This window comes from Brienomyrus brachyistius, chromosome 8 (genome assembly GCF_023856365.1).
Source record: "Brienomyrus brachyistius isolate T26 chromosome 8, BBRACH_0.4, whole genome shotgun sequence".
NCBI classification, from domain to species: domain Eukaryota; kingdom Metazoa; phylum Chordata; class Actinopteri; order Osteoglossiformes; family Mormyridae; genus Brienomyrus; species Brienomyrus brachyistius.
This window is the reverse complement of record NC_064540.1, coordinates 4,796,428-4,918,323: the sequence shown is the minus strand read 5'-3', so window position 1 is coordinate 4,918,323 and position 121,896 is coordinate 4,796,428. Positions and strand designations below refer to the sequence as shown.

At 41.0% G+C, this 121,896-nt stretch overlaps 5 protein-coding genes and 1 long non-coding RNA gene across 6 annotated transcripts; 3 read left to right on the top strand and 3 right to left on the bottom strand.

Annotated features, from left to right (window-relative positions):
* Positions 1-4,307: 4,307 nt before the first annotated feature.
* On the top strand, positions 4,308-32,177 carry rims4 (regulating synaptic membrane exocytosis 4). Its single transcript, XM_049023877.1, has 6 exons — positions 4,308-4,901; positions 15,730-15,871; positions 24,800-24,912; positions 25,360-25,461; positions 25,950-26,089; positions 27,148-32,177. Exons 1-6 carry the CDS (start codon positions 4,805-4,807, stop codon positions 27,364-27,366), a joined length of 813 nt encoding a protein of 270 aa, XP_048879834.1. The 5' UTR covers positions 4,308-4,804; the 3' UTR covers positions 27,367-32,177.
* Positions 32,178-32,931: 754 nt separating this feature from the next.
* abraa (actin binding Rho activating protein a) lies at positions 32,932-35,348 on the bottom strand. The gene is made up of 2 exons (XM_049024026.1): positions 34,662-35,348; positions 32,932-33,865 (listed from the first exon to the last, which is right to left on the bottom strand). Exons 1-2 carry the CDS (start codon positions 35,262-35,264, stop codon positions 33,428-33,430), a joined length of 1,041 nt encoding a protein of 346 aa, XP_048879983.1. The 5' UTR covers positions 35,265-35,348; the 3' UTR covers positions 32,932-33,427.
* Positions 35,349-42,984: 7,636 nt separating this feature from the next.
* On the top strand, positions 42,985-46,959 carry LOC125748067 (uncharacterized). The gene is made up of 3 exons (XR_007399460.1): positions 42,985-43,085; positions 44,347-44,444; positions 46,826-46,959. It is a non-coding gene; the product is annotated as an uncharacterized LOC125748067 (long non-coding RNA).
* A 3,506-nt stretch (positions 46,960-50,465) lies between these two features.
* On the bottom strand, positions 50,466-84,240 carry angpt4 (angiopoietin 4). The gene is made up of 9 exons (XM_049023819.1): positions 83,600-84,240; positions 64,049-64,204; positions 63,196-63,317; positions 62,358-62,590; positions 59,922-60,037; positions 59,585-59,686; positions 55,282-55,448; positions 54,080-54,210; positions 50,466-51,860 (listed from the first exon to the last, which is right to left on the bottom strand). The coding sequence occupies exons 1-9, from the start codon at positions 83,897-83,899 to the stop codon at positions 51,700-51,702; spliced, it is 1,488 nt and encodes a 495-aa protein (XP_048879776.1). The 5' UTR covers positions 83,900-84,240; the 3' UTR covers positions 50,466-51,699.
* Positions 84,241-106,540: 22,300 nt separating this feature from the next.
* LOC125747973 (CCN family member 2-like) lies at positions 106,541-111,436 on the bottom strand. Its single transcript, XM_049023700.1, has 5 exons — positions 111,327-111,436; positions 110,566-110,782; positions 109,628-109,876; positions 108,248-108,468; positions 106,541-107,848 (listed from the first exon to the last, which is right to left on the bottom strand). Exons 1-5 carry the CDS (start codon positions 111,369-111,371, stop codon positions 107,564-107,566), a joined length of 1,017 nt encoding a protein of 338 aa, XP_048879657.1. The 5' UTR covers positions 111,372-111,436; the 3' UTR covers positions 106,541-107,563.
* Positions 111,437-116,205: 4,769 nt separating this feature from the next.
* On the top strand, positions 116,206-118,347 carry hesx1 (HESX homeobox 1). The gene is made up of 4 exons (XM_049023707.1): positions 116,206-117,046; positions 117,223-117,377; positions 117,476-117,577; positions 117,811-118,347. Exons 1-4 carry the CDS (start codon positions 116,926-116,928, stop codon positions 117,904-117,906), a joined length of 474 nt encoding a protein of 157 aa, XP_048879664.1. The 5' UTR covers positions 116,206-116,925; the 3' UTR covers positions 117,907-118,347.
* Positions 118,348-121,896: the final 3,549 nt, after the last annotated feature.

Genomic DNA, 121,896 nt, shown 5'->3' with positions numbered 1-121,896 from the left:
AATATTAAGTAGACAAATGTTAACATTTTTCCATATATATATTTATATACACATACACACACACACACACTGTGTATACTGTATAACGATGCATCTGAGTCATTGTACATCAATACATAAATCGTGACCAGATATGACATTTCATGTGGCATCTGGAATCTTATTTTTGACGCTAAGGATTGGATACTGTTACAAACGGTTCATGCGATTATGGACCTACTGTGGAATCGGAGAGCCTGAGGTTGACCAGCAACAAAATCAGTTCTCCAGTTGACATAAGTGCCTCTCCTGGATTCTGCTCAGGTCCTTCAGGCCTCGGAAGGAGAATTGCTGACGTTTATTAGAACACCAAGCCCTGGGCTCCCGCTTAGCTGTGACGGTGACGCACATCGCAATGGCGATGTCTCCTTCATCGTCGAAGCAAACGTGTGTACGACATGCAGGCGTGTACTTCTTTTCGAGACTTTTGGCATATTTACTTAAGTACAGAAAACCGCAAAATTTATCTGGGCTGTCTGCAAGAGAATTACAAGGAGGTTTCATGGTATCAGCTGAAATGGCTAAAATCCTTAATGGAAATTGGAAATGTACCTAACTATCCAGGAGGTTTTTTAACACTGACTGTCTGAGAAGTCTCGAAATGTGGGGCTCAGCTAATTCTTAAAAACAATCAGCTTAATGATGTCGCCCCCCCCCCCCTCCCCATGTAACGCATGATAGACCATTCATGGCTTAAAAAAATACGAATGTCCGTTTATAGCATAAAGGCCTGAAATCAGAAGTAATTCTAAGGTGTAAGCAGATTCCCAAATGATAATAAAGTGCAGTTATTATCAAAAGGCCTTCCATGTTCAGACGTGGCATTAGTGTCCCTCCTATAGCTGAGTTTTATAGCTGTTGTAGCCGAACATCTTCTGCAGGACACAGTCGTCGTTTGGATCTGGAGGCCTTGTCAAATCATATCAGAGTCAGATGCTGACTGCGCTGATAGGAGATGATCTCTCTGCAGGTATTTGGAGTCAGAACCAAGTTTCTCCCATTCACCACGACCCAGCCAGACGTTGGTGGGGCACGGGGGGGGGAGGGGTGTAAGGATTATTATATATGCAAATCTCTGCACCACGGATGAGCAAAGACACCCTCTTACTGAACCAAAGTACTTTTGAGTGTTTGCACCATCAAAACCAAAGGTTTCTAAAGAACATCTAAAACATTTTATTCCCGAAGAGATTTTGTGTTAACCTCACTGCCGTGGGAGCAATCAGTTTATGTCGGATCTTGGAGACTATCCATAAGTCCACGGTTCTGGTGAACAGCAGGCTAAATTTGTCTGCGTGAGTTTAACCTTCTGATAGCTTTCTGTGATTTTTCACTTCTGTGTTTCGTATCACGCAGAATCACAATGTAAGGACTCCAAGCCTCTCATGGGAATCTGATCTGAGAGAAGTGTTTCATTTCGGCTGTGTTTTAATATCACTTTTGCCTCGAAGTGCTAAATACTGGTTGATAGTATGTACTCTTTGGAGATCAATGGAACAGTCAACAACTCTGGGGTGGGGGGGATGTGGGGTGTTTGTGGGAGGTCTGGGTTTCGTTCCAAAGCTTGCTTTGACGTCTTAGTTACCCGTTCTCAGAGCACATGCTGTAACCATGACAACTGTTGGTCTAAGTCAAGATATTTTTATTCTTGATCTAGATTTTTTTAACACCAATATTGTGATATTGTGGTAAAAGGCTTGATTATTCATAATTTTGTGAATATTTAAAGAATTTTAAACACAGAGAAAAAAGAAGGCCAAATTATATCTAAGAAATATTAAATATAAAAATAAAAATAAAAAATAATAAAATAAGTGCCATGAAAATGGTGGTGTTCATGATAATGCAACACATTTAGCTGTAAAAAGATTTTTTAATTTTATACGTATTGCTTTGTTGCTGCATAACTATAATTTGATTGGAATATCTTGCTTTAACAGAGAATTAGTATTCTTAGCCCCGATTGACTGCAATGAAGTCCAATTACTGCCAAGGGATAAAGTCCAATAAGGTCAACAGTGACCCTAGTTAATCCCACCTTTTCCCAAAATCCATTTATACTGTGCTTTTAAGCTTTGGACAGAGATTACCCGTGCCAATCCAAATCTCATCTAATACTGAACATGCATGCAATATTGCTAAGCTTTTTATGCATTTATTTTACAATTGCACTAAATTATTTTTCAGTTTCAATGGGTATGTGGGTACCAAAGTGTTTGCTTTAAACTGGCATTTTCTGTCATGGAATTGTGCCTTAGAAACATCGCTTCTACGACTCTTTATCCAGTTTTTTTGAGGCTGTCATACCAAGACTATGTTTATAACTTGATTAGTTTAGTTAGTGTACAAGTTCAGGATGGTCAACTTCTGATCCTAAATCCTTAGTCTAACCAGTCGGAAAACTTCATTATTCCTCTTGATGCGAAAACATTGAAACATATATAAAATATTATGAGCCCACGACTGGAAAATGTTGCGATATTATTTTATTAGTATCTCAGATTGTGTATACTTATTACAGGCAAGAGAAATATGGAAATATGGTGCAAATTTTGGAAAGAAGGTGGGAGTACTGGCAAATGGGCCTGTTGATTTATTGCACTATTGTATTCAGAAAGGCTAATATGTAGCAATGGTCCAAAACTCAAAGGGCCCCTTCTTATGTACCACTAGTTACGCATCTGTTACTATTGTTGTCTTTGAACAATTGTGATCAAAACAGCCCTGTCTGCATGGACGTCCTATGGAGAAGTACTGACGGCACCATGGCAGGAGGTTTGGGACCCCGGCAGATCTGTGAAATGTGCGTCTCGTGTGTGACACATGTGCTCTCTCTCTCTCTCTCTCTCTCTCCCTCTCCCTCTCTCTCTCTCTCTCTCTCTCTCTCTCTCTGGCAGCCGGCCGGTCTCGGAAGGCAGAGCGCAGAGGGGAAGCTCGCAGAGCGGCGTGTGGCAAAAGAGGAAGCCAAGCGACAAGCAAATGGCTGTCACAGACCCGTGCTGCGTCAGCGGCGAATGGGTGCCGAAGCAGACAGGAAGTGCAAGTGCCACGGAGAGTCGCACTGGCATCGGCAGCACACTGCCGCGGCCGCACTGGCTCCATGTGGGACTTAGAGCCGGACTGACGGCATAAAAACAGCCAGAATCTGTCCCTGTGGGACAGATCTATGTAGGTCATGGATCATGCATGTGCTTTGTTAAGTATAGCATGACTGTTATCTCATGCATGATTATAACCCATTTCACATGTCACACCTACCTATATTTAGCTATTAGTCATCAAAACAGAGAAAATATGTAAAATGTAGGTATTCCATATATAATATGTACAGTTTGTATGCACATATATAGTTAAATATAGTTTATATATATATATATATATATATATATATATATATATATATATATATATATATATATATATATATATATATATATATATATATATATACATACACACACACAACAGCATATTCAGTAATTTTTATATATCTCTGTGCATTTTCCATAATTGCTTATACAGTACAGGAGCCTGTTATTTGAATACTTCTGTTTCATATATTTATTGTACATTAATAAATGAATATATTATCTGAAGATTTTTTTCTTCCTTATGGCCAGTGATTTTTTGTAATGCTACAATTGAACACATACTCATTTACTTTGTGAAAGAAAGGCATACCTTTGGAACAGTTTTGTGTCGAAATAACAGATATAACAAAAAATGTGCACATGACCAAACAGGCTTTATGAATTTTTTCTTAATAAGTATTTCTCCGATGGCTAAATGAAAGAGGACTATTACCATTAACGAGAAAAGTGTCATGTAGTCGAAGGAATGAAATACTGGGTGGAGGTGGGGAAGAAAAAAACCTTGATTTTACCTGCATGCCAAATGTAAAGGACGCATATTATTAGCATCGGTATAATTCGGCTTATTAGATCAATAAGAGGAAATGCGTCCTTCATTCTGTGACGGGGGGGGGGGGGGGTGTATCGGTCCACTTCTCTGGACAGTCTTAATCCAACTGTGTTAATCCAATGTCACTCTATGGACACTGTGGCGGCTCCTCTCTTTGTGTCTATGCAACGGGAAAGAAAGGGTGAGAGACGGACACTAGCCATGAAGGAGGGAGGAGAGGTTGTAAGGGCCTGAGAGCCCATAGTGCAAGTGGCTCCTGTCAGTTCCAGACCACGCCCACGTCTCCCGGGTCGCCCTGCCATTGGTGCTGCCGCCGAATCCCAGCAACAGCTCGCGCTGCCACCTCCCCTTTGTGTCTCCACAAAGGATCCATCCAGTGAATGAACTGAATCAAGCACAAGCTCTAGAGATAGTAGCTACGTCTCTTCACTCTGCCGCTTGCTTGAGAGGAATCCAGGGCTTCCTGACCTCCGCGTACACCATCCAGGAGCGTCTGCTGTCTAGACATCATCTCCGTTAAGCGATCATGCAGCTCTGGAATAACGACCACTAAAAACACGCTTTATTTATCTTCTGGTGTTCTTCATCCTTCTTAGGTTAAAGACGTCTTCTGCCCTGACTGATTTTTGGGAGTAAAATCAAGCCGGAGAAGTTGGAATTTTTTGGGGAAATTTGTAGCTGCGGAGCGCGACATCCATCCCGGGCGCGACACGAGGGAAAGGTTTCTCCACTGCGCGTGCTGTGAAAGTCCGCCAAGACGCCGCGTGCCGTGCTCCGCGTGAAAAATGCCCAGGCGCGGTTGGCCAAGGCGGCGCCCGAGCCGGCGCCCACCCCGGGGCTCTACATGGAGCGCTCGCAAAGCCGGATCAGCCTGTCCGCCTCCTTCGAAGCCCTTGCCATCTACTTCCCCTGCATGAACTCTTTCGACGAAGATGATGCCGGTAAGCACGCGTTTCCCGTCTCTTTTACTAAACCCACGCCTTTGGCTGCGTTCGCCGTGACAGGGACGCTGTGGCGACATCCAGGCGTGAATTGCTATCGTTTCGTTTGCGGAATATCGATCAGAAAAGGGTCGAATATTGAGAGAAAACGTGTTGATGTTGTGAGAAAGGTATGGCTTCAAGGGGTGTGGAAGGTGTCAGCTGAAGCCATAGGTAGACTGGTCTGATTTTGGTCCTGCTCAGGAGCCAGCAGTCCTGATGCAAAACAAACCCCATCAACCCTGCCTGTCTGGATCCACCTCTTGTCTGGAATGGAAAACAGGGGGTGTTAGGAGAAGAATCTGTTAGGAAATGATTTGGTCTTTCTCATTTTGCTCTGGGGCACGGGGTGGAGGGTTATTTGAGGTTGGGGGGATTTTAAATCCCCATTTCTTCTGTATGGTGGACCGCAGAATGTCCCCTCAGCCTTGCCTTCCTTATTCTCTTGTCATCATCTTTAACAGTAATAGCGGATGCTTGGCTTGTCAAGGAGAAGGGTGGCAAATCTCCAAGTCGATTCCCTAAAAAAAGCACGCCAGGAAGGCTGTGGCTGATCAGTCCACCATGACAGTGCTGCCCATCTAATTTAAAATACCAAGAACTGTTAACTGATTTGGCCTCATAGTGCCAAATGATTTATTCTCTTCAATCTCATTACCTGGGGCCACGGATGCAGCTGAGACTCTGACCTATTCTTGCTGTCCACGCGCACAGAATCATGCAGGCAAAACATGCATGCACATATGCATGAAAGACTCACACAGAAGCACATGAATCACAGCAAGAAATGTATGTGCAAACACACACAGGAACATCAATGTACACAAGATACCCAGAATGCAGGCCACTGACATAGAAACACAGGTGCACAGGCTCACACAAACAGGGATGCTTTTCATGTCTGTTCCACTTTAACCCTATATCTATGTCAGCAGGTGACAATGCTTTGCGCGTTCATCCGTACGGTCTGAAGTTTGAGTGTTCAAAGGGCTCTATCTCAAAGTGCCATCCAGCACCATTGAATCTGGAATGACCCCATTTCTCCGTCTTTTTCCATCTGCTGCAGAAGCCTTATGCATAAATCCATACAGTATGGCCTGGTCGACAGGAAACGAAATCTCATCAAAAATGCATTGAAATTCCCTTGACATAATGCTTTACTCTAAAAGAAAAAACTCACTAAATCAGATGTATGGGTTCTTATTTTAATAGTGAGAGCTAAATTATAAACTGATTAAAGATATGGCAGGGAATTTGTTCTGTGCAAAATGTAAAAAATAAAAACATTACAGATGCTAATTATGGCAATACAACAGTGTGTCTCATACACACATAGGGTTTGAGTGCTGGTGTTAGCATTGTTAGCGACCGTGCTCTTTCTGGCGAGCTCATTATTCTCTGGGAAGACTAGGAAACTGAATAAATATTTAATGCCCCTTGAATGATCTGATGTGATGTGTGATTACCTGCCAGGTTTTTGAGAAAGTAATTTAAAATCTACGGTCAGGCAGCATGTTGGCAAACAAACTGGAGAGAAAATGGACCCATAAATGCAGACACATTGAAGAATAAATTAGTTTTCTTTGTTCAGTTTTGCATAAAGAAACGATAATAGTAATTTTGTTTATGATGATGGCAGAGTGGCTCAATGAATTAGGGGGTTGTGATCGGAAGGTTGCCAGTTCAAATCCCGTGGTTGTGATTTTTCCATTTAGTCCTTGACCAAGGCCTTTAACACCGAGATGCAATGAGGACTGACTGACCCTACTTTCTCAATTGTATCTTGCTTTGAATAAAAGCATCTGCTACGAAACATGCTACAGGATAATGAAGGTTATGTACAGTGTAGCCTTTTCACCCTAAGGTGTTGGCCTGTTGACCTCAGCACAATACTTTGCCTGCCTTGATTCATTAGGTCAATAGAAACTTCAATAGAAATAGGAACTGGTGATGGCTATGGGGAAACCCTCTGCTGGGGTAATAATTACAAAATCAGTCATAATAAATGCACAGGACTGGGGCTTGACGCCTGATTGAAGCGTCCATTGATTTTTATATAGGAAATGACAGCAGAATAGCAGAAAAACAAGCCACATCCTGTTTCACTAACGAGGAACAGGTGTGGTGAAAAGAGGTGGTGGTGCAGCGGTCAGATGGTGAGGAGCTGTGACCTGCTCAGGGGTCTTTTCCCCCTAAAGATTGAGGATGGGGTGTTTAAAGCCTTCCACTAATCACCATCCTCTGCCTGTCTATGTGTGTACCAATAACTTATAAATGGCAACTGGAGGTTCTTGGCGTACGATAACGAATTAAAATAAAATGAGTTGTGAATGCATGGCCATCGAGGCAGTTTTAAGTCGTAGACTCTCAGGATAACGGAGTGGTTTGCAGTAGGTTTCTGATTTCTTACATGACCAGACACGGAACCTTCCATTTATTGTTTTGGCATTATGGGAAAATGAATCTCAAGATATAGCACCAAGGCAAAATGAAATGGTCAGTTACTAAATATGCTCTTAATAACGGAGAGAAATGGAATTAAGCAGACCGTTCTACTAAAAACTAGAAAAGGACGAGAAACATATGGTGAGAAGAGCTAGATTTTCAGTGAACCAAAATGCAAAATGAGAATATCGAACTACTATTGAGATTCATGTCTCTGACGTGTCATCAGTACCCTTGTTGCAAAGATATTTCCATTTTGACCCTAATTGCTTTGTGCTGATTTTAAGATCTATTCTATAATTAACGCAAGCCATGTGAACCACCACAGAAAATGTAGATTTTAATGTTAAATTTGGTTTAGTTTAACTGGAATCACTAGCTAAAATATATTTTGTTAGCTAAGTTAGTTTATTTCCTGAAAAGAAATATTTCAGGTCAGATTTTGTAAAAATATCATTATTTCTTAGTTGCTGTCAGTCACATAAGAAAGACACCCTTTTAAATTAACCTGTTTGTTAATTTAACATGGGAATTTATATTAAATTAAGGCCCCAGAATGTCTGAAATCTGTGGCTAATTTGTGTTTAATGGTACTTGTATAGAGATGTAGATTTTTAAATTAGAGCCCCAAAATGTCAGATATCTGTGGTCATTTATTGGCACGTACACGGGAACTCAGTTGTTGAATTGCAGGCCCCAATAGTGTCATGCCTGATCATTGCATCATCGTTTGGGCTGAGCACGAAATTCATCGGTTGACTTCACACACGGCACTGTGTCATCTTGGTTGCATAAGACTGATGATAAATCAAAAGGGATGGCAATGATGTGCCGGTGATTTTGGTGTGAAACTTCATTTTGGCTGAGACGTAATATACATAAACATGACTTTGACCAGCCAAAATCTTTAGTATCCCTCAGAGATATAAGCTCACTAATTACAGTTCCCACAGGTGATTATAGTGTATGGTCTTAAGCCATGTTTTGTTGTCTAATTTAATAATAGATGATTATGTGGGTGTAGTGAATTCAATTATTTTATCATCTTTATATGGAGAAGTTTTCAATCGGCGATTGAATTGTTTATGCATGAGAGGCGTGCAGTGTGAGAAAAGATGTTTTGGAAATGATTATTTTTGTGTTTTGTTTGCAGCATGTGATTGTTTTTGTAGTATATGCAGAGAAGGTCTGAATTTGAGTTTATGTCAAGAAACAGTTAATTTATGGGTTCAGGTGCTGGATAATATTTATAAAATGTATCCATCCATTTTCCAACTGCCTTTCCAGTTCAGCGTTCTGGAGTTGATCACAGGCAGCAGAGGGCACATGGCAGGGGAACATCCTGGACAGGATGCCAGTCCATGACAATCATAACACCCTTAACCCCTACCCAGCCATAGTCTTAACCATAGGACTTCTGATATTTTGGGGTTTTTCATTGCATTCATAGATTTTTATAAAATTGAGTTTCCCTTGTGGGTACTGAAATGTCCCCAAAGGTCAAAATGGAAAGTTATTATTATTTTTTTTTAATCACATAGTGTCTGAAATGTAATATAGGCATACCCCCCCCTCCCACACACACACACACACAAACACACACACACACACGCACATGTAGGGTATACCTATCCTTATGGGGCCCGCTCATTCATTTCTATGGGAAAAATGCTAACGCTGACTATGACAACCTTAACCCCCACCCTGCCCTAACCATAACCATAAGCATAACCAAGCAAAATACAAGAGTTTTTGTATTTTTAGTTTTTTCATAGCAGTCACTGATTTTTATATAATAGAGTTTTCCCTTATGGGGACCAGGAAACCGGTCCCCATAAGGGAAAAAATGGATATTTATCACATTATGGGGACATAGTGTACCATTTCATTTCACATTTTCATAACCCAGTCTTATGAAAGTTACCTCAGTAATTCAAACTTTGGTTTTGGGAAACACTTGTGTCACAACTACATGGTTCCAACTATGTAAGTTGCTAACATAGTTAGCAATTATGCTTTTGGGAAACGTACCCCTGTCTGATTACAGGTGTTATGCAGAACTTTTATTACTTGTGCCTGTGTGTGTTTATAGGTCTTGTTAGGAACCCCAGTCACAGCTAGGTGGCGCTATATGTCCCTGATAGCTCCCACTATTACGTTGCAGCAAAGGCAGTAGATTATGCCAAACAACTAGAGAAATTTATGTTATTTATTTTGTCAATTTTTTTCTGATCCCACTGATTTGGAGTGATATTAATATGGCAGCAACAAAAGCAAAAAAATGCCAAACTTCATATTTCAGTTCAGTGTGAACCAAAGCTGTAAGTATACCGAAATACCATGTAACAATCTCAACTGGTGCAAATCTAAAGCAATAATTTTGATAAAGATGACCGGAGTGAAGACTTAAAATGACATTCAAAGAAAACACATTTTCCCTGTTTTTTTCAGCAGAATCATTAACTCTAGTTCTTGCTAAGCAATTAAGCTGCCACTGTAGTTTGCTGTAAATGTAGACAATGCAGAAAGTGCTGGGATGAACAGATCAGGCAGTGCCAGAAAATGTAATGCGATGTAGCACGTGCAGACTGGCGAGGTACAAATCGGACAGGTGGTACAGATCGGGTAGTGATAGCCCCCACTGCATGCAAACATAGACTGCTGTTGTTAAGTGAAAAGGGATGAAGAGGGGGAGACAGAGTAGAGGGAAAGAATAGAGACAGTTCATAAGAGGGAGCAACCAAAAGGCGGACTAAAAACACTGATGCAGCTCAAAGAGAGAAGGAGAAAGATGCAACAAATTACAGCAATGTACATAGTTCAGAGAATCCCTTAAATTGGAGGAGAGCAGCGAAATCCCATCTGAAGTAAGAATAGGACAAGGAAGAAGCTAACAAGTGGTACCCCTTCCCCCAAGTGCATAAGTCCCCCTTATGTAAAGCATTTAAGGGCAGGTTTGCCCCCTTTTTTCAAAAATGAATTTCAGGCTCTACCTGCTCAATATGTTAGGCTCACTTTTGTTAGATGATTTATCACCTACTCCCTCAATGACTCACTACTAGTTAAGTGTTTAGCTAAAATCTGACCTTCAGATACATCCTGTAACTTGGAGACACTGTCCTATAAATGATCCACTGAACAGCCAGTTGTCTTCAGAAAGTTGGATGCTTCCAGGTTTCCTTTAGTTATGCTAAACCTAAGTTGATTTATGCTGGTCAGATGTCACGATATTTAAAATATGTCTTTGTATTTAAAAAGCACTCAAAAGCACTAAAAGCTTGCAATTAGCAAATGTTCCTTCCAGCCATATGTAGGATTGAATGATTAGAAACTAATTTGATAGTATAATGTACATTTGGATCTGGAAAAAAGTTACGGTTATCCTTAATCCTGTTTGGCATAAAAACATCTTTCAAACAGTATTTATATAAATATACATCTACACTTCAAATAATATGTTTGTATGCGAAGTTGTGTTTGTGTGTGTGTGTGTGTGTATGCATAATTCTGGGAATATGAGCTGTCAAATTCTGTCGTTCACCACTTAAACTGCACACACTTTGTCAAGTGCCAATTTTATCTAAATGAAATATTCATCAGCCCTTGGAGGTAGCGCTCTATATGGATATTGACTTAAAGAGGTCACTTTCTTTTTCTTTTTTTTTTTTTGCAAAACTCAGCATTTATAGGCACTTACTTTATTCATAAGTACTATAATGACATGAGGTGTAAAGTTGTGCTACTTCAGCTCACCAGAAACGAAGGTTAGTCCAGGGACACAGCGATGGGAACAGTCAGCTCTTTCCTGGGCTTGGTGGACTCACATATGCTCTATGAGTACAGTAGCAGTTCCATGCTTTGGCAGGATTTGACAGCGGCCCAGCAAGCCGTGTGGATGGGTAAATATTTGCACTGGTCTGAGGCTGTATAGTGGGTGGCTTCACAAACCAGATGATACTCTATAAACATATGGCTACTTGGCTGAAATTCCTCAGGTGACAGTGGCAGTGGGAGCTTATAGTTCCTAACACATGTCCCTTTCCACTTAGGAAACTTTTGCCTGCTGTGGAGCCTGCAGATCCACTAAGGACCAACTAGGACAGTGTATATGGTTCCTGACACATCATTTCAGCTTTTGGCTCAGGTGCTGTAGGAATTTGGTTGATCCGGGACTTTCCCTTTCACTTGCTTGTTTATTCAAGCAGAGGTTCTCGAATGACATTTATAAGTTGTTGTTGGAGGTGTCCATCTGTCAGTTGGTTAATATGTTATGAATGCAGGAGTGATGGATGATGGAGCTCCTGGTACATCATTCAATGCCAGGTGGTGCCTGAGAGAATGGCGGTATTTTGGCTCAGCAAGATCCTTGGAAATTGTTGAGGTGGAGCTTATTGGGCTAATGTGAGGCGGTCACATGATATTGTCACTCCTTGGAGACAAGTCAGGAGGCTTAGATTGTTAGCAGGTCTTTGGTTTAATGGGCTAATCCTTTTGCTGGATGCATTGTGCCATTTCTGGCAAGATGGCTTCACCGCGTATGGTAATATACTTATTCACTGACATGCTTTAAGTCCCATTAAAAATGATTTAGTGGCAATCAGCGAAAATAGAGATGTTAAAAAGTTGCATAGCTATCATCAAAAATATTGTAACCTATGACTTAAGTTGGATTTCAAATAATGCTTTTTGTGTTCATATATAATACCCTATAGGTTTCATACAATATACCATTGTGTATTATGCAATTATTATGCAACTATTATGCAATTTGGCATTTGTATTTGAAAAATCAAATGCATTACATTTATTCTTTTGTATTTTGACAGTCTTGGGTGGGAGAGCAGTGTGTCACTTGAATTAACAGGGAGAAACATGACCCTGAAAGTTTTTTTTTTTCCCCAGAAAAACTCCTCACTTCCACTGCACTGTGTGCGTGAGACTCATGACTGTCATTTTGATTAATGAATTCGGCCAGCATTAATGAATATACTCAGTATTTTTATCTGTACTGTTGGGGATTCTTAATGAGACCTACTTCTTGCCACTTCCAGACTCGATACACACTTAGCTTAGCAAACTGGTTCAAGATTTTTTTTCATTAAAACATGCAGTAAGGACAGACTTTTTTGTAAGACCATAATCTATGTAATAGCCAACAATATTTTGCAAGTTGTCTATTAGGTCTCCATGATGTGCGATGTCATTATCAACATTGCATGTCATGCACATATAGTCACATCACTAGGGCTGTGGTCAGTTGGATTGAGACAAAATTTTGCAATGTTAATGATCGTTCCTTATCAAGCTTATGTGGTATAATGTTAAAAAATCTTAAGTTGACCGTTGCTGCTTTTGCAAGAGCTTTGCGTGTGCTTTTCAAGCCACTCATAGTCATTTTTATTCTTGCTGTTAGACTCACTCATAGACAGTGTGGTGCATTTGTGAGAAATTAAACCAAAAAGACTGAGGAAGGAAAAAGCGAACAAGAATTGGTCACCAAAAGACATTCACCTTTTGCTGTATGAAAATGTTTTATATTCTGTGAGGATATTGATCTAAAGCAAGTGATTTATCTGCATTGTTTTACGTCTGTTGGTACAATTCCTGGCAACGCAACCAACTTATCTGGGAGACTCTGTTCATAAATAACAAGCTCTATTTAGCTGCAGTTTATTTTGGGGAAATTTTTTCAAGATTCAAAATTTCTATGTGTCACATGTATGAAAGTAGTGGTACATCAGCAGTGAAATGAAGTTGCTGCTACTCCAGACTCTGCAATAAACAAAGTAGAAGGATTGCAAAATAGAAATTGCGTAAACTAACAAAAGTATTCAAATATAGAAATATATAAAAAGTAAAGATAAAAAGAATATCAATGGTGTTGATGATTCTCATGGCCTGTGAGTGTAAGTTTCTCCTTAGCCTCTCAGTCCTGCCCTTAATTCTCCGGGGGCACCTACCTGCGTGCATCCACTGCAGCAGTTTTTGTCATGGGGGGTGAGTGTCTCTGATGATCTTCCATGTCCAGGTCTTACATTGCTGGATGTAGATGCCCTGCAGGGCTGGCCGTTCTGCCCTGGTGATTTGTTCACCGCACCATACCAATTTTTTTAAATAAATATTGTAATATTTAAAGTGGAGCTGTTTTATATACAGTATTTAGAATAATGCTGTTACATGTTATACTCAAGATCAAAAATATTGCATTCAAGATGAGGTAGGAGATGTAGATGTTGCAGGAAGGGTCACATTTCAGGTGACAAGCTGGCAGATCTCTGCCGACCAATAAAATGCAAGGGAATTCTGTTTTGTCTCACCTAGACCTCACTACTGAATCCCTAACTCTATCGTAGCCTTGCCCTAGACCCAATGTCTGTTCATTTTTTAGTGTTTGTCCTGTGTTTGCTGAAACAGCTCTTTCATGTTAGTTTCTCACCCCTATTTTATTAAACCTGTGCTCGTTTTTATACCAAAATAAATTGGTTTTGTTCACTATACCACCGAGACTAAATTTTGCACAGATTAAACTGTATAGGATTTTATAGTGGAAAAACTTGTTCAGGATATTCAACTTTTACAACGGTATATAAATCAGTAATTGGTATGAAGAAAATAATAATGATATAATACACTGTGAGTTGTATGCCGATGAGAAATACTGGAGAAATACATCATTTTTCACAAGCAACTGACATGCACCTGAATGGCCTGTAGGAGGTGCGGATGTCGCAGCAGTTTGAGATGTTTTAGTTTAAACTACATTTTCTGTGTTGATTTTTCAAATGTATCAAGCCAACTCCACCATGTGTCCTTGACATGAATGAATAAAGTATTTTTAGCAATCTTGACTTTCCTTTAAAAATGCAAATTGGATAATGCAAATTCTTTAAGACTAGGTATTAGATTGCACCTTTTTAGATTGTTAGCCTGCTGTCATGTTTGTGAAATGACACCAGTTAATTTTTGCATACCATTTGCAGCCAGCATGTTGTTGTGTTTAGCCTGAGCGTTTTCCATAGACTTGCCAGGTACATACCAGGAGATTCTCAAATGCCACTGCTACACACTGCATTTGACTCCTGTATTTCATTGGGTAGGTCTCCCATGGCAACAGCATGCCCTTTTCAGCACTTGTCAAGTTGTCTTTTCTCACCATTTTATTCCAGAAAAAAATTAATATAATCAGTTCTATTTGTCAGTTCTGATACTGCTTAATTTCAGGCTTTTGCTCAGTGACTGAAATTACAACATTGAAGGATTCTTAAAGAATCTAATTTAAACCACATCTCTTACTGTTAACTCACTATAGAAGGCTTAGGGCCTACATCGTTTGCTGCTTATAAACCGAAATCTGATGGTCAAAGAAGACAGGATTAAATAGTGATTAGCTACTTAATATATACTTAATATAGCTTATATACGTACATATTTGCAAACAAAGGTTAATAAGTGTTAATATGCAAGTGTTAATAAGGGTTAATAGTAGAAATAGATTCTGTGCTGGCAGTTAGCTAAAAAAAATGTTCAAAAGAACACTATCGCCACATGAATCTTACCAACAGGGACAAAACTTCTTGTTCCTTTCTGTTCATCGGGAATACGACCCACTCATTTCCCAGTGAAACATGAGCTACTCAACTGGACCTGATTGTCCTGGTTTACTCATAACATCCTAAGTCACCCCACGCCTGCTTAGGTCAGACCTCGTGACTCAAGTAGAGCACTGTAGCAAAACAATTAATGCTGTCACCTTCTGAAATCGCTTGAGCGTTTTTCTGGCCCACTGAGATTTTTGCCAGGTTTTGAGCAAAGAGCGGTTGCCCTGTTAGTGAGAAACGTGCTTGGTGTTCGATATGTTAAACCTCCCCCTTTTGCTAAACACACTAGATCATTTATGACAAACTGTCCTGGTGACTCATGTTGAGCTTTCATCAGATTTGAACCCAACCAGCAGAATCAATTATCATACAAGTTTATTTGAGTGCATTTTTGGAAAAATGGCCTCCTTTTGGGTAGTGTTTGATGGTCCCTTAATCAATGGCCTCTGTATGCAGGTAGTCTCTCCGGCAAAAAAAATAAAGTGGGGGAAAAAAATCATTAGTTTCGAATGGAGACATAAGGCTTTGGGAAATCTGAACGATTAATCATTTGGTTTAACCCAGCGATAACTAAGAAAGACTCCAAAATGTAATGGGATATACTAGTTGTGACCAGGAGTTTTAAGGTAATTTTACTCACCACAGTTTAGAGGTTTGCTATCACTGAGAACTATAGCCTATAATCTAGGTACGTAGAGTGAAAGGCGACTGTCGCGCTAATCCTGAGTTTATCCTTCTGTGCACAGATGCAGAGGGCCGGAAACTCAGGGGAAACATCCAGCGCAGCACGGAGACGGGCCTGGCAGTGGAGATGCCCAGCCGCACGGTGCGTCAGGCGAGCCACGAGTCCATCGAGGACAGCATGAACAGCTACGGCTCCGAGGGGAAGTGAGTGCATCCTCCAGCGTATTAAAAAGCCCCATTAACCTGTCACTGCAAGGTCACTACTGTTCCTCTTTACGTATTTGGCTAGTCAGCCTTGGCTGGCTTTTTGGAGAAAACTGATTTGCTCCCTAAAAAGCTTTGAGTAATATGAAAATGGTCACCGTGGTGACATGGATCATCCTAACAGCTGAAAGCTGTCCTTAACTACACTCACATGCACTCAGTGGCTAACTATGCTAGCCAGTACCAGGTCAAATCCACTTTTGTCTTCAGACTCGATTCAAGGGTAGGTGCCTTGAGTGGTCAGAGAAGCTATTCTGTTCACCACTGTTGTATCGAGCTATTATGTCTGCACTTGTGGTCTTCATGTTACCTTTGAGTCTGGCCATTCCCCTCTGGCCTTTTTTTTTTTTCAGCTACAGACCTGGCATGTATTGGTTATTCTTTGTTCATTACATCATTTTCTGTAAATGCAAGAAACTATAGTGTGTGAAAATCTCAGCAGGGTGGCTTTTTCCTGCGGTGCTGGAACCACCACATCTGGCACCAACAGTAAGGCCACATGTAAGACACAGACAATGTGTCTTAGCTGCTCTAACGCTTACACCCCCAAAAAAACATTAACAATGAAAGGAAAGGTTTTAGATTGGAAAAAAGGACCCCGGTGTTGTAGTAGTTTTAAGGGACAGCAAGCATTTTGTTAACTGCCATCAGAAGTATTCAACAATGCTAAAACAGCGGGGAATTAGTAAGAAACGACAGGAGGGGTCTAGCAGCGTGTCACTCGTGTGGCAACATGTGATTGGACATGTGCTTGTTTTGTATCCATGGCTGTTGGGTACCCTGTTGCTGCCCCTCCTCCTGCTGGCCAATGGTGGGATAGCAGCCAATCCTGAAAGACATTGAAGCATCAAAGGTTACAGGTGTTCCTCTGCTGGAGACCGGGGGCTTGTATCCAGAGCAGCAGCAGTTCACTTGCCTTTGTCTTGTGAGGGTCGCTATGAGTGTGTGAGTCATCTCTCATATAGGAAATTTTGCTTTAATCCTGGTTTGCATTTCCTGGGATAGGGTCCAGGCTCCCCACATCCCTGCACGGGATATGTGGTGTGGAAGATGGATGGATGCTTGTTTTAATTTCTGTTCCAAGAAGGAGGTTCTTCTGGTCCTCCATCAAATTTGCCTCCTGGCTTTTACCATCCAAACCAGTTTATTTGACAGACTGCATAATAGCATAATAACGATGTATCCAGCTTAATATTTTTCATATGTAATACGCAGGCAGACTGGGTACTGCCACAGATTTTCATTAGAGGACGGAGTTGCTCGGCTTTGTTATATTTCTGCTGTAGTTCCACCCTTTTCATATTTCATGATGATGTTTTTCAGAGCTGTGTGTGAATGTTGCATGTTAAACAAAGAGCAGAGAATAAAGAAAAACCAAACATCAGTTGTTCAGGAAGGTAAAAGAGCATGAAAACAAGATTTACAACTGAAAGCAGGCAATTCAAACTTACCTGTTTTTTTGTATATTTTATGACATTGGTATTGTGTAACATTTGATGTTTATTCTAAAACCATTTTCTTTAGAAACATGAATCCCCAGTAATTTAGTGCATAATTATGCCCTCATTTTCCCAAATGACTGTTAACATTAAACTAGTCTTTATGGTTAACTCATGTGTCCTTATTTAAGATTTAAGACATCCTTTATTGTCATTATATCATGCACTTTCGTACAATGAAGAATGAAATACCGTTCCTTCTAGACCAACATCATAAATAGTTTTTATTTTTAATTTGTCTAAGGGAACATGAAAAAGAACATGCGCAACACACATAGTACACAGCCCGTATCCATGGTGATCCACGGTGCATTTGGAGAGAGTAGTAGCATGAAAAATACTTTTAGCGGCATAACTTTTATAGTGTGTTGAAGGATGCAGCAGTATGTGCTGTTAAACACATAGTCTTTTAATTTATACCGAAGTGCAAATGAAAAGTGAAAGTGAAGTGGTCGGAAGTGGCTGGTACGGGGGGGGCAAAAGTCTTCATGGTCCTCACAGCCTGGTGTATGAAGCTGGTACAAAACCTGGTGGTCCTGATACAGATACTCGACATATGTGCCATATCCCTCCATCTGCTGAAGATGCTTAGACGTTTTTAAAATGGTGTTGCATGGAAACCTATTCAGATAAGGAAACATCGTACTTTTCTCTCCACCTTTCGTTTGTTCTGAAAATGAGTGAAATGAGTTCTAAATAAATGTGGTATACATTATAGTAGTATAGTATATTGTTTGTTCGGCTAAGTCATTGTGTAAGGTTTATTTTAAGTGCCATAAATGCAATAAGGTACTTGGGCAAAGTTTGTTTTGCTTAAATCTATGCTCATATTCCTTTATAGGATGTTATTTAACAGGCTGTTATATTAGACTATTCGTCAGTACAGCCGGAGAAGCTGGGGAAATGCTTTGCTAACGAAATTGTGGGGTCTGCTGAGCTCTGCAGTTTTCAGCTCTGATATTAAGATTTGGTTCTGCCACAGGTTTGCTTGCCGAATTTAATTATGGATTTTCTCTGCAAAGCACTTTCCGGCTGTAGCTGCTGAGAAATGTGGTTCTATCTTGAACGCTCCAAACAACTTGGTCGGTAGTTATGTGATGTTCAGAGGTTCCATGACGTTGTCCACAGAGAGCATGTTTTGGCGAACATGTCTGTCAGGGTCTTGGCTGTCCCCATCCCAATATTAACCACTGGGAGCTGAGTGGAAACACCAGACAATTAAATGATATACTGCCTTTCGCAAACTGATATTCTCCGTGTCATACATCTTAATTCAATTTATATTGAACGTATTTGTGGTCGTTTCTTGTGCTGCTGGACATTTAACAGTCTCGTTTTAAATAATATCTAAATGCCAGATTTATCTTTGATTTATGATTGTGGGTGATTCCTTTTGAAAGGTTTACATTAATTCAGTTTAATTTTCAACATCATTTCCCCAAAGTGCTTCACAAATATTTAAGAAAAGCCCACCACATATTGACATAACATGATGTAATGTTATACTTCAATAACAATCTAGACAGATAGGAAATAATGATAAGATGAGCCCAATGGTTTATAATATAACAATAACATCTACCTGTTATACCATACAGTTTGGTAACATGGATATTGATCTGGAAGGATTAAAAAAAAATAACGTCAGGTTCAAAATGACACTTGTAAAATACATGTGTTTTCTAATGGCCTCTGATTCACTTATTATTCTGACAGGTAGGCAGTTTTTCCCAAACACAGGGGCAGGAAAAGAGGTCAAGATAAGTCAGGAGTGCAAGTTTTCTGAACAATTTTCTGCAGATTTGAAGCAAAAGGGTGTTGTCCCTGATGAAAGCCAACAAGCATTAACGATAATTAGACCTTTTTTTTGGATGATTAAGGGTACATTTAGGGTTATTTCTAAATTAATCATCCTTATAAAAAAACGTGTTGAAGAACATATTATGAATACCTATCTGGTGAAAGTTCCAGGCTTATGAGAATTGGTCTGCTCATTAATCGCAGAGTAGGACAGATTGCAAATGGACAGGACATCTAGTTTTTAGGGCAATATCTACCAGAGAGCTCTTGAGACCAGCCTGGGAGAGAGAAGGGGCCAGATATCACTGGAGACCCTTCTCGCCTAATGTGAGGCAGCTGGTTTGGGCTGTCTCAATAGTGTTAGAAAATAGATCAGCAGAAAAGAGAGAAAAATCGAGGTCAGAACTTTGCAAAGGCTGGAAAGAAAATTATTAATTTGCCTTCGACAGCTTTGCAAAGCTCAGTGAGAACAGGCAGAGTATAAAAAAGGGGCACTCTAAAAATAGCCCAAGGGATGAGAGGGTGACATAGGGAGACATGTTTCATGTTCTCTGCCTCGAATCCAGAATGTTCCGTGTTTCACGCTCATAATCTGCATTCTATCCTCTAAAGTAAATTGCAAAATTCTGCTTTCTCTGCCTGCATGTCATTACTAAAAGCTCAAATTGAGTTGTCAAACGTACACCCTACAGTGACATATAAAAAAATCCCAAGGACACTACAGAAAACTCTGCCAATGATTCATTGACATTTTACCTTATTGCATGACGGCTTATATGCCTTGAATGTCCATTCACCCATTCATCATCTAACTGCTTATCCTGGTGAAGGTCACACGGAGGTTGAGGTAGGGGACTGGAGAATATCTCTGGCAGAACGGGACACAAGGCTGGAGCACATCCTGGATGGGATGCCAGTATGCAAGGAGTAATTATTTATACTTTTATTAATAGTAATAATTAATAATAGGTGCAGCTATGTGCTGCATCTGGAGCATGAATGCAAACAAATGTCAGACCACCCGTGGCAGAGAACACGGCAGCATTATGGGTGGAGGCTTGTTTTAGAAGCACATGCTTGAAACCCTGCACCTCTCCTTGGAGGCCCAGCAGTTAGCCTCCTGATCTCCTACAGTGAGATCACCCATGAAGTGCGCATTATAAGGAAGGCCATAAGGGTTGGCATGAATTTACATTACATTTACATATTATTCCCTTAGTATCCCTAATTTTTAACTATTAAATGACATATACGTTTATTTGTATTAAGAAATGGAGAGCTAAATAAAATACCCAATGGAATTTCAGTAATCCTAAAATGCATGATAAAAACCTTTAATATAATAAATGGTTTATTCATATTTATTATATTATATTTACTTGCTTATTCAGTTAAGTAGCCACTTGCTTTGAGCAAATTTGCAAAATTACGTTACAATTTGTATCATAAACCATCATGGTGAATTATTGCAAAACGTGACTGAAGACGATTAGGTAAAAACTTAAATTTAACAGCCCCTTAAAGGTGCTTGGTTGTTACACCACCTGGCGTATCTTGTGTCAGTCGTATCTTTGCCTTTCCTTAAGTTTACTTGGACCGAAAATACATATGGCCATCATGGAGGCATTTTAGCACAAATGGTTTTAGATATATGCAGAAGAAACTTACCATGACCACTCTAGAGGCTGTGCTAGAGGCTGCATTTGAGACCGTGGTAGCGGCTGTGCTGCAGGTAGCATTAGAGGCTATACCGAAAGCTGTAGTAGAAGCCGAGTTGGAGACTGTGCTCCAGGCTGTGTTGGAGGCTGCAGTAGAGGCTGTACTAGAAGACTGAGGCAGTGTGAGTGTTTGTGCTAGGGGCTTTGCGCGAGGCTGTTTAGGAAACTGTCAGAGGCTGTGTTAAAGGCTAACTTATTTATTCTGCACATGATCGTTTCCGGTGTGCTCTGAGTATTTCTCGCTGGCCAAACGCCGAAAGGTATTCAGTGTCTTAACATCTAACGTTTCATCAAGATCACTGAAAACTCGGTACTAATAATGGCCTTGGTTTTGTGTTCACATTATGCTTGGTCCTGCATAATGAAGTGGGCCTTTCCCGCATGGCTTGGGGTGGCTCTCATTACAAAAACTGGTTCAAATTCTGAACTTGCACAGAAAGTCCTGCCTTGGATTTTTCTCAGCATCTTGGTTGTAAATCTTCCCATCCGCACAAATCACGCAAATCGCTGAATTTCTGACTGGCCTGCAAGTACGATTGTGTTAGATGCATGTAATTATCACATACATATGTACTCATGGATGGCAATCAATTTAAGCTTTCAGGTTGTGCGGTAATGTAAATAATATTGATATACAGTCCTACTACTAATTATGCAATTATGAGGAGATAATTACTGTAGCAAAGGCTCAGAAATGGTAAAACTCCTATTATTTTGTACACTTGCGTAGGTGAGACATTTACAGATCTCATAAAATTGTTAGATTAAAGGCTTTGACAGTGGACATAATTTCCACTTTTTGTGACTGGCTGCTGCACACAAGCTGGTTATTTAGTCATTTATTCAGTAATTTGATTAATTTTTACTTTTCATTCTTATACATTCACATGTATAGACTGTTACTGAGGAATGAAATTATTACTGAGAACATACTTGGAACATCACTAAAACTGTTATAGCATAATAAGAATAGGATAAAAGAATGTAAAAAAAGCATACTCTTTGTAATGCCAGTTGCCAAACTGCCTCTTGGTGTTTTGCACCAGAAAGAATTAAGTCAAACAAATGAATAGAATGACCCCTTTAAATGATCTGAAAAACATAAAGAAATTTCAGTGAAAACAGTGGTGTTCCTCCTTTTTATTTTGTACAGTTTAAATATTCAAGAATACATTTCATGATTCATGTTGGATCTGTGTGATAGTAATATGTAATCTTAATAAGTACAATGGACAATTAGCTTTTTAACACATTAGATATGTTATGTAATCCGTTTTTTCCCACCCAAAGAAAGGGCACAATTAAACATGCTGCTGAAAATAATTATTTTTAAGTGCACTTAAGCGTCACCCCCTTATCTATCTGTATGCATAATTTCAATTTCCAGACAAAAAAAAAAGACTTTAATGTTGTTCTTTCCAAAAGCTTATACAGATCTGTTTTTGACGTATTGTTACTGGGTTCTATTTTTTGCTATTGCTTTAAGAGAATGCTTTTTACTCATGGGAATAGTGAATTGATAAGAAAAGCTTTCTTATTGTGAGCTAAACCTCCCAAAAATTCTCATTATTGATGCTGTGTCACATCAAAAAGACGCAGATGCAAACACAATTCCTGAGAGTAATTTAAAATTTAAAGTAGGTCTCAAGCCACGTCCATGATTCAGCGTGACTTTAGCTTCCGTCAGACTGCAAGTTCATGTTTTTTTCAATCATGCTCATTTTTTTTTTTTTTTTACTAAATCAGCCAGCTGGCGGCCTGGCCATTCATTGGCAGAAATGAATGAAGCGTCCGCACTCCAATAACAGAGTTATGCTTCTGGTTAGCCGCTTGTCTAGCCATTACAAATGGTCAAGCAGAAACACGTATTTTTATTATTAAAAATAGAAATATTAAATATTGAAAATAATAATGTGGAAAGTAGAGCAGAAACTCAGGGGCAGCATTTCACGGAAATGCATGGGCTGACTTTGCCCACAAACCAAATGGGCGTTATTGCGCGTGATGTTCGTGTATTTGGATATTTAAAGCACTCTGGGGAAGCTATGTGAGGAACGGCATTGGATAGTTTGATGAGTTTAACGTTGTTAATAATGTGTTGTTACGTGTGATAGTGTGTGTGTACCCTGCAGTGGACAGACATCGTCTAGAGTGTACTCCTAACTTGTGCCCTATGCTGTCTGGAATAGGGTCCAGTAAGTGGTAGGAAGATGGATGGATGGATGGATGGATGGATGAATGAATGAATAATAATATATTCAAAGCATTATACATACTCATAATTTGAGATTCACTGGTTTAATCTAGCCACTTTTAAATAAACTTCAGTGTGTGTTCAGGATGTCATGTAAAACAGGCACAGAGACAGTAGGAGATTCTAAAAATCATACGCTAACATGCCCTTTCTTCAGGACAAGTGATTTGTGAATGATTTGTCCGCTGTTGGCTGTTTAGCGAGGGCAAACGAACGTATTACCAGTTTGCCTGAACACTTCACTATGTCTTAATCAACAGAGTTTAATGGCATTGGTGTCTCATCAAGATGTTAGTCATTTATGCCTGTAATACAGAGTGGCCTTTTCAGCTGAGTTTGATCCGGTCTGATTGATTTAGTTAAAGTGGATGCGGCCGTCACAAGACGGAAGGGGGCCGTCACAGGATGCAGTCTGGAAAATCTTCAGTAGCAAACCTGTTTGTTCTGGCCTTGTAAAGAGCCGTGAAATTAAAAATGAATGTTTCCAGGGAAAACACAACAAAATAAGTCACCACAATCATATGCGATGACATAGATTAATCGTGAAAACACTATAAGGGCATCAAAAAATATTAAATGACATGGATAGACACCTCAACTATGGTCCATTCAGAAACGCCTTTCAATAACTGCGCAGTTGATTTTTATTTTACTGGCACTTACTTTCCATTATTTGTCTCTACAAGCTCTCTTCTTTTAGATCCATGAGTGAGATATAAAGACAGGGAGATATAAGGAGTGAGAGATGGAGAGAAAGCGGGAGACATTACACAGCCATTAATCGCCATGGTTCTGAACCCAAAGCCCAGCTCCTCCCGCCTGGCTCCTCGCCACAGGGACACTTAATTCCGTTTTATTTAAAATGGCTCTCAAAGATCTCTCACCAAACACCATCCTCCCATCTGTCACATAAACCCAAAAACTGGCACCGAACTGTGCCCTGCAATAGTACAGCTGATGTTTAAATAATACATCAAAAACAGATCTGTATAAGCCCTTGGAAAGAACAACATTAAAGTCTTTTTTTCTTTTTTGTCTGGAAATTGAAATTGTGCATGCAGATAGATAAGGGGGTGACGCTTAAGTGCACTTAAACATGCTGCTGAAAATAATTTAAAAATCAGAAGCAGGAAGCCAAGAGTCTCCGTTAATTATGGATTTATTGCTTATGTGTTTTTTTCACAATTTTTGTTTAAAAATGTACGTCTGTGTAGCCCTTCTAAATTAAATAAAATATCTTTTAAGAATTCTTTATGTATATTTTTCTTTTCATCTCCTTATTGTTTTTCATTTCAATTATGTTTTTTGAATTGATTTTAGTAATCGTATGTGTCCTTACTTTAGAATATTCTTTAACGTTTAATTGTACACGCCTTCTTGTGCTGGCATTGATGACAATGCTGTTACAGGGAGGGGAGTTTGTTCAGCAGAACCAAACTCTTTTCCTTTGTCCTCTATACTTTTCACTGTTTCTCTTTCAATGTTTAATAATAAAAAAATAGACCTTGGGGGTGGGTGGGAGGGGTTGTTGGGGGTGAATAGATCTTATGTAATATTCATCCTTCTCTCCCAATCCATCTTCCCCCCCCGCCTGCAGTCTGAACTACAGTGGCATGTGTCTGGCGTCGGATACCCAGTTTAGTGATTTTCTCGATGGGATGGGTCCAGCCCAGTTTGTGGGCCGTCAGACCCTCGCAACAACATCCATGGGTAAGCACCGCCCTCAGCTAAACTACTCTCTCCATTCATCAGGGCCAGCCCTAGGTGTTCTGGTGCTCTAGGTGAGATTGTGGTCAGCAAAAAGAAAACAACTATTCTCAGTTTAATCATATTTAAAAGGCTTTCGTGGAATATGGTATCTGACTACAATCTAGCTAGCTCATGTCATTTTCACTACAAAAGTAGTGAAATATGAAAAGTACTAAAAATAACTAAAATCATTATTTCAATTGCTCTTTTGCACCCCCCCTAATCAAATGATCCCCTAGGCAATCACATATTTTGCCTAGGCTGACCCTGCCATTTGAGTCTATCTGAATTATAACTGCGGCATGTAATTACTCAACATGCAATCACATTTCTTCTATTCTGCGGCATTAGTTGTTCCTGCAGGAAAGAGAAGACGGCTGAATGGATTTGTTGTTGTTTCTCCTGCAGGTGATGTGGAAATAGGCCTGATGGAGAGGAACGGACAGCTAGAGGTGGAAATTATCCAGGCCAGAGGTCTCACCCTGAAGCCGGGGTCCAAAGGTCCCCCAGGTGAACTGATTACTGGGGCAGAGAAGCCACTGATGTCGGCCGTTACCCAAACATCCTTACCAAATGCTACCGAAAGGGAACCTTTCTTCATATTAACAAGCCAATTTTTACCGGTGTGATTCTCCTCTTGGTAGCATTTAGGTCAGAATAAAGACAAGAAGTAGAATTTTCCTAGATTCACAAATAATATTTCAAATGAATGTTTTCAATCGCAATGAATGTGTTAATGTGTGAAGCTAAATGGTGCGTAGCATTGTAATTCAAGACAAATTTTACTTTGAGAGCGTTTCATTCCTAGTGATAGATTAGATGTGGAAGGAAAAAGGTGAAATTAGGAAAATTAGCATCCGCCCCCCCCCCCCCCCCCCCCGATTTTTAGAAATTCCTTCAGCACCTCCCCCATCTTATGATAATACCTTCTTTATGAAAATTATAATACACTATTAGCCATCAGACTTACTTCAGCTCACATCTCTTTGCGATTTCAGCCGCGTACATAAAAGTTTATCTACTTGAAAATGGTGCCTGTGTTGCCAAAAAGAAGACGAAGTCTGTGAGAAAGTCCCTGGATCCACTCTACAACCAGGTGCTGGTCTTCACAGAGGCTCCTCAGGGGAAGGTGGTGCAGGTATGGAGAAGAAAAGTCATGATTCTGACAGGATACTGTGAAAATGCATATATTCCAAGAACCTTATTCTGTACGTCTAAAAGTTACTGCGTTCGTTTTGAATAAAACATCAGCAGACCTTTTACTTTACTAATACTGATTTCTGACACATACACTAAAACTGCAGTAATTCTATATATCCAGTGCACTGTCTCGCAACATCACTGGAAACATAGCGTTAATCATGTGTAGCATGTATGTTACTTGTTTGTGTTTACTTAATGTTATTGTTTGTAACTCATCGGAAGGTAAACTGTCTTCACGTTTTCCGTCAAGCTCAGCTCCTTTTGGCAAGTGTCCCATGTTCCGATTTTAAAAGTTTCTCGTTAGATTTGGTTTCAGCGTGAAAAGCCCCATACTATTTTCAAAGTGCACACAGGAAGCCTTCCGTCCTGAGAGAAGACAGAATGCTTTTGTTAATAGACAAAACGGGCAGGTGAATAGCTTTCCAAAATATTAGCATTTTGTTCCAAAGCCTGTTAGCAATTTTGGAAACAAGTTCAAGTCTTGTCACTGAATAATGGGTTTGAACACATCCCTCTTCTCCATTCTGTTGGGAGGACAGAATGAGAACATTCAGCTTCTGGGAGCTTTAGCTTTCATATGAATTTATTTGCCTGTATTTTTCTGATGAAGGACATGTAGTTCGTGACCAAGACAAAGCTTAGGCTGCATAAATATATACACTAAATATGTGTGTGTGTGTGTATGTGTGTGTGTGTATGCACACTATTACACACTAAAAGTGAAACAATTGTATATAAAAAAAGCAAAAAGTATTAGCTGGGAGAATGTATGTAATCCAAGCAAAGCCAAGTAGGTATAGGCTTATCCCACAATGGGTCAAGGAGCCAAAATCCTAAATGAATTATACTTGTTTATACAGTTGCAAACAAAGCATTCTATACTTGGAGCCAATTTGATATTTTACCAGGATTGAAAGCATCCATTTTGTTCTGTTGTTATATTCACTATATGCAGTTGAGCTAGAAATATTTACATGCTGTCTTGTCCCACAGGTTATTGTCTGGGGTAACTACGGACGCATGGATCGCAAGTGTTTCATGGGTGTGGCTCGCATCCTGTTGGAGGAGCTGGATTTGTCAAGCATGGTGATTGGCTGGTACAAGCTTTTCCCCACTTCCTCCATGGTCGACCCCACGATGGCCCCTCTGATCCGACACTCATCCCAGCTGTCCCTGGAGAGCACAGTGGGGCCCTGTTGTGACCGCTCCTAATGGCGCTGTGAGCTGGCTTGTCTTTCGTACCCTTATTTTTCGCACAGCCCTACAGTCCCTGGATCTCAGAGGGCTGCAAGTCCAACTCCTATACTTCGACCATGCAGCCGGGGAAAGGGGTGTGGGCCCCAATCTTGATTCAAAGGGTTATTTTTTTTTCCCCGAAGTGGAACATTTTAAACAGTGGAACTGAGGAAATGACTTAATCCTGATTGATTTTCTTGATCTGAACTGTCCTTTTTTCTCTTGCCCCAAGCCCTCGAGTGCAATCTCCAGTGTCTCCCTGTCTCATACCTCACAGCGTCAGTGGAGGATCTATCTGCCTGACAGATTAGCGTCCGTTAGGCTGCCTGCGTGGTCTCAGACTGGAGACCGGGGCATGTGCAATATTGGAGCCGCCGTTGGTGATAAATAAAACGAGCAGACAAAAGAAAAAAAAACAAGAGAGAGACTAAATATTCATGTCTTGAAAGCAGATAATCACACTATTATTGAGAGTATGCTACTTCAGTCACAGGTCTGGATGTTGCAGTTGTACCACATTATCTGCTGAGATTCTGTGGATGTTTCTGTACAGCTGGGCTCACTTGGGATGTTTATTATTATTATCATTATTATTATCATTATTAATTATTATTATTAATTATTCTTTAACTGTGCCAATTTACCAGCAAGTGTCTTTATTTGGTGCTTTGTGCCACTGGTCAGTGAGTTAAGGTCAATTCTCGGACAGATGAATTGAGATGGTAGTTTGCAACTAATAAATATTACAGCTAGTTTCACGGCATGTGTTGAAACATTTTAGTTCCACTTCGAACCCAGTAGATCATTAAAAATACATTTAGTATGGAGAACAAACAGTGTTAAATGAAACCAAGATTAAATGAAGGACAGGCAATGGATAGCAGCGTGCAAGTTCCTGTGGGCACTTTAATTTTTGACTAAATATACATACATATATATTTATTATTCATAAACACTGAGTGAGCCAAAGTCAATTTCTGTTGTATGAAATTTTACATCCAGCTTGACAAATTCAGAAGTGTTAAAGTCTATTTGCAGAGCTTTGGTAGCGCAGTGAGATTGTAGCATTAGCATTGAGCATGAGAGACTATATAGCTTAATAAAAAAATACTAAGAAAGAACTTTTTTTTTTTTTTGCTTGAATTAATCATGAAAAACATGGGTTAATGGAGCAAAGATGTAGCAGCTAATTTAAATAATAAATTATAGATGCAGAACTGTGATAAATATTCACAAGATAATGAAAATGCCTATTATATTTTCTAAAAAAAAAAAACAAAAAAAAAACGCGTACATAGCAAAAAAATGTGTATAATTGATTATGCGATTTGGAGTAATAACCAGTTGACTGAAACGATGGAAACTTCCAGGGTTATGTTGGACTGACACAGACGTCTGTTTCTTGTGTGAAAACATACATTCACCAGTATTTCCTGTTTGAGTCTGATCCCAAAAACGAATTGTTGAAATATGTATTGTCATTGACATAGGAAATGTAATTTAAGATTTTTACATCCTCACTTTACAATCTGTACGAATGTCTAGCAACATATATTATAAGCATATTATGTTCCTGCATGTGAATTTATGAAATCTGACACGGTCATAGTTTTGTACTGAGATAATTGTACTATTTATTACATAAACTCTATCAGTCCAGTGTTACCAAATCAACCTTTTGTAGTAAGACGCAAGATAACATTTTCAAAGTACATTTTGAAAAATGTGTGTTTTGTTCTAATGGGAGATGAAAATTTTATAGAACAAAAGAAAAACTCAAACTCATAGTATATTTTATACTGAACACTTTATATTTACACTAATTTAAAAGCATCTTTTAGTTGTATAGTATAAATTAAAAACAAAAAAGATTTTATTTTGAAGCAATAATTAGCACTCCCCTCACAACTTTTCTGGGTTCTAGAACCAAGAAAGAAATGATTCATGGAGAAATCCGGACGGCAAAGTGTTTGTACAGAGCCTCTTAAATAAAACGTTAGTCTGGTGATAAATGCTAAAAGCATTTTGGTCAGCAAATGTGTCACATTAAAGTGTTTATTTATATACTGGCAAAATCATTCTGTAAAGGCCAGCCTACATCTGTGTTAGAAACAACTTTCAGTCCGTTTTACTGGGATGCATCTGCAACAATACCTGGAGCATTAGCATCTTGCAATCAATAAAATTGAAAAAAGTATATTATCAACTGATACAATGAAAATACGAATTTATTCATAGTTTAACTCAGACTTAGAGTAGTTATTTTAATAAATATTATTACACATGTTTGCTTTAAAACAGACAAAAGGATACTGGCATAGGAGTGTTATTACTAAATCACTGGTTATTTTTTTCATATTAAAAGTACCACATGAGTCATATGTACTGACCAGCACTAATGTTTGTATTTTTAAGACCCTTATCTGCTGGTTATTACTACTGTTAGACTAATTTGCTTTAAGGTTGCCAACTCAGACTCAGTCCAGGTAAAATTTGTCCCTTTGACTGGAAAATACTTTGGCAATTCCTAATGGGTGTTTTGAAAAAGATTGCTTTATACCAATTGATCAAAATGTTAGAGACACTCATCACGCTTAAAAGTTGGTTGTTCTTAATGACTGATAAATCGCATCCCTAATATGTATGGATATAAGTTTGTTTGGGTGTACATTTGTATGTGTGTGTGAGCGATTAGCATTCAGTGAAAAATTTTGATTGTAATTTTTTAAAGTACTTTTATGAAACTCTGGAATAAAAATGTTGCTACATAAAATATTCTAAAACAGACAAAAAACTGCCTTGCTAAATACAAAAACAAAATTATGGAATATGTAAATATGTTCTTCTACTGAAATTCCACCGTATGCGTCACTAACTAGAGTAATATTTATAAAATCTATACTGCTGCCACATTCCAGGGTTTTTGAATTTCCAAATGTTATATTTTCCTTGAAAATATCCCACAAAAACATTTACTTTTATAATTGAAATATTTGCAGGAAATCTCTTAGTGAATTAAACTTAGTGTGCTTTTTAACAAAATACACAGCTCTATCCTCAAAACTGTCAAAACATTTTTCTTCAAACTTATAAACTGAATTATTGAGTCAGTTTAGACAAAGTATGATTAAAATTGATTAATTCAGCACAATTGTACAACACAGACTCATTGTCCATAAAAACATAATGTATGAAATTCTAAATGTTTTCAGTGCCGATTAAAACTGAAATTCTGAATTCCATTCTCAAAATATTTTTAGTAAATTAATTTTATATTACCATACCATGTAATATGGGTCTACTAACAAGATTAATTCTGAAGTGGTATGACAGATAGTTCTGAGTGGTTATTTAGAAAGCCAAATTGTATCTTTTTAAAATTACCTCATTGTCAAGATAACATAGGAAGAACGACATGGGGAAGACTGTGTTGAATATAACTGTGCTCGAGAATCAAATCTCTGAAAACAATTAAAATTCTATTACGGCTCTTAAATTGGGCTTTAACTTTACCAATCTAATAAGCAAACAGAATATGTTTATTTTATTAACATATTTTGTTATGATTGATTTGAGTTTACCTAGATATGCATTTGGTTTTAGTTGGATGTAACTTTAACTTTTTATATTAGCTACTATTTGTAATTAAATTCAAAACAAGCCCAAAAATACAAAATCTAACACATTTCAGTTTGGACTACAAAGCTGTTAGTCCAGACCTTTTTTATTTTTATGAAATAGAAATCTTGACCTGACGGGTTCCTCATCTCATGTCTGGGTCCAATAGTATATTTACAATAATTGGAAGACTTTCAAATGTATTTCCTGCTATTTTAATGATTTTTATTTAATGTTTTATATAACAACAAGAGATACCACATTACCACCTATGAAATCTGTCCTGAAATTTCTGTCCTGAAGTCTCTGTGTGTTTATAGGTCATTTAAGTCTTAATTAGAGCCTCATAACAGCCTCATCGTGTGTTCTTGACTAGAAGGCAGGATTTAAAATGAGACCAAATGACGCAGAGTTAGAATGAAGTTAAAACTTAATAGCACTACGTGTTAATAGCCACGGGGGATCAAATAGCAGTCACCCAGCTGCTAAACAAAGGAGGTTGGACTGCCTTTAAATATTGTGTCGGTTGTTTTTATAATATATGTAATTTTCGTTTACATACAGACATTTCATATTTTTCAGTTTATGGCCAAATTTCTAAACATGATTGGCCGTCTTGGGGGGGGGTTCACAATAAGACTATCATTTAACAGGAGAGATATTTTTCTTAAAACAAATCCCACTGAAGGAATTGCTGTGGCAAATAGCAGAGATTACAGTGTAAATAAGATGCATCATGTTGTCACTAAAATACTGGCGAAACACATTATTTAAAATCCCTCTTTATCTTCATTCTTTTGTTTTCTTATGTGCAATGTTTGGTCATAGTGCTGTTTGTTCTGTCAGGGTTTTAAAGGTTTTGCGACATAAACAAATATGGAAATAAAAGGGCTTTGTTAGATAGGATAACATACATTAGTGTGAACATATCATTAACTCCTGCTTAGGCAGGGACTGGCAAAATGGCATTTCTGCAACGTTGTCTCTGGGATGATTTGAGTCATTTTAGGGAGATATGATCTGTTTTTGGGCCAGTTTTATTAAAAAAAAAAAAGATTTATTACATGTAGATCTGAATTAATTAAGAAACTATAGTAATGTTGAATAATGCACAGTTTGATGTTGTTAAACTGTTTCGAATGTTAATTAAAAAAAAGTTGAATCCGTGATTTGGATTTTGTTATTTTTTTTCATCCATTCAAGAACTTGCCTGGGGTCTATAGAGAGAAATAAGAAAAATAAGGCTGAAGAATTATAAGCTAATGCAGGCACAGCACAGTTTTACTGTCACTAGAATTCTCTGAGGTTTGACTGTAATGACACTTTGGTGTTTGATGGTCGCTGGCTCACATAGGAGCTTGACTGTAATAAAGACACATGGTTTGTAGTCAGACACGCTGGGGTGTAATTGTAATAACACACTGGGGTTTGCCTGTCACAAGGATATACTATAGCTTGACTTTGAACTCTGGAGTTTGTAATAAGGACACAATGAAGTGTGACTTATAAGGACACACGGGGGTTTTCACTATTAAGCACACACTAAGATTTGAGCGTAAAAAGCACACAGTAGGATTTGACTGTAATAACGACACATTGGAGTTTGTAATAGGACACACTGTTGTGTGATTGTAATAAGACTTTGGGGTTTGACATAAGCGCATAATAACAGTTGACTGTCAATAAGGCTCATTAGGGTTTGACTATAAAAAGGAGACATTGGAGTTTGATTGTCACTAGGACATCCTGGGACTTCAAAGCTCTGGTGTCACTCCCACTGACGGTATTAAGCTCATAAGAAAAAGTTTATGTTGTTCGGCTTCTCTAGTGGACATGATCATTCACGGGAATAAAACTACACTCAATGCAACACCAAGTCACTCTTAATTTCTCATAAACAAGTGAAATTATTCAAACAAAAGAGCAACTCTGAGTATTTTATTGCAAAATAATGACACAATATTAAAAGGATATGATTTTAATAAATAGTCAAATATCCTTCTGTAAGAAGTTTCACATGCTTTCATTTTGAAAGAAATTTTATCATCAAGAAACTAATACAAGTCACGACATGACAGTGATTACCCCTTTTCTTAATGCTCTACCTCCTGATCGAAAACTGTTTGCTGATGCTAGTTATTTTCCTGTCATTTAAAAGATTTGTGTAACACAGGCAGCTGTTTAATCTTGCCACCTTATGTAATTTGCTGTCTTAAGAGAGACATGGTTGATTTGATTGCAAATGTTGCAGCTGTCTACTTTAAGGTATCTAGACTCACAATGAGATGTCTCCTAATATCACGTGATATCAACAGACACAAAAGATATGCAGGCTGGAGAATTTGTATCTGTGGCCGATTGGCTCAGAGGACATTCAAGGATTGGCAAACTATGAGCCAATCAGGTCAAGGCAGCGCCATCAGTCTACAAGTGTGATGACGACATTGTCGTCCTGCCCTTTCCAGAGCATCTCGCCCTCGAAGCAGACCATGCCGTGCTTGCGGCAGCGGAGAAGGATGCCCACCACCTTGTCGGAGATCTTGACGTAGCGGTCGAAGAGCCTGCCAAAGGTGATCCGGACCTTGCCATCCTTACCCTTCACGCCCATGTCCCTGATGATGTAGCACATCTCCTCCATCTCCCTGTGGATGTGTTTCTCGGCCCTGCGGGCGCGCTCCTCCGTTTTGGAGCCCTCCTTTGGCCGTCCATAACCAGGGTCGCCCTTCTGCAGCCTCACCGCCATAGCATGCTCGTAGTTGAATTCCTCGCTGAATGGGTTCAGCTTCTGGCCTTCGATGTGCTGCTCTGACCACTGCTGCCACTTATTCTTCAGGTCCCCCATAGTGGTCACCTTTATCTGTAGAGTAGCATCACGGTTAAGATTCCATTTATATCACTGAATTGATGTCAATGTCTTCTGTAAGAGTATCCCATGTGTTTGCTTGGATGGACTCCAGGATCACCAAAACACCGCATTGGATAAGCAGTTACCGAAATTGGATGGATGGATGCACTTGATGTCAATGTCCGAAAAAAGATTCATGATTTTTCCAGTACTTAAAAGCCACACATTCATTTTCCTCATTGTTCAATGGCTGAGAAGAATCGAAACTGTGCTCTTTCCCTAATAGCAACAGCTATTTTTACATAATTACTGTCTTATTCTCTGACTTTGTCATGCTGATCCATATTGGCAGTTCACTCTACACTGCCAGACTCCCACCAAAGCATAAATAAAAATACAATCAGGCTAACATCAAACTGACAATATGGCACTGTTTTTCACAGAGTACAAAACTATGACTATTTCATAGATGCTAGGACCTAAAAATACATGTTCTAAATGGAAAACAGAAAAATAATTGTGATCCTTAATGCTACAAAGAAGCAAACTTTTTCTTCAGCTTGAATGAAATGACATTAAGACTATGTTTGAACAACAATGACTGATTCGATTCTTTTTATAATCTTTGAGTTTGTTGACTCAAGGAATACAGTCTTTCATTTAAGTCACATAGATATTATAGTGTTTAGTTGGGTTCACGACTGTGTTTATGTTATGAACCCAACTGTTTCTCCTTAACTTCTCACTTCGTGGGACCTACCGGATTCCTCATACTCCTGGATGTGTTTCCTGAGTGAAACATACATACCTTTTGTCGGATTTTGCGTTTCTCCCCTTGATCATCATTCTGGCTGTTCTTGTAGTCGCTGTTGTCACTGAGACCTGCCTCCTCCCCCAAGCCACTGTCCTCTGTGTCTAGGCTACTGCTGCGGGATCCCATCTTCGGTTCCTCTTTGCCCACTTGGTTCCAGGCCCTTACGCCATTGCTGGCCTTGGAACTACAATAGCGCCTCCTAGTGGGCGACTCACTGCCTAGGAATGGTTTCTCGGCCTCCGATACCAGCTGGTTGGAATCTATCTTTTCCTTGATTGAGCTCACCAGATCATTGCCGCAGTCACTCTTCTTGGGCGTGACACTCTTGGTCACAACACTCGTTTTGATCTTGCAGTCATCGCTACCATCAACTTTCACGACCCGGGAGACCACCGATGGTTTCGCTTCACTCTCTTTCTTTTCTTCATTCTCTTGTATAGAGTCCGGGACCCATCCTGAAGGTATGGTCTCTTGTTTGACCGAATGCTGATTGGCCCAGCTCTGCCAGCTCTTGGCGAGGCCATTCACCATGCTGACACATCTTATCTTCCGGACCACCCGTGTAAAGGGTCGACTGTCCTGAACCGTAGTAGCCATGTTGGGTGGACCCCTGGTCTTCCTGGTAGAATGAGAGCTGAGGGAGACAGCCGTCCTGCATGGTCCCAAGGCAGGACAGGCCTTTAAATAGGGGATGGCCACATAGGAGGTGTCAAACCCCATGCGTCACATTCCTTCCACACATGGCTTCCACTGTGACCCCAAACACCGATGGAATTTTCCCTCTGGGGTGGAGAGCAACAGGTGGCAACATTAAAAGCTGGATACATCCTCTAGTGCTCAGTCACCACTTGTACTTATGTTTTATCTATATATAAATCAATATTTTAACAGATATTCCTATGAATGGTTTGAATTTCACTTTGCAGGCAGGTTTATTTTCAACAGCAGCAGTGCTTCTGCTTTAAGCGTAACTTGTACCAATTTATGATATTATTTTTTAATATTATTGCATATGCATCCAATTTTATTTTTATTTTTTTTTGCTCAGGCATTTTGCTATTAGACTGGGAACAATGGGAAAATCTTGAAATATATGAATCGCAGCACACATAGCATGCAGTTGCAGTTTTAGGGACATTCTTTTTAAGGGTGGTCTGAAATCTTAAAAAAAAAAAAAAACTATAAAGGATAATGTTAATAAAGCACAAGCTTTTATTGTAGTGGTGAAAAATTTCCCAAAACACCTTTTCTTACAAATTAAACTAAAGCTTCAAAAACTATATATGCATAGATGTACAGGTTTGTGTGTGTGTCTATATACATGTAATTATATAATGATATAATTCTGTGTGGCTATAGCCTATGTATCCGTGTATGATACCCGAACGCTCTTTCAGGATATGCGTTAGCCGCTCGCGTAGCCGCGTTACCCTGAATCCGGTTCTATTTTGGGGCGAGAATGCGGCAGCGTGAACGGCTGGTACTGTTGGCTAACTCAGAAGCCTGGTCCAAAACGGTCAGCTGGGTCACCTCAGGGTTATTTCAGGCGGACAGGCATGCGCTTTGCTTTATTTACATGCCCCGCATACACGCAATAGACGACTTTATTATTGTAGCTTGTTTCCATTCAGTAATGCATTATTACTGCATGAGTATTCTGTTTTGTTTATGACAGGCACTGAGACGGACAGCTACTTGGCTATTATATAAAAAACAATGGAGTAAGAGCTTCTGCTACTCAAGAAGTAAGCTCTACTTGTTTCTGGAATCTTCCGTAACTCTGAAGCAGTTTCTGTATGAAATATGAAGTGTGAGATATTTAGCTCACACGGGTATCTATAGCATCACGGGTAAAGGGCTGAGAATTCAATCGGAACAGTATGACAGTGTAACACCGGGACAGCACGCTGGATGACTCTCCGGCTCACCATGCATGATTGAATAATGTATTCATCAGAATATGTTTTTTTTCCTCCCTCTTTAAGCTTATTAAACTTATACAATAAAATAAAGAAGTGTAATAATGACGATGTAACAATGTGTAAAACGGTTGTTTTTCAGATAATGAACATCCACTAGTGGCCAATATTGTGGAAACACCAAGCATTTTTTGGCATTTCGCTTTAAAAATACTGTACGAGTAATGGTGGTAATGTTTATGAACAATCAAATAATATTACAGATACCATACATTGGACGGTTAAATAAGTCACCGGTGCAGCAGCTGAATAAAGTTCTGCAATCTCTCAAAACGGGAAGTGTTTCCGCAATTTTGGCCACTGGTGCGCCTCTGCGCCTTTAACAGCTGATAAGTCACACGCACCCAAGAATAAATCAGCTTTGTTCAAACCAACTTTTTTGGACAGATGAAGACTGGTAAAATCTAAATATCCAATAATGATTAATAATGAGTCGTTAAGATTGAATATGAATCTAATGAAGCAAAATGATTTATGTTTTATATGAAACGTAAATGTAATGTTTTACAGTATTTATGGTTCTGTAAATGACTCCCTGGATGATGATGATGATGATGATGATAATAATAATATAAACCTTTAACCCTCAGAGCTCGCTGACGACACTAATCCCAGGCACATATGTGCATTTTTCTTCCGTTCTAAAACAGAAAGCTTACTCACCCTGCCACATAATCACTGAGCATAAACACTGAGATATAATTATGGAAACAACCCATGCTTACAGTGAAATCAGTTTTAAATTAGAAATCATGAATGTCTGTTATGAGTTGGGATGAACATGAATGGAATATGAATCAAAACAGTTTGTCACTGAACTCCTTTATAATATCTGATATAATGAAGCACTTGAAGATTACATATCCTCTAAATCGGTTATATTCTTTCATATTTCTGAATTTCATATTCACCTTTTCTTAAGTGGTTATTTTGTTACTCTTTGTTATAACTGTTATGTTGTGGTGACTTAAAACTGATTGTTTAGTATGAATAGCATGTTGGAACTTGAATAGGCGTATGACTCTAGCTGGAAACTCAGCAGAAGCATCTAGTAACAGTTACCTTTTCTTGCTGGTGCCTTTGTCATGAGGTAGAATTCTTAAAATAAATGTTGTGAAACATCCCACTGAGCTGTCATTCAAACACACTTGCTTGTGTCCTGGGGCACTGAGAGAGCTTTGAGGGTGTTCATATGAATATATATGGATGGTTAGGTACATGTTTATGTGACACTGTGATGTAATGATGCTGTTTCTCGGCCTGTGACAAATTCGGTGACAGTGAATAGATATGACTTAACGGTGGAACTATGTGCGGAATGTGCTGGGTGATTTTATTCTGGGGTCTTGCTGAAATTTTTATGGTTCCACTCCTATTTTTCTTGTCTCCATTGGCTCCTAATTCTCATTATAGGCTCCTCGTTTTGGTTCTGTGCTCTGTGGTTCACTGCTTGGTTCACTATTGCCCCTCCAATGAAATTCCTGCTGTGAAATTTGGCTACTAACCCTTTTAACACCAAAAACAATCACAGAGGACACTTTCCCCCACAACACCACTACATGAAAGTACAAATCTGTTGAAATGAGTGACACAAACAAGAAAACTGTCCAGCCCCAGCTGGAGAAGTGAGTGTCTTCTGTGCCTGTGTCTGGAAGGTTGTGGGGTTCAGATCCCGTGGCCAACAGAGAACCCATATCTCTGTTGGGCCCTCTCTTGCTCCATGGAAGCTGAACCAGCTCTCCGGTGATCATTTTTGCGTTGCTTTGAACGAAAAGCGTCTGCTAAATCAAAAACCGAAAATCCACTAAAGTTATTCACCTCTCCGTTTCTCAGAGGAACTACTATGCAGCATGCAAACACCTATTTTTACTCCCATTTAACAAGATCATGAGTGCGCCCAGCACCCCTGTGTAACATCCTTCAGGGTGGGACATCGCAAATAATTGACAAGACTCAGAGAATAAACCAGAGCCAATAAAACAAACCGTGCTGTGTAGAATGTGCCTATTTTCTGCACAATACCGAAAATAGCTACGGCAGAAGGAGGAACAAACAGAGAACACCCCCAGCTGGCCGTGGCAGGTCAAGCTACTCTATTCGCTGCTGCTGTTCCACTCGTGCACTCTGCCCCTTGTCTGAAATCTCCCCTGGAGGAGGCACTATGGAGTTTTTCAGATGACAGTTTCTCCGAATACCTCCATTACTTTTTCCAGGCACAGAAAGAGACACTTTCACTTTATAAAGTGCAGTTTAAAATTCAATCATTAAAACTTTATGCGCAAAGGCAGAACTGTACCTTAAATGTTAAAATACTTGACCAGAAACTACTTATCAGTAAATGTACCTGTACGGTTATACATATAATTACTGTTTTTTTTTTCCTCCTTTCAGCCTAGTAACAGATCTGTTTTATCCAATATAACTGACACAGCAACATGCCCACTCTTAAGACAAGTACAGGTTTATTTCATAACCTTGTTACGAAATATTTATAGAAAAATGATACCCTAATACTCTAAGGTAACTATATAGTCTTACAGTTCTGAAGCTTTTTTCGGCTCAAACTCGACAGACATTTCCAAGTGAAATGTGCAATTTCCATTTCTCAACACGCCAGATATTCTGCAAGCTTCTCAGTGTGTCCCACATACAGTATATATCCAATGAATGGGGATAGTTTTTTCTTATTTGATAACTCTGTGTCTACATGAGCATGTGTTCTTCCTGTTTGACCTCAAAAACGTCCATCCATCCATCCATACTCCGGCAAGTTATCTTGTATATTGCTACCGAGTACAAAAAAAACCTGAAAAAGGGGACGACGTATCACATGAAAACATAGGATAACCGATCTGACTTTAACACACATTGTAAATTAGCAGCTCCGTTTCCATTTCTGTGACTTCGTCCTTCATTTCACAAATAGAACTTTCTCCTTTTAAGTATATCCAGATTTTCACATACCATTTATAACTATGACAAGGCTCAATTAAAAACCCAATTAACTCAGTAAACTATTTTGTAATGTGTGTAAACACTGTCTATATCTTTTATTTTTTTTTACCTTGTTGTTTGCTACACATCAAGTTCCTTTCTGGTAGCATGATAGAGCTGTAATTTTTCTGACATGTTATCCAGCAACCTACTTTTTTTATTTTCTGGAGGCATGTGACATATTTCAGTGTGAGCCTTAAACAGGATGAAGCGACTCAATTTATGTAAAGATCATGCAGCATCAAGCACAGCTGACAGGCGTGGAGCAGGATGCCTGTATGTGCTGATGCGCTGAAAATCACATAGGCTGGCTGATTAAACAGACACACAGGCATTATATTAAAACATTGAAAAGTAGCACGTAAGAAAATGCAAGAGACAAAGAGAGATTCACGATGCAGTGTCAGATCCTGTGCAGGTTCTTATGAAAGGTTACTGAATTTATTACAAACGATCAGCCATGCAGCTGTCTCCGGGGGCCCGTTGAGGTAGATCGGCCAGTCGTAATGTGACCTCAAACCTCCAGGGTTGTTGGTTTGGATTATCACTGCCCTGGGTCAGTCCAGAGCTTGGAGGTCCTTCTGCATTTCCTACCATTGGCCAAATACATGAAGTAAAGCTAGACTAGATTTATAATGTCACGTGGCAAGTTCAGGAACCATCTACAGAGTGACTTGTGGACAACAGTGGATGTTATTGAGACTGGATGACAAAGATAGTAAGAACAAAACGAACAATGAAGGGTCAAAACAAAGGCTAGTACAAGGGTCTCCAACTCCGGTCCTGGAGAGCTACTACCCAGTAGGTTTTCTATCCTACTTGGCTTCTGATGAACCACAACAGTTCTCAGGTAAATACCAGCAGCAAGTGTGGCTCCTCAGAAGCCAGGTAGGATAGAAAACCTACTGGATAGCAGCTCTCCTGGACTGGAGTTGGAGACCCCTGGGCTAGTAGGTAAAACAATAACTAACTAGTGCTAGGACCAAATGTGAGGAAACACATCTATGGCACACACAACACCTATTGGTAATTGAAGTACAATGACCAACAAAGGGGGGGCGACATGGTGGTGCAGTGGTTAGCCTGTCGCCTCACACCTCTGGGACCCGGGTTTGAGTCTCCGCCTGGGTCACATGTGTGCGGAGTTTGCATGTTCTCCTCATGTCGTTGTGGGGTTTCCTCCGGGGACACAGAAGAGGATGGGTTGGCCAGTGACACCTGCTGACAGACGGGGCAGGACAAGACAGAGATTGATCCTGGCAAATTACTAATCACAGGATTCAGGTGAATTTGTTGGTTGTAGGGGTGGCATGGTGGCGCAGTGGTTAGCACTCCGAGGCCCGGGTTCTGTGTGTGTTGATCACATGATCTCTCTGTGTTGTCAGAGGGTTTTCTCTGGTTTCCCCCCACAGTCTAAAAACATGCTGAGGCTAATTGGAACCATCAAATTGCCCATAGTGGTGGGTGAACATGCCCTTTCCTGGGTTGTTTTCTGCCTTGCGCACATGGGCTCCATACCCCTGTGACCCTGAATAATAAGCAGTTACAGAAAAAGGATGGGATGGATGGAAGTTGATTGTAGATGTTGTATAATATTCATTATGTTTCAATTGTTCTTATTTCAAATAACAGGATACATAAACACTCAAAATTAATTTATTCTGTTTTGTTTGTATCATAAATAAAACAATACAACCTATCAGTACAAACCCACTAATTCCAATTAAACATAAGATATGAATCATTCATCCATCCAACTTCTTATCCCAGTCTAGTCAAAGGGTGGTTTATCTCAGATAGCAGTGGGCAGATTGGCTGAGGTACACCAGAGATAGGATGGAAATAAGTAATGTTTGACTGATTAATAATTAGTTGATTGGGTGTATTATATTTTGATTTTCTGTGCCTTTATTTTCATGGTATTTTTCCGTTTTTTCAGGCAGAAAATTCGTTAGAACAGAGTGAAGTGGAAAAAAGGCAAGACCTCAAACCTATTTCATTTAATAAGATTTGAACTCGACAATTTATTTAATCAACAGCTCAATTCGGGCTAATCAGCATCGTTAGCGCTGATTAATTTTTTAAAGATTCACGAGGGAACTGAAAAACTCGCATGAATGTCACCGAAACGACTGTAGAACTTCATTATTAATCGAAAACATTTTATTTAATGGTGGTTACATAATGTAGGGGGGAAAAAAACTGTATTTCTCCCATGAATGAAAGCAGATTCTCCTAGGAGGCTCATCAAGTGGATCATTGTGTGTGAGCGGGGGTATGGATGGGGGGGGGGATTAATCTCTGCCATCGCTTGGCTGTCAATACGACAGAGATGTCATGCCTGTGTGTCACCGAGGCCCCTGGAGGTAATGTTGCCGGAGGCTGCTGTGGCGTGTAATTCACAGCTCTCGAAATAACCACCTTTCGCTGTGACTCAGTTGCGGTGACTCACGTAATGACTCCTTCGGCGTCACTGAATCTTTTTTTTTTTTTTGTCACATGGCGAGGACACCTGCTCAAGACGGGCTCATGAGTCGCTAGCCCCGGAAATAGTATCGACGCCTTTCGTTGTCCGTCTGTAATGGTATGAAATCATGCGTTTTCTCCAACGCTGCCATCGTAGCGAAAAGAATCCCTAATTTTTTTTTCATGTTTTACATGAAACGAAATTGTGACTGACTGATGCGAGCAGGTAATAACACCCCAAAATATATCACCTTCTGAGATATCTTTGCAAAAGTTCCTTGCTGTGTCTTTGAATTGTGGGAAGGATATTAAGAGAGAAATATGAGCGGCTATTACAGTACGATCGTATGACATGAAGTCTACTATAGGCCTCATTATATTTTGGCAGAATGAATGAATGGTGGCATGGAGATCATGATCTCCACGCAGGTCTGTGAACTCCTCACACTGTCTGCTGAGACTTCCATCGTGTCACATCGGTGGATCCAGGTTCTGAGTGTTTCATTACACAGGCAATTCTATCTCCAGCAATACTGGTTGTTTCAGCGGGGCATGGGGCAGGCATAAAGAATATTATGATCCACTTGCTACTCTGTAGCAAAAGGGGGTTTGTTAAACAAAAACAAAACACATGAGGGAACCAGACCACGCCAGGAACAGAACTAGTAGAAACCAGCAGCGTTAACCACAGTACTTAGGCAATGACAGATTGAGAAGCAGGACAGAGGCAGGCACTTAAATATAACGAGTGCAACAATTAACAAGGGGCAAGTGTGGCTATACAGAACTAGGGGCAACGAGGAACAGGTGAAGACAATCCAATCAATTAATCATTTAAGGCACAGGACACCAGGTGGAATAAATGACAGAAACGGGAACTAGGGAACACTGACAAACACTGAGGGATAACCCTCAAAGCTGCACTACATGTGCAATCGATAAAGGATCTCAGCCAGACAGCATGTTTTATATTCATACAGTAAGTGCATGTTTTAAAGACGTGGATCCTTTAAGGCCCCAAATACTGGGTGAGCGCCATGTGTGTCACCACGAGGGAAAAGCCATCGGGTGGCTGCAGATTTATGTGAGTGTCCCCAGCCATATCTCCCATATATTAGCTTTATGGTGCTGGGACAGCGGTCTGGAACCAGGCCCCGAATCAGGAGAGAGAGAGAGAGAGAGAGAGAGAGAATGTGAACTATATTTAAATGCAGAAAGCAGATCCAGTTGCCATTAACATAAGATTGCCACATCAAATAAACAATATCATATGTAATGCAAAAATACAGTTTCATGTTCGCAAATTCATCATAAAGTAGGCATGTGGAACTGAAAACATCCCGTGTGGCTTCAAGGGCTGCTTTTACAACTCTTAGGGGCCGTATTAATCTACAGCTGTGAGTGTCGAAAAATTTACAACGTATATATATATATATAGGAAAAGAAACACTGCCAGTTGCAGTTAAATTGCAAAGTACGTTTTAAGTGTTTAAAACATTAAGCGTTTAGTTAATACGTTTCATTAAGAAGTGGGATTTCTACATTACGGGAAACAGAAAGGTTATAGCTTTTCAAGGCTGAGATGGTATTGGCTTCGAGGTCTCTTTCATTTATTATTAAACTTTAATGAAACAGACTGTCAGACTGGAAGGGCTAATTAGTGGAACAATATATATGGGACCTAATTGCTGGATTGCTGTATTACGGTTCCCCGATGTTTAAAGTGCTCCTTTTTACTTATCTTAACTGAGTAGCTAGACTAGTGTCGCGATAAGTTACACCAAAGGCAATTTCTCACTCTTTAAATGTGCTCATGTGTCTTGCGTTTTAGTAATAACATTTATGTAATTGAATATCGTTTAAGCAAAGATGTTTGAATAGCAGTAATGGCATTGAGGGAATCTATTAAAAATACAAAACATAAATATATATATATATATATACACAAAACGTAAGCCTTTAATAAAAAAAATGGCAGGTGTGTTTAATAATGTCTGGAGTATGCTTATATGTTTGTCTTGTACTTGGCTTTGGACAAAACCATCTGTTAAATATAACAGAAATACTTTAATAATAATACACTATATGTGGTATATAAAAAACAGGTGGACAAACATTAGTGGAGAGGAAGTTGAAGTAAATGACGTGTAAAGGGTGAAAGTTGATAGTTGACACAGTGGATGTCTGTTCCCTTTGCATTCACATAGCATGGGCTTGCATGACTGATGGTTCACTTGTAGTTCACTTGCAGAGAATAAACCGACTGGATAACTAAACATGCTGACAGCCGAGCCTTTCCTCGTTCCCGATGTGAAAGAAGTTGGTTACTTTTGATAAGGTGAGCTGTTTGTTTATGGATTAAGACAGTTATGTTTGTTATGAAATGAAAAACATAGTCACACAAAACCAAGTAAATGAATGTTGCGTCTGAAAATAACTATTAAGATTTCTTGTTTGTAGTGTACCAAATGTGAGTTTGGTAAATGAAACTCTCTTCAGTGGGTTTTAGTTTGCGAAAAAAAAAGAAAACTAAAAATATGTAAAAAGTACAGCTTGTGTCAGGGGGCCAATATAGAAAGCATATATATAATAATAGAGGAGTATATAACTGCTTTTGTGCACTGACTTTAAGTGACAAAGCAGCTGTCAGTTTTTCATAGTTTGGATTTCCAGACAAATTTCCAGGAGCTTTTATACAGCACAGAGATGCTAGAAAAAGCTCCAAATTTATGAGTCATTATGGCCGCAGCAATAACCCCATTGTTGTTTTTTTTTATATGTTCTTTGTTATAGAAAATTTGTTTGTTTTGCCATTGTTTCCCACGTAAAATGCATTGCTCAAATTAATGCTCATGAAAAAGATGTTATACTTTATTAACAGCCATATCCAGAATGAGAGAATCAGAAAGTTGCCTTCGGTCAGTGTTTAATCGTGGTGGCTAATTAAAATTTTCCCCCGAAAATCGATTCTGTGAAGTGAGCAGGAGATTAAAAATGGATTTCGTATGAGATTGGACCCAGTCCCTAAAAGAAGCCAGCACGCTTCTGCCTTAAATGAAACGCGTCACCAGAACAGGTGAGACGTGGCCTATTAGTTGGCATTCTAACTTTGTGACACAGTGGTTTGGAGTCAGAAGACCTGCCAGCGTACTGAAGAGAAGGTTCTGGACTTTTTAGCTCAGCCTCCTGATCTTCCTGTCGGTCAGTCTTTGGACATTAGATTGACAGCTGTAGCTTGACTGTCAGTGTTAATTTCAGAGACACCCTCTCACATCTAAGTCACGACTTCTCAGAACAGGGAAATATACGTGAATTTGCCCACGGTGGTTTTTTTTGTTTTTACCTCAGCTGCCCCTAGATAATTGTGATGATTATTTAGTAAAACCGAACAATGTTGATGGGGTTTTAAATTGATACCTTTCAAAAATGGTACTTTTACACTAATCAACTCCAGAATACAGGCAGAGGGGAGAGGCAGTATTCCTTAATTGATATTGGATTTTTAAATTTAACAGAGGTCAAATACTTTGTCAGATGTTTACAGTTCTGGAGAAGACATTGGCGTGACAAAATACACACTTTCTTAGATTCTAATTTGTAGATTTTCTAGTTTGTTCCATTCAGTCCCACCTGTTGACCTTCTGTGTGTCACTTCATGAGCTAGTAGTATGTGAAAATACTGCCCTCATATATTTATTGACTGCACTATATGGCACTTGGCCTATTCGTATATGGTACACTCTTCGGTAAAAGACGTGCATCTTAAGACAAGCATTTTGGAAATAGCCAGGGAGGTTTTAGATGAAGATGTAAGCAGCGAAAACATTAAGCGAGGCCTGCTTCGAATGCTAATGGAGACAGGCATGACAGCCTAGATTCCGTTTCCTCTAGAGGAAACCAAAATAGACCTGAGGGGGTGGGTGGGGGGGGGGGAGAAATCGAGGTCAGAGAAAGATTGCTGTATCCCACGTGACAGACAATATTTTTTGGACATTTTTCTCCAGATATATATATTTTTTTTAACAAGGCCAAGAATATATCCCCTTGCCTCTTCTGTCACATGACATAATGACACTTTTGGAAAAGATTATCTTATTAATTTAGCTGGCAATTGTGCAAGGATATATTTTACTGTTATGTACATTTTACTGTTATGTACATTTTACTTTTATGTACGTTTTTCTTTTGTGGTTTTTTATTTATGTGTTTTTCTTTGTAAGTGACACTACGTAAAAAAAACAATAATCGACATTCAATTAACGCTGACAGTTCTCTTTTTTTTTATCAATGGCAACTATAAATGCAGTGTCATTATCAGTGAAAACTGTATTAAACATGATTAGGATTCTTCAGATCTAAATGTATTTCAGGATTTATGTGAGGTGTTGAGTTGTATCTATCACCAGGGGGCGACATAAAACAAAATGATTGGGATTTTCGTTTCCTTAGCATTTAATACTTCTAAATGATCATTATTGTTGGGGGGGGGTGATGGTTTCCCTCTGATCTTGTAAATAATCAACGAAAGACCCTGGAATCTCTGAGAGAGATTTTGCAAACCTATTATGAATCTAAAAGCGTTGGATTTGATTTTTCATTCATTTTACTACCCTGTAGTATCTTTAAGACTGTATTATTAAGCATGGACTACTTCTTTTAGTATTTTATTGTTTGTTTCCAACTCCAGTGTTTTGAAATAATGCTTTGCTTCCCCTGCAGTACATTGATTCAGATAGCAAATACACAAGCCATGGCTGTGATTTGAATCCAGGATCTCCTGTTCACTTGGCAGGCCTGATAGCCAAAAACCCACAGTAACCCCCTCCCAGCGTAACAGCAGAGCAAACTTTACAGTAAGTAACATGTTAACCAGCTATGTTCATCTCTGGATTTGGATGGCCACTAGCCACTGGACTGGATCCAGCTGCATGCTACTGGACTGTCTGAATTCCATTCTCTTCCAGAAGGGCAGGACGAAACTCATGTCACAATCCCAGTTCTGGTAAATTCAGGGAGGTATACCTGGGGTTTGCAGCCCCACCTGTTGATAATTGCAACTGGAGGGGCAGTGGTGGCTTAATGGTTAGGGAAACACACTTGTAAATGAAAGATTACAGGTTCAAATCCCCAACCAGCAAGACACCACTGAGGTACCCTGAGCAAGGCACTGCTCCCTGAGTGCTGATTTAGCTGCCCCCTGCTATGTCACATATGGGTTAAATGCAGAGGACACATTTACTTGTGGTGTGTCAACAATGACAACTGATCACTAAATTCTAAAAAACAATTCTAACCCACCCCCCCCTGGATCTTGAAGAAGAAGTGCTGGTAGCCAACCACCAGCAAAAAAAATATATATTACAGATTAAATTGTGTGTGTATTGGGGGGAGGGTAATCTCTCACGTTCGTATTCAGTGTTCATTCACTGGCAATAGGTTATTTAATATGATTGTTTATTCAACTTGATAACTTATGAATAAGCATTTATCTCATTAAGGTTTGAACAAGCATTTATCTCGTTTAGACAGATATAAGACACAGTTCCAGTGCTGACCTCCAATGCCCAGGTCACCTGAAGTGCATGTCTTACATGTGTGGGAGGAATGTGTGTGTAAAATCCAGCAAGAGGACGTGCAAGTTCCTCATTCAGAAATGGACTCGAATTCTGATCTGCAACCCTGGAGCTGCCGGCCGTCTCGCTGAAAACTGTATTTAGGTACAAGCCAACTATGGCCATAACAAACATTGTATCTAACATTAATCGTTAAAAAAATAATAAATAATGCAAAAGATTCTGCGCGTGTCCGTTTATGACTTTTTGTCTGAGGTTCTTCTCAATTGGGATCGAGACTCAGCCCACATGATCTGCAATATGTCTAACCGAATTCTGTAAAAACACAAAACACTAAGACTACACTGCGTTTATACAGTGACTTTAAGGCCCAATCCAGTCACAGTGGTCCATTCGCACATGTAGGGCTACCTCAGTGAACCCAGTGTGCCGCTTGCAATCGTGCTACAATACATCACTTTCCCGTGAGTTACTGTTATGCGTGCGCACTAGGCCAGATGTCTGCATGGTCATGGCTTCGTCTTGTGTTACAAAACCTCCTTGGCTGCCCGCACCACCGCATGCTAATGCTGCATACACACATCAAGCTCAGCATTTTGTCCCCCCGCGTCCAACGTCTGTCCTCGCGTCTCTCCCTCTGTCAGCCGTCCACGCGTCTGTTCCATTTGTTTTTCCTACTCATTTATATGACACTTCTATGAAATCACAATGTATTTTTTGGCACTCCTGAAAGTATATAAATTCTTTTTTAACCTGCCCTTTTCCCCTCCAGTCATGTACTCGGAGTTTGCGCGCATTCCAGTTCCTTATCAACGTACACCGAATCTTCTAAAAGTTTTACGCGTGAATTATGTGCGCTCCCTGATTTTTACTTCACATTCCGACTAACTTCATGTATTTTTTTATAGTCAGAGTGTTTTGCTGTATTTCCTGCTCTTTATTTGATATTAAATCCTCTTTAGATATTCTGCCATACATTTTCTGCTAGATACCTGAAAGGTTCCCCGGCTGCGTTATAATCATGCTGTGATTTCTTCACCTAACCAACAGAGATGAGCTCCAGGGATTCTGCAGCACAGATGTGTGTGCAGTACCAGCCCAGACCCAGACAGTGGGCGTGTGAATTTAGGTCCCCTGCCTGACAGCCGTGAGATTCTGACCAGCTTGCTTATACTGTGGGTGTGTTGCTCCAACCTAGAGAGTGACACACAGGTTGGACAAGTGTGGCACATCACATGACTGTTCAGATTAGTTCATAATTATCCAAATCCATAAACGGTTGACAAATTGACCTGGCATGCGTACGTGTGCTCTCTGTGATTATTTCGGTGAAGTAAGCATGGGATTTACGTCACTCACAGCCGCATTAAACGATGTTGTCTTCCGGATGGTTGTTATAAGAATAATTATTATACACGATAATCAAAACAACCTTATTACGATGACATTTCCTTGACTAAACTTAATAACCTAGTATTTTTTTTAATTCCGGAGTTATTTTGCTTATAATCACGTTGATTTATAGCATAATGAAAATTAAGTCCTTCCTTAACGTGATAGCCTTATGAATCGGTAATGAATTTGAAGGCTGCAAAATTACGTCTTCTTCCTCAATGGTCCCTTTGTTACCTGTCTGCTATCTACTCGGTGTACTTATCTGCTCAGGGGCACAGAAATGGAAGCAAACTGGGACAATATTGGCTCAAGGGCGATAGGATCGACGTAAGTACTTCCATACGAGTGTTATCCTCTCTATCGCAGCATGCGGATCTGCTAGGCAGATCTTTGGCACCGCTCGGTATTGTATAACTTCACGGTTTATGGTTTTAAGACCAGAATGGTACATGATAAGACCACATTTAAAATTCAGTCAAAGTTACTAAAAGCTAATGATTGCAGCATGGACAACGGGGAAAGAATATACTTCAACAGATGCGGTGCTTTTTCTGGGAACCAGCTGGCAAATGCGATATTTATACGTTGCAGCCACAGAGCATAAAACATTGTTACTCAAGATTGTTTTAGTAGATACGTGTAAATACAACTATTACGACTCTACACAGGCTAGTCGGTTGGTGAAAATCACTGTCAACTCGACAAAGACCAGCCCTGGAGTCAAAGGATAATTAACTTTAAATCAAAGGCCATATCAATATTTGAAGAATTTGTTAAATGTACGCATTTTTTTCTGGAAGAGACCCTGCTGGATCTTCACTATGTTTTCAGCAGGGAATGACTCTTGTACTTGTATTTTACTTGGCTTACCCTACAGAATTCCATGTGAGTTTGAGAAAAATATTTGGGAGCAGTTGAGTTGCATTTAAAGATAATAAATAAAACGTTTAATGCCTTGTTCCTTTGCTATTATCTTCTTCTGCTACCCAAATCCTAATACGATTTTAGGTAGCTCCACTTTGGTTGTTACACACAGTGATTTGAGCGTGTGCTCTTGCCCATATTTTAAAGATCACTGATTAATTGACAATGAAGTGCGTTTTACTTTCCAAACACAACAAACAAGTGATTCGGATTCCCTTCATCTCATTTAACACATCATGCATATGTGCCGTATGCTGTCAACGGCAAACATCAGAAACTCCCTGAGCACATTCAACACGTCTCATCCGTCGCATCAGCCTCCGGGTTTATTTTGATCACTTTCCAAAATGCTTTGGCTCCTGTTCTTTAATTCCTCAGACCTTACAAGGCAACCGCAGGCATCCAAATAATATTCAACTGTTGTTCTGTCATGTTTCAGCTCAACCCTACATTTCTAATAAGAAGGATAGCATAAATACATAAGATTTATTCTTAGAAAACACTATAAAACACAACTCAAGGAACTTTTACATTATAAGATTGCATTTATCTGGTTATCTGATCAGTTACATACTTGGTCATTTGACATCCTTTATTGTATAACAAATATAATAGTAAGTTATTGTTTCAGTATTATAAAGTGCATAAAAGTTATCATGTAATAGTGTCTTCCCCAGAATAGGTAAGTAATACAGACCTAATCAGTCCTAAATTCACATGTTTGGAGGATTCATCATCACACAGTAACAATTACCATAATTAAGAACATACACGATTGTCTGAATTACCATTATAAAAAAATCATCTTCAAAGTGGAAAGGTTGAAATCTGACACACTCAAGAGCAGGCAGTCCAGTTATAAGCAATATTAGAAAAAATCTGAAAACTGCTGAAATTATGTAACTGAAATTATAACGCACATTGGAATTAAAGACTGTTTTAAAAAAGCCTTACTACATAATTTTACTATTCAGTATAAAACTTTATGCAGTGTGTTGAGTCGCAACATGGCATTAAAAAAATAAAAGAATATAAATTACTAATATGTTGACAGATCATCGCACTTGGACATAAACACCATATACTTACAATGTGTCACACAGAAAAACACGACGGTAACATGTGAAAGGAAACTTTCTTGATATGCATATATTGTACAAGAAGTAAATTTATTTAAAAAACAAATTGTCACATAGTGCTCATGCAGTCTATTTGTAAAAACACATGGCTTGATGTGGAGGGGACGGTGATGGGTTGGGGGTTGCGTTATGGGGCCATAAAATTGCCGCAGAACCATGGCCAAAGGATGAAATCATCATGCAACCAGCACTGAGCGTCTCACAGCACCGTTGTCATCAGAAAATATCGCTGCTCCAGGCCACGCCGGCTTATACCGATCTCCATGGCTACAGACAATTCACAAAGCACTGTCCACACGTCTCGATTGCTGTGAAAAGCGCTGACTGGATTTTCCCTTGTTTGGTTATGGAGTGAAATGTCTTGTTCACCTCAAAGACACAGTTTGATTACCGGTTGAAGACCTGTTAAAAGAGAGTCTAAGGCATGGTCTCACTGGATTTTTGTAGATTTGTTTGGGGGGAGGGGGTGGTGTATTCTATCTCCAGGGTGCCGTCCTCAGTTCAGTTTTCCACCAGCAGATCGGTAAATTCCAGGCACCCTGCGGTTCATCGGCTGCCCGCCTCAGAAGTCTGACGGGCGGATCATCATGGTGGTTGAGCGCAGGGAGTAGCTAGGGCCTCGGAAGTGGTGCCACTTGATGCCGTTGAGCTTGCGGATGTTGTGCCCCACTGTGTAGTACATGCCGTTGAGGTTTGAAAGGCCGCAAGCATCGAACCACCAGCCTGAAAGGGGAACACGACAGCTAAATGGACAAGGTTCGGCACAGAAATCCCTTGTGTGTTTCTCACTAGGTCATAATTAAAACAGTCTGACAAAGAGCTTGACGGGATTCTAGGGAAAGCATTTGAGTTGTTAGTAAAGGAAATGAATAACATGAAACTCATGTTTGGCAAAAGCTGAAAATTTGTACCCAGTTAAATTATATACTTTTATCAGCTGCATTCCTGGTGATTATTATTTTTTTTTTGTTCTACGACATATATAGCAATACCATTGAAGTTACAAGTCGGTTTGTCTGAAATGAGTCGGCTTGTGTCAGATTTACCATGATGGGAAATATGGGACAGTTTAGCAATGGATAACACATCCTACTATAGAGTAGAAGATTCTAGGTTCAACTTCTGGCTGGCTTGAGTCTCTTCCTGTTGGGGGGGGGAGGGTGTGGTTCAGTGTATTAGGACACTATGCTTGTAACTGGAAGGTTGCTGTTTCAAAGCCCATGGTCATAAGACTGATTTTAGTGTTGGGCCCCTGAGCAAAGCCCTTAACCCCCAATTGCTCCAGAGACTGCCTGGCTCCACCTTTTCAAATGTACGTCTCTTTGGATAAGAGTGGCTGCTAAATAAATGTAAATATCTTCAAAGTAATAGAGATAAAAGCAGGCGTCATCTGTGGTAATTCTGTCAGATTTTTGGCACCTGAATCTTGGAGTCCCGAGTAGAGCATGTGAGTTGTTTCAATGTCCCTTCTTGGTCTATTTTTGGTGGTGTTGGGATTCAGTTACCCTTCGCCGTCACTAACCTCTCCGTTTTTTTCACTACACTCGCGCCTGCTGAGTGTGAGTGTAAGTCGTGCTTTTATTTTCAAAGCGTTTCACGGGTCAGCAAGGGGAATGCAGTATACGCAGGGCGGAAAGGCCTGACAAGCCACTCTTTGGTCTTTCACTATCCTTTCACTCAAACCCTGTTTATTTTGGATCAAATATGTCAGCCACCTATTTCAGAAGCGTTTTCAGCTCGTTTGCGTTTCTTCAAACTGCTATTTATACCGAAATCATTTTCAAAAGTCAACGTACAGTTATTTCATGGTCAAGTAAATGTTCGGAGTATCAGACATTCAAAGTAAATAGCTGTGCGCTGAGAAATGTTTGATCGTCTTGATGTACTTCCGCTATGAAGTTTTATGATTGAAGTCTTGCTACTTAAAACTTCTGTTATTTGACCTTTATCTGCCTAATCTGATCTCTTAGAGAAAAGCAGCTTTTTTGAAACTTACTTTTGGCGTCAATTATCACTTTCATCCTACGACTGGAGCTACATTCAAGGGCTAAGCTTTTACTGAAGAAAAATATGACATTTGCGTCTGGCATCAGAACAGCTGGAAAGAGAGAAAAGTCCCTCAGCTTAAGGAGAGTTATCACTTTCGCTGCTGTTCTTTTTCCACGTCTTTGAGCTCAGGTTTATCATCCCTGTTTATTGTAGGAAGCAGGGCACAGGGTGTGACTTCCCTGGTTACAGCTGATGTCTATTGGTCACATTGCGAGTCACGTGGTACAGAAACATTGCATCTTTCCACGCACCTGACAAATCCTCTCTCCAGTAGAAGAGTACAAAATTATGTCTGTTGCTATGGAGCCTCCCGGCTGCAATTTCAGTATAACACCCTTCAGCTTTCTGTTTTCACACCAATATTTCTATTTTGCTTAACGCTGACCAGAGGGAACAACGTAACCTACAGTTCTTGATAAAGGTGGCCATGGCATATAATGTCAGGGTCTTAATCAGTGCTTTCAGATTTTGGTATCAGATAAGAATCAGATAACCTAAATTTGGTGGCTTTACACTAGTTGATACCATACTGAAGAAAATATTTATTAACTTAAAGGATATATTTGTCAAAATTTCATATACAATAATAATAAAAGAAAAATTCCTTTCATACAGTATGCCTATATTATGTATGTGTATGATGTTCATAAATCAAAACTAAATATTTTAAAAGGTGATTTGCTTGTGTTCCCCGGGGATCAATAAAGTATATCTTATCTTAATAATAAAAGTTAGCCAACGGGGGAAAATCAGTGGTAGCTAACATGACACCGAACAGCTGCTGCAGCGAATTTCATTCCCTCAGCTTGAAAGTTAATCAAACTTCATGTCACAAAAAATTACGAAAATATGTTGGTCTTAAATATGATGAGAGGCCAGAGCTGTTGTCATACCTCCAGTCAGCATGAGGGCGCACTTGCAAAGGCAGTTGTCATTGTCAGAGTCACGAGTGCTGAAACTGGTGCCGTGGGAGGCCAGACTGCTCTGCATCCCTGCAGTTCCACTGTAGCCCCTCAAGAACAGCCTAAAGAAATCACAGAAGGCATGGAACACACAGTCATGCAAATCCTACAGCTTATGTGTTACTCCTATAGACCTGGATTTCCAGTAAATGTTATACACAGGCAAACTGCACTGACATCTAATTTGCTGTGCAAATTAATGACCAAGGTTTGAATACCACAGCTGCTGAATAGTTAACCATAATTCAGCTGGTGATATTCGCTTGTGACCAAAATTACAGAAGACACCCAGAGATCAAAATGCTTTAAGAGAAGGGATCTCTGGAATAATTATGTATCACAGTCTGTACCAGAATCTGACAACCTCATCTTTTAGTATAAGTTCTGAACTGGAGGCTTAAGGTCATATACAAACATGGCTTTTCATGTTCAATAGAAAAGAGGTGATGAGCATTCCAGAAAAAAAGGATTAGGGTCAAATATCTATGCCTACAAGCCGGCGCTTGTGTTGGGGGCAAGGGTGACTATCCAGTGTCACACAGCACTAATTGCTGCCCTCTGCAGCTGGAGCCAGTACGGCTGCATGAGCCTGAGTGAGCCGTTGCTAATCACATCATCTAGCTCAACGAGCCAGATAATGTGCAGCTCCGTTTCCTGGGCTCGCAGACGACCGGAAGGCTCTCCACTTCGCTGGAAATTCTCTGCTTCACCGACAGGTGAGAGAGGTCATTCAAAAAATGCCTTGGAAAACTGGAGGAAAAATTACAGGTGGAAGAAGTCAATGTCATTTCAAGAGCTGCAGTCAGCACTTTTCCCGGCGATCCTGGATAAAAGCAGGAAGTGCTCATCCAGCGAAAGCTTCATGGAGCATTTTTGTTGTTTTTGGGATATAAACGGTGGATCAGTTGCAGATCCATTTGGAAATTCTGAGAACTATTTGTATGTCACATTGATAACATCTGATAAAACCATCCATCTGCCTTCAATGATCACTCATTTCGCCATGAACTTACAGTCCATCCCAGACAGAAAGAGGAGACACCGTGGACAGGATGTCAGTCCATCACGGGACACGCACAGCTGTGGCTGAAGAGGAATAGCACCCTGAGGAGAGCAAAGGTGGTGTAACGTACCGGTAATGCTGCTTCTCGCTACCCAGCTGAAACTTGTCGTAAAGTGAGTATGGCGCATTGCCCTCCCAGTCCTGCAGCTCCACCCGCAGCGAGTACTGCAGCTGGCTGGTCATCCTGAACACCACCTCGTTGCCCAGCCAATGCTCCCCAGCAACATCACCAAAGCCCTGTGTTTTTCAAAGAACGATTCTGTCAGTTTTTAAATGTGCAGTTCTTAGATCACCCACAACAGCATATGGCGTATAAATGAGGTATAACGACCACAGCAAAGCATTTCACATTAAACTACACTTATGGGCCAATTTGTTAGGTTCACCTGCTTCTCCAAACACCAAATCATGTGACAACTGAATACACACAGTGTGCAGGGAGGGTCAAGAGGTTGACTTCCTGTTTGGCTAAGGATCAGAATGGCCAGGGTGCACAATCCAAGCAATTTTGAATGTGGTTCCAGCCTTCCCGAGATTTTCACACACTGCAGCGTCTACAATTTACTGACCATGGTATGACAGACAAAATCCATCCAGTCAGAGGCAGTAAAGGAGAATTCCCAGACCTGCTAAAGCTAACAGTGGTGTATAGCTTCTGAACACATCACTTGTCTAATATTGAAGCTGTTTTGGAGGCAACAGTGATTTCTACCCAGTCCCAGCTAGGCAATACCTAATGAAGCAGCCACTGCGTAACACTGCATAACACTGTATTAAAATGGGCATAACCTTCACAGAAATGTTTCATAGTGGGGTGGGCGATGGAAGCAAGTCATGAAAGCTGTGACGTTGTAAGAGCCTTAATATTTTCTTAATATCACTGTTGCTGTTGCGCACACATAAGTAAACCTTTGCGTTGCATACACTGAACCCTAACATCACTGAACCTTAACATCACCACCGTCAAATGAGTCAACGTCTGACAGTGTGCTTGCAATCACACTCGCTAGCTTTAACAGTCATGCGTGCAGGGAGTAATTTGAGAAGATCTCCGCGGTCAGCAAAGAACCTCAACTCATAACTTAGCGGAACATCTTTGGAACAGGCCGGGACACAGAATTAGGGTGCTTTGCGGTGCTTTACCTGCTACGCATCAGCAGACAGTCCTGACTAGTGCAGGACTAGTCCAGAAGTATATGAGTTTGTTGGTAATTTCTATTCATATAACTATGTGTCCCATAACTTTCAGAAAAATAATCCATTTAAAACATCAATCCAACAAACTCATATACTTCAAAGGACAAAATAAGGCCTCTAAAACCATAATTCAGCATTTAAACTGCGTAATGTAATAAAAATATATAGCGTATAAAAGATGTTATTTGTATAAAGATTTAAGATTGCTGTAAAAATAAACATCACTTGTTACACTTTTTCCCTGGAAAGCCAGTGCCTGATTTAACCGTATTACTTTAAATGAATCATCATTACTCATAATTAAATACACAATGACATGACTTTAGCTGGGGAAAGGATGACATGGAAAAATCCATCCTATGAATAACATTTGCGAAATTGTATTTCTGGAGAAATTACAACACTTTTAATCAAGTAATGTAATCCAGTAATATAAACATAATATTGTAGATGCCATTAGAAGTTTGCCATTATTTTCTGGGATGACGACACGTTTTAGATTATTCTGAACAAGTTCTACGTCTTTATTATGTTGCACTTATTACCTAAGACTCACTGTATCAGTGTAATGTGAGCGTACGACACTTCAGGCTCCATAAGAGAGCATAGATGTACAGAGATGAACAGCGATGGGACATGAGAAGCTTGGTTTACATTTGGCTGTAGGCAAGCAAGAGCAATCGCCAAGATGCTGGGATTTTGAAATACTCTGTTACAGTTGACTTGTACTTTTTAATATTTGCTAAGATTGTAAAAAGTGTGTAGATTTTGGAAAACAGCAAGTGACAGGAAAGGCTTGTCAAAACATTATCTGGGTTGAAATATGGAGGGGAAAAACTAGGGAAGATTTCCAAATGAACGTACGGAAGAGGATTAGGGCCACCATGAAAATATTATTTGAATTCTGACTTTAAAGTCAGAATTCTGAGATTAAAGTCAGAATTCTGAGGAAAAAAAAGTCAGAATTCTGAGAAAAAAAAGTTAGAATTCTGAGATTAAAGTCGGAATTCTGAGAAAAAAAAGTTAGAATTCTGAGATTAGATTTAGAATCCTGAGATTAAAGTCAGAATTCTGAGAAAAAAACTCGAATTCAAACAATATTTTCATGGTGGCCCTAATCCTCTTCCGTATGTACGCGTCATGGCAATGAAAGATGATTTATATTGCGGCTGAAACGTCTCGTTCGGCTGCCGACTGCTGGCCATGACGTGCCTCTGTGTTGGGACAGGACTGGCGATCTGATGTAGCTATGCGTTATAAAAACAGAGAGATAAAGTGCCTCTGTGGCTAAGCCGGGAGACAGTGTTCATCTCCATCGATCCTCGGCACCTTACAGATGAACGGCCCAGTTCCGTCTGAAACAGGTGAACTCCCTTCACTTCTGTTTTTGTCCAATTTTGCTCTGATTCCTTTATAATCCACTGGACCTAAACAGGACGTCTTTGAATTTCTGCTGCCCTGTTTAAGGCAGAACAGCAGTGTTTGCATTACTGTTCTGCTTCAGGAAAGACACACGTCTGAATAGTGCTAGGAAATATAGCCAGTGCTTTGCATCTTTTCACATAAATCATTTAGGTTTGCATGTCATTTAATCTTAGGCACATATGAATAGTTCTGAACTGGGATATAACTGTGTGACATAGGCGGCTGCCTAGGGCGCCTTTTTCGGAGGGGGCGCCGACATGCCAGCCAGTTTCACTTTGCCTCGGATGGGGGGCTCTGGTGGTGATGATCGCCTCGGATGCCATATCAGCAAAGCCTGACACTGAACTCTCCTAAGGAAAAGCAAACCATGCTTGGAAATGATTAAACTAATGCATGTGAAATTAAATTAGTGACAGGAATTAAATTACAATGACCGCCACAGACTTCTAGATACCATGTTAGAAACATGTAAATGCATATTTTATGACCTAGAAAACAAAACAGCTGGTATAGATTACTACCAGATTAAACATAAGGGAACAACATGTTTTCCGCTCTTGCAATTACGCAGTTGGTTGCACGCTTCAGTGTCCTTCTTTTCAGTTGTGGTACCTTATGACAATCAACAGTTACTCTGAATGAGACGGCTTGGCATGATCAGCCAACCATAAAGCTTAGGAAGTAACAGAAATGGTTTGACCCCCCCCCCCATCTGTAATGAACCCACATCAATGGATCTAAAGATTAGACCGGTCCTGAATCTATTTCTGTGTGGCCAGTACTACTGAACAGCTAGCTGATTGTATACTCATGCGGAGTCTCTCATAATCTCAGTTGTGAAGATTTCAAAGGTAGGTAGGTACTGTAGGTAGGTAGGTAGATACATGCATACATACCGAAAATACTAAAAAAAAATTATGACTGAGACCTCCTCCCACTGGAACATATTTCTTCAACTCTATGAATGGCCAGGTGTACAAATAATTGTTTAAAGGCAATAAATTATATAATTTGGAAACAATTCCAGAATAATTTTTTCTTGATTCTTTACATAACATTTTAGACAGTTTTAAAATTTGTTTTTCAATATTCTCAATTTCATTTCCATTTTTGACCATTTTTCAATGTACAAAATATTTTTAGCTTCACAGGCCATTGATTAATACTGCATGAAATAGCTAGATTGATTGATTGATTGATTGATTAATTGATTGATTGATTCACAGTTGCTATGAAAGTCAGATGTTCAGGACAGTCTCATAGAAAAATCTTTCATTTGGGGAACTGGCATCCCTTAGAAATCCACTCTGTACAATTCTGTCACCATAATGGAACAATCGATTTGTCGGGGGATCAGCGTCCCTTATCGGTCTGCCATACGGTAACCCTAAAGGATGGATGGTCAGTCGCAGCCTGAGGATTGAGCCAAGTTGCCGGATCCTGTTTTTGTCTCTTTACTCTTTGTTTGAAACTAGAGGATCTGTTAGCTCAGGGCATCTAAATCTGGCCAAGCAGGGGAGGGTCCATGTTAGGGTCGGCTAAATCATCCAAAAAAACAGCTATGTCCTAAAAAGCTTTTTAAATTGCCTCTGAAAACCACTACAAATGGAAACATGACAATTTCCCCCCATTTCTCTTGGGGAGTGTGTCGACCGATGGTCCCACATTCGCATGCAGGGTCTAAAATTCAAGGACGACGGCGGCCCAGCGAGGGCTGCAGGGAACTGGTTTGGCGATGTAAGAATAACTACCATTTTGTACTCCTTCCATGTCCGCTGGAAGTCCACACTGCCGTTTACTCTGCGCTGGAAGACTGTCCAGCCACCTCCGCTGGTCTCCATGTCGCAGAAAACCTGTGAAGAGGAAACACTCATGATGTCTGAATGGGACGCACCCAGTGCTACCGCAACGCAAACACTGTATTGGTGTAATGCAGTAAAACGATTCAGTGCTATTTTACAGAATATAACAAGCAAGTATTTTTTAACAAATCTCAGCACATGCTGTACAGTCAGCGCAGCTGTGGAAATTTCAAAAATTGTCCGTCAACGAAACATCTCAGAACCTTGCTCGACGGCCCATCCCCACCTTGGTTGGCTCTGTCGCGTTGCTGTCGACGTGTATGCGGTACACGCCGCTCGTATTATAACCTGCCTTGTAGATCTCGGCACAGTCCCGAAATCTCAGCTGCCTCCAGTGTGGCGCTGGGGGAAGAAAACGTCAAGCACACTCTTCAGGGGCATGGATCACTTTAATTTACCTTCCTCTTATCTCGTAAAAATGATGCTCCATTTTCACTGCTGTTCTGTCTAGACGTGCCGGTCTTCCTGCATGTGCTTTAAAAATAAATAGATGTTGGCAGTTGTAGCCACACTCTTCAAGCAAAGAAACCTGAAGGCTAGAGATCAAAGTATGTTTGGGGGGGGGGGGGGTGCTTTTCCACATGTTTGGTTTAGAACCTGTGTGAAGATGCTGCCAGGAATAACAAAAAAAAATCAATGTTTCCAAATTACTATACTAAAGCAAATTTAAAAAATCAATATCGATACCAAGAGGATGTTCATATTCCAAAACAAAAACTAGTAGCCGTGCAAAGCAATCAGTATAAATTTAGCACCCCGTCCAGAATGGCTGGCTTGCAAAATAAAACATTGTATCTTTGATTGTAAGCCTAATGTAGACATTAATACACAGCTGGCTAGTTTACTATGCCTGTTTGAAGTGATTGCGGTATAAAAAAACCCAAGCAGTCTTTAATACAACTTCAAACAACTTATCTAGTATCCAGGGTCAGAGGGAAAGAGGCTGGTGCCCCCCCCCCGCAGGCAGCACAAGGCAGGGGAAGATGCTGGATAGGATGTCAGCCAATCATAGTACACACGGACACACACACACAGCGGACAGGGGACCACGCTGGACAGGACGTCAGCCAATCATAGGACACACACACACACAGCGGGCAGGGGACCACGCTAGACAGGACGTCAGCCCATCACAGGACACACACACACACAGCGGACAGGGGACCACGCTGGATAGGACGTCAGCCAATCATAGGACACACACACACACAGTGGGCAGGGGACCACGCTGGACAGGACGTCAGCCAATCATAGGACACACACACACACAGCGGACAGGGGACCACGCTGGATAGGACGTCAGCCAATCATAGGACACACACACACACAGTGGGCAGGGGACCACGCTGGACAGGACGTCAGCCAATCATAGGACACACACACACACAGCGGGCAGGGGACCACGCTGGACAGGACTTCAGCCAATCATAGGACACACACACACACAGCGGGCAGGGGACCACGCTAGATAGGACGTCAGCCAATCATAGGACACACACACACACAGCGGGCAGGGGACCACGCTGGACAGGACGTCAGCCAATCATAGGACACACACACACACAGCGGGCAGGGGACCACGCTGGACAGGACGTCAGCCAATCATAGGACACACACACACACAGCGGGCAGGGGACCACGCTAGATAGGACGTCAGCCAATCATAGGACACACACACACACAGCGGGCAGGGGACCACGCTAGATAGGACGTCAGCCAATCATAGGACACACACACACACAGCGGGCAGGGGACCACGCTGGACAGGACGTCAGCCAATCATAGGACACACACACACACAGCGGGCAGGGGACCACGCTAGATAGGACGTCAGCCCATCATAGGACACACACACACACAGCGGGCAGGGGACCACGCTGGACAGGACGTCAGCCAATCATAGGATACACACACACACAACGGGCAACTTAAAGGTAACAGAAAACCCACACGAATGTGGGCAAAACATGCAAACCGCATAGTCACAGATTAGGGGCAGGATACAAAGCCACAATACTGGAGGTGGGAGGCAGTAATGCTACCCACCGGACCGTATACAGTACCAGTCAAAAGTCTGGACACATCTACTGAAAATCATTTGTTTTTTCACATCATAACTACCCTAAGCACACCTCGAGCACCGCATTGTGAACAAGGAAAGAGATGGAGTGCTACAACGGATGACCTGCCCTCCCCCCATCTGCTATAAAGCCTATAGAGCTGGTTTGGAATGAGTTAGATTGAGGAGTGACAACAATGTGCCATCTTATGCCCAGACCTCATGGAAACCCCTTCAGCATGGAGAAGCTTTCCAGGTGGCTACATCTGGAAGCTGGATGAGAGAATCACATGAGTCTGCGATGCTGTCATCAAAGGCAAGGGGGGCTCTTTTGAAGAGCTGAAAATGTAAAAAAAAAATTCAGATGTTGAATACTTACGTTGGTCGTTGCAGTAGGTGAATTGTACTATTCCATTGCCGCTAGAACTTTTACTATAAATTGAATAACAGCTAAAATAAAAACAAATGCATTATAAATAGGAATGCCCAAACTTTTCACTGGTGCCATATTTCCCAGAGCAATTTCATTAAGTACCACGGTCAAAGGAAAACAGAGAAGTGCCCTCCCCAGGATCTAAACCAAGAACCTTCTGGCTATGCTACCTGATCCCATGGATAAGAGGCTCGTGAGTCTGTGCACTGAGTCCATGAGCTGCTGCTGCTGCCTCTGCAGGGCGGAGTTGTTGCTGCTGGCGACGTGCAGCTGCCTCTCCAGGGCCTCGATGGCGGTCGTCTGATGCACCACCACGCTCTGCAGCCTCTGCTTCTCCTCCCGCAGGCGGTCCATCTCGCTCTTCTGCTGTGACTCCAGAACGCGCACCTTGTTCTCCAGAAGTCTGATTTTGTGTAAAAACATGCAGAAGAGAACATGTTTTTGCATTTGCATATCTGATATCAACTGTCATAAATGCATTAGCCAGCTCAGACGTGTAAAATATTTGTAGATTTTATTGTAATTGTTCGTAAAAAAAAGGATGACAGTGATCTTTATCAAAATCTGAGAGCTGAAACTCCAAGATTAAACACTGGCTGCAAAATTCACATGTTCATTTCTGCATTTTAACAATGATTTGAAAACCATTTATCAACATTTTTTCTAATGATGTAATTGTTGTGTAAGTTTAAAGGCAATCTTTAGCATGCTTGGAGTACAAAAAACGATTACATTGTGAGTAACTTGATACACTACAGTGATTGCGTTCATTATAATATAATTTATTTGCAATTCCAATGCAGATGTATTCGAGATGTTTGGAAGGATGTTCTGATTCAGTTTTGACACATCGCTCCCTATACAATAAAAGAAACACCAGAGGATTTCATGTAGTAATCTTTTGTCAGGAGAAACTTAAGTATTAACACATGTGGTGTAACGACACAAAAAAATACGAGATTTGAAACCCAGATTGCACTTGCCAACATATTTAAATCTTTATGCTACCTGTTTTTGTCCTGAAGTTTGGAAATCTCCGTGACTTGTATCAGCAGCTCCTTCTCTAGCTTGTGTGTCGACAGCGTGTTTTCCAGCAGCTGGATCTCAATCCTGGACGTCTGGTTGAGAACCTGGATCACAGGAACCACAGAGAAACGAGTAGCTTTTTTGACTTGTCTCTGAGTCAACGCGGATGTCTGAACTTTGCGTGCCGTATTTAACATCAGTTAACGGCAAACTAGATCTAAAATGTTTTTTCTTCGCAATCTGTACAGATGCCAGCAACTGAAAATTGCCGTAAGTCTTCAAATCGTTCATGAGTGAAACAGGGAGTTTACTTTGGATAAAAAAGCTCCACTGAATAAAACTGATATTATTTTAACACATTATTTGTCATATTATGAGATGGCCAGTTTTTACAGCCATTACTGACGTTACAACGAGATCGTCAAAACTAATTACATTTTGGCCGCTTATTGAATGCATTACAGGTCTCTGAAGAATTTACTGTAGCTTTACTGCACTTGTGTACTGGGTAGTCGGAGGCCGTTAACTGGCCATGCAAAATGCAACAGCAGAAATAATGTATGACAAAGCATAATATACACCCATACATTACATACATGACAGTATACAGTAGGTATGTGAGGAAAAGGCTGCAATCATTTAAGAAATGTAAGCAGGTGGACATAGTTTATATATAAATGGCACATTTTACTTAGAATGGTGCATACAGCATGAGCCTATCAGAATTTTCCTCTATGGGTGTAATGTTATTTTTGTCTCATGTATTCACCCATCAGTCTTGGACCTACTTATCCTGGACAGGGTTGGGTTATATGTGCTCTTCTCCCCCCATTACCTGCGCTTCCACGACGTTGAGTTTGCGGGTCTGCTCTGCCGTCTGAGTCAGTAGGTTGGTGCCCATCTCCAGCATGGTGGCAGTCTGGTTGTGAACAGCGTAGGCTTGGATCTGAACCAGCTCTGTTTTAATGTTCCCCTGGATGTAGTTCTCCAGCTGGCCGTCCATGTGTACGGGAGACAGGATATTTGGGAATAAACATGCAGTACATCCAGGCTTTCTTTGAAACAGATTGGTCAGGGATTGACGGCTGTAGTTGCCATAATGCTTCATATGCATAGATTTCTTAATTAACAGCTTCCTGTACAATCCTCACTGCACAGTCCTTCCTGCCCCCACAGCAGCTGCGAGACGTGATGCTCCTTAACTGGAATCACCATGTGGCAGCAATCACACACTTCCCAGTGGTTGCTCTCCCGGTTCCCATCGGATTAAAGTAGCCGGTGACTGACAGAAGCCTCTGTGGGTTTTGATCCCACATTTCCACCGTGACCAGCTTTACGTTTTGTATATAGATCGTATCATACAGTCTAATTATCACGATAGCTGACCAGTCACCCTTTAATTTAGTTGGTCCGACAGGAAAAATATAAAACCCAGTAATGACCGCATACTGATTTCAGTGCCTTAGGCTGAGAACCCAGTAAAACTTTACTTTAAGGCTTTCCTTACCAAGCGTTTCGACATGCAATGACAACCATGTGTCAGTCATGAGTTGCGTTTAGAACAATTTTAAATCAGAAGGGCAATAGTACATAAGCAAAACATTATGGTGTTTCGTTTAGATCATTGTGAGTTTATTAACAATGTCCTTGTACATTTTTCGGCATGGATTGTGAGGCCTACATGCAGGGACCGTCTTCCTCCACCTTTCTCTAAAAGACTGTCAATTGAACTGTCACCACAGATGACATCCAGGTACAAGAAATGATCACAATAAATTCAGAATTGCTACATCTGCGGCCAAAGCCCCTTTGCCTGGAAGTGACACGCAGATCCCCCTCTGCCTTTGTCCCTTCAGTAGTCTTCAGTGGGTGTATGTTTAACTTTTCGTTTTATTTTGCATCATTAGCTTTTCCTCTGGAGCTCTCGTTTCAGATCATGCTGAATGCACATAGCTGCACAAATATACAAGTTCATATAAACCCTTCTGGCCCAAGCTCAGAGCACTGAGCTATTTTTATTTATTTACGCATTATTTATTTATTTATTTTTTTTGCAAAAGAAAGAAAAAGGTGGCGCTATTAATGTACTTCAGTTTTCAGCCTTGAAGCCCAGTTTTTTTTATTTAAGCAGCTCTGTAATATCAAATATCAGCAGGCAAAGCACCTTTCTAGTTAAAAATTTACAACAGTGTAACTGTGCATTATAATGATAACAATAACTATTATTATCACCATTAAGTGCATATGTCTTGCTGCGAAAAGCATTTTGTGCGTGAGCTGCGTAACGAGGCCACCCTGGCCAGCAGTGTGGCTGCACCGTGGAGTGTAAACTCATGTGAGAATTTGAATGACAGGCAGATGTCCCTGTAAAACGTGGCAAAAATGTGGTTACAGGGAACAGATCAGACCACGGCGGGTGCTGAGAGAATCAAACCAAACACAAAAAGAGCAACTGTTAAAAAAATATATATTAGGTCCCTGAAGAAGTTGCGCACCCAGGCCAGTTAATCGACCCTCGTTTCCTGCCTTTGGATTAAAATTACATGGAACATGCCCATAATATGAGTTTGGGAACAGATTTACTTTCTAAGGGTCTGTTTCATTGCTGGTAACTTAAACCAGATGTCTCAGTCCTTCTGATCTTCCTGCCTCGTACACCAGACTGCATAGAGTTGGGACTAGTTGCCAGTGAAAGGAAAATGGCCATGATGGAAGTGCATAATTGCATTTTAGTATAAGTAGTGAAAAACAAAGAGGCCGAAGGACACAGCATGTTGGCTGGGGGCCACGGGACATTTGGAGAGGTGCTTATCGTCATGTTCATGGATGCAATCCATCATTTCCAGGGTAGCCCCTGTTGGGACGCTTCAGCTTCTTAATTACCAATTTACTAGAAATTGTCCATAAAAATGCGCACGTATGAAACAGGACCAAAAAAATAGGATCGATATACAGAAATGCTTCCAGAAATACTCCAAGGGAAGACCAGCATTGTGTTGTCAAGTGGCTTCAGATGGTTGTGACACTGGCTTCCATGGGGATGTTGAGCTGACAACTGACACACAAACAGTTTTCCATCCTTGAGATACACTAGGATGACATTTTCGGGGGTTCTGACCCAAATGTGAGCAGCAGTTCTTGTCTCAATTTGCCAAACACAAGAGAAAGGACACCTGGAAACCTGGGGTAAGCGGAGAAATGCAAACACAGCACTTATGCACATTTGGGTCCTTTTACGATCAAAAGAGAAAATGCACACAGACACACACACACACACACATACACACACACACACACACACACAAGAGCACACCATGTTGTTGGAATTACATATAAACAGACTGAAACATGCAGTTGTTTTGTATATGAAACAGATATAGTTTACTCAAAACATGGGTACATATTTAGCCCTGTGCAATTCTAAATAAATTCTTAGATTTTTTTCCAAACGCCGATAGCTACTACTATTGCAAACATTACTGCACGTCCCCATACACCTTGGTGGTACCAGCATCCACACACAAAAAGTGGACAAAGGACCTTGAGTCACCTGTGTATAAAAAGCTCCAACAAAGCATGTGTTTTTTGAGCCACTGTTTTGCCAGAACAACACTGTCCTAGTCTGGCACATAACTATTTTCAGAACAAAAACGTAACAGAGAGTATAACCATGGCTGTCTTAGGCCATTTCCCACCATAATACCATTAGTTGACCTTAATCCCTGATATGTAAACGGACTGCATTTATATAGAGCTTTTCTACTCCTACAAGTACTCAAAGTGCTTTACATTCTATGCCTCACATTCACTCATTCACACACCGGTAGCGGAGGCTGCCATGCAAGGTGGCAACCTGCACACTGGGACCAATTTGGGGTTCAGTGTCTTGCTCAAGGACACTTTGAAGGGGTCAGGAGAAACCAGGGCTCGAACCGGCAACTCTCCAGTTGCCGAATGAGAGCACTACCTCCTGTGCCACCATCTTCCCCTTATGTGTCAGGCTGCCTAATTCACAGTATGCTAATCTCGCCCACGTAAGAAATCCATAGTTTCACTCACTACTAAACGATATTGCATCCTGCTCCATGTTTGCTCATAGCGCCGCTCAAATAGTTTTAGTAACTAAAATAATTTTTATCCCCTCGACATTACATTACATGCCTTGAAGTTGCCCTGCAGTTCTGCCGCTCAGGATGTGTTTGGTTTGATGTTAAACAGAGGATCTGAACGTGTCTGAACAGATGTGAACAATCTGTACTACCTATTTCTTAAAAGTGACAAGACTGCGGGATTACCCACCTCTCCCAAACACGAGCGATTTATGATCTTCAGCTTTTCAAAATGCACATTATACATGTTGCATACGATAGATGTTTAGGTAAACATGTAAATATAGTGAATTTATAACAGAGTGAGTGTTATGGTAATCAGGTCAAAGTCATAAGCTTTCGAATCCTTGTAACCTAAGTATAGTTGGCTGCTACACATGACATCATAAATATAGGCGATGTGTGTTTCACTGTCTGTATTGTAAATCCTTTATTTTCTGTAGTGCATTGTTGTGGGTATGTTTTTAATGTCAATGCATGGTTAAACAGCATTGAAATAGATGGAATATACAATTGAAATATAGTGGTTTCTGTAAACAGAAGATTTAACTGTGGAACTTAATCATAACACATGCCACACTGTAGATAGACAGTGGTATTTAGTTATTCGGTCACTGCAGCATATTTAAGACCCAGAGTGCACAAAGTTCTTAACAGCATGTAGATCATCAAGGATTGTTCCCTTATCTACTGCAATGTTTGTTATGTTTTGTTCAATTTGTGTTCATTTGGTGTCAAAGATTCTGTTCCCATTGCCGTGGTAACAGTCCTCACTCTTGGAATTAGGACATCTGTTTCTTTTAAGCTGTTTAATTGGTCAGAATATACGGCCAATAATTCTTTGCGATACAACATTTTCACATCACTTGCAGCTTTTGGTTTGAAACTAAACAAGAGGGTTTTCACTGCAAGGGGAGGCAATGAAATCTCACCCTCAGCAGTGAATTCGAAAAGCATGACCCCCCCCCTCCCCCCAAGTCAGTGTGTTGTGTTCTTTGGCACAAAGGCTTGGTTCCTGCCATCTTGCCCCAGTAAGTTCCCGCTGTTACCGACATGTTCATGCCATGGTCTCCAAATCATTCTTTCTAAATCGGGTAGCAAATAGGAAGCCGGCATGTATTCCTTCGCCTGCCCTACTCTGTGCTTGGAAACACTGCAAATAGATTATTCATCTGGAGAAAAACAGTATAGCATTACTGCAAGCATCAGTTACATGGTCGGGGATCTGTGCTTATGTCCAGAAGGTCGAGGGTTCAAATCCCACAGCTGCCAGAGTAATCATATCACTGTTGGACCTTTGAATAAGGCCCATAACTCTAATTATTCCCACGACGCCAGCTGACCCTGATCCTCCGTGTACGTGGCTTTGGACAAAAGTTTCTGCAAAATAAATGCTAAATGCATAATTACGTAGTTTGCAATGTAATTAGGGTTGACGCCCCGTCCTGAGTTACTCCCTGTCTTGTGCCCATAGCTTCTGGGACAGGCTCCGGACCCCTCCCTGCATATGACAAGCAGGTATATAAGATCGATGGATGATGTTATTAGCCTTACATGAATACCAGCTTAATATATAAATGTAAAGGGTTATATTACTGATTTACTCTTTGGTTTATATTTTGTGATGTTTTATTTCCCAGCTTTATTACGTTTAATACCTAAATTTATTCCTTACATCATTTTTATGGTTGGATTTTTCGTGACTGGATGGGGGTATGAAAGGTGCACCATGACCCACCCCCCCCGTTCGTCACCAAGTGCCCAGGGGGCCCTGGCCTGGGCTGTTAACATGTCCGCTGGGTCCTGTGCGGTGCATCTTTTCCACGCGCCTTCACACAACGCAGCCCACTGTTTGTTGACTCTTTAAACTCTCCATCGACCATCGCGCCTGTATCCGGGGTTATTCCTAGTCACTGACATGGAGTGGATGGAGACAGAGGGGGGTCACAGACCACCCACCCACCACCCATACATCTGAATTTTATTTACTCCCCATTCACCCCCCGATTTCCTCACCCTCTTGCCACCTTCTCAGCATGACCTGTGGTTCACATCTACACACATGATGTTTATATTGCTGATTACTTGGCTTTTAACTTTCAATACTGTCTTGTGTCTGATGCATTTGCTCAGTTAGCCCATAGGGGCTGGAGTCCATTAAGGAAACAGAGCGCTTTCTTTAATTTAAACCCCAAATCAGCCCAGGGGTGTTCTTCATGGTGACTTGCAGCTAGTGGTGTATCTCAGACTCCTCTCTAGGAGCCATCAGCGAGTCCTAGTCAGCGGCCCGTCTGTCATGATCAGCCGCTCCGGGTTCAGTACGGCTGCAGTTGGCTGTTTTCTTTCAGTCACATAAAATTAACCACAGCACCTCAGTGACCCACAACGCCCCTCCTGACAGCAACAATGGGCTAAGGAAGGTGACTGACAGACCCTCGGAGGACTATCTGACCTTTTCCTAATCACCTGGAGAGAGAGACGATATACAAATTAATCACTGCCAACATGGGACAGGCTGCTGTAAAAAAAAAATCTATTATTGTTATTATATTATATTACAATGTCATGACCTTGTACTGGGAAGGCAGTTAGAAGATGGATGGATTGTGTTATTTTATAGCATTCATCTCAAACCTGGCCTCCAATCAAAGATGTCCCCCGCCTTTCAGCCTTGACTTCCTTGGGACAGGCTCAGTGCCACCAAACTTTGAATAAAGGGATAGTTTCTTCCATCCATTTTCTGCTTGTCTTATTCAGGGTCACTGGGACTATAAGGACAAAGCAGAGAACAACCCAGGATGGGGTACCAACCCATTCCAGGCCACACTCATACCCCATTTATACCTATGGGCAATTTGGTTAATTCAATTAACCTCAGCATGTTTTTTGTAAAGACTGAGGGGGAGCAGAGCAGTCCGAGGAAACCCCATGACAATCAGAGGAGAACATGGGTGTATGATCAGGCTCATTGGATGAAGACCCATTACGCAGTGACAGGTCAGAAAAAACCTTCTTGATGAACCTCCTCTCATGAGACAATGGCCACACTTCAGCATCCCAAAATTCCATGAGGCATCATACAACCACTGACATGAACTTTTAATTTTATCGTTGTTTTCTTTCTGATATGCTAGTCTGAAATTTTTACGACATGAAACGATGACAACCAGAAAAAGTAGCACTAGCATTTAATTACCGAGAGAGTGCAGTAGTCAGTTTGAAGCTTACGGATTTTTGGACAAATATGTCTTTTCTTTTTCACGTTTGTGAAATGCTGAAATACGGATGCCGCATTTTGGCCATTTCTGGCACGCAGCGGTGTTTTCGCAGTCTCAGAAGGTCACGGAGGTTGGCAGACCCCTGGTATTTTGCTGTGACAAACATTTCATTCATCCCAGCCGAAATAAGGACCAGATGGGCAAAGTCAACAACTGGAACCGTCTCTGTTTTTCTCGGCCCGGTGTATTTATTTGTTCGCCGACCTTCCCCGTGCCCACTCTCTCTCTCGGACTTTTGTGTTGGGCCAGTGCAATAATACCGCAGTCTCACACACGCCTCAGCTTGTGCTTACCGATACTGCTCTTGTAGCTCAACCGGTAAAGCATTGTGCTGGCAATGTGAAGGTCACGGGTCCAAATCCCTATGAGGATAAATAAACTGTAACCCTTTTCTCTAATGTAAGTTGCTTTTGGTAAAAGTGTCAGATAAATATGTACAATGTGGTTTGTGCTGGAAGCCAAAAGAACACTCGCTGGCTTGACCAATGAAAATCAGGTGCCCTCCTTGTTAGGAGAGCGTTGTTTTATTTTTTGCAATCTCTATTTTTGTTTTCATATGGGTCAGACTTTGGAACAGCAAAACCTTAAGATAATAGTACATTTATCAAGTGATCTCAGCTTCACAAATCTTTGTTTTCGTTACGTAGCCTAACGCTTGTTCTGCCGTGCATGGAATGGCGAGTGAAAATAGAATTGCAAGTTTTGAAACTGAAGCGCTGAACATTTTTCCAAAGTTAAAAAAAAATAGCTATTTGTTTCTGTTGAAAGTGATGGTTAGAATGCAATTTTCAAGACCGGATTCCTGCTCAATATAATTGTGTTGAAACTATCTGACACTTCACAGTAATTCTTCTCCATTCACGTGATATTTTGGAAATCAAGTTGTAAAACACACGAGAAACATATGGATTAATTCCATGCTTAAATGGTGCAGACTTCGTGGGAGAGCTGACCGATGTAAATTGCACCACAACATGACTGCATGAGGCTGACTGAATCCTCCCTGCCTGAAACCTCCAGGCCCATCTGTGTGGGATTACCAGAAGAGCTCTGACCCCACCGCTTCTCGGAGCTCGACATCGTCCCGCTAGTCAGACGACCTGGGAGGCTTGAAGCCATCTCTCGTTCAAGTGTGTTTATGGGAAAACTGGGCTGAGCCTAGGATTCACTTGAAAGGAGGAACAGATGAAACCAGTGATGAACATCTCCTGCTAGAACTAGGAACAGCATTATCTGGTTGACTGTAAAGTTACAGTTTAGTTACATGTGACCTGTACACATAACGAATGGCATTTACTGGTAATGTTGATTGGGTGACACCTATTATATTGTAATCATCATGTCCAGAAGTGGATAGGAACCATCAACATCTGGATAAGGGAGTTTAAGCCCCTGCACTACAGCTATAATCCCTAGGAACACCTGCATGACTGTGAATGATCACATGATCCGCAAAATCACATCATCTCACAGTCGCCTTTGGCTCAGACAATGTCTCTTCTCATCTTATTGCCAGACAGCTGATGGGCTGCCAGGGTCTGAGATCAGGTCTTCAGCAACTCAGTGAAAGGACACCTGAACTGGCATGCGGGTGTCAGTTTAACCAGGGGTGCAGGAGGTGAGGATGACCACAGGGAGGGGCCCCTCAGTAAAATTTGCTGAAAGTGGGGGAGGGGAGGGGAAGCGGCCATGGTGGGCCTGGCGGAGTACAGCCCTCCAACTGCGCGCATCTTATATTTCTAAATAATAATATTATCTATTCATCCAGGTCTTCAATGGTTAATTTGGTGGATGACAAGTACAACAGCAGGACACGTTTGAGGATTTGGGGGTCCAGGAATCTATGTTGTGCTCATTATGAACATGCTCCCCATGAAAATGGTTAAGAATTTTCTCTTTCATTTTGTATCGTCATATAATAATATTAGATAAGCAGCAGTTGAAGAGAGTTAGCTGGAGTATATTATTAGAGCCTATATTTTTTAGACGAATCTTAGTCCTCCTTCAGACAGGGGGCGATGGAGCACCTTTCTTAAACCACACCTTTACCAGTCAACTGCAGCGGTAAAGTCGGTCCATCATTCAATTACTATACACCAATTACCACACAATTACCAGGAGCATTGCGTTAATCGGACACCATTAAGGCCAGTGTTTATGTTCAGTCAGACTTGCCACATGTAGGATAATGAGGCTCTGAGTAAAACGTCCAAAGTATACACATTTAACAGTTTGTTTTTGGGAATGTGCTGTGCTTTTTTTTGATCAAATACTGTAGTTGCGAGAAACAAAATAAACTGAAAGCAGCAGGGGCACGTAACTAAAAACAATGTGACTGGATTGATCTATGACTCAAATAAATCCTACAACCACCAGCTGTTCTCTGTTCTCTTTCTCCTTAAACTTTTTTTTGATGATGTGTCCATATGTCAGTTTTTGTTGGTTTAATGCAATGAAACGCATGCAGTCCTAGTTTATGGTGGGCAAAATGAATAAATCTTTGGGGCATGTGCTGGTGGTGAATTTCTTCTCCAGTAGAGGGTCACGGTGAGCTGGAGCCTGATTCCAGGAAGCACCCACTAGGCCTGCTTCCATGCCCCATGCTTGTTATTTAATTATTGCTGAATGCAGTGTCACCTGTGGGGACACCTTGAGGGCAATTGTGGAACTGCTAAGTAAAAATAAACTCCTCGCAGATCACAGAAGTCACAGATAAATAATTGATTATGAATATTTCTACAGTAATTAAAAATACAGTTTTAATGCTTCACTTTGAAGAAAAGACTGTCCTTTTATAAGAGTAAATGGTCACTATAAATAAAAATTGTTAAGTTAGTCTATCTTTTCACTCTTTGCCAATTTCATGATTTTTTTAATTAGGGGTGACACAGTTACTGTGAGAGCTTTGTCTCTCAGTCTGGCCCTGATGTGGCACCATAACTCTCAGATTTTTCCATTGATTAATGCATCTCCTCCTTGTGAGCTGGAGAAAGATCAAACAGTTAGGAAGTATGTGTGAAATGGCTCCTAATTAAAACAGCAGACATATATAAAATGTCATTTGCTAGTCAAGGTGAAAATAAGTTTAGAGAGCATCTTTGTCTATGACAGGAAATAAAAATTTGACAAAGCAAAAGGTCCGAGTAGAATAAATATGCCCATATCCAATCAAACATATCCTCAAGACTCTCTCTCCTGAGATTGCCGGTGGTCCCATCTCCCCCATCCTTTATCACCATCATGAACAAGCTCAAATTGATTCCACCTGCTGCTGAAATCAGGACCAGCTCTTTCCACAAGCCAGGGAAGAACTGGCCTTTAATGACATGCCCTCCCCTCTCAGAAGAGGAAACCATCGGCTACCGGGTCCTCCTCTAACCACCGGACCACCCGGAAGTGGATAAGCTGAAAAGCCAACCAGTGGTGTCCTTCATCTGATGGAGCTTCTGAATATCATTTGGTCAGACCAGAAGGTAAAGCACTAACCCAGAAGGACCCGTAAATCTCTTTGCGAGCTATTCACCTTCAGAACAGCGAGTAGGTACAGTCATGTCACTTTAGCAACTGGCACTAACCGAGCACCACCGTTAGACTTGGAAATCCCTTACATTTGATGTGAGGAACAAAATATGGCTGAGTGATCAACCTCAGGAAACACCATCATCTCTACCATCACCTTTCTTTTTTTTTCAGGCAGGCTGTGATCACTACTGTTTTATCCATTTGGGGGGGCCATCTACCTCCTTCTATTCCCTCAGGGACCCAAAGATCACCCTCAAATGCTGCGGATACAGCAGCTACTCTTTGCTGTGCATTAAAATGTCATTGGCCATGTAGAGTATATAACCGGGCTCTTCAAATCTGGGCCTTGATCCCAAATCCAGGCCTTGTTTTCAGTTCTCCCAGGCAGTTAGTTTAATAATGACTGATTCTGATTGGTCAGAGGCTTCACACCTGGCTCACAGGTAAAGGAAGGCTGGGAGATCAGCAGGGCTCGGTCCTTGAGGACAGTGATTTGAATAGCGCTGATACAGAATCCAAAAGATAGAAGGTACATTGGGTAGACTAGATAAGATGGTAGCAATCAGAGTAATCCACACAGCTGATTTTTCTTTGAAATTTGGTGATACTCAAAGCCAGCATTCATATCTAGTTTCAAATAAAACTGTGAGTAAGGGATACACATTAATTCAACACTTTGATTACTTTTGATAGCCTACAAAGGGCCGTGCAAACCCGTCTTGATGCGATTGCCCCATTTTGGTGTCACCTGCTCCACTGTACCCTCGCTGGGTTGTACTGTTGGATCCAAACCCTGCTTTTTGAAAAACAGGAGCTACTCGAGCATAGTGAAGAGATGCTTCATGCTAGTGAGTGTGAAGCATATCAGTAATCCTTCCATTTGGTAGGTCCATTAGCACTCTGTCATAATTTACCTGTAGGTAGGAGGCCACACTTCGGGTTGCTCCAGCAGGAGAAATACTCAGCGGCAGTTACATCACCCGCTTCACCATTACTGACCAACACAACATGGCCGTGTGCAATAAACACACATACGCTGTCACCTGCGCCCCTTTTCAAAGACTACAACTGTGTAGACCACAGAGAAGGACCCTGAAATAAGAGCCTTGCCTTCAGTTTGAGACACCCCCTGTTGTAGACCTGTTGTTGTTTATCATGGCAGTGAATTAATTTGAGGACCCATGGTGAATTTTCCATGGTGTCTGCTTCCAGGTCTACCCCAGCTTTCAGCACCACATTTCAGCACGAAGCTGAGCATTTGCTACTGGACAGGCACATAGCCAGGTAGTTAAATTACGACTTTGAACCCCCTTTGAACTTTGCTTCCCCTCCCCGCAGCCAGCAAAATCTATGGAATGAGATCCCCAGCTGGCAAAATTTTTGGAGGAGGACCGCACTCCTGCCCCCCCCTAACCCCCCAAAATGTATTTGTGGCTATGGGCCTGCTCTTCAAAGTGGGACAGAATCACATGAACTGGGACCAGGCTGTGATCGATATGAATGAGATGGATGGGGCAAGAATACGAACCCAACACCTAAGGAGGGGGGTTGACAAAAAAATGGCAGATTGCAGAGTCAAAGAACGAAAGGAGATTATAGAACCAGCATCATCCCCGGGGTTCAGGTTACCAGGTGCAGAACAAAACAGAATACACTGATATTTGCTGGAACAGATCAATCGAGACAAAGCAGATTACCTCATTCTAGCCCCCTTTGGCCTCATATTCTTCAAAAAAATTCAAAGGAGATAAAGAAAAAAAAAATAAATAATAATAATAATAATAATCATCAATCAGCAGCATTATAATGTGTATATGATGCATCCTAGTATCATGGAATGAACAAAGTCATGAATATGTAAATACACACAAGTATTCTGTGCTGGAATCCTTAGATAATATCTAGCCCAAGATGTCCTAATGATGTACATTTCAAGGTGAAAGAGAAGTCAGATGCTTCTTTCAGACATTTGGGGTCTCATCAGTCTCACAATGCAGAGGTCATGTTTGCAGAGTAGTGGAACTTAGGAGCGGAGCAAATTAAAATTTCCAAATTATGAACAATTTCTCCAAAAGCACTGACATCTAATTCCTCAAGATCAGGGGGTTACGAGCATGTTTCATTAAACTGGATTCCAGCATTAATTATCATCAGCAAAAAAAAAAAAAGTTTTGCTCCGAGTAGACCCTACTGACTTGCCAGTTCACGTCCTGCAGTGCTTGCATGTCTGCTGACTTTGTCCAGAGGAAATGTGAAGCTATTTAAGGGGCGAGAGGGAATTCTTTTTCGCTGCTAAAATAAACAAGCTGCTGTGTGTTACAGATACAGCTCAGGGAACCGCTGGAGAACCCAGGAAAAGATCTGAAGCATTTGCTGCTAAACTGTGCATGAACACCGAGCTTTGATCTGAATCTGCCCCCTTCAACGCACACCTATTGTTGGTTTTGTAAACCGGGCCATATTTAATCAGACTAGATTTCTGGCAGATTTTACTGGGTCAGGTAGGCTTTAGATATTTTCAGAAATAGCTTCTTTACCAAGGAATCTGGATTTATTCAGTGTCCATAGATGATTCATTGGCTTTCTGGGGTCTCCTGTTTATGTGCTGGATTAGCTGAACAAATGTTCCACTTCGCCTGCAGAGTTCAGTCGACAGCCATGACTGATTGCTGCCCACCTCTCACCCTATCGGTAGCGTATGTCTTCAAATCAGTGTTTATTTAAAAGACCCTGGCCGTGTGCCATTTACTGTGTCCATCATACTATAGACTCTTCATCGACTCTGATGGAACCAGCAACCTTGATGTCAGTCCATCAGTCCGACTTACAGTACACGCGACACTTAAAAGAATGCACAAGTCCACTGTCACATCATTCAACGATGGTACCTTTTACCAAATTATAATGCTTGGATCTTCCCCTAAATCATGCAGTTCCCAGAAAATTAAACAGAACTAGGATCATTGAGACAATAAGGTATTTTCCTATGAATACATCTATTATTTTCAGCGAACATGAAAATGGTCTTTTGATTTGGTTTCTGCTATGTTACTCACTATATAAAAAAATTATTAGTAGGCATTTATATTAATGCGCTATAAAGCAGAGGACTTTCAGTCTTCATCCAGCCCATCATTATTTAATAGCATTTCATTTAAATTTAATGTATTGTTTCATTTTAGATTTATATTCTTATGGAATGTAGCCTATAAAATCCATTTAGTGCTTAAAGGACTTCTATAAGAAACTGTCCACAATAATTATGCACTTAAAATTAATAATTAATTCAGAGTAATTTCCGGCAGAATCAGACTATACAGTTATTAGCAGATTTCATTACCTAATTTTATTACCAATTATTAATTAACTGATAACTCTCTTCCATCCATCCATCCATTTTCCAAACCGCTTATCCTACTGGGTCGCGGGGGAACTCTCTTCTAATAATATAAATAAACTAATCATTAATCACAACATTTTTTTCCTGACTTTATATTTAATCTAAGTTGGTACAAGTGTCCCGACTCTTTAGAATCTCTTGGCATGCTTGCGCGTATCTTCATAATATGTTGTTTTATTATAAATCTTTGATATACTAGCACCTTCTTATGGCCTTTGTTGTCTGGGAAAGGCTCCAGATTCACCATCATCCAGTACTGGATAAAGGATGAAAGATGGATGGCCGGATTTTATTGTAAATACATAGAAATCCTCTAAGTAACAGGAGTTGCTATGGGGGGGGGGGGGGGGGGGGGGCAACATGTTAAGATACCTCTATGTCAGCACCGTAGTATGGAATTTAAGCCATGCTTATTTGAACAATAACACCAGGGAGCCTGAAAGACATGGAGCGAATTTCGGTCAAAATCACATCCATGCCTGATTTAGTCCAACCTCAGTGCTATTTGTCTTCATTATCATGAACCTAAGACCAGCAATCTCAGTTATTCATGGTAAGTCGGCCTGTTATAGTAATACAAACACAATGTCTGTTGCAATGAATCAAGCTTTTCACCTTCATTATTTTAAAAATTTACGTTTTGTGGTGACAGATTTGGCCACTCGGTTTGTTCTATGTCATTGGACCCCCCCAGTTTCATTACACATTACATGTATTCGTCATGCATGTGTACACGGCAGAGAGACGTAGCCGAAACCCCGTGGGAGAAAATGCGGCACACAGATTTTGCTGAGTAGCTGAAATGCTGGAGACGACGACTGACACCTGAATGACATTTCAGAGCGAAACATAAATATTGACAAAACTACACAAAAATCAGACTATAATTAATCTTTTTAATTACACTGTGTTCATTTTCTCATTTTAATAAGTAGAATGGCCAGACAATATAACTAGCCATTGTAGCATTTACCAAATATAGTTGCATTTTCAGCGTTTACAAACCAGCTACAGCTTCTCAAACACAATTACATCCTCATTGTATTTAATTAAACAATTTAGCTTTTCTAAAATTATTTTTCCTGTAATTATATAAAGGCTAAATTGTCAAAATTTCACAAACAATAGTGGGATTCTCTGGCTCTCTTTTTTAGTAGGGTCAATCTATCTAATTGCGATATTCCTGAATATTCTACTACATGGAATCAGTCGTCACTCGATGATACAAAATAGCCTTAAGTGAAATGAACAAATCAAAGAAGAATCTGAAATGCAGGAGCACCCAGATCCCTGCATGCTGTGATTTGATCACAAGGTTTTTTGGTGAAACTGCCTGATAATCCCACCAGAATGGGATTTTCACAGTCCTGATACTGCATCTTGCACTTGCATTGGTGCTTCTTGGGGCTCTCAGAAAAACTTCCTTACTAAGGATAAACATTACTGAAATGTTTATTTAACCCACTAGGACCTGTGTCCAGTGCATTAAGACCGGCCTTCCCATACACATTCATTCATCAATCTGGCAACTGCGAGGCCAGAACTTCACTCCCAGCGGCCTGACAGGAGAATTCTCTATAAAGAAGCAGCACTCATTTCGCTTCCTTTCCTGTGGCTCTTTCGAAATCACAAAACCGTTTGTTTCACGTTCGCGACACTCTGTACAAACAATTCCGCAAAGGAAAAAAAAAAAGGTCCATTTGGATGAGGCCTGGTTTCAAAACAAGAAATATTAACTGAGTTTTTGTTCAGGAGGTGCAGCAATTTTCACAACATAGGAACAGTAAAATTATTTGGCGTGAGTTGAGAAGAATTATTCATTCATTAAGTTAGTAAGGGGTTAATGAACTGCCCTTATCTGTGTGACTGCTTGAATGATGTATCTCTCTAATTTCTGAGAAATGTTTCTTTTCTGGAACTGGATTTGGTCATCTTATGGCAAAAAATTAAAAACTTTCCATATTTTATAGCCGAGAAAAACATTTTGCTTCAAATAAGCTTAGATGGAGAAGGTTTGAGTTGTTCTGGGCTAGGTTTGGATTATGCTGAGGTAGTTTTGGATTGTTTTGGGATACGTTTACAGTACTTGGCATGCTGATATTAAGGTTTGACTTGACATCATCATACAGATGTTTAGCCAATAGTTATTCAGACATTTAATCAACAGTCACGCAGCAATCCAACCGATAGTCACGCAGTCATTCAGCCAATTGTCACGCAGCCATTCAAACAATGGTCATGCAGTCATTCAGCCAATAGTCATGCAGCTCCCCAACCAATATTCACACAGTCACTCAGCCAATCGTCACTCAGCCATCCAATCAATAGTCACACAGCTATCCAATTGATAGTCATACAGCCATTCAGCCAATAGTCACGCAGTCATTCAGCCAATAGTCATGCAACCATCCAACCGATATTCATGCAGTCATTCAGCCAACAGTCACTCAGCCATTCGGCCAATAGTCACGCAGTCATTCAGCTAATAGTCATGCAGCCATCCAACCGATATTCATGCAGTCATTCAGCCAACAGTCACTCAGCCATTCGGCCAATAGTCACGCAGCCATTCAGCCAACAGTGACGGAGCCAGTGTACTAGAGAAACAGGTGGATGGAAGTTAGATCTGACAGGGTTCCTTAGCTCTGCGGTCTGCAGGTCCTTTTTTAACGATGGTTTTCCCGTGACGCAAATTGAGTCTGGTGCTGTGAGAACTTTAAATTCTGAGGTCCCCCCCACCCCCCCGCCCTTCTGCCCCATTATGGGGCTGGGGGGGGGCAGTCAGTCTACTGCTCTCCGCATTTCTCCTTTCCTGTTCTTCAGCCATCTCCCGAGAATGGCCGATTACTGGAAACCTAACCCCCCCATGGTCATTTTTAGATTCTTCAGTTCCCCCCCCCCCCCCACCTCCACCCAGACCAGTTCTTGCAGAAATCCAAAATCAAAGCAAAACCAGGAATAGACTGCACAAAAAAAATGACCTTAAAGGGAATCCCAACTAATATCTTAATTAACGTTCAGGAGGTAGAATCTTGCCTAAAGTCACAAGTGCTACAGTAAATAATGTGGGCCAGTTTAATCTTTTAGTTCCTAATGGCAAAATGTTTTTCCCCATGGGGGTCTGTTACTGCTGTCAAACTTGTTGGTGGACAAGCCTGTTCTGTCAGCAGCTTTCACAGAGTCCCTGGAACCCTCATCTTCTGTCATCTTTCATTAAACTTAAAAGCAGCGATTGGTATCAAGCCGCGCCATAGAAGTTTTTTTTTCTGGGGAAATTCAGACGTATCTCTGCAGCGTGAAAAAGGAACTGAGGGCATCAGCGTGACTTTTAAACGAACAACATTACAAATGAATGTTAACAAGAACTGCTGCTTCTCCATGACATTCGTTACAGTGCCACAGTCCAGCTAACTCAGTGCACTGGCACGATCTGTCATGAGCCATTTCGCACTGGAATTATTCAATAACTGAAACTATGTGTGATACTTTGTCTTCACAGTAAGGAGGATTTCCCATTAATGAATGATCTTTCAGGCTTCTTGCACAACACAGGATCTGTCCACTGCGTACAACAGAGAGCAGAAATGGGACTAGTTTTGGTTATATGTACAGTAGTTATACCTGGTTATATCCATTGAACCATTGGAGTTATAAAAATACTTTAATTGACCATCGATATACAGAGCTTGAAGAGATTCCAGAAAATCTGAGAGGTAATTAATTTCTGAGGGGTATAGGCTATTATGTTGGGGACAGAGTGGGCAACACTATTGCGTCCCCTCCCCCCCCACATTGCCTATGTCGCCTACAAGTCAGGCTGGCCCAGGGCCAGAACAAGCAGCTAGAAGATGGATGGATAAGACAATTGTGTTTACCCCTCCGTTTAAGAACCTTGCTACCGGTGCAGTTGTCTGTTCGCTTCAGCAGCGCTGCCTTCATCACGATGAATGGGAAATAACTGATGGAAAGAGAACTTCTCCGTTCATGAAAATCTGTCAGCACTGTGTACTGTAAACGGACTGGATGTGGAAGAGACTGAGGGCCGGCCGGCCCGCCGATGACACTGTGCGAGAAAATGCAGTTTCTTAGACGCGGGGCTGATTAACGAGGACCAGATGTTTCCGAGAGCAAAGCGTTGCGAGACGGCGGTTTATTAATCTTAAAGGCGCTTGCCGCAGCCGTGGGAGGCTTCGGTCCTGATAGCGGACATCAGGCAGAGAGGAAGGATGAAAGTTCTCGCCCTGTAGAAGAAGCACGGATTACGGTGTCTGTGTCAGGCTATTTTAAAAAATGTGATTATTATTTCTAGCGACGACTGCCGTTTTTTTTTTTTTTTATCATTCCTTTCAGGTCAAGCTCATTACAACCTAAATTTCCCCATTAGTTTGCGCAGTCGTATAAATATCACCATTGTAAAATATTTCCTCAGCAGCCGTTCCACGAAATTCCCTCCAAAAGAGTAGTACATTATTTCTTGTATGAGTGTTTTCCCAGTATTTGTTAATAAAATTTGTCTTCTTTAACAATCAAATGGGACAGATGCACGGGGGATGGGGGAGGTAGGGGGGTCGTTGAGCACCTGCCTGGTGTAGAACGGGAAGCGCATTAATGACATCCGAATCAGACCCACCAGCCAGGAACAGACAGCTTTGAACACGAATATCAGTCTGTGAGGTCAGGAATAGTAAATTTGAGTCTCGCTCGATACCACTCTGGGTATCTCAAGCTGCGCTAAATGGGACATGCAATCACCATCGATGCTGCTGTCTTTGATGCACTTTTCCAGAAGGATCCGTCTTGCTCAGTCATCACACAAAGACGGACTTCAAAGAGCCTCTTATGCATTCTCCTAAAGCTAACGGCTTCCCAGTCGATGCCCAGCGAGTGCGGAGAACTGATACGATTTTTTTATTTTTTTTTTGCTGTGTGTGATTCCTGCAGGATTCCAAGCTGGGGGGAGTTAAGAGTTCCACCCCACATCAAAGAAAGCCTCAGACAACCGGTTAGAGACAAGAGCCTTCTCTGAAACCATTTATTCGGCATCATACCAGGCAACCCCCTAATCAGAGCTTAAATGTGCCGATAAGTGCAAGAAACACTGTTAGTATAAATAAAGGATTTAATGGTGACTGAATAGCCACGGACATTTTCGGGAAGAAATGTTCACCGCAAGATCCTAGAACAATTCACATATGCATAGAAGCTAAAACAGATCAACGGGTCTACTTTTGTGTGACACTTATTGTGACACCTCAATACATGCATTTTGATTTTTGTATAAACACAAAAACAGTATACAGATTCACATCGATCCCCTCGGTTCCTGAACTGTCTATATATCTTGGCAGCGCAATCGGCAGACCGACTGACATAACCTTTCTCTAAACACACATGCCGTCTGGCGTGCTGTTGCATTAAACCGTGACCCTTGCTGACCCTTGGGGCTGGGGGGGGGTAGGTCAGAGGTCAGTCTTCTTAGCCTTATTATGGAGTAAAATTCCAGGGCTTTATACGTGACCCGCATCGGTAGGAGTCTACTTGGGGGGTAAAGCCACGCAGTGACCAACATCTCAGACACACAGCTCCTATTCATGGTCCAGCTTACTCCTCTTATCTCACAACTTCTCACAAACTGATCATGCAGCGTTGTTCTAAATTGTATTGTGATCCCTCACCGATACCGCAACACCGACTTAAGTACGCAGGCATGACTACAGCATTTTTAGACGACCCTTTTAAAACTTTTATAAACACCCATGTTCTCGCTTACGCAGAAATATGGACAGAATGCATAGTTAAATATCGGCAGACAGCCAAAGGATAATAATTCAGTTGTTTCTAAGACAACCACACTAACAATTCATGATATACGAGCAACAATCAGCTCACAGGTGTTATTACACAATCAGTCCAGTAGTATTATTATAGACCCATTATGTAATATTTTATCTTAAAACTACTTCTGTAAAATGAGCCGGGCAGCCGCTTGTGAAGCGGATCAACTTATTATGTTCTGCAAATGCATGCCCAGCCTTTCCTCCTCACGCCACGTCTGGCAGACAGGTGCCGCCACTTACCTTCTGCAGCCACAGTGTGTTGTTCTCCATGGCTGTTTCCAGGTGCTGTAGCTTTTGGGTCGACCAGTCGGCTTCGGCGGTCGGCGCGTCCCTCTGAGCCACGTTGGCATTGCTGTACTGCTCGGTGACCCCGGCCCGGCACGCGTCCATCTCTGGCAGGACGAAGGTGTAGCTGCAGGGGCCTTGCTGGATGCGGTGCGTTCGGCGCCTGGCGTCTCCGCCCCGCCGCTGGCTCGCGCCGGCCACACCCGACGCTACGCCTGCCACCAGCAGACCCAGTCCGAGAACTGCGAGCCTCATGCTGCAGACTGTCCCTGCGTTGGTGCGCTCTCCTATGCTAAGATGCCACCGCCTCACCTGTCACTCATCCACCACGCCGGGCATGACTCTGCACGCCTCCGCTCCACTTGCAGATGGATTATTTAAACGCTTTCCTCTTTAAGAAGTCTCAGGGAAACGCTGCCCTCGGGCCCCCAGGCTTGCTGTGTTTTTTTTCCTCTGAACTTCCTCTTTGGCCCTGCCGCTACATGGGAGAACAGTCATCGACACTGACCCGCGAGAAACCAGGGAGCAGCAGCCGGTCTGAATCAGCCTCTCGCTCTTTTACCAAAAAAGAGAGGACTACCCTCCTCTTCCACTCCGTCGGGTCGAGTTTCAGAAATGACCAGAAAGATATAGCTCTGCCCCTTATCTAGGGACTGGGGGGGGGGGTGGGTTTGGAGGGGCTAGAATCTGGGGAGGTCTGTCCACCGTGTCTCTAGACCCTTCCAATTTGCTTGTCTATCTGGCTCTGGAGACATATTCTGGCTTTTTTTAGCTCTGTTTTTGAACACACAATATTTACATTATCAAAAGCTCATCTCCTCATGAATGGACGGCTGCTCTTTTTAATATGCTTCATTTTAAATAAGGAGGACACTTTATAAACCATCTGTTTCTCACATTTTGAGAACATTATTAATATTGTTTTTGATGTATTTCTGAAGATTAACGATCTGAAGTTATTTTTTTGGAACACTGTCAACTGTATCCTAAAACTTTATCAACAGCTGTGTTCGTTGTTAGTCAAAAGCTGTGTTTTTGCTGATAAATTTACTCACACGTGAACTTTAGCCTTTTTCCTCTTTTAATTTATTTGCTTTTTGAATGGGGACCCTCCGGGGAATACCAATCCGAGGTCATTCCCTGGTCTGAGTTAGAGCGCTCACGCTTTCCAATGCCAGTACCTCTTCTCATGAGCTTCCTCCCAAGGCTTGTGGTCACCCAACACCATTTTCTTATCCTGATTTTTTGACTTGCTTGGACTTGTGACTTATTCATAGACACCTCGGCTGTGTAGATTATACGCTGAAGGTGCCACTTTGTTTTGAGCTAGAAACATCTGACTTAAATCTGGACGTTGTCAGTTGATGCTCAGTGTGAGGTTCTTTGGAGGGTTCCTCACTGTGGTTTACTATACTGGTAACGTGTTGACATTCATCTGCTAGATGTTTATGGAGAAGTATTGAGATATACTGTAGTTTTCTCTTGGGGTCTTTAGCCAGGCTTCTCCTATAAACCTTGCAGAATATGTCTGTCTCCTTAACTGCGAAGCTTCCAGCTGCCTGTGTATCTCCTAATTTCACCTACACCTCTGCAGTCAGAGCTGACCTCTACAACACAAGTTTCACAGGAGCAGAACAGTGAAGGTCTCTCTACTACTGCTTTCTGGTTGCAGTCTATTTTTCATGCTCTCAAATGGATAAGCAAAGTGTCAAAACAAATACTTTTTTTCACAGCAATCCTTCAAGTATAAAAATAATGACTTTGGGATGCTCTGCAGGAGTGGTGACAGGCCTAACTATGATTGCCACTAATCTGCTCGCACCGTCACTCAAAGCCTTGCGTGCTGAGGTGTACTTGATGAGGTCGTGGGCTAAATACATAATGTGATGTCAGACCACATCTCAGCGCCTTTTGGTTTTTGGAGAAACGTTGACTTGAGGAACAATTTTCAGCGATGAATAATGTAAAAAAAGAAAAAAAAAACACGCTCTGGGCGAGAGAAAAAACAAAAAGCCAGTTGCCCGTCAGATGCAGATATCACCAAGCAACAGGTCCAGAACCTCTCGTCATCTGCCAAAGGTTCCTAGCATGAGTAATTCATGAACTGCATGACAGACATACAATAAGCTTATTTTAAGTCAAACTATTGTGCCAAGTTGTGGGGCAGGTCTTTACATCATGAACAGGACAAAGGCTGAGGAGAGTGGAGCTCACACCCTATACATACATCCATCCATACCCCCATTCATTCATCAATTTTCTGTAACCGCCTGACCCCTTCAGGGTCATGGTGAGTCCAGAGGAGTTCAACTTCTTACAGGAAAAAAAAGAACATAAAATCTTAATAGGAGCACTTAAAACAGTAAAATACAGCTACGAAATGAAACTCGGTGAACTGAAATAGAGTTACAAACCACGTAACATCACACATTATCCTAAGATTATGCAACACACCTCTCACTATCCCCATATTCTGGCCAGTTGACCTGGCTTAACCTGTGTCAATGTGATCAGTCCAATCAGGGTCAGTTTTGTTTCATCACCCGAAGGCATCAGTAGGGCATGTGACAGAATACCACAAAATCCAGCTCTGTGTTTCTGTTCCAGCTGCTACTGGCCCACACCAGCTAGTCAGAAGTTAAAGGGGCAGTTCACCCCAAAACTCAAAAAAAGATATGGGCTACTATATGAAAGCTGGTCCTCCAACTTCCAGAGAAAATGTGGGGGGGTTAGTGGCAGGACTGGCACTCCAGCCACCGAAAAAGAAACGTCACCCTGTTCCACTCCATTGAAGCCAGCGTGGTGCTGGGGTATCTCCCACCATATGGCTGCACTCAGGTTCTCATCCCTGAGGTGGTTCGTTGTGCGATGGGTGCGGCAATGCGCTGTATCAGCACACACTCCTTACCTCCCCTCCTTAGAGGGGATTTAGTGCTGTCTATCAATCAGGGTGTTTTGCTGGGAGTTGCCTAGTTTTGGAGATATCAGTCATGGAAATGTTGGTCTTCTATCAAATATAATGTAACTGAATGACATTCTTTCTGTGGTGATTAAAGTGCCAAAAAATACTTTTGAAAAAATCAACAGGAATGACTCTTACTAGATTTCATGACCAGTTATTGAAGATAATCCAGCTAAATTTGTAGTGGGCAGTTCAATGTAGGAACTATTTTCTTCTACCAAACTCCACACACTAATTGTATCACTGCACAGAACACACGATGTGAGCACAAACACTCCAGCGAAATCTCCCGCACAGTGATGCGATTGGCGTGTGAAAAGAATGTCATTCATTCCCATCATATCTGAGAGAAGGTCGACATTTCTACAGCCGATATCTCCAAAACTAGGCAACTCCCAACAGAACAACCTAGATGGATAGACAGCGCCAAAACCCCTCTGAGACATATTTTTTTTAGTTTTGGGGTGACCTCCCCCTTTAATAAATATGCCATTTAGGTATACAACTCTCTTGAGCTTGACCAAAATAAGCAGCTGGAAGATGGATGGATGGATGGTCATACAGCTCTAGGACTTTCTGAAGTAATTGGTAAAAAATGGATACACATATGATATGGCAAAAATGATGAATCTGGCACCATTATTTAATAGCTGTCGTACAGTTGATGGAGGTGGATACCAAGGTCTCAGAGCCCACAATGGCATTTATTACTAAAAAGATCTAAACAAATAAGAAGGTCATGGTGTTTAATGTCCAAGTTGTGCTCATCTAGGAAGACATTTTTACGGGATAGAGAAGCAAAAACCTACTGGAATGGCAGGGTAAAACAGTCCGGAAGACCAATGACAAAGGGGATACTGGCATTTTATATCTTTTTTGGATTTTACCAGTTAGACAACATACCATTTGGAATTCAAAGTGCACCCAACATCTTTTTTTAAATAAATGTTGTAGCAGCTTTACCTGGTGATGTTACGGTATACAACATCCATCCATTTTCCAAACCGCTTATCCTACTAGGTCGTGGGGGGTCAGGAGCCTATCCCGGAAGCAATGGGCACGAGGCAGGGAACAACCCAGGATGGGGGGCCAGCCCATCGCAGGGCACACTCACACACAATTCACTCACACATGCACTCCTACGGGCAATTTAGCAACTCCAATTAGCCTCAGCATGTCTTTGGACTGTGGGGGGAAACCGGAGTACCCGGAGGAAACCCCATGACAACATGGGGAGAACATGCAAACTCCACACACATGTGACCCAGGCGGAGACTTGAAGGTATATAAAATGGTAAACACAAATTGCCCTGGGTACCTGATGGGGAGCAATCTTCCTCTTCGTCAGCTGACCTTGCAGCTTAGATCTTTGGAAAATAGATATTAACTGTGACCTCTCAGTATCAGTAATAGTACCTTAGATGAGGAACCAAGGACAGTACAGCAACAATGTGACCTAATGGAATTGAAGTCCATGATTTATATTAGCAGGCTGTTGCCTGTTTAATTGAACTTCGCTGCTATTGATAGGAAAGCCTGCCAAGTGTTACCGGTCATAGGGATTTGCAGCTCTTAAAGCAAATATTATTGTGCCCATGTGTCATCTGTTTGGCTCTGCGTAGATGCTATCTATCAAATGGTGGCTGCTTATTGTTCTAAATTTCATTTGGGGGGTGAGAATAAGATTTCTGTCACCTAGCAGCATTGGTGCTCTCACCCTTTTGACCTCTAATTCAAACTTTGTTCTAACTATTGTGGAACATTCTGTATTATTCACGGTCACATTATTGTTAAACTGCTGCAAGATCAGAATACATCGAGTTTATAAATGTGATGCACTGGATCCTTAAAGGAACATCTTCATGCATACAGTCGTTGAAGTATAACTGGGCTAAACTGTGCATGCAGTACATTTCAGTGCTCAGACCGCGCAGATGTATCGCCACGGAATAAACTGACTCTGCTTCGCCCCCCTGTGGTCGGGTTTCTATTGGCAATGCAGGTAATAAACACGACCTTGCACTTCTGCTGTTCCATTATCCCGATAACATCCATAACCACAACATTTTTAAATTACAAAATTAATGTGGCATAACAAAATCTGAGAATAAGGTTAATAATTGTTTGCTTTTGAAAGCACCCACAGTTATCTACAGTATTAAATGTAGCCTTTGAGCAGAACTGCAGCCGTTTAGGTTGAAAAAAAAATGTGACCAAATATATTTTTATGAATATGGAAATCCCAAGGTCAGGCGTGTGGAAGGCTTGCTCTAGTCATGATTTGTCCCATGGTATATTGTAATCGACGACTTGACACACTGACACGATTTTGGGAATCTGAGACTTCACTGCATGTTCTGCCAATTCCAGTCAATATGGACCAATTACCAAGAGCTTTTCCGGTCAAAAATCAAGCACACAGCATGAGTATAACTGGCTCTTCGGTGCTGAGAATTTTCTGCAGAGAATACACACAATCACACTGTATCTATCAAATCGGTTTACGTCACCACAAAGACCAAGAGGCAATAAACTGGGGAAGTAAAGAGCAAGCAGAAGGTTGATTTCAGGTTAGATTTCAGGTTGATGAGAGGCCATCGACTCTGTGCTGATGTAGCGTTTTTTCTTCCAGATGGTGAACCACGAGGTTCCCCAGCAAGGTTCTCCTTGTGGGCTGACCAAAGATTGCAAGACAGCACGAGATGGACCAATAGATTCAGCACATAAAGAGCATATGAAAGCGACAATGGGGAATCTGGCTCTTTTACAACTGATAGGCTAAAAGCACTATGAAAGTTTAGCAGAAACACAACAGTAGTAAACAAAGGAATCCGGAAAATAATTAATGTTGTGAAACCCACGTCCTCCCTGCAATTCTCTCACACCCTCAGTCTAGCTCATCTGACTTTAATTTTGGCCTTCAGCATAACAGGATCCTGCTGGTTCTTTGTGTAGGATGAAGCACAAGAGACAGGCAATCTTGCCAGATCAGCAAAGTTAAGTTGGGCACACTGACCTTGGCTTCTGCAGAGACTATGAACCACTGTGCAGGCACTGAGATCTATTTTATAGGGACCGAAACCATACAGGATAGAAACCTTGCTAAGGCAGTTGAATGGTTCTTACTCTGGTCGATCCACTGTTGATCCACTTTGTGTGCTACACTTGCTGAATGCTAAATTGATAAGACTTGGGCTGACAAAATTATAAAATCTTATTTTTGGGACTCATTGATACACTGTCTGCATTAATAAAAAGGTTAAGAAAATCTTACCGGTAAGTATTTCCCTTTATTGTTGGATCAGTAATACTAGTGAGTTGTTCTGATTAATGCATAATGACTTAATAACTCCTAATCCCTGAACCTCTTGACCTACCAGTTACCGTGGCCAATTTGAATACTCAGTAGGGTTGTATTGTCTGATCAGAGCTAATGAAGCAGATCAAATGAAAGGAACTGTTTTTTTTTTTTGCTTTTTTATCATGACAAACACATATATAAATACACAAAGATCAAAAATATACAAAGTCGGTATGTAGACGAACATTTTGTAACAACTTACACAAAGTGATTTTGAAGGTTCTATTTAGGACAGGAGGTAAGAAGCGTTGGAAAATCAATTTGTTCTATACAACAACTTCTCTCATAGCTTCAGCACCCCAGTGAGAGAGACATACTAATAAACTGCAGTTTAATAAATCTTAAATGTCTTAGTATATACACAGATGTCTATAATTAAAGGGTTGTAGTTAATTAGAGTGATTGTGTTTTGATGGTGTTGCTCAATTTACTATTCCCCTATCTTTTCACAATAGTGTTCTACTTCCCAGACTGGAAGCCAATAGGAACATTGAGAGCATAATCTCCAGGGAAATAGCAGGCTATCCTATTCCTGACAGAAAATCTGTTTCTGTTTAATTCTGCTCCCTGGGTGTTGAAATGTTTTTTTGCATCACAAGTAGTCTTTCCAGTTTGTACAAAGGATTTTATACACCAAAGATTTAAAGGAGGGGGTTCTGTTTTAAGTTTTCAGTTCAGTATCTTGTTAAATTATGACTATTGGATGCATGGTTATATTAAAAGAAATTCTTGCTTGCCACAATTTTCCCCATAGGGGTTCGGGCTACATTATTTTTTATGTAATAGTTCTGATAGAATATATAAATCATAATCACTGATGACTCACATAAACAAAACAGAAATCGGCAGTACTATACAAAAATAAATGATCCGCTATCGTGAATGGACGAAAGGCAACCTGTGGTGTTTGATGTTAAAGGGTCAAATGTTTTCATTTTTTAAAAATTCACTCTGCCTGACGGATGCAGACTGGCGTTTTGATGGAGGATTTGATAGAGCAGCAATGACATATCATGTTAAGTGGAACCGGGTGAACATCAATTTGGAACATCTAAAAGTGAACACCAAGACGAGGGTTACTGTACGAGAGATAAAGGAGTAGTGCATGACCACCTACCCTGTGATAAAGCAAGCGGGTAAAGAGGCTTTGCCGGTCAGTACATGGAGATTAGCCGCCCTGTGATAAAATGAACACTTTATCTGTAATGATGAAGCAAACAGATTAGTCTTTGTGTGCTAATCTCATTCAAGGTTTCCCTAAATTCAATTATGCTTCATACTGATATTTCAGAATTGCAGATCCCATCACCATACTATTTATATGTAAAAACAGCAGTTAAAAAAATGTTATATTGCTTTAAGGAAATGTTTTATGTTTTATTCAATAATTATCATCAGTATGATCTAATGCGTCAAAGTTGGTTTCAGACGATGTATTTAGACACATTAGAACATGGTCGATTTTATACATATTTTTGTTAACCTCTGTTTTTCGTGTTTATGCATGTATATCCATTATACACTGACATCATTTTACATAAAATTGATTTAGCAGACACTTTTATCCAAAGTGACATACAATTGAGAAAGTAGGGTCAGCCAGTTCCAGGAGCAGCTGCGGTTAAGGGTCTTTCTCAGGAGCCTGATGGTGGAAGCACTTTGCCAGCTCGCATTTCAGCTGCTGACCTTCAGGCACAAAGTCCTAACTCGCCTCAACCCCCCGCCCACCCCCCAAAAAGCTCCATGAGTAAAAATTTGTAGATGCCGTTTTCAAATCCGAATATGCGCTATTTAAATGCCGAGGTTTATCAGCGCGTAGGCTTATCGCTAACATGACTCTTTGTTCGAAGTCAGTTCTCCAGGCCCATTTGCAGATAGTGGCTTGGCCTGGGGGGGGGGGGCTTGGGACCTCAGCGCTGAGATATGCATAGTTAACATAAATATGTATAGAGGAAATAGTGAGAATGAGGAATAACTGTGGGCCAATGGCCAGAATCCACTTTTTCCTGCGGTCACCAGCTCAGCTTCCTAACTCTACTTGAGGGAATCCCTTTCGTGGCAGACATATGTCAACACCCCCATCCGTCAGTCCGTCTCATTTCTTAAAGTGGTTTTGTCTAATGAGTCCCTTAGCCCTCACACTTGCACCCTGGGGTCTGCGGCACTACGTGGTATCAAATAGTCCATCTAGCATTACGTCTAGCACAGGGCTGTATCTTGGGTGGAAATTTCGCTACAAATGCAGGAGCAAGAAGCAAACCCTCTACGAGGCACGTGCCTGTTTAAATGGTATTACGGAGCATCTGCGGCATTTAATTAAATGAACCTTTTCTTCCCCTACTGTCCACCCGATGTCAAACGATTAGCTGTCTTTCAGCCGCTTTCATAGCGTATGAATGGGGTCAGGATGACCCCTGCTTTCACTACTGCTTTCTCAGTTACAGAATTTAGGGTTCAAACCCCAGCCCAGCTCAGTGCATGTGGAGTTCATATGTTCTGAAGACGAAGCGTAAATGAGTCGAGACGTGGAGTTAAACATGCTGTTTTTATGTGTACCACACCATAAATGGGGCAGAGGTACTTGCCCCATGCAATAAACAAGGATTTCTCTGCAACAAACGCTTATGAAAGCTCCCAGCTGGTGGAAGATACAGGGTTATACTATATCAGGGGGTAGGGCCCTGATCCTGGAGCGCCGTTCCCAGCAGGTTTTCCATCCTACCTGGTCTCTTATAGACCACACCTGATCTCAGGCAGACAATAGGTCTTTAGGTAGGATAGAAAACCTGCTGGAAACCAGCACTGCAGGATCAGGGTTGCCTGCCCCTGTACTATATTATAGTTCTATCTATTATTATATTCATTTTTTTATTGGCAGATAAATCGGGGGGTAGTATGACACTAATGGGAGTTTTACCTACACAAAGATCTGAGGACAGAACTAATAATCCAGAGAGAAAACCAATCAGATTGTAGAGGAGGTGAGTCCAAGCAACTAGAGGAGGCGGGACCAACCAATCAGATGTCTTGATCCTGCATCCTGTAGTTGCTTGGACCCACCTCCTCTACAATCTAACTGGTTATCTCGCTAAACAAATCGTTTTTCTTTTTACCCTTAGAACATTTTTGCGTAAGTGAAATTCCCACATCTCTTTGGGCTATGGGAATAAACCAGAACCCTACATAAATGAAAGGGGAACTTGCAGCCTTCACACACATAGGACATGGTATGTTAAATGGGTTACGTTGGAAACACAAGATGTGGGAGGTTTCTTCCAGAATCCTGCGAATTGAGACAGAACAATGACAGGTAACTGAGTTTGACCTGTTCCTTTTTCCCCACGTCTAAATAAGATCAAGTTTAATCAGCACCCCCCCCCCACCTCTACCCAGGTAATGCTCCTGAGAGCCTGACACCCAAACACATTTCGTTCTCTCCGCTCCTTTTTCTTCAACTCATCTTCTGCCTCTACCACTATTCCATACTCCTGTCTCATGGTTCTGTGTCATATATAGTCAAGATTTCTATGAAATAATCTTGATGTGTTCATAAAAAAACTTTAGAAACACATTTTTGTTCTTCTGTCAGAATTTATGCTATCGCGCCCAGTCCTAGGATTTTGGAAGCTATTCAGTATTGCAAAAGGGCGGGCATGTAATTCCTAAATTGCACAAAATCATGAGAATTCTTACCAAAAGTTTAACATGGCACAGAAAGCAGTTAACGCATCATTCAAGTGCTAAGTAAACAGAACCGGTGCCGAGAGTCAAGGGTGGGGCGTGAAACAATTAAGAAGCCCTTGCTAGAGGGCCAAGTACCACTACGCAGACATAGCTATGGGCAGAGGCCGTGGTCTTTATGGTCGTCACACGGTTGAGGCTGAGAAACGCCACAACAGGCACCAGCCGGCATAAGCCAGAAGCGACGACTTTTCCGAGTCATCAGATTTTTTTTTGTTGGAAGGATTGCGTAAGACTGTCTGAGTGCTGGGTCACCAATGATAGTGGACGGACTTCGAGTGCGTATTCGCCACAGGCTTCTGTTAATTCGCCGTTTGGATCTCTAGCTGTTTAGTTAAGCTACTTTATCTACATGCAGGTACTTGATTACAAATCACCACTAACATCTTACACCAGCAATCAGAGTGTTATTATTAAGACCCATGGCTCCTCTTAAGGAAAATTACTATGGCTTTCAAAACGGCCCAGGAATGTTGCCACATGGCTTCTGGCTCCAGTGTCCTGCCTTGTATAAACCCCTATCTTATCTGTGTTTTCCTTACGCGATTAGAGACTATTTCTATAACATCGGCCTGCACTTACAAACAGATTTACCACTGCCTTTGTTTCACTTGGAGTGTGCTGCATTTTCTTTGAAAGTGAAACTTTGGCCAGTCAGAGTTGCTGATTTCGAAGCTAAATTGAAGTCTCTCCCAAGGTATACAGTTACAGGCGAACGGGCCACAGGATGACGCTGATCAGGTCGTATCGTTCTTCTCCTGTCAGGATCTGTCAAATAGGTGTCATGTTACAACAATCGACCGGAATAACCGAAACACGCAGACACAAATGCAGAAGACAGAGTACTTTCAGTTTCCTCAGCAGGAGGTGACTGGTAATGCATCGTCTCCTTCAGGCAGTCGTGCAGCAGTTTCATCGTAGGTGAAGTGTATGGGTTACACCACAACCAAGTGGCACCAAAAAGGGAGCTGGTAGGTTCCCACTTCTCAGGATATGTTTGAGAGCGGCAATGTTGCTCAAAGTGGCTTTTAGACTGCATTTATATGAAATCCATGCTATTTAAGGGGGGCGAACCACCCTATTTTTAAATTGGCCCCCCTGAAAAATATTTTTTCTAAATCCATTTAGCTGTTTTATTCTTACTCGTTTTGTTAAAATTTTACCTTTGTCCATAGTGAGCCCTCCCATGGGTCAGATGAGAGAATTCCCACTGCACTACTCTCCTTTCCATGTGTAATGAGACAGCATGTCGTCTGACATTGGCAATCCCTACGTTCGGAATAGGGAGCAATCATTCCTATTTCCCAAAGACTTTAAACATACATCGCCTTGTCACCCAGTCCCGTCATCTCCCTTGGCTATAGTCTCATTCCTGGGTAGCGTCAGCAAATGCAACTTTCAGCATCCCATCTGCATCCCTCAGACATCATGTATTAGGAGTAGTTCTCTGGGACAGTAACAGATGCGAAACGTTAAAATGAATTCTTGATGTAATGAAAAGCAACCCAGAACAGCCTGCGCGGGCTAATTAAAATATAGACCCCACCTCGTGGCCCAAAGACCACGATTCCCTCAAGGAGACACTATGACGTTATGTGGGGGTGGAGCTGGATGTATGCGAACAACTGCGGGCAGACCTCCGCTGAGAAAGCTGGGGGTCAAAGAGCATGCAGACTGGGGACAGGAAGTCACTGCAGTCCGCATTCGGAGAAAAGGAGCACAGCGCAGGGAAAGCCGTCCCTTCCACGGCCTCTTGGGAAAATTCGAGAATGTCTTCTATGACCTTGGCAGAGGGAGTGGAATAGATTCAGAAGGTCTTTCGTTCTCAGTGTAAGGCTGTCCGCAGGTTGAAATGGCAACCAACAGGCAGGCAGAGAGCACCGTCGACGTAAGGTTTCAATGGAATTGAGCATTTCAGTTATGATAAGAGATGTTTTTTCTACTAATTGTCATGCAATGTTCATATCTCACATAAGGTTGCATTTAATATATAACGCTAGTCTTGTGAATGAAGATACTCAGTCATAATTTACACTACTTTTATGTTTTCATGTCTAAATGGTTATCTCACATGAACTGATCCTAATACTCATGGTATTCGCATAATGTTTATATTGCACTCTGATTACATTGCACAGTGTTTACTTTTCATCACAATTGGACTGGTATTTTTCTCTTACTGTAAGTGACTTCATTTGTATTTGTGATCTGTTGCGCGTTTACCGGTGACCAGAAGGACATGCAGAATTTACTTGCAATAAACTTATGAATCTCCTTAATTAATATCAGACAATGCATGTTGAATAAGCTTAGGTATCTTCTCACATGACTAATATCCTTTTTAAAGTATTGATTTTGCTGCCTAGACTAAACAATAGCCTTGTTTCTGAGTGTCTGACTTCAGTGTTCTTTGGTAACTGCTTTCCCTGCTTGTTCTTTAGCCGCATAAAAACTCCCCTGCCTTTGTTCTGGGCTGAGCGAAGCAAGGAGAGTCACAGAGATGTGACGAAAGTGGCAGGGACAGCCTCCGATTTGCATAAATCAGAGCAGAGGTCTCATCGTCACAGCGAGTGTTCCATGTGTCCTGAGGCAGCGGACCCCGCAGTGAAGATGTCAGTTACGGTGAGGCCATTATTATAGAAATAAACACTTCAGCATTGAATAAGATATAATGACATAGCAGAGAAAATCTGGATTAGAAGCTGCTGGTTCCTTCTATTATGCAAAAGAATTACCCATAATCCCTTCCAGCAATACTGTGCTACCGTTTGCTAAAACCTGACCTTCTGTGGCAAAAGGTAATTTTGTGGCATCACTGGTATGTGTCTCTCCTAATATTAAAATCATGACCTCACTGTGATATGCAAGGCGACATCGTGCAGAGGTTCTTCGTAATCATGGCTCGGGGGCCCTTGAAGAGAAGCCTGGAGTGCATCGCGTCTTCACGACATGAGAGGTGTGAAGTCCCCTTACCTTCAGTTGTAGGAACAGAGTGTTCCCTGTCTTATTCATTTGTGGATTGCACTTTGGTGGCCCTGTTCGCCAGACGTCCTGTTGTAGCATTAGAACATGCTGTCCTAATTTTGATATAAAATCAACAGAGATTTGCATCAAGCTCGCCAATCTGGACAGGATGCCAGAGGTGTGGAGGATGAATATGATGAATGAGGAATGATTTCAAAGCCCAAAAAGTGGAAACATTCAGGTACAACCATGATATATTACCCAGTCTGGCTTACATGACAGCGCAGTATCACAAATGGGCGGTTATCATAGGTCGGGCTGGGCTTTGGGGCTAGTGTACAGGAATCACAGAGTAGCTCAGAGTAGGGGAATATGGTCATTAGGTTAGGGATATGTTCCTTCAATAGGACTAAGGGATGAGAACAAGTCGACCTTATTGGCATGGAAGCCAAGCGTAATTTCTGCTTTCTTTTTCGCTAATGAGATCGCTGATTGCATGATAACGATCGTTATCTGTGAATCTAAAGAGGAGAGAAAGTACGGCAAAGCTTAAGAGAGTTAAATTAGTTGGATGTGTTAGTTAGATGTGTTTGATTAGTTAGACGTGTTCTTTTTGACAGCTATACGAGTGTAAATAAAGTATACGTCTGTCCTTGTCCTACATCTTGTCCAGTGCATGGTCACATGGATCATCCTGACAGATACACAAATGTTTGTGTGTTTATATGTGGAACAGCAGTGTCCTGAAGAAATGACTGAAGCTCACAGGCAAGTATTTTTGCATTAAAATTCCATCGTGTACTTATTTATCACTAAGAAAAATATATTCTCCCTTCATAATTGATGCTTATGTATATGTTCATGCATTGCATTTCTTATTGAGATAAGAAAATAAAAGCTCCATGTCTAAAACAATGTATCTGTTATGTACTTATTTTGGGGAAATTGTGGTTTGCAACAGACATTTTGTAAGCATTTAAAGACACATGAGCATTTAATAACCAATCCCCTTAAAAACTGAATAATTATACGTATTATGCCCTGTTCTGTTTACCTCATAGTACAGAACTGAATTAACTTATATCATGCTTTGACAATGCAATTATTTCTCAAATGGTCATGATTATGTACCTGTTAGTTTATTTAGTTCCATTTGGGGGGTTTTCCAGGATTGATGAGGGTCATTTTTCCCTGGACACAAATGGCTACAATTTGAAACAGCAGTTATATGGATGTTATGAAGATATTAGTTGTACAAATACCTAATTCCTCCCAAAGTTTAGAAATGAGAGCCGTAAACCCCATTAGCATTGGGTTGCTAAAGTTTTTGCCTAATCATACCAAAAGGACAGTGAAAGTACGAAAGAAACACTAGTTACGCAGCAATGAAAAGTCAAACATTAAGACTCGAAGAATTTCAAGAAATGATTTTGGGAAGAGCATCATTTCTAGTGCAACAAAATACACATTCCTAAAGAGAATAAACATTATGCCATAAAAATACAGTTATTAACCACTGGGACAAATAAGTAAATACATGGATAAACACAGCAGCTCTCAAACTACTTGGCAGAAGCCAGACATACGTCATACTATGCCTTTTCAGAAATCCCAAATGGATGCAGCTGTAATGGAGTGTCCATTCAGCTAATTTCATGGGCAAAAATACAATTAGCTTGACCGAATTGGATGTTGCCTCAGCTGTGTAAATACGAGCTTTTTCAGCAGACCAGTAACTATTATTCACTTTTACTAACTTAGCTGACGCAATAGTTTTTACCCAGTTACCCCATATACACACTGAGCTGATTTAGCACCAGGCTCAAGGGTTCAACAGCAGCATCCCCTGGGACTTCAGTTTCATCAGTTCACGCTCTTGACCGGGACGAAGAGGTGGCTCAGTAGGCGACACAATTGTCTCACACCTTCAGGGTTGGTAATTGAAATCTCGGTGTATGTGTGAAGTTTGCATTTTCTCTCCCTGTGTTGCAGACTTTCTTCCACAGTCCAAGGATATACATTTTGGCGAACTGGTACCTGAGATTTGCCCATAGTGTGCGTGTGTGTGTGTGTCCTCTGTGATGGACTGGCATCCCATCCTGGATCTACCCCTGCCTGGGACGCCATGCTGCCTAAGACCATGCTATGGGACCTCCCAGTGACCCAGAGCAGGATAAATGGTTGGAAGGACATCCATAACCACTGCCTTACTTGCAAATTCACAGCAAGGACATTTCTATTTGTTGCATAACATGCTAGCAGTTTGTCGTACACAAACTCTTCAGTCCTGCCTCAGCTATATATAAGTCGGTCAGTCACTTCAGCAGATGTATTGGCTGAGACATAAATTAACAGCGACAAAAACAACAAACGGCCTCTGTTTGATGTTGAGTAAGTTATGTATTTTAGTCAAAGACACACTGGATAGGTTTGCCAAGCTGAAGGAAAATATCATGCTTGAAACGAGGTTTGACGAAGTACTCCTTGCAGGAAATATGTTTAGCTACAAACAATAAATTAAGCATTCGTCATTAAACGAAGCATTCATTACTGGCCGATTGTATTAATCAAGGTTACCTTGCACACATTGAAGCTAGTTTAAAAGGTGAACTCATACTTCTTATTTCACTTTTTTAGACTAATGTAGATTACATTAAGATATCACTCAAGGGTGAATTATGTGTTTAATGCAGGGAAGCACAGAGACCATCAATCAAAGCAACCGTCTGTTATTTCCCCACCCAAATTAAACTGTGCATCACCCCTGTATCCATTATCTCCTTCTGTAACCTGTTACTAATGTGTCAGCTGACAGTCCAGACCCTGCCTTCCCCCAGGTACAAATGCCTCCTGCTTCAGCCCAGCGTGATCGCCCCTTGACAGCACCTCCTTTTCACAGACCTGCCGCTGGACGCTTTCCATTCCTTCATTCCTTCGCCCGCCGCCGTTTCATCATTCGAGATCAACGCTGTCTGGGATAATTCTGCCTGTTATCGTCTTTCGCTTTTCGTACCTCGTCGTTTCCAAGAACCGCTCAGCATCACATGATTACAAGCCGCGCTTACAAAGGCAGGTCTCTCTGGTTTAACATTTCATCGCTACGCCAGTAAAGAAACACAACTTCAAAATATTTGGGGGTAAAAAGAAAAAAATAATTGGCATAGGGTATACCTACAGAATGTTGTGTTCTTTTTATTTCTGTTTAAATTTCATCACAGCGTTCTAACCTTTATTTACATTTTAAAGCAGAATAACTATAGCAAACCATTACTTATGTTAACTAAGATCTACCATATCCACTACTGTAATTATTCCTATAGGATCAGATATGGAGATATAAACAAAGACTTTCTAGTTAAATTCATTTAAATTTGCTGGTGATAACCCTTTTTTTCTTGGATTACGACCAGAGCAAACACATTCTTCAGCTGAACAACAAGAATCTGACCAGAGTCTGGTCAAAATGCGATGTGCTCTTTGTGACGTACGAACCAAACACCAAAACTTTCAGACCATTTCAAAAATGTCTCCATTATCTGCAGTTTTGATTGTTTATTCCTTGTGTGTCTAAACAAATGTAATAGTGACTAATCATTTTTACTATGAGTAAATAGTAATCTCGACCCAGTTAGAAGATGTGCTTTTAAGTAAACTAATGTGGATGTAGAAGTTGCTGTAATGATATGCAACCTAAACACCATCACGCCACCATGGTAATTATGCAAATGAAAACATGAGGGTAATTAGCGAAAGTTCCTGAGCAGGTTCAATGCGCTTTGGCAGTTTCTATGGGACTGCAGAACACTTTGCGTTTCTGAGATAACATTATGACCTGCACAAACTCAGTAGTCTGGTATCTACCAGGGCTGCACACGCTAAGGCCATCGCTCGCTTGATATTTAAGGAAGAGAGCTGAGCCAGCAGAAAAATCCTTCATGAGGGGAACAATGTAAATCAAAATGGCAGTCTCTTGCCCTTTACTATACCACCTCAAATCTAATAATAACTATTAACGCAATTACTTTTATTACTGATATGTTTCTTTAAATGTTTTAATAAATAATACTTAGTGTTTAATGTGATGAGCACTGAAAAAAGAATCAGACTATTGCGTCACCTTTTCCCAAGCCTCCGATAACGTCATTATCACTTTTGGTCAACCCGCTTAGGGCGCCGTCTTCTAGGGGGTGGGCGACGAATTATCAACCGCCGATTACCTGCCCTTTTTGGAAAGATGTACCTGAAGCGAGGAGAACATGACATACAGCTAAAGGGAAATATATAAAAATGCCCCGCATCTTTGGTTAATGGTACCCTGTGCTTCTGTGGAGTAAAATATCCCAGTTCAGGAGTTTAGCAGGTCTCTGACACCACAAAATTACATTTATGTTGCTCTGAAGCCGGCCGAAGTTATAATCTTCTAAGTTAACTTTAATAAATTGAATAAACTTAATAACTCCATAATAACTTTAATAAATTTAGATTTTACAAGTTAACTGAAAATATTCAAATGATCTGAAACTATAACCGCTCTGATATTCAATGTTTTCTCACTCTATCATCTTTGGCAGAGCTTTCGCTGTTAAAACAGCTTTCGATGCGAAGTTGTTAAAAACGTGTAAATCACCGGGAACAGTACGTCCAAACTGTCGCGCCTATATACCGGAACGTGTAAGTTTTATAGCCTTTGCCGACAGCAAATCTTTACATAAACGTGTGAAATGTGTCATGCGTGCACGCAAACACACCGTGCCCACACGTCTTGCAACGCTTTCTGAAAATAGATTTGACTCTTACCATGCAGTGTGGGGTATGGCTGCCACACAGTGGCCAGAATGATGCTGAACACCAAGCAGAAGGCTTCTGGAAACAAGCATGAAATATTATTTGAATTTAAGCATTCTGCATAAGTTCACCAAAGTTCACGAGGCATGTTTTGCAAGTAAAGTGTTTTACTGAGAAGTCATTAAAATAAATATCATTTACAAAACTAATAATCCAGTGAATCAATCACTAATGACGTTTGGGTCAACACATTTTGAAAACCTTACCACCATCCATCTTTTTACAGCATGATATAGTCAATATTTTGAACACATTCATCCCCTACACCTTAACAAACAATACAATATTCTGATTTCTGTTCTTTCCCTTGTTGTAATTGCTATATTTTTCACCATTGTTTGTTTTGCATAGGCATATGAATGTTGTAGAAGGTTTTATTAAGCTCTGCCTTTTAATAACATCCTCTAAACAGAGCACAGCTATAAATGCTAAACAAATGTTAATGTAGGATAAATCCATTTATTCTGAGAAAAATGACGGGGCTTTGGAGAAAATGTTGCGTGTGCGGCGTCTGTTTGCCTTCTCTTCTCAGCCGGTGAGTCCTCGGCTCCTGAAGGAGTTATTATCCTCTGGAGAAAGGAGAAACAGCCACTAAGCAAACTGGATTATTACCACACACCTGTGTACATCCCTCTTCATGCCCTGCGGAAAGTGAGGGCCATTTTGGTGAAACGACCACAGTCTGGTAGGTAATGATGGCTGGAACGATACTGAAATATCGATTTCAGTGTTCTGAGAATTCAGCATTCTGAGAATGCATTCTGTGACATTTAGATTTTTAAATGTAAATGTTTATATTACTGGGAGCCAGAAATCTATTCGTCATCCCTCCCGCCACTTGGTCAGGGTTGGGCCTGAATATCAGGATCATAATCGCCGATACCAGCCTTGATATTGTTATATATTGCAAAGGAATCCAGCAGAACGCAGCTGTCTAACGTCTCACGCTTCACTTCTCCTGAACCACCCACCCATCGCTTCCATATCTTGTCTCTGGTCTCTACATGGTATCATAGCATCATCCATCCATCCATTTTCCAAACCGCTTATCCTACTGGGTCGCGGGGGGTCCGGAGCCTATCCCGGAAGCAATGGGCATGAGGCAGGGAACAACCCAGGACGGGGGGCCAGCCCATCGCAGGGCACACTCACACACCATTCACTCACACATGCACACCTACGGGCAATTTAGCGACTCAGCATGTCTTTGGACTGTGGGGGGAAACCGGAGTACCCGGAGGAAACCCCACGACGACATGGGGAGAACATGCAAACTCCACACACACGTAACCCAGGCGGAGACTCGAACCCGGGTCCCAGAAGTGTGAGGCAACAGTGCTAACCACTGCACCACCATGCCGCCCCGGTATAGCATCATCTATTGGCTAAAGTAAGTATCACAATATACCACAGGCATTGAATCAGTTCGAGAAGAAATTCAGTGATGTCAGCCATTTCTATAGATACACTGACCTATATCTGTGGTTTTTCCTGGTCACAGCAGTAAGATGTCACTCCTAGCCTTTTTTCTAATGTGATATTTTTTTTGTCAGTAGTCACTGTCTCTTTAAGAAAATTTTATATGCATTCCATCACGAGATCTGGACCAGTTACGGAAGCACGTAGCACGGGGGTTTGGCTGTGGATGGGCTTTCTTTTGTACAGGTGATGCGGATGGCATCAGCATGACACAAAAGCTGGCAAAAATTAAGTAGCCAGTTCAACAGGAGGATAAAGAAAGATAAAGAAAGCAGAGAAATGACAGAAATCAGACCTGGCATCAAAGCCGTTGCCTAGGTTACCAAAGGCAGAAATAAACAGAAGGTTCGGTTGTATGGATGGTAACCGAAGACAAGTTTACTAAATTAACCTGGATAATCACTGTCACCTGACTCCCCCCATTAAATTAATGTATACACTTACCGCACTTAAGCTCATGGTATTAGTTTCATCTTTTGTGACTCACAAAGGAGAAGTTCTCTCCCTGATATTTGCCCTTCCATGATTTTTATTAATTTTTTAGTAACTATTTATCCAATCCCAGTTGCTGTGGCAACATGCTCGGGGGTGGGGGGGGGGACTAATGCATAGAGTATTCTAGACTATTCTGGCTCATGTAGGGGGGCTCCTTAGCCAGGACAGCCAAGGGCCCCCAGCGAAGTTAATTCGTTAATGTGATGCCTATCCTGAGAAACATAGAGCGCAATTCAGGTCAAGACATTACACCACACACACACACAAACACACACAGCCACACATACACACACACACAGCCACACATGCACACACAGCCACACACACACACATACAGACAGCCACAAATACACAGAGCCACACAGACACACACAGCCACATACACACACACAACCACACACACAATTAGGGCAGTTCTGGGTGACCTGCAAGTGTCAGGAAAACTGGATTACACTGAGAAACACAAATAACCCCACACTTTTAGAGCTGGGGGCTAAAACCTGAATGTTTGGGATGTGAAGTGACAATGTTATCTACCCAGGCACTGCACCAGCCCGATGCTCTCCTGTAAATTATCTATGTAGCAGATGGTTGTACCCCTTACTTGCATGCCATATAAAACAAGGTTTGAAAATCGCACAGGGCGGTGTCCACATATTTGCCAGTAATTCATCACCTACACAGTCACATCGCATTTTTGCGATAATGAAATTTCCGCAGACCACATCTGGAGTGAGCTTTTCGTATTTGCATATTCCACACGGCAGGTTATTGCATCATCTGAGGTATGGGGGATTTCCAACACAAACACGCACCTCCTCCTGGAATCAGATACCTACTGATTTTCCACTGGCACCAGCAGATCAGAACCTGTGGCATCCCTGCCAGAAAGCCCAGAAATCCATAAACTGGAGGTGCATCTATATGCTCTGGAATTATTCCTTATATGCTTAATGAATCTGTTAGGTGTGATTATATAAAAATTTGTGAGTTTTGCGAGAATTTGGTTCAGTGTGGATTGTGGTTTAGCACTGATTCTCCTGGCGACATTTGCGAATTGGAATAAAACAGAATCACCTTGAGAATCAGGGAGGAGGCAGCGGGACACGAGAAAAGGCGTGGCCTCCTTTACTGACACAAAACTGTTCTGAGGGCAGAATGAAAAAGTATTGATTCAGAGAAATAACCAATCAGATTGAAGAGAAGGCAGGGCCAAGACATCTAATTGGTTGGTCCCGCCTCCTCTAGTTGCTTGTGTAACACGTTTCGCTTCCCACAATAAGTAATTATAAATAAAGCATTGCACTTTGTGACAAAAGAAAAAATGTTTTTTCCAGTTTTTTTTTTTATTAAAAATTAAGAATTCTAGAATTATTGTAGATAATGGAGCCGATTGCTCTATAATGGTCAGAATACGTGACTTTGAATTTGGTTTTCAAGTCTGAATTGGAATGGTGATAATGAGTCGCAATCTTTCAATTTTCTAAATCAATTTACCTTAAGTCTCTGATTATTGAGTCTGTCGCACATTATTTGTAGTGGTTTTTACATTTGTTTTATGTTTTTTGTTTCTATTTATGCATTTATTTCATTATTGTTGATCGATTTGAAACTGCATAACTTCATTATAACCCTGTAACACTGTAGAACATGTGTGATAGAATGAGATGGTTCTGTAATTTGTTTATTAGTACATTTTGGATGAAAAATTATAAGCAATGCTAATAAAACAAAAGTACAGTGGCCACTTTCATCTATTCAGGTAGAATTTACGATTGCAATAACGGAAAATATACAATTAAGGTTGTCTAATTTGTTTGTAAATTTATTAACAAATAAGAATTTCTCAAACTGGTAAGGCATCTTCGTTTTAGAAGATTATTAAAATTTCACTGCACAGAAAAGTCCATAGATGCCAGCAGAGTTTAAAAAAAAAAATTGACTCTTTCAAGTCAGAACACATTAAAATTTACGAATCAGGGAACTCAGTGGTAGTTCATACACTAGTAACACTTGGTTGTTTCACAGTCTTTGACATTGGATTTTATTATCTATGTTTTGGCTGTAAACTACCAGTTGATCGATGTTTTCCCACTGACCACTGGCAGCTTTGAAAGGGAGGATGACAAAAAGGTTTTTATTCATAAGGACTGAGAAAATTGGTGTAGGAGGGAGAGGTTGTGAGGGATTACCTGAGAGGAGTCGAGGAAAGGAGGGAAATGTTGTTTTGGACCAGCTAACGAGGAAAGTTAATTGAATTGCAGATGTTGAAACGTAGTATTGTGGTTAATCTATTTGAGGGTTAAGGGGATCTACTGCATTTGGGGGGGGGAATGGTATTTTGTGTATTTGTGCAGTCGACTCATCTATTATTGTGCCGTTTTAATAAACTTGCTTTTATCCACTAGAGTCGATGTAGCTGCGAAATCGTATGGCGTAATGTTGCAGAGAACCCATTTAATTGCAGGACATAATGGGACCTGACTCGCGTTTCCCCCTCGGCTACTGCAGGCATTTAAAAAGGAGCGGCACCTTTTCATTAAAATAGATGTTCATTTCTGGCTTTCTTTCACGTTAGCTCTGCGGCTCAAATCACTGTCCGTGTATTTGGTCCGAAAAGCAATGTTTTTATTTTAATTTTTCACGTGTTTTTTTTTTTTGGCTTTTACCAACATACTGCTTTTTACTGATTCTCTTTTAATGATAATGTTGTTAAGATTTTAATGTGAAATACTAAACACTGCAGAATATTAGATTTAATGTTAGATTTTGGGACTTATTTGCATTACTAAGAATCTTAATCCTACAAGTCTGTTGTCATAATGTTGAATGAAAACAACCTTCCTGATCACGTCAAAATGTTTGACCAATGATCTTTTTTTCATTATTCAGCTAAAACCAGTTCTCTGAATTTTCAAAATCAAGCCATTTCAAAAGTTTAATCTGGAAAATGTGAGCTTGGGTCTCGCATGACGTACAGTGTACCTGCTCATACAATTATGGTAATCATAAAATGGCAAAATGTTCGTAAATATTTTAATATGGAATTATTTACAGTAATAATAATACATAGCATAAAAGATATAGCAATACAGTAAATTATATGTACATGAGGATTTGTAAAAAAGGTAAAAATGTGTAACAAATGCTGAATTTTACCAGATGTGCAGGAATCTGTCTTAAGAGACTCGTCAACCAATAGGCAACCCATTTAAAAATATAAATGAAATAACTTATCCAATAATATCATCTCACTGTTAGCTTTTTACAAGAAAACAAGAGATGAGTCTTGGGATTAATTCTGCATATATATAGGATGTGACCCTATTCCCAGATGCGATGTGACCCTCTCTATACTCAGATGTGATGTGACCCTATTCCCAGATGTGATCCACTCTATACCCAGATGTGATGTGACCCTCTCTATAACCAGATGTGATGTGACCCTCTCTATACCCAGATGTGATCCACTCTATACCCAGATGTGATGTGACCCTCTCTATAACCAGATGTGATGTAACCCTATTCCCAGGTGTGATTTGACCCTCTCTATAACCAGATGTGATGTGACCCTCTCTATACCCAGATGTGACGTGACCCTATTCCCACGTGTGATGTGACCCTCTCTATACCCAGATGTGATGTGACCCTATTCCCAGGTGTGATGTGACCCACTCTATAACCAGATGTGATGTGACCCTATTCCCAGACGTGATGTGACCCTCTCTATACCCAGATGTGATGTGACCCTATTCCCAGATGCGATGTGACCCTCTCTATACCCAGATGTGATGTGACCCTCTCTATACCCAGATGTGATGTGACCCTATTCCCAGGTGTGAGGCACTGAAAGGGCTCATTCCAGCACCAGGTGGCCAGGCCTCGGCCCTGGGTGTGTCTCTGTATGCGGGTGCTGTGTCTTCACAGGCCAGGTCATGCCAGCACTGGGTCTCCGGATTATTTCCGTTGCAAATCACTAGTGGAAGTGTTTGGGGGGGGGGGGGGGGGCTGCATGCCCCGTAAGCCGAGTTCTGCTGAGCCCTGGCACCCGGGCCGCCGTCTTGGGGTCTCCTCAGGGAGTGAGCTGGTCTGGTGCTGCAGCGTGGGCCCTCTGGGGGTGAGGACACTGGTAGTGGCAGACGCAGGACTCTATCATCATGACGCGGAGGTGGAGCAGGTGGCCCGCGGGACAGCGAAAGGCTACGGGGACAGTGCGGGTGCGGTGGGGGGTACAGCAGCGGCCGTCGGGGCACAGGCTGCAGTACGTCAGCCGGAATGCCCCCACGCTGAGGCAGCCCTGCCGCTCCAGGCGCACTGGTAGAGGAATCACATAGCTGGGCTTGCACCACCGTGTCCCCTGAGAACAAAAGCATATTTATCTTATAAAATTACCTCCAAACTATGTTTATCAAAAGGCCCTTGATAAAACAGCTGCACTTGTAATACACATCGTACACAAGTTGTTGAACAAGTATTTTTAATTCTTATAAATGACCACACGGTGGCGCTTTTTATCAAGTATAAGAACTCAAACTGAAGGACATAATGGCACCTGACGCGTTTTCCCCTCGGCTACAACAGGCAGGGGATGAATGATAATGAAAATACATATTCCACAAGATTTAATGGTCATAGCAGATCCTTGTCACCTAATCAACTAATTTAAATTAATTAAAAATTAGCTCATTAAAATTACTTAATCCTACAGGGCCCAAATTAGATAAATTTTGAGTGAAAGTTGATGGTGGTTACTCACTGCTGTTGCCCTGTACGGGGGGTTCTGACAGGGCCGGACCATGCAGAATCTGGACTGCGTCTCCAAATGGCAGGCCCGATTCATGTTGGACACCCGTGTGGAAACGCCGGGGCCACAAGTCCTGGAACAAACGCTCCACTCGGTACTTTGCTCGACACAGTTAGAGTCTATCTTCTTGTTCAAGGTCGAGAGGTCCAGCTGATCTATGTCCGGCCTGTAGGCTAGAACACAGTGCCAACACAGGCTATACATCAGAACCTATTTAATATATGTAATACAACAGTAACAATGTATAGATAAGGGATGTGTGTGTGTGTGTGTGTGTGTGTGTGTTTGCTGGGCTTCTGAGTCCAGAATCTTAGCAAGGGTGAAACCCTCCCAACCTTTAATAAGTCACTGCACTGCCACGGTATACAACTATGAGTAGAAACAGATAATATTCTAATGAATAATATTATTGAAAAGGGAATCATTTTTAATCAAAAAATTACTTAAGCTACAATAATTAGAATAGTGAGAAGCAGGACTGCTCAGAAAACACAATAACTGAACAGAAAGAATCCCCAAAGTTGAAATCGCACAGTGATCGGCAAATTACGAACACAAAAGGTTGCCGTGATACTGATTTGAAACTGGGAAACTGTACATTCACTGCACGCCTGTCAACATGTCACTTGGTCACTTGGCCTGAGAGAGCTCCAGACATGAGCTCGTCTACCAATCAGAGTGTACCTAAAGAACCGGGCCATTCTATTAAGACAATTATCCCCATGATCAAAGCCCCTCCCATTTGTATTGCACACCAACTCTGCTAGCAAGGGATGTGCTGAAACCACTGGTATCGCGTAACGTTTTTTTGCAGAGTTTCCCAGAATGCTCCTGCGGCATTTTTCAAAATGGTCTGGTCTTCCTAGACTGCCAAAGAGAGATTGTTCTATTTTTCCAGAATGTTCTCCCACAACATCATCTTCTTCCCACCATCATTTTATGGTTAGGAGCAATACTGCAGTTGTTACGCAACTAAATTCGTAAGAACCCGATGAAGTCCCTCTTCTGGCATACGAATGAATTCAGGATGCCAAACAGTTAACCAAACCAATCATATGTTCTCTAGCCATTGTAGTATAATAGACATCTTTGGCTCAAATGAAAGAGGATACTAAAAAATAATGATCCCTTCCTGTGTACTTTACTTGCTAGCCAATGTGTGGAAACCCAGATGTTTCTCAGAACTCCACAGCTGACTTAAGTCATTCAGGAAAAGTCCTGATCCAGCATTTTTTGTATAAAATGTGCTGCATTGTAAACGCGTGCAATCTAAGCGACCGAATAGCCGTTCACGGTGATGGATTTGTGAACGGCAGTTCCTGGAACATGTACCTGCCAGGGCATCCTGTAAGACTGTGTTCTCCATGCTCTCACACAGCCACTGCTTGCAGCAGCGTCCCGGCAACTGGATAAGCTGGGGATGGGGGCAGTCAGGGCCAGGCGGCCGCAGCTCCTCACTGCACAGTCGCAGGCACGTCACTCCTCCTCCCAGACAGTGGCACTGCACAGCGCAGGATGGCTGGAAGCGCTGCCCCTCCTGGTAGGTCACGCCATTGACCTCACAGCCGAGCTCCTCTTGGCCTGGTCAGCCAAGTGCAGTGTTTCTTAACCCAATCCTCCAGAACCCCAAGACAGTTCACACTTTTGCTCCCTCCCAGCTCCCGGCACACCTGTACCAGATATTCGGTGGCCTTGATTGGCTGGGAGCTGCGCTATCTAGGGGTCATCGAGGATCGAGTGGAGAGACACTCAGCTAAAGTAAAAGCATTGTCATTCTGGAGACACAATGGGTGGAGATGAGCCTGGGCTCTCAGTTATTTCCCACCTGACATGGCAGTACCTCACTTTCCTACTCTGAAGAAGGGTTAGTGAAAAATGCAATGAAGAAGCAGAGAACTACACATTTTCATATAGCAGCGCCTGAGGAACGCAAGGTGACAACGCAACACCGGCACTTTTCACCTCCTTGTGTCAAAAACCATTAGTTATTAAAATAAAAGTGTCAGCATGTTCCAGAAACATTAACTTTCCCTGCTGTACTTAATAAAACCTATGAGCTGTCACTGCAGTATTTAAACATAACCTTCATATTACTATTCCATCTGTAGGATTTCCTTGACATCACCGCAAGTTTGCTCCTGGCTGTTATTTGAAGTTCAGCTTTGCCAAAGGTATATAAGCCAATACCCTTCTGGGATTTCATCCAGTGGCCATTATTATTCAAGTGATAAATCGCCCCACTGCCTGCTTTAAAAGGCAAGCCTACGCACCGACACACTCCCCCGGCCCCCCCGGGTAGCTGGCGCTGTAGTCGCACGCCAGCCCTTGCTGACTGTCGCAGGCGTACTTCTTGTTGCAGGTTTCACCCAGCTGCCTGGCACACATCTGGCAGCAGTGGCACCCATCCAGGACCAGGGGCACCCCAGGAGGACAACGGGGAGGGGGTTCGGGACAATGGCAAGGGCCCCCACAAAGCTGAGAGGAAACCTGGCGAAAGGAGAAACACTTAAATACGCACTCAGTATTATTTTATGGTTTTAAAGTAACATAGTCATTTGTGCTGGAGTCATATAACTATATATTTATCCATCTATTACCTGAAATACTGTTGTGTGAAGAGCACACAAATTCAGTGTTTTATGCTAAATCCAGGGCAATGATCTTTTCTTTTTTTAAAAAAAAAAAAAAAAACAGATTATTATTATTTTGTATTTTTTTATACTTAATTGAATAGGTGTGTTCAGTCTACCTGAAACAGGTGACTTTTTTAGCAAACGAGATCTATTTTTAAAAATGCCAATTTTATATTTCCTAAGCACTGAAAAGTAATCAAAACAATGATCATTTATTGTCATTCGGACATTTAAATTGCATTCTGGTCCTAAAATACAGTATTTTAGTCGTGTTATATACGCAGTCGCCTGGCTTAAATGAAAACATGGAAATAAGAAAACGTTTAGTTAGTGGGAAAACAGTCGCACTGCTAATAACTTCACCATATGCTGGAGGGAGGAAAGTAACGGGAATTCACCTGTGCAATTGTGCAAATGAGCAGGAAGCAAATGAAGCGCATCATTCCAGGTTTCGTTAGCCCGCGGGACGGTTAACAGCCTTCCTGCGCCGCGGCGCTTCCCGTTGCCGGTGACTTAGTCTGAGGGCTATTCGGGAGCGGCTTACTGTATTTATAAGTCCAGGTTCTGATGTCACCGGCAGACTGCAGTGCAAGTATAAAGTGAACCGCGATCAGAAATGTGTATAAATGCCACAAACGACAGAATCATATTACCAGTTCCTCCCAGTCACCTTCTAAAATATTTTCTTTGCGCTCTTTCTATTCATTTTAATTTAACGACTTTCCCAACAAAATCTTCATGGATTATTGTTACTCTTATCTGTGACGATCAAAATCAATTCAAAGTTTTGAGAGTGTTGGGAAACAAACTGGTTAACCATTGTTTGATAGGCTACAATGAGGTGAGAGAAAATTATACAGATGTATAAAAAAAATATGACAGTGTAAATAAGCACAATGTTTGAATCCACAACACGCCAAGAGATTAGGGTGACAACAATGGACAGCTGCTTATAAAGGAACACATTTCAAGTTTAAAAATAGCCCTTGTCAAAGGAGGCTGGGTCGTTTCTGCAAATATTCTCTTCTGTGTTCTAACAGGTGGGGACCATGTGCCGAGTCTGGTACAGCAAAGAACTGAATTCGCCCTCAATATTGTGTCATGCAGGAATTCTTGTAAATGTATGGTTTTCAAAGTAATAAATCCAGAATCCTGAAAGAAAACTGTTAGTGTATGCTGTGTTTATTATGTTAGAGCTGCAAAAATGTAAACTTAAAATATTTCCAAATAAATATATGAAAGTTCATACAAAAGGCAAGATATTCTACAGTAAAGCACACGTTTTGCCAGTAAAGCAGTTTAACCTATTTCTAATACTTCCTATTTCTATTTAGGCCTATAGTTTTTATATATACACATTACCGTGTGACATAAGACGGAGATGAATGTGTATTATCATTTTGTATATAACCAATAAAAACTCCATCACAGTGTTTGCAGCCTGCATTAACCCTTCAGTAGAGTTTGCCTGTAACCCTGGTGCACGGGTCCATCTGTTCAACAGTCTGCTGGCTTTTTGGAAAACATGGGCTGTGCACAAATATTTAAGCAACTTACTCCACCCGCCAGTAGTCAATTGTCTGAACTGCACTTCCGAAGCTCTGGAGATGTTTTTGTCCTCTGGGGAAGCTTCCAGACCTGTGAGAACTGGCAACCACCAGGCCTGGGATGATATTTTTGGCAGTGCTATGAGCCTCGAGCACGGATATGCCCTGATACGACTTCATTGTGGCTCAGAAAATGCTGTTTTAGCAATTATCTGCTATGTTTAACTCAAATGTGGCTTTAAAGCCGCCAAACAGGTATTCCCCACGTTGTCAAGTAACCCATGATTTTCTTGCCTCCATTTATGAGGGTTTTGATGCCTGTCTATTCTTGTGAATCGCATTTCATGCCACAATTTAGAAGTTATTTTTTTGCTAAGGTTAATTGAACTTTCATTCTTAAACATAGCTACCCCATTTAAATTACAAACATTCCCATTTCAAAATGGCTTCCCCCTATTTTCATTGGCTCTGAGTGATGCCAATCATAGAACACGGAACAAGTTTCCCAAAAGCCAGTATATGATGCAACTGTGATTTTAATAGTAGGCCTACTTATGTCATGCCCACAGTTGTTGTAATTATTGTCTTTTTATGTTGTGCAGTTCATATTAAGGTAGTGACAATCTTAATTTTTTCTCTTCAGATACCATAAATTATGCTTAAAAAATAATCTGGAGCCCCCACTGCAGAATTTACAGCTGATTGTGTATGTCTGTAATCATATAACCTGGATTTGATTGGTTATAATTCTGTTCAGTATTAAAGGTTTAAATTTAACTGCACTTTAACTCCAACCAGTCTGAGATTTTTAAACCGACCACCTTCCAAATTCTTTATTTTCAGAGAGTCACTGAGGAATGTTATGAGACACAACAGCTCCATGACACGTACTGTGGGAGCCAAACAGAAATATTTGAAATAGGCCGTTGTTTTAGTCCCGCTACATTCTCCCCTGTGGACAGTCTCCCCATTTAGCGTGACAAAAAATAACTACATTACTAGGCTTCTTAACATGTTTGATTCATTTTCACTTTTATACGTTTTAGCTGTGTGACTGCACATAATTTTTTCACCAGGAAGCAGATGGCAATAAGCTGCCAGACTTGCTTCAATAGCTCTGTTGGTAGAGCGAAGTCACCATTAGGTTCAATACATCATTGCTATTTATCATTAATCTACCCCCAGAAATTATTAAATGTATCTATCCAGATTTCTCAGTACTTTAACCAACTGCTGCTTTCACATCGCCGGAACTTTCGTCTGGAACCAGAACCTTTTTTTTTCTTGAACCAGAGACTAATGGTCCAAGAAAAGGAACTCTGTTACGACTCCACGGGAACCTTCAAAATGTTACCTTTATGTCTGCTAAAAAATGAAATGCACAATCTGATCCTTCTGCATTGCGACTTTCCCCATCATGGCATCGATACATCGCGGGGTCGGCATAAGAAGTTAAACGGGAATTTTTGGGAGTTTCGCCAAAGCTGCAGGCGACATGCAAAGGGCAGCAGACAACATGTACAAAGTTGACCAACTAAGTTTACTAAATGCATTAAATATCTGTACAGAGCTGGATTGGGGGAGGCCAAGCAGCCTCCTGGGTGATATACTGCGCCGATGTCACGGTTATATATAAATCTTGTGTCCCCTTGTTATGTTCTGCTTTGCTCCACACGCTAAGGGGACCAAAGAGACCAAAAACTGTGATGCAGCCTCCAACCCATGAGTGGGATGGAATGGTGGCTCTGAGGCTAGAGATCTGTGCCAGCAAATGGAAGGGTGCTGGTTCAAATCCCATGAATGCCCAGAGTGATTCTACTCTGTTGGGCCCTTGAGCAAGACCCTTAACCTGCAGTTGCTTTGAATGGAATAACTTGGGGGTTGGTGGCAGGATTGGCACTCCAGCCACTGGAAAAAAAACCTCACACTGGTCCATTTGGACTAGTGTGGTGCTGAGGTATCACCCGCCACATGGTTGCACTCAGGTTCTCATCGTTTGGGTGTGGCAGTGTGCTGTAATCAGTGTATGCTCCTTACCTCTCTCTCCTCTACAGCCCTAACTCTCACAGTGTGGGAGGGTTGATTGTATATTACATCGACTTTAGATCTATACACTAAATTCTTCGAGCTGCAGAAGCTGTATAAATCTTGTCTTGATTGAGTAGTTATTCAAAGATTTATTCAGTGTGTATTTTGCATTTTTATGTAATATTCTATTTTCTGAAATGCACAATGCTTTATTTTAATGTCTTGCAAGGAAAATTTCACAAGCAGCCATTGAAACAGGTAAATCTGAATTGCAACAGGAAACCAAAAAAAATAAAAAAATTCTGAAAGGAAAGGTTTCATTTCACTGTCCTTATGTTCTCGTTCACATCTTCTCCCCCGATATGCGGCTCTATGGTGACGCGACCTGTAGAGATTTTATGCTGGGAGGGAAAAAATGGCCATTTGATTGCAATCATTATCTTTATGAGTGAAACCCCAGCAATAATCTGTTCTGAATATTGCAATTGACAGTCACCCAAGGGAATAACTTTCAGCTGAGCATTTTGAGCAGGGATCTCCACCCTTTCCAGGGGGTTATATTGGCTGGTTTTGATTATGAGGGGGCTTATAACCCCCCATCTCCCCCCTTAATTTACACCCATACAGTCACTATGTGGACATGTTCACTTATCTACTGTCTTTTAAATGTCAGCCACTCTCGTTTTAACCAGCCATTGACAATAAAATAGGCCTAACAATTATTATCTGGTCCAGGAATTCAGTTTTTCAATCATGCATCTACCCAGTGTTGCTCCTATTTTATTTTGTCCCATGGAACATTAAATGAAAAATCGCTGTGTCCAGTGCTTGTATGCATCAGAAAAGCATAATTTACTCCATGCTCTACATTTCATAAAATATTTTAACCTGCTTCATGTTCAAGACTGTAGCTCGCTGTCCGTCCGAAGGCTTGAAAGACCACCCAAAGCTAGCTGGCTACAGAACATTCACAGCACAGAGAAAATAGTTCAATGTCATCATGACCCACCAAATAAATAAGGCCATCTGTTGATGTCTTATGCTATGACTTAAAATGTAAAAAAAATAATAAAAAATGTTCTATCCGATGTCATGAAGTTCACTTCAACAGTTACATAAAAGGGCTGCTGAACACATAGTCTAGCTTTTGCTCAGACTGTAGTTTTATAACAGAAAATCACAGAGCCACAACCTAAACCATAATAATAACACTGGCTGGGTTTTGTTAAAATGGGACACTTTCGGAAAATTTGCTTTCTAAAAATATCATCGATCTTAATGTCTTCAATCCCAACCTGATACTATCCTAAATAAATGAATGGCCCTTGAACACTATGGAGAAGAAAAAATAAAATATCACTAAACGCATATTTTAACTCCAAAGTTTAACTTTAACCATTTTCCTAGGTGTGCCATTTTCAACATACTCACCCTATAAGGAACCCAACCTGTTATACATTAACATTAACCATCAGTAACAATTAGTTCGCTTACCAACAGCCTATTATTTTAAACTATTAGCACAATTGAAGATAATCATCTGGCTATTTAGCTGAATGGGGATTAAACGATTTGAGTTAATGGTGTGTTTTTAAAGTAACTTCGTAAACTTTATTTAACTTAGCGAATTCCGTGTTGGCTTCATGGCTAGTTAAGCTAAGAATTAATTGTTCCAAGACTGAAAAGATCAGTTACACATGTGTGTTAATGACAATCAGTTCGCGTATCTGGAGTTTTCCTATAAAGAGAGAGAGAAAAAAATCACACACCACATGCCGTTTCAAACAGACGTAGCCTACTAGTCTGAGCAGTAAATAGCCAAATAAATACAGAAATACTTTTTTAATCGGTTAATGCCACTGCACGCCGTAAATGCCTGACTTCTGAAAAATAGAAAATTATCTTGGAAGAAATTTCCTTTCAGTGAGATTTTCGTAATAGCATTAAGGGATTAATATTATTATTTCAAAATTCTCTGGTTCCAAATTTTACGGGATTATGTGATACTCGACTGGTTTCCTATTATACCTATAGAATACATGATGAATGAATGGCATTCTGCGGCAAACGGGCAAATGGGAGTAAGGCTCTTCTGAAAGAAGATGACTTTTGTTTGCTCTAATACGAGGTTTAGTGCTTCCCTGTCCTGAAAAGATAACACTTACTTGTTTATGGCATCCATTCTGGACGAGTAAATTACCTACAACAATTACTCGCCGAGGTCCGTAGTGGGGGGTCTCAATTCACATGCTAAAACTTCACAACTACGATATTCTAAGTAATGACGTAGAAAATCCCGTTGGTTTTAAGAACTAGATGTTGTGAAAGCCTTCCGTTTTATTACAGCTGGAGCGGCTGTAAAGTACTCGTCTTATTTTATACCTGGTTAAGATAAGCGTTTGTCGTCCTTGTATTGATCGGCATGTCTTCCACTGCCGTTCAGCCGGTGGAGAGGAAGACTCCGTTTACCATTGAACGAATCTTGGGATTAGACCTAAAGGAGCAAAGTACTGTACCTGTAAAGCCGCATAGACCATGGATAGGTAGGCAGAAACGTTTTACTCGCGTCCTTCCTTTTCATTACAGCGTCAACGGGTTTTAAGATGTTTGCTGTGTATCTGCGTACTAGTAAATACAAATGAAGCGCGAGGATTACTTAAGTGTTTTTTTTAAATGGCACGGTCTTTGGTGCTTATAATATGGATATTGTGCTTTTTAGATGCCTGCAACAATTTGGCCGGATCCGAATCGCAGTTTACACAGGAGACGAAATGCAAACAGGATTCATGCGACCGACCGGCTTCAGATTCGTACAAGAGAACCTTGAACTGGTATATCGGCCGCAGACCCCGAACCGCATTTACCGGTGCACAGGTAAAGACTTACAGATGTTCTGTAGGTTTTGCTTTTTTTGACTGGAATACAACCCGAGGTTTATTGGCTAGTGAGGGTAACTTTATGTTTCTCCCCAGATTGAGATCCTGGAAAGCATATTTCAAGTCAATTCCTACCCTGGCATAGATTTGAGAGAGGAGCTGGCCACAAGACTGGAACTGGAGGAGGACAGGATCCAGGTAAATGGCTAAATCTCTCTGCTTTGGATTAGCAGCATTATTTACAGTCCCATTAAACATTTGGTTGTACTGGATATTCATATAACACGTAAGGCACATGCATAACCCCTGGAATGGAAAATATGTGTGTGTGTGAATATATTGTGTTTTCATAATTTCAAGAGGATATACGGTATATTTAAATTCTTTGTGGTTCCTTGAAACTTAAAGGACGTTTCTGCCTCCTTTCTCAGATCTGGTTTCAGAACCGGCGGGCAAAGCTGAAGCGATCCCACAGGGAGTCCCAGTTCCTGATGGTGAAAAGAGCCTTCTCCGATCTCCACAGCTAGGCAGGACACTAGTGTCGCAGTGTTTCCTCACAGACTCAATATCAGAGATGCACATTCACACACGGTCCCCTCTGACATCCAGCTAGTCGCTGCTGCCCCCCCAGAATTCCACTATCTTTGTACAGTCTTTACCAGGGGTCTTAAACTTCAGTCCCACAGAGAACCAGCCCTCTACAGATTAGTTCTTTGACTGTTCCACCACACCTGATACAACTTCTCTGCTAATTACCACCCATTTCTTGAGTTAAAACAGGTGTGTTAAATGAGGGGAAACCTAAAAATGTGCAGGGTTGGGACTCTGGCTTGAACGTTTGTGTGTATATACAGATGTATTCCTTTTTATTTGAAAATGTCACTATTATATGTGCTTAAATTGTTTCAGCATGTTTGTAGATACGCCAACAATTATAGTAAATTGACAGAATCTCTGGTCTTAGTTTACCTGAAGTGGTTTTCTGTTCCTCTTTTGTGGTGGGAGGGGTCAGGAATCAGTCGGCATGTACTGGACCTAAACACACATGCGGGTGGACCAGTCTATTGTCATCTATAGTGTGGGTTTTACTGGCCAGTGCTTTAATTGGTCTACAGAAAGCCTGTCATACTGGGTTAAGTCCCACTCAGGTCTTGCTTATTGTGAAACAAATGCCCCCCCCTTACAAAAGTAATTTGTCTTAATGGTACAGTTACAGCAACTTAGTGCAGGAGACAAAGCATTGGTAGAAATAAGTAGTTAATTTAATTTACAACCGTATTCAAGGCTTATTGAAACCCATTTAGGGATTTAGATAATCTTCTTATATGTAAATTAATCCAATGCACAAATAGTATCTTCAATAAATAAAAATAAATGATTTGTTTTTAAAGGTGCTTTAAGACTGAATATTAAGCACTCGGAGGAAAAAAAAAATTCAGTAGTCCTGTTTCATAAAATCCTACTTCACACGACGTACTGTAGTGTCAATGCAGGGTTTGACTGTATTTTATTGGAGGAAATGACCAATAGTTTCTTTTTAATAGTGGAGTTTTATCAGTAAGATCTCATTAATATTTAGCAATAGTAATAAGGCATTTATATGTAAAGAGTGAGCTTAACGAATGAATAATTCTTTATATTATATATAATTATAAATATGTATCAGCGTTACATAAGTATGAATTATGTCTGAGTACATTATCAATGAAAAAACATGCAGTAATCGCTTTTCCTTATCTAGTGGTCTAAAAATCACTTAAATCGACTTGAGATGAGCATTACCATTTTATCTCGATTTACCATACTATCTCTTAGTTGCTGTGTCTGCAGTGAAAGATGGGAGATAAATGACATTATTCCGTGTATAATTAGAAGCTTCTTTATTTTCCATAAGAAAGGAAACAGTACCCTCTAATGTTTTAATAATACAATGCGGGTATAGATGGGTGTCAACTGAGTTTTCATCGCATGTCAAATGTACCTTCCCAAACCACACAAGATAGAGGAGCCATGTAGTCTTACTGCATTATTTCAATCACCAAGCTTTATAACACTTTCTGTAAACCAACTCGTACATCAGTCGTTTTTTTCCTTAAAAATTGTTAATGTGGTAGAATTAATTTTTCCACTTTTGAATTGGGAGTTACACATGGTGAACATGTGCAGCCATTTTAGACTTAGACCTGACGTGACAACATGAACTGACGTGACTTATAATTATGACATGATTAGAAAGTAGTGTATTAGCAGAACCATTGTACGCCGTTTATTTTCAGTTTTGGGCGGCTTATTTGGTTACCCATAGCGCCATCTAGTGGTCTCCTCAGGACGGACAAAAAGGCATATTTGTGGGGACCAAACGTTGGGAGGAGGTGCGTTGATTTACATGCTTTACCTGACCAGTTTCATGGTGTTCCATATTGTAATAACCTGGAAGCCTTAATGAGCTCAACCCAGACCAATTCAATTTTGTTCCAGTTTTGTTCCTGTCACTCAAGGGCCATTGGAATCACCCCAACCCCCCTCCCCACAGACAGGCAAGCACATTACAATGACAAATCTGCTTTATTTATGTATTCTTTTTCACAAAAGTACAAATAAAGGATTTACATTAATTAAATTTTCTTTGTTGATATTATTAATTTTGAGTTTGCGTTAATGCAGCTCTTCATGTCAGGGGAGGGGGAGTTGGTAGGCTCCTTGGAGTATTTTTTGCCTGGGGTCCTAGAAGCACCTCTGCTCCATAACGTTCATTAGAAAGACGCTATTTTTTGTGACAGCTGAATGCGCATGAATAATATCTGAGAGGTAGAGTTCATGTCATTTTAACAGAGGAAGCAAATAACAGAAAGAGGATTGGATATTTTCATTCCAGGTGTGGGAGGAAGTGTTGGGTCTTGAACTAGACCAAGTTAGTACAGGCCAATTCAGTGGAGCGAAACACGGAGCCATTTCAGTGGCGCCACATTACTGACTTTCCGTGGGGGAAACGTCTCCGGATAACGGTGCATTAGGATTTGAGTCTTTCTTTCCCGTGTTGAGATCTATGTTTTCATTTTACTTGTTTTTATGCGGCACGTGGTCGGTATTCTTTACGACAGTTTAAATGTTCGGTATTATCCAATTTGATATGACCCCGTGATTACAATCTTCGAAGTGTTTTCTGATGGAGCTTAAGAAATACCCCAGGATAAGTCCTTTAGATGTAACTAAAAGGTACTTACAAATTGAATAAATATATTATACAACAAAAATATATGTATATCAACGAATGAATAATTCAGTAAAACCGTAGGCGATGCAATGCATTTTGCATAAAACCACGTACTCGGTCATTAAATAATGTGATGTTGAAAGAAGTCCTGGTCATCTCTTGTTTACGCCTTTGAGTTAAATTCGTCTTCATTTTCTTAAAGGGTATTTTGCGTAAAATTTATTGCATGGAACCTGGGAGAATAATTTTTTTTCTGGGGTCGAAGTAAGTATTTTCTCTTGCTTTCCTATGAGAAGCCTGGTATAGCAGATTATTGTGGCTCATGCCCCATTTAGACTAACATTAACAAGGTTTTCGGGAGAATTTAGCCAGCCTGCCAGTGACCTGAACTTTAAACTAGACAGAATGAGCATTTTTGCGGGAATGCAGCGGAAACCGGGGAAGGGAAAATCTTGCATACAGCATGACAGCGAGCAAGACGGACTTGTTGGGATGTGTTGAACCGGGACCCCAGTTCACACCACCGAGGTGTGAGTTCATGGTAATCAGCAGGATCCTGCTGATTGGCTGCAGGTGTGCGTGGTGCCCACTGTAGAAGCTGCTCCGCTTCAGCCTGGTGGAGACCTACTGCGATCTCAGTGCTAAAGGGCCCAGGAATTTAGGCTTGCACCTCATTTGCGAATAAATTACATAGCTGCCTCTTTCTCCTTGCAATACTAAACATTGACTGGCTCGCAATATAGCTTTTAAAAGCTTCAGCTTAGCCTTAAGCAATTCTCAGTCCCCAATAAATGCCACAAATGAGTTTGCCCAGTAATGTTTCACTGGGTCAACCATACTACCAGAAAACCTATAAAGAAGGGAAATACACTGATTAAGTTAAAATTATTGTTCTATTGGCATGACTTGTGTTCGTAAAAATGTGTATAGAAACACTATCTTGTCCAGCCTTGATTTTAATTTTGCATTTACTTTTGCAGATGCATGTAACAGATAAATATAGTGAGCAACAGCACAGACATGTACAAGTAAATGGATCTTCTGTAATGGAGAATAGTCCAATAGTAAATGTAGCTATTGTCATGAACGGAGCGGAGAGGCCTGACAAATATTTTCTAGTGATCAGCTTGAGAAATTCACAATAACAGGCAGATTTGCTGTGGACACTAATCCCAATTTTCCCAGCAGTCAGCTCTCCATTGTCTGTGGCTGTCAGAAGGACCTGATCTACTCTCTAGCGGTGTTTCTCAACTCTGACTTTGGGGACCTCCAGTCAGTCCACATTTTTGCTCCCTGCCAGTCA

Excerpts from the sequence above, each read along its gene's own strand:
- rims4 (XM_049023877.1), top strand. The coding sequence starts at position 4,805 with ATGGAGCGCTCGCAAAGCCGGATCAGCCTGTCCGCCTCCTTCGAAGCC. Across the intron at positions 4,902-15,729 it reads TTTCGACGAAGATGATGCCG|ATGCAGAGGGCCGGAAACTC; the intron begins GTAAGCACGCGT and ends TTCTGTGCACAG. Across the intron at positions 26,090-27,147 it reads CTCAGGGGAAGGTGGTGCAG|GTTATTGTCTGGGGTAACTA; the intron begins GTATGGAGAAGA and ends CTTGTCCCACAG.
- abraa (XM_049024026.1), bottom strand. The coding sequence starts at position 35,264 with ATGGCTACTACGGTTCAGGACAGTCGACCCTTTACACGGGTGGTCCGG. Across the intron at positions 33,866-34,661 it reads AACGCAAAATCCGACAAAAG|ATAAAGGTGACCACTATGGG; the intron begins GTATGTATGTTT and ends GCTACTCTACAG.
- angpt4 (XM_049023819.1), bottom strand. The coding sequence starts at position 83,899 with ATGAGGCTCGCAGTTCTCGGACTGGGTCTGCTGGTGGCAGGCGTAGCG. Across the intron at positions 62,591-63,195 it reads AAACTTCAGGACAAAAACAG|ACTTCTGGAGAACAAGGTGC; the intron begins GTAGCATAAAGA and ends ACACAAAATCAG. Across the intron at positions 54,211-55,281 it reads AGCGAGAAGCAGCATTACCG|GCTGTTCTTGAGGGGCTACA; the intron begins GTACGTTACACC and ends TGATTTCTTTAG.
- LOC125747973 (XM_049023700.1), bottom strand. The coding sequence starts at position 111,371 with ATGATGCGCTTCATTTGCTTCCTGCTCATTTGCACAATTGCACAG. Across the intron at positions 110,783-111,326 it reads TCATTTGCACAATTGCACAG|GTTTCCTCTCAGCTTTGTGG; the intron begins GTGAATTCCCGT and ends TCCTTTCGCCAG. Across the intron at positions 108,469-109,627 it reads CTTACAGGATGCCCTGGCAG|CCTACAGGCCGGACATAGAT; the intron begins GTACATGTTCCA and ends ACTGTGTTCTAG.
- hesx1 (XM_049023707.1), top strand. The coding sequence starts at position 116,926 with ATGTCTTCCACTGCCGTTCAGCCGGTGGAGAGGAAGACTCCGTTTACC. Across the intron at positions 117,047-117,222 it reads GCCGCATAGACCATGGATAG|ATGCCTGCAACAATTTGGCC; the intron begins GTAGGCAGAAAC and ends TGTGCTTTTTAG. Across the intron at positions 117,578-117,810 it reads TGGAGGAGGACAGGATCCAG|ATCTGGTTTCAGAACCGGCG; the intron begins GTAAATGGCTAA and ends CTCCTTTCTCAG.